Source organism: Ovis canadensis, chromosome 18 (genome assembly GCF_042477335.2).
Source record: "Ovis canadensis isolate MfBH-ARS-UI-01 breed Bighorn chromosome 18, ARS-UI_OviCan_v2, whole genome shotgun sequence".
Taxonomy (NCBI): Eukaryota; Metazoa; Chordata; class Mammalia; order Artiodactyla; family Bovidae; genus Ovis; species Ovis canadensis.
The window spans coordinates 56,047,528-56,191,706 of NC_091262.1; the positions used below are offsets into that span (position 1 = coordinate 56,047,528).

General features: G+C 37.8%; 1 protein-coding gene and 2 non-coding genes across 5 annotated transcripts; 2 read left to right on the forward strand and 1 right to left on the reverse strand.

Moving 5' to 3' along the window:
- The first annotated feature begins 26,203 nt into the window (after positions 1-26,203).
- ARHGAP5 (Rho GTPase activating protein 5) lies at positions 26,204-99,900 on the forward strand. Of its 3 annotated transcripts, none has more exons than XM_069559470.1 (7): positions 26,204-26,386; positions 39,070-42,957; positions 64,306-64,453; positions 84,453-84,530; positions 87,071-87,202; positions 89,327-89,432; positions 96,338-99,900. In XM_069559470.1, the coding sequence occupies exons 2-7, from the start codon at positions 39,238-39,240 to the stop codon at positions 96,663-96,665; spliced, it is 4,512 nt and encodes a 1,503-aa protein (XP_069415571.1). In that variant the 5' UTR covers positions 26,204-26,386; positions 39,070-39,237; the 3' UTR covers positions 96,666-99,900. The 3 variants fall into 3 exon arrangements, with proteins under 3 accessions (XP_069415571.1, XP_069415570.1, XP_069415572.1); XM_069559469.1 differs by having other exon boundaries at positions 26,354-26,760; XM_069559471.1 differs by having other exon boundaries at positions 26,354-26,760; positions 64,309-64,453.
- Positions 99,901-129,904: 30,004 nt separating this feature from the next.
- On the forward strand, positions 129,905-130,011 carry LOC138424046 (U6 spliceosomal RNA). The gene has a single exon (XR_011250616.1). It is a non-coding gene; the product is annotated as a U6 spliceosomal RNA (small nuclear RNA).
- Positions 130,012-131,141: 1,130 nt separating this feature from the next.
- On the reverse strand, positions 131,142-131,248 carry LOC138424047 (U6 spliceosomal RNA). Its single transcript, XR_011250617.1, has one exon. It is a non-coding gene; the product is annotated as a U6 spliceosomal RNA (small nuclear RNA).
- Positions 131,249-144,179: the final 12,931 nt, after the last annotated feature.

Below are 144,179 nucleotides of genomic sequence, written 5' to 3' on the forward strand. Positions count from 1 at the left end.
TCTAAGATAAGAATACTGCCACCCTTGTAGGATTTCTAAGAGATAATGGATATAAAATACCTGGCAGGCACTGGGCCTAGCATAGTAGAGGCATGTAACTATTAATTACTGTTATTACCTAAGCTAGTATAACTATTATTTTCCATGCCTCTTCCTTTATCATGTAAAGTAGAAATACACTGAATTCTACATTGTTTCAGACCTAGCTAGCATCCATAGATTATTTCTGTCCTTCACTTCTCCTCCTATCCTCTGTGGCTTCCTGCCTACCTCTTGGCCATTTCACTGTCTATTAGTTACCTCCACCAGGAGGAAAGGAAAATAGAGATTCAATTCAAAACACCTATTTTCCTCATATGCTGTTACTTTTCCTGAAAAGTTTGGTTTGAGAGAAAGAGGCTGAATCACTGGCCAAATAACATTTTTTAGTTTTTTGAGAATTGAGTTTCTCTATTTAGTAGACAACTTCTGTTCCTGCTCTTGTGATGGACAAGTGGTAGTCATCTACTTGACATGCTCTCATTTGAAAAGTTTAGTCAACATCTCACGATAAAGGGCTATTTCTAAATGAATCATTTGAATCTTGTTTCCTTCCTTACATTTTAGGGAAACTGAGAAGATTTGGTTTAGTGAAACTCATTAAGATCCCACAGAGCAGGAACCCGAGTATGAAGTAGGTCAGATTCAATCTCCTGGTCATGCCCTTCGGGCACTGCTGATGCGAGCGTCTAGCGTGGCAGAAGTGAATTGCATGTGGATGGAATCCTAGATCACAGAGCTGCTCAGTACAGCTCGTACCTGATGAGAAGGTGCTTGCACACAGCCCTGCAGCCAGGAGTCTAGGTTTTCATGTAAAATGCCCTTGGTTCCTACAAATCTTCAAGTTTTCCTCATGGGAAGCTCTTAGTGTTAGGTGTCTGCTGGTTGGAAAGGAGAGCCTCCTCTTAGCTACATGAACTGTGAGCTTCCAGAGGTGATAAAAGCCAAAACATCATACAAAGGTGAGTGTAGCGGGGTGTGTGTGGGGTGGGGTGGGGGGGGGGTTTGGTGAGGGGATTTTCTCTTAGCCATGCTGATGTATAGTCAGTCTGGCAGGAGGGAAAGGGTGAGGCGTGGCTCTCTGGAGGCCTGGTCTTTTCTCCTCCTTACTCTGTACCTATTGCCAGTCCTGTGATCCTGGCCCTAGATGGATGGATACTGTGGATGAGAGGTGTGGCATGAGTGGTCCACTAGAATAGCATCTTCTTGAGGGTAGATATTTTGCGGGGTTGGGGAGGAGCTTGGTTTTTTTGAGGTTTTTTTCTTTCTTTTTTTGGCTGCACTGGCTCTTCACTGCTGTGTGTGGGCTTTCTCTAGTTGCAGTGCCTAGACGTCTCATAGCGGTGGCTCTCCTGTTGCAGAGCACGGACTCTAGGGCTCCCGGACTTCAGTAGTTGCAGTGTATTGACTCAGTAGTTGTGGTATGTGGGCTTTGTTGCTCCACGGCATGTGGAGTCTTCCCAGACCTGGGGTGGAACCCGTGTTGCCTGCATTAGCAAGTGGATTCTTTACCACTTGACCACCAGGGAAGTCCCTTGTTTTTTGTTTTTAATTAGTTTCTTTTTAAAAATTTTATTGGAATAGTGTTGTGCTGGTTTCAGATGGACAGCAAATTGACTCAGTTATACACATACATATATTCAATCTTTTTTAGATTCTTTTCTCGTATAGGTTATCACAGAATATTGAATAGAGTGTACAGTAGGTCCTTGTTAGTTATCTATCTTATATATAGTAGTGTGTGTGTGTTCATGCCAAGCTCCTGATTTATCCCTGAGGGTAGATATTTTGTAAATTTGTTTTATTGCTTTAATTTTAAATTAAATTTAATTTATTGGTATACTTGATTTATAACATTGTGTTAATTTTTGCTGTACAGCAAAGTAGTTCAGTTGAATTGGCCAAAAAGTTCATTTGTAACATCTTACAGAAAATCTGAATGAGCTTTTTGCCCAGCCAATGCATTCTTTTCCACATTATTTTACATTTTGGTTTATCACAGGCTACTGAATATGGTTCCCTGTGCTATACAACAGGACTTTGTTATTTATCTATCTTACAGTATATAATAGTTTGCATCTGTTAATCCCTAACTCTCAGTCCATCCCTCCTGTACCCACTTTTCCTTCTGGCAACCACAACTCTGTTCTCTATGTTTACATAGAGAGTGTTGTATTTCATAGATAAGCTTCTTTGTGTCATATTATAGATTCCACATATAAGTGATATGAAATAATATTTGTCTCTCTCTTTCTGACTTACTTCACTTAATATGTTCATCCCTAGTTCCATCCTTGTTGCTGCAAATGGCATTATTTCATTCTTTTTTATGGGTAAGTAGGTGGCTCAGTGGTAAAGAATCTAGCTGCCAATAGAGACACAGAAGACATGGGTTCAATCCCTGGGTTGGGAAGATCCCCTGAAGGAGGAAGTGTCAACCCTCTCCAGTATTCTTGCCTGGGAAATCCCATGGACAGGGAAGCCAGAAGTATAGAGGGATGGGGAACTGAAGAAAGAAATTATGAAATGATGATTGGCTTGTGTGAGTCAATCTCATAATCTAGAGTATCCTTCTCAGAAAAAAAAGAAGATGCTTCTTTGGTCAAAAACGTATCAGATTCATGCTATGCTAGACCCTCCAAAGTTTTAGGGTCTACCCCTGATACTATTAATGTTGATGATTGGTTGGATTGGAAAAATAGTAATGATAATAATAAGGAATAACAGCAATAGCAGCAACTAACATTGATATAGCACTTATACCATGTGGATTATCATTCCCAATCCATTTGTAAACTTAATGAATGATAATAAAAGTATAATGGCACTTTGCTACAGCAGTGTGAAAGCTTAGTTTAATATGGAATCAAGGCCATTTAGTCACAGGAATGCAACATTACAAAGAGGTCCTAAGGGTAGCAGCTAGCCTGGTTTCTCTAAAACAACACTGTGTATGTGTTTGTGTGTGTGTGTGCGCATATATATACAGCTAAATACACTAAGCCTACTCAAAATCGTTTTAGTAATAACCTTGATTGTTGAAGTTAGGTTGCTAGGCAAAGCTACATATAGATTTTACCTTAATACCGTGTCCTTTTATTCAGAGCATGGTTTTCTGGGAAGTTTCCAAAACCACAAATGCAAATTATGCATGCATCTCTAGAAATTTCCCTTTTAGGTGAATGGCAGTGTGCCCACAAATGTGATATATAGAGCATACTTTTAAATGAAGCCCCTTACTAGGTCTTATTTTATAGATCTGCTCTGTGATCTTTATTTTGTCATCTTTGCTGCTTTAACATTTTGGCTCTCAAAGGTACTTTATTTAAATTCATTGAAGGCCAACTAGAATGAATGGAACCATTGAATAGATTGTAATGTCCTTGAGCGTGTCCTCTGTGAAAGGCCATAAGCTTTGAAGGAAGATAGGTGTGAGTGGTTTGAATTATAGCTCCACTAGTGGTCACCTGTATGATCTTAGATAACTTTCTTAATAATCAGAAATCTCCTCCACAAAATAGAAAAAGAAGTAAGTTCCTAGGGTTGTTATGAGGATCAAGTGAATAATACATGTAAAAATGCTTAACACAATAACATGGCATGTAAGGTGTGTACATGGGGGCTTCCCAGGTAGCTCAGTGCTAAAAAATCCTCCTGCCAATGCAGGAGACACAGGTTCAATTCCTGGGTTGGGAAGATCCCTAGAGGAAGAAATGGCAACCCATTCCTATATTCTTGCCTGAAAAAATCACATGGACAGAGGAGCCTGGTGGGCTATAGTCCATGGGTTCACAAATAGTTGGACACAGCTGAGCATACACACAAGGTGTATACATACTGACTTCCCTTATTACCAGCTCTTTTTAACCCCTCTCGGCATGCTGCACAAGGTAGGCTGCTTGGACACCTAGACATCCGCAGAACTAGAGTAAATTAAGAAAAAAAATGAACAGTGTTTCCTCTTGTGTGTTTCGCCTTTATGTTCACACAGAACACTTCACTTCTGACACTTCTGGTCACCAAATGCATGGAGTGTTTTTCCCCACAACAAGCAATTCTCTGTGACACCAGCTGTGCAACATACAATTTAACTCAACTCTGGCACTATCTACTTGGTAGATAGTGTCAGATCCTGAAGGTTAAGGGTTCAGTCCCACAAGACAGCTCTCACCTCACTTCAGACATCAATCACAAGTAGTTAGCTGGTCCCCAACTTCTGTCTGGCTCGGCTGTGAATCAGAGGTTCCCATCACCCCTATCTTGGGCTTGATTAATTTGCTAGAGAGGCTCAAAGAACTCAGGAAAACACTTACCAGTTTATTAAAGGATACAGGTGAGCAGCCAGATGAGGAGATACATAGGGGGAAGTCAGGGAGGGTCCCAAGTGCAGGAGCTTCTGTCCCTGTGGAGTTGGGGTGCATCACCCTCCCAGTGTGGATGTGTTCACTAACCTGGAAGCTCTCTGAATCCCATGCCATCGGGATTTTATGGAAGCTTCCTCATGTAGGCCTGATCGAGTTCTACTCCATTTCTAGTCCCTCTCCCCTATTTAGAGAAGTCGAGGTGGGGGCAGGGCTAAAATTTCTAGTCATGGTTTGGTCTTTCTGTTGACTGGCCTCCATCCAGAAGCCCACCCAGAGTCACCACACTAGATCAAAAGATGCTTCCAGTGCTCTTATCACTTAGAAATTTATAACAGTTTTAGGAGCCCTGTGTCAGGGACTAGGAATGAAAACCAAATATGTATTCCTTATTATAAATCACATTATCACACAGAGCCTCAGGATAGCCCCTTCTTTCTCTCATAGACTGTTGCAGTTATACTTAGACATAGTACTTTCAGCCCACTCTCTTCATTGCCACAGGCATTATCTTACACACACATGCACACAATCTTTTATTCCATTTTCTTAATTTTATGCTATTTTCAGGATAAAGCCTAAGTTCCTTGTTGAAACATACAAACCTTCCTCATCTAGCTTTAGGTCTATTGGCTCATTTCTTGAAGGCCCTGAACTTTTTCTTCAATCTTGCCCTGCTCTTTTACACCTCTGTTCCTTTATATACATGTGTGTGTGTATATACACACAATTAAAATTTTATTTTTTACTCAGCCTAAAATACCCATCCACCCACTGTATATCTACTATCTCTTCTTTCAAGGTAAAGCTCAAGTATTATCTCCTCTAAAAAGGCTCTCTGGACTGCCTGGAGCCAAGTTGGTCATTCCCTTTTATACCTTTCTGGCTCCCACAGTTCTTTGGTTGTCTTTATTTTAGCAGTGTCATACAGTAATTAAAATGCAAACACATTTAGCAGTGCTACTTTCTGGATATGTGACTGTCATTAGCTTTGTTTTCATTTGCAAAATGGAGACAATATTACTACCTATCAGACAGAGTTATTGTAAGTATTAAATGAGATAACCCATCTAAAGCACATAACACACTGCTTGTGTGTACATGCTAATTGTCTTCAGTTGTGTCTGATTCTTTGCGAGTCTGTGGACTGTAGCTCACCAGGCTCCTCTGTCCATGGGATTCTCCAGGCAAGAATGCTGGAGTGGGTTGCCACATCCTTCTCCAGGGGATTCTCCTGACCCAGGGATTGAACCCATGTCTTCTATGTCTCCTGCATTGGCAGGTGCGTTCTTTACCACTGGAGCCACCTGGGAAGCCCAATACAGTGCCTAGAACCTGCAAGATCCCTGTTAGACTGTGTGTTACTTCATTTTTATATCTCCAATACCTAGCACAAAGTCTGGATCACAGTAAGTATTTAATGTATGTTTGTTAGAAGGAAAGGAGAAAGCAAACAAGCTACTTTTCATCTCTATTAACAAAGAGAACAAAAAGTGTTAAACTGTATTTATGAGGAAGGCTCATTAGTTGACCTTTCTTTCAACCTTCAGGTAATACTTGGATCTTCAGTTTTGCCAGCCATAAAATGCCTGCTTCCTCCTCTCCTCCTAAAAGCTTAAGTTGTTTAGATATGTCTTGGTTATAGAAACTGATCCAATACTGTCCTTCAAAAAGAGAAGAAAAATTAAGAATGCATTTACACTGTGAAATTAAGGAAACTTGGTAAGATGGAGGTCAGATAAACCATTCAACATTATTTCTAGAGTACTCTATTTTCTGTATATAGTATCAATACTTTTGTTTTCAGAAGAATTCACTCTCCCAATTGTCAAATTTTTTTAAATTAATTGTTAATAGAATGATAATGTCATCTTATACTTAAAATGGAAACTCAGTTGTACAAAACATATGCTAAGTTTCACTGTTGAACTATAGCAGCCCATTTCTTTCTAACTAAAAGAGAGCTTTGGCAGTGGGTGGCAAGATTTTTGGTTTCCAGTTCAGGGGCAGGTATTAACAAGTGAGTTAATGAAGCCGTTTATAATTTAGCATATTAACAGCACTGTTGTTGATCTCTTAGATGCTTTGAGATTTTTAACATTGTTTCATTTTTCTGCAATTCAATTTCCTCATTTGCAAAAAGAAAGTAAAAATACCTGCAGGAAAGTAGGAAGGTTAAATATGAAGGTTAAAGAAATAATAACATGTAGATAAAACATCTAACATGGTGCTTTGCACGTAGTAGATGCCCAATAAATGTTGTTTTCTTTTTCATCAGGATTTTGTTACAGCATCATGTTCTGTTCAGTCTAACCTGCTTACCTCCCTATACTGTAAACTCATTCATGGCAGAAATTATGTCATACCATCTTTGGATTCCTAACACCTAGCATACTGCTTAATACATAAGAGGTGTTGAATATGTAATTATGGAAGCCATGAAGAAAGGATGGAGGAAAAAAAGTAGGAAGAAAGTTAGGAGAAGGTGAGGAATAAATAGAACTAAATACTAACTAGGTAGAGTTGAGTACCATGGAACAAAAACCCCTATATAATTATTCAAATTATTATTTTTAAAATATTTATATTTTATCATGTTAATTCTAAGAAGTGTAGGAAATTACCAGCATTATAAAAATACTTGAATACAACTTTATACTTTTGAAATAAAAATAAATATATGTCTCCTTTTGGTTTATGCCAATGTACATGAACAGGCATTACTGAATGAAAATTGCTTGTCAAAAGCGTAACAAATGTGAGATGGACTGTGGTTCTGATGGCATGTGTAACTTACGCCAGCAAAATAAGAAAAGTGCCACTATGTTTCAGGGCTCTTATGTGGCACTTAGAAAACTCTACAGCCTGCTCTCTACTCATTCTGTGACCTAGTCAAGGTGATTTATCACAGGTGAAAAGCATATGTTTTGTGCTTTTATAGTGATGTGCTTGACACATTACAAAATGATACAATCTATATAGTATAAAGTTGCAGTGCATACTAATCAGAGATGTTATGCTTTGGGGTTACATAATTCACTGTTTGAAAATACTTTACTGAAAAAAAACCCCAAAATTTGCTACTAAGATAGTTTTCAGTCTTCTTGAACAGACTCTAGTATGCCTTCTCTAGTGTGTGCTATGGCCTCTAACTTTATTTTAGGTTTTTTGTTGCTGTTACTGTTCTTTAACCTCCGTTGACAACTGATGCATACCATTTGCTTTTTACTTTTTAAGAGAGTTTTAATCATAAAATGTAAACAACATTAAAGTATAAGAAGTAACAAATTCCTCTTTATCTTTACCCTGCCTCCTTTGCAACCTATCCATTTTCTTCCACAGGTACACATCTTTCCTTCCCATACTTTAAATGTATAGATAATATGTACATATATGTACACATCTATTTTTCACACGAATGGAATGTATTTTTATGTATAGATACAGATATATATATATAATTAAGCGACATGCTTTTTTCATTTAATATCTTAGAGATCTTTTCATGCTGCTGCTGCTGCTGCTAAGTCACTTTAGTCGTGTCCGACTCTGTGCGACCCCAGAGACGGCAGCCCACCAGGCTCCGCCATCCCTGGGATTCTCCAGGCAAGAATAATGGAGTGGGTTGCCATTTCCTTCTACAAAGCATGAAAGTGAAAAGTGAAGTCACTGAGTCGTGTCCAACTCTCAGCGACCCCATGGACTGCAGCCTACCAGGCTCCTCCGTCCATGGGAGTTTCCAGGCAAGAGTACTGGAATGTGGTGCCATTGCCTTAAATACATCTCATACCAATGGTTGCATAGCATCCCATATCATGATTCTAACGTAGTTGATTTATCTATCTTCTTTTTATCAAAATAGATTTGTTTTCCCTCTTTTACAATACAAATAGTACATCAGTTGACATTCTTGTCTATGTTTCCATGAGTCAGAGTCCTAGAAGAATTGCTGTATTAAAGGGCACACCATTTTTTTGAGTGCCACGTAGAACAGTCTGTTGCAACATTTAGTAATCATTGCTATTTGGTTTTTCTTCCCTGTTTTATACAAGGTTATGAATCTACTCTGGTTTAACTAATCCTTCAGACACATTGAAATGTCTGTATAAAGAAGCTTCAGCTTCTTAAACAGAAGGGGGAATGGAAAGATTGTGCCTCTTATGTTAATTTAATCAGGAAGCTTTAATGATGTCTCAGTGTTTGGGTCTTCACCATAACAAAGTTTCTCTTAAAGTTGAGTTCAGTTTGTTTTATCTTCTTGATTTATCTTATGCCACCTCCAGGAGTAGTTTAATCACTTATATAGGTGTGTGCTTAGTTGCTCAGTTGCAATCTTTTGGATTGTAGCCCACCAGGCTCCACTATCCATGGAATTTTTAGGAAGAATACTGGAGTGGGTTGCAATTTTCCTCCTCCAAAGTACTTTCCTGACCCAGGAATCAAACCCACATTTCCTATGTCTCCTGCATTGCAGGTGGATACTTTGCAGGCTGATAATCCCTTAAAAAAAATTACTCCCCTCCCCACAGCATGGATTTGAAGGGGGGCACACAAATATGGAGTGAAGTGCTTCTCATTAGATTATACAATTGCAGTCCAGTTCTACTGAAGCCCTATAGAATTACTGCTGCTAAATTTAGTGTATATTTTCTGTTTTTATTTTAGTTTGGGACAGAACAAATGTTTTCATTATTTCTTTCATGTTTCAGAAAGGGAAGAATCTAAGAACTCTGAAATGTTAAGTGTTGAAAATAAGAAATGTAGGTTACAATTTTATGGGTCATGTTTTGAGCTATCTTTTTAAAAGGTCACAGAGATTTCTAAGAATGGGGATATATCACAGCCCCTCAAATGGAAAGTTATAAATGATGCTCATAGAGGATTGAGGAATTAGGGCCATAGAGATTTGGGGAGATTATTGGATGATGGTGTTTGAGGACTGTTTGGTCATGCATCCTGAACTCTCTGCTACATTCTCCTGGTACCCTTCTCCATCTGTCCTGACTACTATGGTTACAATTGGAATGCTTTTCTTTATCATTTTATTGCTAAGTTTGTACCACAGCTTCAAAATAAAAAAATTGTAAAGTGGAAAAGGAGTCCTTGGAGACCATGGACTTCTTTCTCTTGCCCTGAAGCAATAAAACTGAGCTGCATTCTAGGGTAATCACAGGTCACCTGTCTTTCCAAATGATTCCTACTGAATTTCACTTTTTTCGTTTTTTTAAAAACTAGTTTAGTTTTACTCTGTTCACTGTTGCAGCTCCTTTTCCTGATTCAGACTCTGGTTGTTTATCATCTCCCTGGTGATGGAAGCCGTCCTTGGTACACCCTCCTTCCCAGTGGAGAGCATTCTTCTAACATACTTATCACTATAATCCAATATTGTTCTCCCATTTCTCTCTCCTGTTAAACAGTGAAAATAGATTTATCTTTATCTTCATGTCTCCAGCACCAAGCACAACATCCAGCACTTTGTATATGTTGGTTAAATGAATGGACAAATGAATAATTGACTGAATAAACCAGTTGAACAAACAGTCCTTAGATGTCATAAATGTATTTCAATCTAGAGGAAGATAGATGGGGTATGAGTCCATAAAAGCTATAGTCATTTTACTTAGATGCTTTAAAATGTTTTTTGTAGGGATGATAATCACTTACTTTGGAAAATGACTAGTGCATGATTTGGTGTTTGTTTTCCTGGTAGCTCAGCTGGTAAAGAATCTGCCTGCAATGCAGATAGATCCCAGTTCGATTCCTGGGTTGAGAAGATCCACTGGAGAAGGGATAGGCTACTCATTCCAGTATTCTTGGGCTTCCCTTGTGACTCAGCTGGTAAAGAATCTGTTTGCAATGCAGGAAACCTGGGTTCAATCCTTGGGCTGGGAAGATCCCATGGAGAAGGGAAAGAGTACCCACTCCAGTATTCTGGCCTGGAGAATTCTGTGGACTGTAGAATCCATGGGGTCACAAAGAGTCAGACTCAACTGAGTGACTTTCAGTGTGCTGAAAGGCATCACATAGCTATTCTTCATCCATCATTTGGTAATTTGCTTTCTTACTTAGCCCATGGAAAGGATTTGAGAGCTTTCTTATAGAGACCTCTGATCATTTGGACTGGGCCAAACTGATCTAGAAAAGTTTGAAATTTTCAGGGGCATTTGCACCAAGAAACATTCCAAACTTTGTGTAGGATTGTGTTTAGATTGCGTTTTTAAGAATTTGTCAGATGAGGGCAAAAATGACAAGAGCTGTATCAAAACAGAACACACTGTGGAAAACAGTGGCATTTGGGAAACATGGTAAAGAGTGTAGGCTTTTGAAAATGTGATTAAAGTGAAACAGGATTAGCAAAAATTTAGGGTTCAAGATTAGCATAGAAATTAATTTCTGAACAAGCAGGTTGTCTTGTTTCATTTAATTACTTCCTGTGTGATTATGTAAAGCTGAAATTAATTTCTGAACTGTGTTTTAGCCATGAAACTGTGCTGGCATTTCTTAATATTTTATTTGTGTCTGTGTCTAGATGCCCATTTTGTGTCCTCTCACCATGCAGTGGCTCATCAAGGACCTAGTATACGAACCTTTGTGAGCTTCTGACCATTTGCTTCTGATCCTATCTCATCCAGCACTTTGCAGGTTGTATCTGAACCATTCCATAATCAGTATATTTTTGAGGAAGATTTTTTTCTTGCCAAGCAACCTTGGAAAGCTTCATGAAGACACTGCTCAGCAGTGTAGAATTTGCAAGCGCTTAATCAGGGTGCAGAGCTTGCTCGAGGTGGGAGAATTAGTTTCCATGAATGCATCTATATGCATTCAGCAGAATTTCGGAAGGGGGCTCAATCCCTGATAGGAGCCTGCAGTGTGGCCCAGTCACCTGCTTCATTCAGGGCTAAGAGGATGAAAAGAAGAAAGAGCTGTGGTGACAAAAGTCTCAATGCCTCACTCCCTAGCTCTATAGAAGCTTTTTTGGGTTTAACATCCTTCTGTTTTAGGCTCTATTTTTCTCCTTTTCACTGCTAACTAAATCGCTGAAACTTTATCATGCTTATCTTGACATTACTCCTTAGATTTTACTCAATATAATTTTTTATACCTGGGTGAAATGTAAGCATACTAAGTCCTCTTCAAACTGGTATTGGTTTGTTCTGGACGTAGTTCTGTTGCTCTAAATTAAAAGCTATTCTTCCCAGTATATTAGGTATTCGATTGCTCTGGAAGCATTGGCTATCCCAAGTTATTAGAGTAGATATCTGTTTATTTCTAGGCTCCAGGTATTTTAAAATATTTCCTGTAATTAGGCTTTGAAATGATGGAACAGTTACGAATAAAAATTATTCCTGTGACTACCTAAAATAGCCAGTAAGAATTCAAAATGATTAAGAGGAATTTTGTGCTTGGCATTTAAATATCTATCATGTATTTGTGTATAAAGTCATACTAATTTTGTATATATACTCACTTTAGGAAAAACATGGTCAGAAGAGTAAAGTAAATGCTAACGATAATGCTCAAATCATATTATTGAAGAAAAGTAAACATTATATAGATCTATAAACATTAAAATTAAAATGTGATTTGATATTTCAAAATTTAAAAGTATAATCTTTTGCTGAAATTTACTAAGAACAGCACTTATTACTATTTCACTAATTCATTCACTCTCAAAATTTTCCTTAAATACTATTTACGTTAACAATAATAATAATAACATTAAATATTTTAAGATATAGTTTAACTTCAACATTTAAAAAGCATACACAAACCCTGATACAGTAGCTTTACAGTCTTTTAATCAATTACAATCAAACAGCACAAACTAGAAAAAATTGAGTTAATGGTGAAAGTGAAAGTGAAGTCGCTCAGTCGTGTCCGACTCTTTGCAACCCCATGGACTGTAGCCTACCAGGCTCCTCTGTCCATGGGATTTTCCAGGCAGTAGTACTGGAGTGGATTGCCATTTCCTTCTCCAGGGGATCTTCAAACCAGGGATTGAACCCTGGTCTCCCGCATTGTAGACAGACACTTTACCGTCTGAGCCACCAGGGAAGTCCCTAAAGCAATTAGGATAGTGATAATTTTGAAGAAGATAATCTCCTACAGTGATTATTTCAATAACTTATTCATTACTGTGAAAAGAGCACTGATAGATACTTTTAGCATTCTTTGCAGAACTTATCTTCTAATGACAACTCTGTTTAAAACTATGTCACTGACTTACTATGTAACTCTTTGAACAGACTTCAGTGTTTCTGTCTCTAATATATGGATAAATATGTTTAAACCTAAGTTTTAAGACTGTTTGACTAAATGAAATATAAAAAATAAAGCAATGTCTGAGAAGTAGGTATGCTTTATATTTATAATGGGTTTATTAAACATAAGTGTTTGAGAATATTGAGTAATTCTTGATAAGAACAACTTCCCTAGCATGAAAAGCCATATTAATATTGCCATACATTGACATTTACAGCCACATATGACATTTAAATCCAGTTGCATATGGTTGCTAAATAAAGAATCTGATATAATCAAAGAAGTTTTAAAGCTCAAAGGATTCTTAAAGAGCTGCTAGTCCAGCCTCCTTATTTTATAGATTGGAAAGTTAGGTTCAGAAAGAAAAAGACATCTGGTCATGTTTTCAAGGAGTGACTTCAGATCCAGATCTCCTTAGCTCCAGTTGTTATTTTCCTCTGAGGGCTGACTTTTCTTGGGCCCTTTGAATGTGCATACCAAATAGTATCTGGAAACTTAACATACAGTGTCCCACAGGTACAGTTTTTCAAATGTATATAAATACCATGGGGATTAAGAAGATACACTCATTTTTAAATAATAAGAAAATTCGTGACAGCTTTTTGCTATTATAATTTTGTATTTGTCTCATCAACAGATTCTTAAAACACAAACTATCACATGGAAGCCATTGAAAAATTTTGAAGTGACTATTAAAAGTTTGGGAACCATGACATAGCGTCCTTTTTCCTATCTATTTATTAAAAATTTGAAGGAAAGGATAATGATTTATTCATTTGTGATGATGGCAATGATAATGATGATGATCTGGGAGAACAGAGGTCCAGATATACTGATGCAAAGATGAGTCTGAGACCTAGGGTTCGGCTATGGATGCTGATATTGGTATGTGGCCTGTGACACCGGAGCATTATTTACCATGCATTCACACCAAGTGAAAGGCAGCCTCCTTGTTTGATAAGCATGTTGAGACACACAGAACATTTGATTTTAATGGCATTCTTCACTTTACCTGAGTAGCATCATAGGACATCCACTTAGTCCTTTATTCTGACTTATCAGCAGCACTTCTGACTCTGGTTTTCAAATATCTCCAGTGAAAGAAAGTGAAAGTCACTCCATCCTGTCCAACTCTTTGCAACCCCAAGGACTGTAGTCCATGGAATTCTCCAGGCCAGAATACTGGAGTGGGTAGCCTTTCCCTTCTCCAGGGGGTCTTCCCAGTCCAGGGATTAAAGCCAGGTCTCCACACTGCAGGCGGATTCTTGACCAGCTGAGCCACAAGGGAAGCCCAAGAATACTGGAATGAGTAGCCTATCCCTTCTCCAGCTGATCCTCCCGACCCAGGAATCCAGCCGGGGTCTCCTGCCCTGCAGGCAGATTAGAGAAGTCCGGAAAACTCTGAGGTGTCTGACACTGTCCGACCTTCCTTCTCTTCAGCCTTATGGCTATGTAAGCTCATTTCCTTTTGTTCACTCACCACTGCATCGTTTATATGCTTAAAAATAATTTTCCTTTTCTCAAGCAAAAGAATCCAAGTTACTTAAAGCTCTTACAGGGCATATTTTCCATAAATTTTAGCACACTCAGAAGTACTTGTATTAAATTGTGCTCTGTGGAGAAGAGTGAAGAGCACATCACTAAAAGTGAAACACTCTGCCCTGAGTCTGCACAAAGCCAGGCTTCAGGAAAAGGTGCTGAGGCTTTCCCAGGAGAAATGAGGACCTGGAGCACAACCCCCATTACAATTCTACAAACCAACTGCGCATTCGGTGAGAACATTCTTGGAGTCTCCTCTGTCACATGCTCTGAGTCTCCGCTGTTACATTCTCTGGGTTCCATGTTTGTCCTGACTCATGCGCCTCATCCCCATTAAGTTGAATGAGTTTTACTCGTTATCAACAGACCGTCCCTTGTATATGGGGAGCTACCATATTCTATATTTCTCAGGAAACAAGATGCCACAGGAGTAATCTTACACGGGAAGATGACCACAGTCTTCCTTAAGGCCTCCTCTCTGTAGCATAATCTGTTCCTGTTTCTCTTTGCATTTAAGTGCTCAGAGTCCGAGTAAACTTTTGCATTTAAAAGAAAATCTAAGATTTTTAGGCTACAATTTTGGCAATCCAGAAAAACCTAGTTTTTGTATAAACAATTTGAGAAATAAACACACATTGCTAAAGATTTTTGACTATTATTTGTGTTGAATCAACTAAAACATACCAACTATATTTTTAATTTTTGGATTTTCAAAATTTATTTTAAAGTGTTAAGTGTTTAATTATGTTTATTATTTTTCTGTAGTACCACTATTACTACTACTTTGCTGCTACTGCTATTAATATTACCAAGAGGACTTGCTGAATAAGAATTCTGTTTTGCTTGTCTTAAAACACATCCCTTTATCACTTTTCTTGGAATGTCCTGCTAAAAGTTTAGTTACATTGAAGAAAATGGAAACAGTATACGAAGGAGGGATGGCTTTTACGAAATGGAATTTGTGGAATGCCCTCATTTTGGATGAGTTGCAGACTTCCAAATTCCACAGAAACCCAAATAAAAACAGTTATATGCCAGTTAAAACAAGACTTCATTTGGTCTTGGAATGGCCTCTTTGTCATTTAGTGGTATGGCACTAACCTAAAAATTGCAAAACACAAAACCATGAGATTACAGCTTTGACAATAGGAGAGAAAAAATGAGTAGAGTACCTCTAAGGATCAGAATCTGAAAAATACCTTAATTACGAAAGTAATTTGAGCAAGTTAGTTGTTTAGTTAGACTAAGGAGAAATTATTGTCTATTCAAATTTGTCATTCTACAGAAAATTTTATCTATCTATGCTTGGCATGTTTAAAAGGAGAAATTATAAATAATGAAACTATTAGAGAATAATAGAAATTGAAAGACTTATTTGCTCTTCACTAAAACATGTAATCTATGGACCTAGTTCTCAGTTAATGTCCAGTCCTAGGACATGAAAATGAGCTCACTGCAAGCAGAAATCATGCCTTTCACGTTTGTATTTTTGATTTGAGCACAGTCTTTGGTACATAGTGGGTACAAAGTGATAGTTGTTGAATGAGACAGTATATCAAAATAATATTCCAAGAGATGATCTACTTAAGTTTCAGAATTCTTGTTGATTGTATTTTCTCTGCCAGACAGTATAATTTTAAGGAATGTTGTGAACAAGAAGATATGATTAGTATGTGCAGCATTTAAAAAAATCCTCTTTTTAAGAAGTCCAATAAAATATATGGACAAATAAAAAGTATATAAGATGAATATGTAAGAAAGTATATATGATAAATGTGTTTTTTAGAAAATTACCCAGAGATAGCCACTGTTAATATTTTTATCTATTTTCTGCCAGGCTATGTAAGTATTTACATGTTTGTTCATATGTCTGAACGAATCTGGAATCATACTGAATTTCTAAAATACATCAAACTGCGAGTATATATATCTCATATGTGAAATAATCTAGAGTAAACTTAAAATAATTACCCTATAACCAGCTTACACTTAATATATATCACTTTCAAACAACAAGCATTCTCAACATGATTAAACTAAAAGCAAAAACCTAAATAAGATTTGGACCAATGTAACAGGACTAGCGAGACTAAGATTTCCAGTTGTCAGCATTCCTAGAGTGTCCCACTTTGTATGAAGACTTTCCATTTTCAAATGCAGACATTTCATTTTAGCAACTTATAGAGTATTTCATTTTAGCAACTTAAAGAGTATTTATATGATGGTATTATCAATGCAATGGACATGCACTTGGGTAAACTTTGGGAGATGGTGAGGGAAAGAGAGACATGGCGTGCTGCAGTCCATGGGGTCGCAAAGAGTCAGACATAACTGGGCAACTGAACAACAAGAGTATTTATTCTCAATGTTTTAGGAGAGTTTAACAGGCAAGCCATCTTTGTAAGCTGCAGGTGTACAAAGTGGCATCTGATTTCTGAAGATATCTTGACAAACACCTATTATTGTGATGATTTAGCTAAAAACACGTATTGGAATGGTGGGCTGTGGTAGCCAATTACAGCAAGTTAACTGATGACATGTTTGGAGAGGGGGAAGAGTTTTACCCTCAGGTAAATTCAAAGAATTGTCAGCAGCTTGTTCCAATACAAGGTGAACATACAGAATGCTGTCAAAGCCAGAGCTCTTTTATTAGAATTATTATGACACTTGGGATGCATACCACAGGAACTCGAACCCACAGGCCACTCTGCAGATGTATACATAGTAAATCAGAAAACAGTATCCAAACTTCAGTAGCCCCTCTTCTTTCTAATCCCTAAATCGCTGTGGAACATGATTTCTTTGAGGCTAAGAAGCTGCCTTCCCACTGCAAAACCTTAAAAGGCATGGCAGTATTTTGAGGTATCAAATGAAAAGATCACTTTGAAGTGCTCTAAAATTGTATTCCCTTGGCTTAAAAGAGTTAACTCACTTTCAAAAACTCTTACTAACTGAAAATGAGTTAGGCACCAGGGAGAAGAAGGTTAGCTGTAGTAACTCACTTTTGATTGAAATGCCTCAAAAATTCTGCTCAAGGCTTGTGCTATTGAGACAGAGATCCCAGGTGTCATGAATCAGGGAGCATGTGGCTCACTGTTGAACAGTCCTTCACCCAGATTTTCTGATAGAATGAGTGTACTGTTTCTACAACAAAGTCAAATAGGATAACTGGTATGAAGCCATTCCATTTAAACAATGAGGAAAAGAAAATAAAGCCTACACAACAACTATGTATTGCCAGTTAAATAAACTGATTGTAAGAATACCCTGGAAGAGAAAATATTTTACTCAATATTTTATCTTTTACAAAATTATGCAAGTTGGAAAAAATATCACAAACATGTGAGGAAGTATTGGGAAATATGAAAATAAAGTCATTGTTGTGCTAAGAAAAAGTCTTCAGGATTTTGAGAGAGGAAATTTCAATAAAAGAATTTAAGATCCAATGAGACCCAGAATTATAAGATTAACAACCCAATTTTAAAATAGGCAAAAGATTTTTATATAAATCTTATCAAATAAGAGATACCAATGGCTAAAAAGCACATAAATAGATGTTCAACATAATTTGTCATTAGGAAAATGTGAATTCAAGGTACTTATAAGATAGTACTTCTTACCCATTGGAACAGCTACAGTAAAAAGATAGACATTAACAAATATTGACCGGATTGTAGAGAAACTAGAACCCTCATACACTGCTGATAGAAATATAAAATGATAGAATCACTTTGGAAAATATGTGGCATTTTCTTATAATATTAAAAATAAATTTATTATATGACCCATAACTTTCACCTGTAAGTATCTACCCAAGAGAAATGAAAACATATATACATGCAAACATTTTTTTATTCATAGCAGCATTATCCATGGTAGCTAAAAAAGTGCAAACAATCAAATGTCAACTAACTGGTGAACAGATAAACGAAATGTGGTATATACATCCAATAGAATACTACTCAGCAATGGAAAGGGAGGAAATCCTGATGCATCCAAAAATATGAATGGACCTCAAAAATAGTATAAGTCAAAGAAGCCAGACACTGAGACCACATATTGTATTATTCTATTTATATTAAATGTCCAGAATAGGCAAATCCTTAGAGATGGAAAGATTAGTTGTTGTCTGGGGTGATGGTAGAAATAGGACTGACCGTAAGTGGGCACAAGGGAGAAAAGACATGGGTGAGACCATGAGCACCTGAATACTATTAATAAATAGGATTGTGAAGACCCAGAATTGGCTACTGGATGCCGGGGGCTATATTGCCGATTGGGGGATGGGGTGGGAGAAGAATGATGAATAAATTGTGGGAGTATAAAGGACTGTAAGCTTAGAAACTACAAAGCAATCTTTTGTCAAAGAATGTTCAGAGAAGCTGCCCTTATAACAGGGATATATGACTGGCTTGTTCTAGGAATAGATTTTAGAGATGGATTTTGGAGGAATGCAATTAATTTAATTTCATCAGGATGAATTTATTTATTTTTTCTTTGTAGGGAGGGATGAGGTACAGGCCTCAGACAAAACTTACAGGAAAGCTAAGAGTAACAACTTTGTCCTGGGTGTGATGGTGAGTGTGGGTGGGTGTTAAATTAAGTGTGAAACAGGAAGAAGTGAAGCCTGGTCTGTTGGTTAACCTTGCAAAATAAATTCAAACTCCACAATGTTAAAGTGTCAGAGGGACCATTTAGGGATTCGGAAACTTCAGAGACATTCATTGACTTCTGAAGGTCACACAGTAAGCAGAACCTGAGATACCAAATTCAAGTCTCCTGATCCCCAGTTTGGAGGTCTTTCCACTACACTAATTTGTGCTCCAGCATTCCTTTGTATTGTAGTAAGAGCAGCTTCACTTTTCCTTTAAATTGGTAATTGATTGTGCTATGCTGAGGATATAGCAAAGGAGGAGTTCTACAAGATAAATTTCTGACTTAGAAAAGCAACCCTCAGTTCTTTGGGGTGATAGGAAGTCAAAGGTAACCTGTGTGCGGTGCTGTGTGTGCCTAGTCGCTTAGCCATGTCTGACTCTTTGCGACCCCATGGACTGCAGCCCGCCAGGCTCCTCTGTCACTGGAGAGTCTCCACACAAGAATACTGGAATGGGTTGCCGTGCCTTCCTCCAAGGGATCTTCCCAACCGAGGGATCAAGCCCAGGTCTCCTGCATTGCAGGTGAATTCTTTACTGACTGAGCCACCAGGGAAGCTGAGTATCAGCAAATCCACATGGGAAACCATCCAAATGGAACACGTTTTATCATAAACCTTGTAGTACAAAGGGAAATACCAGAGCATGTGGAAAGATCAGCTCAGTTTTATCAATATTAGACAAACTATCTATTGTCTATACCTGAAAGTTTTTGCGCAGTGTTTTAGTGTAGAAAAAGAGCTTAAAAATAGAATCTGTGCCATGAAATCATCAACAGTAGAGGCAATGCTATTGGCAGATTTACATAATTTAAAATAAGTCCTTAAACGTAATAAAACATATGTTCTTTGCTTGATTTGCTTTGGTCTGTAAGAACATTTAAAAAGTCATCAAAGACAATACAATCTAGTGGTGGAAATAATAGGTTTGCCTAGACCATTTCATTCCATTACATCAGAGGCTCCGGCAGACAGAGACGGTACCCAAGGTGGCCTGTAAAAGGCCCAAGAGAAAATTAAGAGAGAAGGAAAAGAAGATGAAGAATCAAAATAAAAAGAAAGAAGGAAGAAACAGCTAAAGTAGAAGTAAGGGGATAAACAGTGAAGAGAAGAAAAGGAAAGAATAAAAAAGGAAATTAGTAGATATATATAGAGACAGTTCAATTGCTTCAAGACAGTTTACCTTATTCTGCTTTTTACATTGCCTTTCTTTCTCAATTTTCAACCGTATAATTCCAATTTTTACTGCAAAAAAATTAGGAAAAATTTTAATTGCAGAAAAAGCAAAAAGAATAAAGTAAACACTTGATATTATAATATCACCATGTAGATGAAATCTCTTGTTCAGTCACTAAGTCATGTCTGGCTTGGTCTGCAGCACACCAGGCTCCCCTTCGCTATCTCCCGGATTGTACTCAAACTAGTGTCCATTTAGCCGGTGATGCCATCCAACCATCTCATCCTCTCTCCCCTGCTTCTCCTCCTGCCCTCACTCTCTCCCAACATCAGGGCCTTTTCCAGTGAGTCAGCTCTTCGCATCAGGTGGCCAAAGTATTGGAGTTTCAGCTTCAGCATCAGCCTCAGTTCTTCCAATGTATGTTCAGGGTTAATTCCCTTTAGGATTGACTGGTTTGATCTCCTTGCTGTCCAAGGGACTCTTAAGAGTCTTCTCTAGCACTATAGTTCAAAAGCATCAATTCTTAAGTGCTCAGCTTTCTTTATGGTCCAACTTTCACATCTGTACATGACTACTGGAAAAACCATAGCTTTGACTATACAGACTTTTGTTGGCAGAGTGACATCTCTGCATTTTAATACAATGTCTAGTTTTGTCATGGTTTTTCTTTCAAGAAGCAAGCATGTTTTAATTTCATTTCTGCAGTCTGCTGTGTGCAGTGATTTTGGAGCCCAGGAAAATAAAATCTGCAACTGTTTCCATTTTTTCCTCATCTATCTACCATGAAGTGATGGGACCAGATCTTAGTTTTTTGGATGCTGAATTTTAAGCCAGATTTTTCACTCTCCTGTTTCACCTTCATCAAGTGGCTCTTTAGTTCCTCTTCACTTTCTCTCATTAGAGTGGTATCATCTGTATATCTGAGGTTGTCGATATTTCTCCTGGCAATTTCAATTAAATCTCTAGTAATATGTTAGTTAATAATATTGTCATCTTGTTTTCAAAACATTTTCTTTTTATAAAAATAGAACTGTACTTCCTTCATTGCTTTGTAGTCTAATTTTTTTCACAGAAAATACGAATGCCTTTCTACCTCCATAAATATATACTTTTAAAATATTGTAAATTTATTTTTAATTTAATCTATTTTAATTAAATCTACTTTATTTAATTTTAAAGAATCTGATTTATAGGACACATAGAGCTTTTATGAACTTTTGTCACTTTTACTTTATCATGTTTGTAGGATCTCAGACTTTTTAATGTAAATACTTTCGGGGGAAAGAATAGGAGAGTTGTTTAATGTCTACACCTAAGAGAACCAAAGCTAGAAATAAATGAAGTATATGCCAGAGCCCTGTGCTGGGCTGTGCTGAAGAGAGATGGGAAGCCTATTTGGGGAAAGATGAGTGTTATTATTCTTCACTATGTAATAGGTATGCTTGAAAGAACCAGTGCATTCATCAGAAAAAAATCACATTGTTATTTGTGAAGCTTTTTGAAGAAAATGCTGAAGCATGGATTGGCAAGACATTCATCATCTACTGCAGTTTATAATAATAGGTGGAAATAACAAAGCCTTAATTGTGAAGTGATTAGACACCTTATTATTGATTTCAGAACCTGTTAGTTACACCAGTTCTTTAGAATATTCCTTGACACTTTAGATCCATGGTTACTTGTCACTGGTAACACAATTACCTACCAGGGAGATGTAATATGCAGAAATATAAGTGGTACTTGGGGAAGGATATCTGACTCAACTTTCATAAGCTAATTCAGCAATTTGTTTAAATGACTTGTATTTTCCAAAGTGATTATCTCAGCTGGTATTTCAAAATAAATCCAAAGTCTTCTGTTAGTAATAAATCCACAGAAATCCATAAAACCTAAAGTGTTTCATATTATTATTACCAAATGTTTACTGAACTTTCTGCTAATCAAATTCCAGTTATCGAACAGGGCCAAACATTCATCTGTGATTCCTACCTTGACAGGCTTACCATCTAGAGAGTGGGAATAAGGATATTCACAAAAATTATGTGCATAGTTAAACAGTCAAGCAATACAGGTTCCTGTTTCCCACTGTAATGATTTAAAATGACAGTGGTAACAATCTCAAAGATAATTCTTAGGAACCTTTGCAGTTAGTTTTTAGCTTTATGGGGTTAAACTTTTTGGGGTTGATTAAATTCAAGCTGTGATCTTTCATAAAAACTCAATGGAGGGTCCAGATGGCTCAACAATACCTCCTTTTGTGAGAGGAAATAACTTGAAGATTTTTGTCTAATTAAAGTATTTGTGCTGGTGGGACCTGAATGAATTGTTATTCCTTTAAAAGGAGTCTGCATTACAAATAACTTTATAAAATACTAATTATTCAAAAACAGAATTTTAATTTTTCTCTTTCAGTTATGTCCGAGGACCAGAGCGGCATGAATGTGACATTTTGAAGCTAGACTCGGATACCATCTTTGGGATGAAAATACAATTCTGAAAAATCAACAGAATAAGGTTTTGTGGGACAAAATGCCAATAAGGTCATTGCATTTCTTTCCTACTGTTCCAGTGCCATGCTCACAATTACCTTAACTCTTGTCAAAATATTTTCTACGGTAATAGCCAAAACATAATTAACACCTTTTCTTCATGCTGAAAATATCATTGGTAGCCATAAAACAAATTTGGAGAAAGCTTTTCAGCACCTTAACTCAGCAAATGGCTACTGTGGTTATACTGTGGTTATTGGTTATTGGTATTTGCCTGCTCATAGGAGTAACACCCCATAATACCCTGCTTTCTCTCCTCCCAATAGCTCTAACTATATGGGATATGGAGAAACAGAAAGGTCAAGGGAGTAGGTAGGGGTTGGGTGGGGTGTGGAAACAAGTTGTGAAATTCTGTGGGAAATTAGACATGAAATAACCTTTCTGTGCTTTAGTTATTGTTATTTGCCTCTGTTATTCTCCAACTTTTTCATGTATTTTTCCTGTAATCAGGGTGATATTCTGAGATAGTCTGTTTTCCAAAAGCCTGTCTTAATGTCAGACAGGCAAAAAGTATGGGTTAATTTTGTCATGAATGGAAAGGCCCTTTATGGCGTTTCCTGTATTTTTGGTTCAGGCTACAAAAGCCGAAGTAGTTATAATCAGAGATTTCCAGCAGGGGGTGTACCCACTTCTATAGGGTAAGTTCTTTTGAAACCAAATCACATCAAACATCTGAATATTATATGTAGTGTTACTGCTGATGGTAAAAGCTGGAATGTTGATAACATTTTTTATGGCTGTCATCTCTTTTGATCCTAAGCATGTGAATACTTTGTTAGGATGTGTTAAAGAACTAGAAATTTGTGGATGATATTTAAATTAAAAACCTAAAATGCCCGACTGAAATCTTATTCTGCTAATTTTTTCAAAGTAAATGAAGAACAAAGCTTTGGGTGATTTTAATTATCCAGTGGAGAACAAGTGCTTAAATTTTTTCCTTTTTAGATAAGAAGAGTAGTTGATCCAAGAGAGATTGGTAATATTTACTCTTATCTCTCCAGAGTGTTTCTGTGTGTATGTAAAATGATAAGTTACTTATTTTCTCAAAGTTTTTTTGTTTTGGGTGGGGAGGGTTGGTGTTTAAAGCTGTTTCCCTGAAGGCATGGTTCCTAATCAATTTTAAAATATACCATATTATCCTTGAGTTTTATTTTCTGCTCTTTATAGCCTTTATTTGCATATATCTAAGCATTTATAACCATAGAAGTTTGACCCCCTTTTTCCATTTTCAGATTTTTATTTATGCAGAAAACTGTACGCTTTCTTTTTCGAGAGGAGCAGATACAAAAATTAAAATGATATAAATTTGTTAGTTATTTGTACTGGTAAGCAGCTCACCAGTGTATTAGTATTAATAAGGAGCAAAGTTGTAAAGTTGACTCCTTAAATCACGATGGATAATATAGAAGGACTAAAGAGTAAAAACAATGTCAGTTATGACAACTATCATTTGAAAACCATGGCTTCCCCTCTTCCCTGTCCCGCTTCATTTTCTTGTGTCTATATTATGAGAAAAAAGAAATTTGAAAAGTCTTTTTTTCTCTCCAGTCTTATGTCCTGATTCTTCGGTATGATGTCCTGGTTTGAAGAAAACAATAATATATAAAGAATGTTAACACCTTTAAAAGCCCTGATTTGACTTTGGTTTGTACTGATACATGCCATGGTTATGAAATTTCTGATTATTTAGGAAATAATTTTTACATTAGGGTGGACACCCTATTATAGTACTTAATACTTCAACATCAAGTATTAAAGTATAGCTTTGAATTGGCTTCTCGTACTTTTAGGAACTTTTAATACAAAGGTCAAAAAACGCATTTAAATGCATGGGCTTTCCAACCTGTACAAGTGATGTGTGTATTAAGGCATTAGTACTGCATTTTGATGGGTCCACTCTCTAAAATTTCCTCCTCTCCTCTTTTTCTTCCTTTTTTCTATATTTTCTTTCTTTGCAAGTTTTCTGTAGTGTCCTTTTTCCTTGCCTAGGGTTTATAACTGAAAGAAATAAGTACCTATGTACCTCACTCAACCTATTTGGTACCATTCAGATGCAAGGGAGTGGCTGGAGGAAGTAATTGTAGTCATGCCTTTTTAAAATTAGGGAGCAAGAAACAGAGAAATTAAACATCTCTTCTGCTTCTGTCTATTAAGTTTACCTTAGAGAAATACGGAGTAGAAGGGCAGGGGTATGGAAGAAAGGAACAGGACTTCTGCTGAAATTCTGTGGCAGATTTACAGACAAATATTTTCTAACTGATTTTTACCAAAAGGCAGTTTTGTTTTTCTTTACTGACAGACCCTAAACATACTTCTGGTTGGAAGCAGCTGCATCATTATAACACTAAAAAGCAACCTTGGCTAACTAAAGTACCTTATGTAACATAAGAAATAAAGAATACTTTAAATTTAAAAGACTTTTTTATATGTTTACTGATGATGAACCGTTTTCAATGCAGGAAATAAATCTACTCCTAAAAAGAAATTGGCCCCCACATTACTTCTTTCTTTTAAACGTAACAAATTGGGGTAGATTTATGTTTTTGCTCATTCATTCTTTCATCTGCCGGCAGCTATTTTAAGAACTATGTGTAAGACAGATTCTGATGACCTTGGGAAAGTCACAAGACCTCAGTTTCTTCAGTGATGAAAGAAAAGACATTTTTCCACCGCCCTTTAACCACGACTCAGTGCCAGTGCTCAGATAAGAAATACGCCAAAAGCCCAGGGTACCTCCAAACTTGTGAGATTTCTACGTCTCCAAAAATATTGACTATATTTGAGACAGTATAATAAGAGCCAGGTGACCGATGGTTCCTAAAGGTTTGCTCAGTAGTAGTGTGAGCAGGGGTCTTCTGGGCCACCCCGAATTCAATCCGCCCCATGTCTTGGCATCTCGCTCAATTTCCTTAAGAATGGATTAAACCGAGGGCCTGCCTCCCTGTGCGGTGTCGACGGAGAAACGGAATCTTCTTGCTCCCATGGAGTTTTGCTTTCTGGGTGAGTACGGCACCAGGTCCCGGGCGGGTGCCGTCTAGTTGGCCAGCGATCCCAGGCAGGAAACTGGCTGCACACGCGGGAGCATGTCCCCGGGAACGAGCTTGGTGCATATATTTTCCTCTCTTGAATTCTTTAATACTCAGACAGCGTAGGCTGATTTATCGAGAATCATTCAGTGCCCATGCGATGTTTTGTAACGGCTAACACAATATCAGGTCCCTTTGCAGTATTGTGGTTTGCTCCCAGTTACGGCCAGAAACCGGAACAGAAGGAAAGGGAGAAAGCAGGGAAGGTTCGGAGACGACAGTGCTCAGAGCTGCATGGTCGGCAGCTTCTAAAGCGTGGAGGATGGGACGGAGGAGGAGCAGAATACGGAGAAAGGGGAAAGCAGAGGAAAAATATTCACGCCAATGGGTAAAAGGGAAAAGGTGAGAAGGAATGGAGTAGGAGAGGGAACCAATGGATGGGAAAGGCGGAGGAAGAAGGGGGAGGGGCAGAAGCCAATGGGGGAGCCGGGACGCGAGCGAGAACACGGCCCCGCGCGCTCGCTCCCTCCCTCCGGCTCCGGCGCTCGCGCCTTCCCAGGCTCCCGGGAGACGAGGGCAGGGGCGGGGCCCAGCCGGGCGCGCGGCGCGGGAGGCGTCGCGAGGTGAGGGCGGCGGGGGCGGGGGATTGTGGGGAGGACGGTGCGGGTGCGCGCGCGCGCGCCCCGTCGAGGTTGCGCCGCCGCTCCGCCCCCGGCCGGGTGTGTGGCAGCGCGCGCGCGCGCGTGTGCGTTCCGGCGGTGCGCGCCGGGAGAGATGCTGAGGTAAAGTTCGGGAGAGAGGGAGAGATCCGTCAGCGCGAGGGAGCCCGAGTGGCCGCCATTACTGAGCCCGGCGCGGCGGCGGGCGCCGGGGAAGGGGGGAGGGACGGGGCCGCCGCTGGTGGCGGGGCGGGAGGGAGGGTGGGTTACCCGGCCTCGGGAGCCGTAGGGCTTGAGGTTTCGGGGCGTGTGTGTTGGGGCGGGCTGGGGGAGGTGGCTGAAGGGACGCGGCGCTCGGTGAGCGCGCCAGGGAAGAGAGGCGAGCAGAGAGTGGAGGAGGAGGCGGCGGCGGGAGCGCTCCCCAGGAATGTCGCTGCCGCCGCCACCACCGGGGCCGCTGCCGTTGAGGAGGAGACGGAGGAGACCGACGGTGTTAGGTAGGACCTTGCGACTCCCCGCTCCTCTGGGCCTGCCCGTTAGCCCCCTCCCCGCCGGGAACCCTCCTGCCGCCCACTGCCCCGCTCGGTCGCCGCCGCCGGTTGTAACCAGTTCAAGGGGCTGGGGCCCCGCCGCCGCGGAGGGGAGCCCGGCGCCGCGCTCTGTCCTCGCAGGCCGGGGCGGGGAGCGGCTGCCGTTGGGGGGAGACGGGCGGCGTGAAGGGCAGAGAGGCCGGGGGAGGGGGCGCTTTCCCCACAGGTGATGGGGCAGGGGTCGGCGGAGGCCTGGTGGTGGCCGGAGTCCGCTCCAGCCCGCCGCCCTCACTTGCCCTGGTCTCGGATGGTGCGTGGGGGAGGAAGGTGGCGGTGTCTATTAGCCAGGCGGCTGCTGTTAACGAGTTCCACCTGGAAGGGGAGAGGTAGGGTGGGCGCATATTCGCGGAGACGCAGTCTTCATTGCAAACTTGAGCGCCTTTCTGGGGGATCGGCCCTTTCACTTTTTCCCCCTAGCTTCCCCCGGACCCTGGGTTCTGTTCACCAATTTCTTGTCTGCTCCTAAAGCTCGGGGTAGGATGTGAGAAGTTGCACTGCGCAACCAAAACACAGAGCCCTAAGGGTTGGCTGCGGCCGGGTTGAGGCTTTGAAATTGAGTTTTCGCTAGAATAACCTCTAGATTCTCCCTGTTTCCACTGAAGAAAAGTATCGGGGTGGGGGTGGGGAACTGCGCGGGAGCGCGCGCGCACTTATCCACACATAAATACACTCACTCCCTCTCTCCCTCCCTCTCCAGCGTTATTAGAAATGCAAGTGAGGTGGAGGCTCAGGGTGTAGCTGAGGCTGAAAGGTGCTCGGACGTCTAGGCAAACTATCAGGACTTTTAGTAAAATTCCGAGAAAGTTGTAAGGAAGATGGTTATGCTTTTACAATATAATAGAAATCCAGTTTGGGCCCACGTTTAATATATGGAATTCGAATGTTATAAGTATAGACCAAAAGAGGCATACAGATGGTGTGTACGCGCGTTTTTAAGTTTAAATTTCCATCGGTAATTTGCTTTTGCATTTGTAATTGGTAGGAAACGGCATCATTTTCTTTTAAAGTGTTCAGGTATGAAACAGTGAAATGCGTCGCTATGTTTACTGATCTTTTCTTATGCAGTCTTCTACAGGTGTTGGGAGGGCGGGGTTTGCCGACTCCACTTAAATTCCAAAACCAGTATTCAATTTGAATGTATTAATAAGTGTTTATTTCCATTGATGTTCTCATTCATTTCAGGGACTATTTCTCTAAATCTGCACTTAAGATGGTTCTTTTAACAAAAATTTGATCTGGATTCAACGCTTCAGAAAAGTATTTGGTTGAGGAAAATATGTTAATAAAATGTGTTTGGAAGTACTGTCAATTCCGGTTTATTTTTAATGTGATGAAACTGTATTTTTTCGTATTCTTAAATAGACGTACTGCCCATACCGGTAACCTACTAGGGAGTTTTCAGATTAAGGTTTCGCTTCCATTTTAAATTGCTTTTTCATTTTTGGCTCTTTCATCTGTTCTTTGAAATTGACCCACGTTTCTTGTATCTATAGTCCATCAGAGGAAGACACTGGTAAATGCAGATTACCAAAAACTTGCATAGGCCTTGGAGCATGTGATTAAACATACATGACTGAAAATCTGGGTATATCTGTGCATTTAACTTTCAAGAAATAGCACTACTGATCTAATTGACTTAAAGCAGAAATTAGAGCAGTTCAGTTTGTTGTCATGTGTAGGCTACATTTTTTTTAACCCACTTCAGCATTTTACCATTCTTTGTACATTAATTATAAGAGCATTGGGGAATGGGGTGTGTTACACTTGGATATCCAAGAATTGTCACAGAATTCTGATATCTTTATCAGTTTTTTAGCACTCCTCCCCCACATTTAAATTACTTTAGCACTTTAGAAATTGTATTGCAAGTAAGGTCTTAATTCTGTCACATAGTACTTATCCTAAATGTTTTGAAACCAGGACCCCACCCCTCTCTTTTTCTGTTTGAAAGGCTGATTTAATCTGTACACTTAACTCTTGGAGAAAATTATTTCGACCTTGAAAGTTAAGATTTTTTAAGGAATAAAATATTGTATCTGCATTCTTTTTTTGGAATTAAAGTTGTGGTACAGATTAGAATAATATTTTGTAACTCACTTTTACATTGAGGAAAAAGTCATTTCTCAGGAAAACTACTAAACTTTTACTTTTTCATCATTAATGGTACTTATCACAGGTGTTGCTTTTAGTATTCAGTTCTTAAACATGAAATGGCATAATCGGGATTTTCTTAGTAGCTGCAGAATGTTTTGTCACAATTAAGTTTCCATAAATATTATTTTTGAAATTTGTTTGGACTGATTTTTTCTTTGCATACCCAGAAAGTATGCAGATAATATAGTTGACTCAAGAAGTGTTGTATGGTGTTCCATTTTAGTAACATTTGTGTTTCTAAAGGATGTTTGTAAAATACATTTGGGGTACACCATGGGAGTTTGGTTTTGCAAAGAACTGTGAAGAAAGTTTGTAAAGTGTTCCATTATTTGGTGACTTGAGTAATCAAGCTCCTATTTGTTTAAGTGAAGGTTGTTGATAATTTTCTCAAACTAGGAAAACAAAAATACTAGTTCACTGCTTAGAGTTTTAGGTATGAACTTTAATTGGTTTTCAAATTCTGTTCCTTGGATCCCTTATGGATTTTTGCTGGATGCTTTGAGACTTCCTCTGATATCTCACCCTTAGAAACCAGGGCAGCTTTTATTTTTGTCTATTAAAAGTATTCTTTCTAAATACAAGGATTCCTTTGAAAAAAGAAATCATCTGTATTAAAATTTGTTTGAAAGCGTCCAGTTTGTATTCATTAATTCAGATTAACTTCATTCGGCACTTATGTGCCTGGCCTTAGGGGTATCAAGATAAGTTAGAAATAATGTAGCTCAAGCTATAGTTGAAGCAGTAGTAACTTTACGGTAATAAATATTGATGGTTACAAGTACTAAGAAATATGGAAAAGAGAACCACTGTTTATCAGAGCCTCTTTGGGAAACCTTTACAGAAGAAGCATTTGAATTTGAATGTTTTGACTGCAAGTAGAACTTTGAAAGTAAGAGAGACAAAAAGTTTTTGTTTTGTTTTCTCTGTATTTTGGAGATTGTCCACAATTCCTTAGATTTGCAGTCAGATAAAATAGGTTGTTAATATTTGGTCATGTCTGTATTTTACTCCTTAAAACTATTGGGGAAAAGTTATGCATAACTGTAATTTTTGGATTAAAATAATGACTAGTATGTTTCCATTTGGTTAGATTTTCAAGCTTTTCATCACGAAGAGTAAATGGAAAAATGAATTTTCATTTTGCTAGCTTCATGTTAGATTTAGTTTTTTTATTATCCCTGACCAATATTTTATTGTGCACCTAGGCATTAGAGTGATACAGGAAATGTTGCTCTCTTAACAGAGCTTACAGCTTTGGTGTGGAGCTTTGGTGCTTGACAATTTAGGAATAAATGCCAGTTAACACAGTAGAGGAGCCATATACAAAGCAGTACATATTGATTTAAAAATCGGTGTAAAGAAATTTAGATAAAGGAGATATCGTTTTGAAGTTGCAGGATTGGGATAAGTGAGAAAAAAAAGACATTAAGTTAATGACATTGTGGACCCACAGCATAACTCCTTGTGTGGATAAATTAACCGGGGCTGGGGGTGGGGTGGGGGAGGAATGTAAGGTAAAAATGTGCAAACTCAGTTTGTACATTGTAAGGCAAATTGAAGGATTTGGGGGAAAATATTAACACAAGATTAATAGAAGGAATAATGGGGAAATAAATTATCTCTGCATTCCTATCTTTGTTAACTATATTTGGCATTGTCAAACAGCCTTGGAAAACTGATTCTTTGCCTTCTAATAGGGTATACAGTTTGTTCATTTTCTTCCTATTCAGTATTGTGATCCAGCATTTTATATTTCTTTCTATACTTGCCTTTTTAGAACCAAGATAATATCTCTCTTTATTTTCTTCTTTATTTTTGTTTTGGTTGACTGTTAAAGGGAAGGACAGACAAAGATCCAGATTTCTACTTTACTGTCTAAGTTTATAACTCTTGGAGTGCTTGTTACAAAGGGTATCACATCAAATGGTCTCTTAAATTATTTTCTCAAGTTTGTGATCTTGAAGTTGATGTTACTAATCTTGACTTTACCTCATTTCATTTCTGTGTTTTCACTTGTGTTGGTAATACTATCACCTGAAACTCAAGTGTTAGCACCATCTGTTGCTGAGACTGATTAGTTTTTCTTTAAGAAACTTGACTCATTTGTCTTTTATTTCCTTTATCTAGTAGCCAGTCACCAAAGTCTTTGTCTTGAATGGCTCTTTTCAGTTCTGTGATAGTTCAGGTGCTTTCGAGCCTCTAGTGTTTGCCCATCTCTTAGGCACTGTGCCCCTCCAAATCCAATTTTGTATTTCACTTCTAATTTAGAATGGTTTCTTATTGCTCACTACAAGGTCTAACTCCTATTTGCCCTTGAAGACCTTCCATAGACATATCTTCAGAAATAAGTAAGTTTCTACTTTCTAACATGGCAACTGTATTCAGCCACTCCACACTAATCACATACCAGGAAGGACTTTTTAAAATCCAAAGCCAGTGTCTTTTTCAGAGTTTACTCAAATCCTTAAATCTATTGCAGGAGTCTGCAGACTATAGTCTGTGAGCACAGTCCAGTCTGCTGCTTGTTTTTGTTTAATTGCTTTTTACATTTTGAAATGGTTGGGGAAACAATTTTGAATAATATTTTGTAATATGTGAAAATTACATGGAATTCTGATTTCATTGTCTATAATGATCATTTGTGTAAATATTATCTGTGGCTTGTAGTATTTATTGTTTGACCTTTCACAGAAAAAGTTTTCAAAGCCCTGACCTATTCTAATTTGTACTGATCTTTCATTTCTTTGAGTTCTCATTACATTTATCAGTCTTATAGTGTATCACATTGCCTATGTCTCCCCATCTGTAGTACTTGTTAAAGAGTGGGCAGTGATTTTCAGCCTTTTTTAAAAAAATCCATACCTCCTTTTTAGTCTATACCCTTTTTTGAGATTTTTATTTGACCACTTAATGTTCCCAGAAGTAAAAAATTGTAGTTTGTTTTCCCTTCTGTGTAGCATCACAATAATGAATGGCAAATTATGCCCTTCCCCTCATGTCTCCATTCTCCAAAGTGAGAAAAAAGAACTTGGACCCTGGAAGGGAGTATATTCATAGCTCCCTGGCTTAGTCAGACCACCCTCCCTGACCACCCTATCTAAACTTCTGCCATAAAGCTAAGCAAATAGTAGCTAAGTACAGTATATATTTAATGGGTTGTTTACATAGGTTGATGTAAATGAGGTGACCCATGAGTCTTCTGTTTTCACCGCAGAGTAAAGAAATGGACTAGGAAGGGCTGAGAATAACTTCGATACCATATTCTCAGAGACATGTTGTTAGAGGAAAATGTGGCTTAAAAATAGGATTGGCAGTAAATCTGTTTGGGAATAGTTTACACCATTATGTTCTACAGTGAAACTTTTTCAAACAATAAATACTTGAAATATCAAAAGATAAAAATGGGTAAAAAGCAGAATTACCTTTGCTGAGTAGAGTTTGGAGAGATCCCAGACTGCTGCATACTGAGACCCTTCTGAAGTACCCTTCAGGCTTAATGTTTATAAACCCATTATTTCTATTAATGAGCAGACTAAAGGTCTTGGAGGGAGAACTGGACTTTTTATATTAGAATATTCTGCAATGCTGTACCTTATGGATCCATAATAAATAGTATGTGATTTTTGTTAATTGTGACTCTGAATGTGACTTCAAGATTTTCCAGAATCTGAGTTTGAAGATTGATTCATTTAGTCATCAAATACTTGATCTTCCATGTATGTCAGGCGCTGATCTGAGTGCTGGAAATGTGGTTAAAAAATAAAAAATCTCCATCCTAACGCTTTATCCTGGATCCTACCAAGATACGCTTCCACAAAAGCTAATTTATGGGAATATGACTTTAGCATTCCTTTCAACCTTAAGGTTGTATGCTTTCACCTTAAAGAAAATACGGAATATGATTGACTCTCCTATAGGCATTAACGTTGTTTACTTAACTCTCTTTTATATGTTAAAATGGCTTTCTCATTTTCTCTTCTAATTTTTATAGCGTAAGTTTGTATTGAGATATACTTAAGAAAAGTATATTATGAAATAGGCAATATTATGCTGCATTCATCTTTTAGTATACAGTTGATATTTTTACTCTAAAACTTTTCTAGGTAAGTTTATCTAAGATTGTGGAATATATGATCATCTTTGGGCTTGAATCTGTCTTCTGTCTTGAATATTTGTTTACTTAAGGGATATTTTCTTTATTTGACCTAAAAAAAGATGGAGCAGGGCTTCCCTGGTGACTCAGTGGTAAAGAATCCTCCCTGGTCTGGGAAGATCCCACATGGTGCAGAGCAGCTAAGCCCGGGTGCCACTACTGTTAAACCTGTGTTCTAGAGCCCAGGAGCTGTGACTACTGAAACTTTGTGTGCCTTAGAGCCTGTGCTCCGCAACAAAGGAAGCCGCTGTAACAAGAAGCCTGCACACAAAAATTGGAGGATTGCCCCTACTCTCTGTGACTAGAGAAAAACCTGTGAAGCATCAAAGACTCAGCGTAGCCAAAAATAAATACTTTTTTTTAATTAGAAAAAAAGAATGTAATTACAAAGCTGCTTCTGTGTAATTAGGCCTTTGAAATGTACTTTTCTGTAGTAAATGTTTGTGATTTAAAAAATGTTAGTGTCAAAAATAAAAACTAGGTGATTATTCTGACTGAATACAGGCATACTTTGTTTTATTGTGCTTTGCAGATCCTGAGGGTTTGCACATTGAAAGTTTTTGGCAACCTTGTGTAGACCAAGTGTATAGATGCCATTTTTCCAACAGTGTTATTTTTTGATTAAGATATGTACATACAGACATAATGGAAGCACAGTTAATAAACTACAGTATAGTGTAAACTTTCATATGCATTGAGAAACCAAAAAATTTGTGTGACTCACTTTATTGTGTATTTGCTTTTTTGTGGTGTCTGCAACCAAACATGCAGTATCTCCAAGGTATACCTGTACATTATTATAGACCATAGTTTTTATTCTGATAGCTTAAATTTTGACAAAATTTTGGAACCTTGAATATATGTATATTTTCTCCATAAATAGCTTTATGATATCTTTTAGGTTAATAAATTGTAGCACTTATTTAGTAAGCCTAACATGCTTTACTTTTTATTTTTTTTTAACCAGGGAATTAAGAACATTTGATTGTAGTATTTATTAGGCTTCATACATTTATTGAATAGCTACTATGTGGGAAGGACTATTTGGGGCTCTTGGAATATGATGATGGAATGAACAGATTTGTGCATTTGTACATCTTTTTTAAACCTAGAATGGGGAGGGGAGAGGGATAGAGTTAATGACAAATAATAAAGTTGTAAATTAGGATAAGCAAAGGGGAATTTGGAGATTGATAGGGAAAGTAAGGGCAAAAGTAGGAACATGTTTAGCTTGTTCAGGATTCTTCACTATGACTGGAATAGAATGAGGAATGAGGAGAATAAAATGGGAATAGGTCAGAGAATAAGATATGGTTAGAGAAGGTAGATCTTGTAGTAAGCCATTGAAAAAACTTCACTTTTACTTTCTTTGGAGCCACAGGAGAGTTTTAACCTCAAGAAAGGGAGGGTCTGATGTATGTTCTAAAAGAAATAGTCTTGCTGCTCTGTGAACAGACTGAGGAAGAGGAGCAGGAGTGGAAGCAGAGAAATTAGTTGAGAAGCCTTTGGAGTAATGAAGAGCCAGAGATGAGAATGGAATGAGATCAGACTTACAGCAATAAAGGTAGTGAAAAGCAGTGATTTCTGAATGTGTTTTGAAGATGAGGCCAGCTGGAATTTCCTGACAGCATGTAGTAACTTGGAAGTGTAAAATATTTTTTTAAATAAACTTTTTATTAATTCATGAGTGCAAGAGGTTTGTGAAAAGTTACAAAATTTAGTTTAAATCCAGAATTACTAAGAATCTTTCAGTTGGCTAGATTCCTTATAGAACTTTAAAAAAGAATTTTTTTATTTTTGCAGAAAGCCACCTCATGTTATTAAAACTCCATTAAAAGGATCGTGTTGTGTTTGAATGACTTAAAACATTTCAAAACTTAGTTGTAGAGATAGCTTCATGTCAGCACAGGTGTCCAACTTTAAGATTATACATTGTCATTAATTTCTGTACAGATACTTATTCTAAACATTTCCTTGAAAGTTTATAGGATAATCTTAAAGGCAGGAGGAGAAATTACATTGCAGGTTATTACAAGTAGCACTAATGCTTAAGAAGGGCTTCCCTAGTGGCTCAGTGGTAAAGAACCTGCCTGCTGGTGCTAGAGACATGGTTGAATCCCTGGGTCAGGAAGATCTCCTGGAGAAGGAAGGAAATGGCAGCCCACTGCAGTATTCTTGCCTGGGAAATCCCATGGACAGAGGAGCTTGGTAAGCTACAGTGCATGGGGTTGCAAAAGAGTTGGACATGACTTAGTAAACAACAGTGACAATGCTTAAGAAGGTAAAGGTTGGTCATCAAGAGATTCAGCCCTATAACTTTGAGTAGGTCATTATTGCTTTTTATCTTGGTTTCTATATATTTTTTTTTACAAAGATTAAGTTATGTCAAAAATAGAAAAGCTATGTCTAGATCGACATAGTCAAGGATTAACCACTAAAAAATACTTGGGGTTTTCAAATTGAATCTAACAGCCTGCCTATAGACATTGGCCATTAGCTTATTAGTGGGAAATTTTAAAAAGGCATTCTTTTTTTCTCAGTACAGAAGAAAAACTACCTTGGTTAGTTAATGGAGTGCAATTTTGACTTGAATAGTGAGGGCCAGTAGATTAATTACATAAACTATCCAAGTGTCTGAAAGTAAATTTCCTTATAAACTTGTACAGAAAGTATAGCTTTCTTCCTTGAGGTAGTTATACCATACTCACTCACATGACAAAATCTTTTCTAGGACAAGATGACAGTAGTTTTCTAGTCTAGGGTTTCTCAAACTTTTTTAAAATCTGAAAATACTTTTAAACTAAAGCTTCTGAGTTAAGTAAACCTGTAAGTCAGATAAAGAAGGCACTGCTCTGGTGAAAAGTTGGAGATAGCAACTATTTATTTGTCCAGCATTCTTTCCTACCTCTAGATAAGTGAATTTTCTCACCAGATAATCACTATATGGTGACTCATGACAAAAACTCTGGATCTGACTTCAAAAGGCCAGCAGGTAGCCTGTCTGAGAACATTGTTAGTAGAAGGAACATGGATGTTCTTCACTGTGTCTTAGTGGTAGTTTACTGTGAATTTGGTCTCTAAACCACACATGTCACACAAAGCTACCTTGTTTTTAATTTGAACTTTAATATTTGTAAGTCAGAGACTGCCACTAATTAGGATGTGTCAAAGCCTTAGTACTGAAAATTTGTCAATACAATAAGAGTTTTATTTCTCAATTAAATAAAAAGCCTAGTTTTCAGTGATTGATAAAAGGATGATGACTTCATGCTTCCATTCACCTTACGTTTAAGGGCTTTTTCTTTCTGAAACTTTAAAAATTCATTTTGTGGTAGTGTTTTTATTTTGACTTTTATGCTGGATAACTTTAGATAGAAAAGTATCTCAGTCTTCTGAGGTTTATGCTTTAGGAGAGCATGAATGATTCTTTTAATGTGTTTGGATAAGTATTTGTAAAAAATATTAACCAAGATATAACCGTTATGATAAGGATTAGATTTGTAGTTGAAAATTTTCCACAATACTCAGGTCCATATAACATACTGTTACTTCTCTATTGAAAATTTTGTGTTTCCAGTTTTAAACTGGAAAGCAGGGAACAGTCTTTCACTGCTTTGAATTGCTCTTAATTTTCAGAATAGATGTTTGTCCACCAGAGTTAATCAAGAGCTCTGCGTAGTTCTGGTGTTTGTAGAATTCAATGTAAAAATTCCCCAAAGTAATCGCTGGTTATGTTTTCTTTTGGTGTACATTTAAAAGGATATCGTCTGCAATTTTTCACCTGTCTAGTAAGAAAGAAAGATAGACTTTGTATTCTGCTGTTTGCAGGTTGTTTTTTTTTTAACTATTTGTTATGGAATCACTATGCTATTTTCAGAAACTAATTTCCCTTTTTATTGCTCTTTATAACTTTTTTATCCAGTTAGTTCAGTGTTTTCTTTTCAGTAAATATCCATTAAGTAGCCCAATTGTTGTTTTCTGTAGTTTAAGTAAAGAATGTTAAACTTGATGTTCAGTGCAAATATTCAGTTTGATCACATTAAGTTTTAAAATTTTTTTTACTTGATAAAAGAGAGTTAATAGGATTGAGTGGGACTGCCCTAATTTCTTACACTGCTAGTTATTGTATGTACTGCTCTCAGATAAATACTGGTAAATCACCAGCCTGAACACGTCATTTTTTTTTTTTTTATAAATCTTCAACAGCTTCCTTGATTCCAACAATCAAATCTTAAAAACAGAACTTAATATTTATTAAGCATTTTTTCTTTGCATTTAACATTAACAAAGAAAAACTTGGTTCTTAAATCTGTTTAGATAGGCAGCTCCATTTTATACATGGGGGAACCATGTCTCAAAAGATTTAGGGTTTTACTGTTGTTGTAAACTCATAAATGTTAGGAATTTAATTTGAAGTCATTTCCATTTATTCATGGTTTTCTACTACTGATTTTGGTGCTTCAATATTATATTACAAAAGTGAACCTAATATTTTGCTTGAGTGTTTGGTGGCTGATACATTTAAAATTAGTATTTCATTGAGGTTGCTAGGATAAACTTAGAGAATACAAGAATAAGTCTTGAGATTTTATTTTAAAATATTATTGTATTAGAAATATTAGTCAGAATTTTAAATTGCAAGAATAATTTCTTTTTACCATTAGTATAGCAGATGTGGACTATAATCTTAATAGATATTTACTTGCAATTTTGAGGGTAGTGGAGAAACCACATATTTGGGGCAAACAGTGGTTATTTTCTGACCTTTTATTTGTTTTTCCCTCATGGTCTTTATGATCTTTTATTTTGTCTGGATTGAAGATATTTTTCATATATGTTGATGTACATGACTGGATATTTTCCTTGTGAAATTTGGTATGGTAGAAATTATGTATTGCTTTTAGTTAAACATCAAAAGAATGTGAAGAGTCTCCAAATAAAACCATTATAAGAGACTAATTCATTGTTTCCACACAGATAACCTGAATTAAATTGCATGCAAGTCTTATAGGTTATTTGTTGTTGTTTTTATATCAAATAATTCTAAAAGATTGTCTCAGATATATAATCTTTAAACTCTTGAGCTTTGTGCTACTCAAAATATGATCTGTGAGCTTTTTGTAAATACTCTGAGAGGAAATAAATGCAGGAATCAAGAACATTTAGAAACAGTTTGGCAGTAATTTTTTTGTGTCTTGAATCTAATAAGAAATTGGGACATACATTTTCTTAAAAGATTTCATTCAGATTAAAAATTTCATTGTTTTTAAAAATTGACTTGTGTGTATGAAATAAAAATTGGTCCTTAGTTTGAGAAGTGTTGATCCAGTTAATCACTGTAATGATTTGTATTAACTGTTCATTTTTCTTCCATTTTCTTGTTTATGTATATGAATATATTTAATTGGTTTTTTATATAATATTTGATAGATTGCATAAGACTTTTAAAAATTCGAAGATCTTGCTAAATTCACATGAAATTCCATTTTAGGGAATAAGGTTTGAGGAACCATGTAATAGAAAGCAGATAGTTTTTTAAGTTGTGGAGAGTTGTTAAGGCAACTAGTTTGTTTTAGTTATTATCAAACATAGCCTCCAGACAGAGAAGACAGGAAAATTGAGGGAAGGGAAGAACTAGAAACAAAATGCATATTTGGTTAATAGGGTTTCATTTTAAAGTTTGTAAAATCACATTAAAATTTGTATTTAGTTTTTTTAGTTGTTAGATTTGCCTTAAATTTTGAGGTCATTTTGCACTTTTAACAGTAAATCATAAACTGTCTTTGGTGATTTCTTAAAATACTGTGACATCGTTAACTTGTCTGGTGCTTTATTATAAACATCTTTAATGTGTATGTAGTTCAGCATGTATAATTCATGACTAAGATTTGTCCTTTTTCTCTTTCTAGGAAGATGATCCATATGATCTTGAAGACCTTTCTGCACAGAAATGAGGGAAATACAAAGAACCAAATGTAGTTCTGAAATGTGGGATCTGTATTTTGAGATGATTTTATTTTCAAAATGAGAAGTATATCTGGTTATCTTTATGAATGTAGAGACATGACAAGAGAGTTATGATGGCAAAAAACAAAGAGCCTCGCCCCCCGTCCTATACCATCAGTGTAGTTGGACTCTCTGGGACTGAAAAAGACAAAGGTAACTGTGGAGTTGGAAAGTCTTGTTTGTGCAATAGATTTGTACGCTCAAAAGCTGATGAATATTATCCAGAACATACTTCTGTGCTTAGCACCATTGACTTTGGAGGACGAGTAGTAAACAATGATCATTTTTTGTACTGGGGTGACATAACGCAAAGTGGTGAAGATGGAGTAGAGTGCAAAATTCATGTCATCGAACAAACTGAGTTCATTGATGACCAGACTTTCTTGCCTCATCGGAGTACGAATTTGCAACCATATATAAAGCGTGCAGCTGCCTCTAAATTGCAGTCAGCAGAAAAACTAATGTACATTTGCACTGATCAACTAGGCTTGGAGCAAGACTTCGAACAGAAGCAAATGCCTGAAGGGAAGCTCAATGTAGATGGATTTTTATTGTGCATTGACGTAAGTCAGGGATGCAATAGGAAGTTTGATGATCAACTTAAATTTGTGAATAACCTTTTTGTCCAGCTATCAAAATCAAAAAAACCTGTAATAATAGCAGCAACTAAATGTGATGAATGTGTGGATCATTATCTTAGAGAAGTTCAGGCATTTGCTTCAAACAAAAAGAACCTTCTTGTAGTGGAAACATCAGCACGATTTAACGTCAACATTGAGACATGTTTCACTGCACTGGTACAAATGTTGGATAAAACTCGTGGCAAGCCTAAAATTATTCCCTATCTGGATGCTTATAAAACACAGAGACAACTTGTTGTCACAGCAACAGATAAGTTTGAGAAACTTGTACAGACTGTGAGAGATTATCATGCAACTTGGAAAACTGTTAGTAACAAGTTGAAAAATCATCCTGATTATGAAGAATACATCAACTTAGAGGGAACAAGAAAGGCTAGAAATACATTCTCAAAACACATAGAACAGCTTAAACAGGAACATATAAGAAAAAGGAGAGAAGAATATATAAATACTTTACCGAGAGCTTTTAACACTCTTTTGCCAAATCTGGAAGAGATTGAACATTTGAATTGGTCAGAAGCTTTGAAGTTAATGGAAAAGAGAGCAGATTTTCAGTTATGTTTTGTGGTGCTAGAAAAAACACCTTGGGATGAAACTGACCATATAGATAAAATTAATGATAGACGGATCCCGTTTGACCTCCTGAGCACTTTAGAAGCTGAAAAAGTCTATCAGAACCATGTACAGCATCTAATATCAGAGAAGAGGAGGGTAGAAATGAAGGAAAAATTCAAGAAGACTTTGGAAAAAATTCAGTTTATTTCACCTGGGCAACCGTGGGAGGAAGTTATGTGCTTTGTAATGGAGGATGAAGCCTTCAAATACATCACTGAGGCTGATAGCAAAGAGGTGTATGGTAGGCATCAGCGAGAAATAGTTGAAAAAGCCAAAGAAGAGTTTCAGGAAATGCTTTTTGAACATTCTGAACTTTTTTATGATTTAGATCTTAATGCAACACCTAGTTCAGATAAAATGAGTGAAATTCATACAGTTTTGAGTGAAGAACCTAGATATAAAGCTTTACAGAAACTTGCACCGGATAGGGAGTCTCTTCTACTTAAGCATATAGGATTTGTTTATCATCCCACTAAAGAAACGTGTCTTAGTGGCCAAAACTGTACAGACATTAAAGTAGAGCAGTTACTTGCCAGTAGTCTTTTGCAGTTGGATCATGGTCGCTTACGGTTGTATCATGATAGCACCAATATAGATAAAGTTAACCTTTTCATTTTAGGGAAAGATGGCCTTGCCCAAGAGCTAGCAAATGAGATAAGGACACAATCCACTGACGATGAGTATGCCTTAGATGGAAAAATTTATGAACTTGATCTTCGGCCTGTTGATGCCAAGTCGCCTTACTTTTTAAGTCAGTTGTGGACTGCTGCCTTTAAACCACATGGGTGCTTTTGTGTATTTAATTCCATTGAGTCACTGAATTTTATTGGGGAATTTATTGGAAAAATAAGAACTGAAGCTTCTCAGATCAGAAAAGATAAGTATATGGCCAACCTTCCATTTACATTAATTTTGGCTAATCAGAGAGATTCTATTAGTAAGAATCTACCAATTCTCAGGCATCAAGGGCAACAGTTGGCAAACAAGTTACAATGTCCTTTTGTAGATGTACCTGGTGGTACATATCCTCGTAAATTTAATGAAACCCAAATAAAGCAAGCTCTAAGAGGAGTATTAGAATCTGTTAAACATAATTTAGATGTGGTGAGCCCAGTTCCCACCAATAAGGATGTATCAGAAGCTGACTTGAGAATTGTCATGTGTGCCATGTGTGGTGATCCATTTAGTGTGGATCTTATTCTTTCACCCTTCCTTGATTCTCATTCTTGTAGTGCTGCCCAAGCTGGACAGAATAATTCCCTAATGCTTGATAAAATCATTGGTGAAAAAAGGAGGCGAATACAGATCACAATATTATCATACCATTCCTCAATTGGAGTAAGGAAAGATGAACTGGTTCATGGTTATATACTAGTGTATTCTGCCAAACGGAAAGCATCAATGGGAATGCTTCGAGCATTTCTGTCAGAGGTTCAAGACACCATCCCTGTACAACTGGTGGCAGTTACTGATAGCCAAGCAGACTTTTTTGAAAATGAGGCCATCAAGGAGTTAATGACTGAAGGAGAACACATTGCAACTGAGATCTCTGCTAAATTTACAGCATTGTATTCTTTATCTCAGTATCATCGGCAAACTGAGGTCTTTACACTGTTTTTCAGTGATGTTCTAGAGAAAAAAAATATGATAGAAAATTCCTATTTATCTGATAGTACAAGGGAATCAACCCATCAGAGTGAAGATGTTTTCCTGCCATCTCCCAGAGACTGTTTTCCCTACAACAACTACCCCGATTCAGATGATGATACAGAAGCACCACCTCCTTATAGTCCAATTGGGGATGATGTACAGCTGCTTCCAACACCTAGTGACCGATCCAGATATAGATTAGATTTGGAAGGAAATGAATACCCTATTCACAGCACCCCGAATTGTCATGACCATGAACGCAACCATAAAGTGCCTCCACCTATTAAACCTAAACCAGTTGCACCGAAGACAAACGTGAAGAAATTGGATCCAAACCTTTTAAAAACAATTGAAGCTGGTATTGGTAAAAATCCAAGAAAACAGACTTCTCGGGTGCCTTTGGCACATCCCGAAGATATGGATCCTTCAGATAACTATTCAGAACCCATGGACACAATTTTCAAACAGAAGGGCTATTCTGATGAGATATACGTTGTCCCAGATGACAGTCAGAATCGTGTTATTAAAATTAGAAACTCATTTGTAAATAACACCCAAGGAGATGAAGAAAATGGATTTTCTGATAGAACCTCGAAAAGTCATGGAGAACGGAGGCCTTCAAAATACAAATATAAATCTAAAACCCTGTTTAGTAAAGCCAAGTCATATTACAGAAGAACACATTCAGATGCAAGTGATGATGAGGCTTTCACTACTTCTAAAACGAAAAGAAAAGGAAGACATCGTGGAAGTGAGGAAGATCCACTTCTTTCTCCTGTTGAAACTTGGAAAGGTGGTATCGATAATCCTGCAATCACTTCAGATCAAGAGTTAGATGATAAGAAAATGAAGAAGAAAACCCACAAAGTGAAAGAAGACAAAAAAGTAAGTTTAATTTATGGTTCATAATGTTTCTAAAGATGTTTGTTTTGACTTTTAAAAAATTATTTTTTTAAGATAATGGATTTGACGTCAGTGAGAAGTTAGGCTGTTGTTATTTAGTAAGTGTAATTGGCAGCTCTTTTTAATTTTCTGAGTATTTTGTGAGGATTGATTATTTTTTGTTACTTCATTTTATTTACTTGTGCTTTAACTTATTTATTTCGCAGAGTCAGACATGACTGGGCAACCGAACAGCAAAAAGCTTATTTGGGGTGGGAGTTTGATTTTGTATTCTTCAGCATAAAAATTCTAGGTGAATATGTAGATTCTTTCTACAGAAACTTAGATATAAAATGCTTTTGTTCATTTTCTCTGTTTGTAAGCATCCTATTTGTCTGTTTTTCCCTTTAGACTTAGCAGTTTTGCAGCTTGATTTGTTGACATAAATACATTAATTTGATATGTTGGCATATTTGATATATTGTTTTCTTGCGCTTTGCTTTTTGCGCTTCCCAAATACTGCATTTTTTACAAATTAAAGGTTTGTGACAACCCTGCAATGATCAAGGCTTCATAGCACCATTTTTCCAGTAGCATTTTCTTACTTCTTACTTGCTTTTGTGTTACATTTTGGTAATTCTCAAAATATTCTAAATGTTAAAATTATTATAGTATTTGTTACAGTGGTCAGTGATTTTTGATGTTACTATTGCAAAAAGATTACAACTCACTGAAGGCTCAAATAATGATTAACACATTTTAGCTACATTTTAAAATTGATGTACATACATTGTTTTTTTTTAAGGCATAATACTGTTGTACACTTAATAGACTGCCATATAGTGTACATGTAATTTTTATATGCACTGGGAAACCAAAGAATTTGTGTGATTCACTTTATTGTGATATTTGTTTTTAGGCAGTGGTCTGGAACTCAACCTGTATTATCTCCAAGACATGCCTATATAACATTGCTTTAAATTTTAGATTCATTGTGTTACAATACTTGAACTTAAAGAGAATTGGAAAACCTGATATTTTGGAAGCTTTTAGATCTATAAGTGATTTTTTAATCCTTCAGTGTTTAACCTTAAACATAAATGTCGCTTAAATGTTTGAACCTCTGTTCTTTTTTTTTTTTTTGTGTAATAAAGTTTTATTAAAATATAAAGGAGATAGAGAAAGCTTCTGACATAGGCATCAGAAGGGGGCAGAAAGAGTGCCCCCTGAACCTCTGTTCTTAAAAAGATAAACATAGGTTACAGTGCAGCTTTATATAGTTTCATGCTGCAGTTATACTTTAGGGCTTTGTATTATATGTGTACAGTGAAGTGCCTTGGATGTCTCCAGGACTAACTATTTATATCATAGTTATCCATGGTATTTTTCCTTTAAGCATTACAGAAAAGCTGGAGCATTTTAGTGCAGCTTTTGTTTGCCTGGAAATTGTTTTCATTGTGTAAGCTGGACTTGAGTAAGTTGTCTTCTGTTTCAGTTTAGTGAGCATTCACTAAAAACCTGCTGAATGCTTAAGTCTGTACAAAAAGCTGTTGAAGGATATAAAAGAATTAAAGATGCGCATCCCTAAAAAAGCTTAAATGTTAGTTTGAAAGACAGTACCCTGTTTTTGGAACAGTGGTAGAAGAGTAATACTAGAGCACTGTAGGGAAGCATAGTGTAATAGTTAAGAGCACATGATCTAAAGCCAGAGTGCTAGGATTTGAATCAGCTTACTAGCTGTGTAACTTCTGTATACTCCTTTCAAGGAAGATGGAAGTAAACATATTTCCCTATGAGAAATACGTTCATAGTTATTTAAAATAGTGCTTGCTGCTGCTAAGTCACTTCAGTCGTGTCCGACTCTGTGTGACCCCATAGACGGCAGCCCACCAGGCTCCAGGCAGGAACACGGAATGGGTTGCCATTTCCTTCTCCAGTGCATGAAAGTAAAAAGTGAAAGGGAAGTCACTCAGTTGTGTCCGACTCTTCGCGACCCCATGAACTGCAGCCTACCAGGCTTCTCGGTCCATGAGATTTTCCAGGCAAGAGTACTAGAGTGGGGTGCCATTGCCTTCTCTGAAATAGTGCTTGGCATGTGGTAAATTGATTAAATAAAAAAGTATATACATTATTTTGTGATAATACTGTCAGATACATATATTAAGTGAACACAAGATGAAAGATCACCATAGGGGTATAGAGTTAGGGTCACAAAACTTCATGAAAAAGGTAAATCACCAGGTTTGAGTATTTTGATTGGTTTTTAGGAAGAAGAAAAGATACTTTAAGAGGGGGAAGTCATTTGTACAGAGGTGTAAGATTGTGTCTAGGCAAGTTAAGATACAATAGGAAACTGTCCCAGTTGAAGGTATTGTGCAATATCATTGCCTTTATAGGGAGTTGGTGATGGGCAGGGAGGCCTGGTGTGCTGCAGTCCTCAGGGTCACAAAGAGTTGGACACAACTGAGCAACTGAACTGAAACTTATGAGTCTGCTAAACTGAAGAGCTAGTTCAAATCCAAAAGCAGTTAGTTAAGCAGGGCCTAAGCAGTAAGAAAATTGTTTTATACTTGAGATTCCAGATAGGAGGAAATTGACATCAGGTAGTCTAGCTAGGAGGCTGATGTACATATTCAGTTTTGAAGTGATGAGTACAGAGACCAAATGAGAAATCAACAAAACTAAAAAGTTTTATTATATGAAAAGACTAGAAACATAGACAAAAATCTGGCAAGATCAGGTAAAAAGAGAAGGTGTAAACCCTGAGAGTGAAAAGGGGAATATAATTACAGATAGATCAGATTAACAAGTGGAGCAAGCAATGTTACCCCACTCCAGTACTCTTGCCTGGAAAATCCCATGTTCAGAGGAGCCTGGTGGGCTGCAGTCCATGGGGTCGCTAAGAGTTGGGCACGACTGAGTGACTTCACTTTCACTTTTCACTTTCATGCATTGGAGAAGGAAATGGCAACTCACTCTGGTGTTGTTGCCTGGAGAATCCCAGGGACGGGGGAGCCTGGTGGGCTGCCGTCTATGGGGTCACACAGAGTCAGACACAACTGAAGTGACTTAGCAGCAGCAGCAGATTAGTAAGATAGTAGAAAATACTGTCAACAATTTAGATCAATAAATTTGGAAGTTAAGCAAAGTTGAAGTCCATGACAAGAAAGCTTAGAATAATCCTGTAACTGTTAAATAAGTTGAAGTAGTAGTTACATCTTAGCACAAAAATACCAGGCCCAGGTAATTCTACAGGAGACTTTTTAAGGAACAGGTCATTCTAATGTTCTACAAATCCAGAAAATAGAGTAAGAGAATTCATTCATTCTCTGTGAAGTTATCTATTCTTAGTCCCAGAGCCAGTCAATGATAATATAAGAAAGGAAAATTGTAGTCCCGTTTTACTTATGAGTGCACATGCAAAAATTTTAAACTGCAAGTCCACAGACCGTTAACTTCAACTTTGAAATCCATAACCTCTGAAAATAAAAAATTTTTGTAGAAATTTGGCAGCATGATCTGATTTACCCTGTTCTTGGGAAAATCCTACTTGAACTGGTGTGTGAGGCTACATATAATCATTGTTCGTCTTATTTTAAAAAAATCCATGTAATTCACTGCAGGTATATTCATGTATTTGAACACAGGGTACTGACCCACAGTTTGTTGGGATTGTTAGATGTATTTAAGCACACAAAAAAAGTCAACAATATATAGAAACTACTTGATAAAATTTTTTTCATTAGCTTCCTACTAATTTAGTGGAAAGCTACTAAATAAATTATGAACAGATGAGAGCTTACTTGAGAGTAGGTATCTATAAATACGCAAACAAGTGAAATCACTTTAAATAACATCCTCATGAAGGAAATGAATTCCCTTTTCACCCAGAAACAAGATAGAATGTTTATAATATCACCACTTCCAGTCAATATTATACAGAGATCCTAGTTAAAGCAAAAAGATAAGGAAAAAATAATAAAAGCATGAGTATTGGAAAGAAACAAAATTTTCATTAGTGGCTAATGATATGATTGGCCTATGTAAAAGCCAAATAGGATCCACAGATAAATTATAAATAAAAGAGCAGAGTTAGTTCCATATATCATCAGTAATCAAGTCAGTTGCATCTCTATACATCAGCAATAAATAACTAGAAAAAATAATTAGAGAAGACACCATTTACAAAAGCATAGCAGATTATCTACTGCCTGGGAGTAATTGTAACATAATGTGCAAACCTCTGTGTTGAAAAGCATAAAACATTATTTTAAGTCATTAAAAAGTATCTAAATAAACGGGGAGCTGTTGGCCTTCCTGTCCCTGAATGTGGCTTGTCATAAAGAAGTTATTGTTCTTCAGGCTCTACATCTCTAGATTGTGTTGTTTCACTCAAAGTGTCAAAAGATTTTTCAAGAAATTTTACACAGATTCTAGTACAAATATGGAAGAGTAAATAGTAAATATAAATATTGAGCAGCTAGGACACTTCTGAAGAAGAAACGCAGAGGTGGAGTGGTGATATATGTGCTTATTCTGTCAAATTGTGTAGAACTTTAGTATTTAACACAGTGTGGTATAGAGACAGTCACATTGACCAGTAAAATAGAAAGCTCCCAAATATACAGACCTCTAACTCAGAACTGTCCTTCCGAGTTACCTAAGGCTGTTGAACACTTGAAATGTGGCTAATCTGAATTAGGATAAACTGGTCTACAGGGTAAGTAAAGGCTTCCCTGAGACTTGTCATTTTTTAGATCTGATAGACGAATAGAACTTAACTAGGGGAGTGGTTGGGTGGATGGAAGAATATTTAATCCTGAATGAATAGAACATGTGCATGTTCTTAACGGAGGTCACTGTGACTAGTCAGTGATCGAAAACCGTTGTTGACAAACTTTCTGTAACGAGCTAAATAATAAATATATGAGACTTTGAAGGTGTAGTACATCCTATATCATAACTGCTCAGTTTTACTGTTGCAGTGCAAAAGCAGCCATGGACAGTACGTAAATGAGTGAGTATGGCTATTTTCAAAAAACAGGCAACAGGGTAAACTGGTCCGCTAGGTCATAGTTGGCTGATACCTGATCTGTGGGAGAGAATGGTACAAGGAGAGATTTGAGAGTGGGGACTGGACTCGGACCTTTTTAGTACTGATGGACTTTTTGTTATTGAGCCTAAGAGTAAATTGAAATGAACAGAGTTAGTGAATCTGGAATCACTTGGTTTCAGTGTGTAGTATGGGTTGAGTGATACGGAAGACCAGTAGGCATTTACAGTAGCCTAAGTGAATCATGATGAAAGATTTGAATAGTTGGAGTCGGGAGGGAGAATGGTGGCAACAGATAGAATGGGGTGGATTTGGTGAATATATTGCATATATGAGGGAAGGGTAAAGACGATGAATGAGAGAGGAAAGATACCACCTTGGTTTCTAGCTTGTGCAGCTTAATCAGTGACAATGCTGTTCCTTACGTGAAGTGAAGTCGCTCAGTTGTGTCCGACTCTTGCGACCCCATGGACTGTAGCCTACCAGGCTCCTCTGTCCATGGGATTTTCCAGGCAGTAGTACTGGAGTGGATTGCCATTTCCTTCTCCAGGGGATCTTCCCGACCCAGGGATTGAACCCAGGTCTCCCGCATCCTAGACAGACACTTAACCGTCTGAGCCACCAGGGAAGTTCCTTACATAGAGCATTGGAAATTTGCCAGGTTTGGAGTTGAGGGGTAGAAGTTAGAGTTCAGGTGGAGGTGTCAAGTAGGCATTTAGATTTGCAGATCTTCAGAGAAGAGGTCTGAGTTGGAGATGCATATTTAGGAGACAGTGAAGCAGACATGGCAGTAGATGAAATGGCATAGGGAGAGTGAATACAGTTGTCTAACACAGCCTTGAAGAGCTACCAACGTTGAATGGCCAGGTAGCAGAGATGATCCTTAAAGGTAGGGAGAGTAAACATAGATCACATACCCTTTCTTAGCTGATGGCCTCACCTGTAAATTAAAAATTACAATATTTTCCTTGTAATAGTGATAGAAATTGGAACTATGTGTTTCAAATGCTTGACATGTAGCAGTGCTCAATGAATGCTATTATAATGTGCTTCATGCCTGAAATATCCCAGTATACTCCCATCTGTATTTTAGAATAGTCCTCTGTCCCATTTGCTGGATTACTTTCCTGACTCATTTTTAAATTAAATACTCCTAAGTTTTGCACTTAGGTGAATTCTGTGATTTCTGATCCTAAGTTTATGCACTTTCATTTTCTCGCTAAGAGAAAAGTTCATTCTCTTAACCTTTGTTCTTTGATTCCAGCATGGGAGCTATAGTCTAGGAATACTTTCTTAGGTTCCTTGACATCTGGAAAATCATAACATTTGGGTATTAGCGGCATTTAAAAGAGGCTCAAAGACCTGATTGTCCTAATGTGGGCTTTAATTGTCATTTCTGCCAATCAGAGATGGCTTTATGCTCAATTATCTTTTGTTCTGTACCCCAAAAGGAGTTTAGTATTAGTTGTGGGAACAAGAGCTGCAAGATATTTCTTGATTTGGAAAGATCTGTAAGGATTATTTTCTTAAATCATGGCCCATTACACATGTATATCTGTGTAAAGGAAATTTTCTAAAACAATACCTACTTTATAAGTTATTTTGATTTTCTAGCCTATTATAGTGAAAAAATAGGTGCTGGTTGTGATCTATTAAATTGATTTTGTAACTTACGAGCGCTTGTAAAACAGTGCTTAAGAGAATGAACTAAGTGAGAAATTTTGAATTATATTGATAAAATTGCCAGTTTTTCACACGTGCATGCAGTGAACTGAGGTACTTGTCTTTTCTTCAGTATCCATTTTGGTGCTATCCTCTTGATTCAAATAGTAAATAGTAGAATACTTGGTGAATTTTGTGGTGCATTAGAATAAGCTGGTATTCTAATGATTTTTCATTTTTAGCCTTTTTAAAAGTTGTTTTCCTGTCGTTTCCAGGTTGTGAATCTTTTCATTCACTTATTTTTATTAGTAACTACCAACTGGTATTTTACTTTCAGATGTTCCTTCCAATCTATATTATTATTATTTTTTTCTATTTTATTGCTGTTTTCTTACTAAAACCCCTCTATCAGTATCTTAGAAGATTCTGCTGCTTTAGTTGTTATACTAGGGCTTAGAGCCTGTTAAGGAAAGAATACCAAAGTAGGTATGTTTTCTTCAAAAAAAAAAAAAAAATGGAAGGGTTATCTATATATTGAGTCAGAAGATGTTAATTTATTATTAGTAAGTAGTGAATTGATACCAAGCTATTACCATGGTAGATCCTTTAGAATAGTAAATCTTAAGTTTAGAATTATTAGACTCCTGACTTCTAGAACCTCAGTCTTTATTAAGTAAAATGCCCAGTTTGAAAATACTGTCAAGCCAAACAGTGGTAACAAGAATTTTCTCTTGATCTAGAAATTGTTCATCCCAGATACAAAAGTAATGAAATATGTGAAAATATGTCTGTGTTGAACTGCTGTTTGTCTATATCAGAATGTATAAGTTATAGGGTAAGTTCTGTTGTTTTTTTTTTAATGTGTATCACTTTTTTTAGTGTAATCTTCTGACGGTTGCTTAAGTGACTGTTGGTGTTCACATCTGAGAGAAACTAGAGTCCTGAAAGAATTATATTTAAGGCTAACTGAAACTTGGATGCTTGAAAAACTTACTATAGAGAGAGGAGTTCTTTGAGGTCAGATACAGATAATGTAGTTTGTACCTGTTTAATGAACAGGGTCATTTAACCAAGTCTTGAAGTGCTTGACAGTTTCAGATTTTCTATTTTTTACCTATTTTTTTTTTTTTAATCTAAAGATTTCTGGGCAGTTGATATAGGGTGCCCATTGTATCTATTATTACCTTGCAGACACTTCCTTAAGGGAGAGAATAAGGGTCACTTTTGTAAAGGAAGTGTGTTCAGAAGAATGAGAAAGCTGGTTTCCCAGATTCCTCAGTCAGCATCTTTTCCAGTTTCATTGCTGTGAGTTGGGTCCTGTCTCCATTCCTAACCAGTGAAGTCTGGCCAGGAGAGTAGAATTATGCTGCTGAATGTTGACCTGAGCCTTTAGAGCTCTTGGTGAGGTTGGTTTCTCCCAAATTAGGGTAATTTCTAAGGGATGAAAACCAGTGTCTGCTGCAGGCTGGATTTATGTCTTGTTCATAGTTAATCTCCATGTCCTCGCACAATGTGTTGTACTATGATCAATTGAAGTCAGTATGAGTATCTGACTTTTTTTTGTAGTGGTAATAAAACAACCATTTATATATATATTTTAATAATTGCATTTATTTGACTCAAGGAAATTGTTTTTTTATCCAGTAAGCCTCTTACTGAATGCTTGCTATGACAGAGGAACGCTGTCCAAAGTTATGACTTGGTTGTGGGCTCTGCTGTCAAGAATTCAGTCTAGTAAATTTGGTTTTGTTGAATATTAAGCATTTTTTATATAATTCATCAAGGTTAGTAAAACTTCTGGTATCTCTCATTTGGAAAGCATTTACTTTGGTGTCTTTAGTAAAAGCTTCTATTGCTTTCATACTGGCTAATTGGCTAAATATGTTCTGCTCTGATTGATTAGTTCTAAAGTGTTTCAGAAATTTCTCATGAAGTTAAAATTGGTTTCTTTAGTAGCATTTCTGGTGCTGGTGACATCAATTAATGGTATGACATGTGTGAATATATGAGTATTATTTCTGCCCGTATTTTACTGTTTGCTGTTTCTTTGGATTTGGTTTTTGCTGTGGGTTTGACCAAGATCTATTACTCTTCAAATTCAGAATGAAATGTAATTCAGAATGGTTAGTGTTTAAAGTATATTTTGATTGACATGCTCTAATAAGACTTACTTTAAATGATTCTGTCAGTGGTATGCTTGTTTTTTACTAATTTAAGAGCAAATGTTAATGTCTTCAGTGTGTTTCTATTCAAACTGTGTTTTTTTCTTGGCTTTCATAGTAGTATGTTGAATGTTTAGCAAAACCTGGCATAGCACAAATTATTGAAATTACTCTTAGTTCTATAGCATTATAATTTTTAGAATATGTTTAGTTAATGAAACTGGAGCCTATGATATGAAGTGAAGTAAGTCAAAAAGAATAACACTAATCCAGTATATGAACATATATATGGAATTTAGAAAGATGATAACGATGACCCTATATGCAAGACAGCAAAAGAGATGTAGATGTAAAGAACAGACTTTTGAACTCTGTGAGAGAAGGTGAGGGTGGGATGATTTGAGAGAATAGCACTGAAACATGTATATTACCACTTGTGAAACATGACCAGTGCAAGTCCGATGCATGAAGCAGGGCACTCAAAGCTGGTGCTCTGGGACAACCCAGAGGGATGGGGTGGGGGAGATTCAGGATGGGGGGGACACATGTACACCCATGGCTTGATTACTGTTGATGTATGGTAAAACCACCACAATATTGTAATTAGTCTCCAATTAAAATAAAGAAATTAATTTAAAAGATAAAGGAGGCACTTAACTCCTATTACACAGAATGTGTGTTCTTACTATAATTTTATATCAGTAGGCAGTTGTTACTCTCCCAAGACTTACGAGTCTAAAGGGTTATCAATTTTATGTGCTCCAAAGTTTTATGTACTGCAAATTGTCCCGCTCAGCCCTAGAAGAGTTATTTCTACAGTAGATATCGTTTTATTGTTTTTAGCTCTTAACTTTTTCTTATCATTATAGTCGGTGTGTTAAAAGAGCCATCAAATAGGACTTAATCTGTGACTATGTAAAGAGACGTCTCAGGGGAAGGACAGCTGCTTTTTAAAAGTAGTAATTTCTGATGTTTGTAGTTCTTAGAACAAAATATCAAGGGTATGACAAAAGTGGTCTTGAGAAAGTAACTTTGTCCAAATAAAAGGTACATTTTGCATATGCATGTGTGATTGTTTTGAGCTTTCTGGAAATTGTTCTTAGCCTTTGAAAATCTAAGGAAGGGTTTGGGGAAAAGGAAAAATGCACATTTGCAAAACTTTAGTGGCATTTTAAAGGTTTCTTATGTAGTTACTAAAACTGGACTCTAGAACCTTTGTTGATGTAAGAGAACACACTTGAATTTTTCTTCATTTTTTACTGATGTTCTGCTTGTTGGATTGGCAAATCACTAGAGTACCAGAAAGAACATAACAGATGACATGAAAAGCAAAGGGAGTAGTGGTTTTAAGAATAAAATGCTGGGTATAATATAAAACTTATTTTCCTTTTAATACACTTGAAAATAAATATTTAGGGAAGCTGGGAAGAAATCTACTCATCCTTTACTGGAATAGATTTTGCTAGGTCCCTCTCCTGGTGGGGGTGTTCAGTCGCTGAGTTGTGTTCAGCTTCCTCATCCTTCACTATCTCCTGGAGTTTGCTCAGATTCATGTCCATTGAGTTGATGATGTGACTCCAAATTTTTTTTTTTTTGTAATAAAGTTGTTAATGGCATTAATAAAATGCCTGCCAGGTAGATAATATATGTGGAAATGCTTTATAGGAAGATGTCATTTTAGAGATTAATCAATGTGAGAACCATTTTGTCTGATTAGTATATACAAGAACCCAGACCAAATTTTATTTGCCGTCAGTTATTTTCTCTTCCCTCTTGAGAGAGTATTCACAATATCTCTCACTTGTAAAGTATTCAGAGTCTCAGCACCTAACATTTCTTATAGAACTGGTTTTTTTCTAAAGTATTAAGTAGATCTTCACAGAATACTGCTGCTGCTGCTGCTAAGCCACTTCAGTCGTGTCCGACTGTGCAACCCCATAGACAGCAGCCCACCAGGCTCTGCTGTCCCTGGGATTCTCCAGGCAAGAACACTGGAGTGGGTTGCCATTTCCTTCTCCAATGCATGAAAGTGAAAAGTGAAAGTGAAGTCGCTCAATCATGTCCGACTCTTAGCGACCCCATGGACTGCAGCCCACCAGACTCCTCTGTCCGTGAGATTTTCCAGGCAAGAATACCCACTAAAGTCTTCTTTCTTATATTGGTGTGTTACGCTATGGGCTTCCCTAGTAGCTCAGCTGGTAAAGAATCTGTCTGCAATGTGGGAGACCCAGTTGGATTCCTGGGTCAGGAAGATCCCCTGGAGAAGGGATAGGCTCCCCACTCCAGTATTCTTGGGCTTCCCTGGTGGCTCAGCTGGTAAGAAATCGACCTGTAATGTGGGAGACCTGGATTTGATCCCTGGGTTAGGAAGATACTCTGGAGAAGGAAACAGCTACCCACTCCAGTATTCTTGTCTGAAGGATCCCATGGACAAAGGAGCCTGGTGGGCTACAGTCTATGGGGTCGCAAAGAATTGGACACGACTGAGCGATTAGGCACACACACACATGCTATGGTGTAGTATTCTTCCAGCATGATCACTTTATAGTAGTTTTACTGCTTTGTAGTTCGGTAAGTTTTATTTTTATTATTACATTGTAAGCTTTTTGAGGGCTGTTACGATTATCATTCATCTTTGTGTACCCTATAGTAGTGATTCTCAGTCCTGAATTTAAAAAAAACTCAGACTTCTCAGGGCTATATTTATAGCCATCTCCCAAGTTTGAATTCTCAGTCCTTGTTATTAGCCTAGCACAATGGTTCAGTTTTGACCTGCAGTGAGCATCTGGCAATGCCTGAAGACATTTTTGGCTGTCAGAACTAGGGTGGGGGTTTGCTCCTGATAGCTGTTGGGTAAAGGCCAGGGATGCTGCTAAACACCCTGCAATTCAAAATGTCAATAATACTGAAGTTGAGAAACTCTGTCTAGCTGAATGGGTCTTTAAGGAAATTCCTGTGCGTTCTAGAAGTTGATCATACGAGGCATGTTTGTACCTGCTCATTAGGAGAGGCAGGTTTTTCCTCACAGGTCATAGATATTACTTCCCTATCCTCACCATGATTGGTTAAGAATGTATTTCCATGAAGGAGGTACTCTGGGTCTAAGCTACATGCTATTGCTATTTATTTTAGTTGGCTGATCTTTATTCTGCCATAAAACATGCTTCCATTTCATTGTCACGGTCTTAGTTGAGGTTATCATAACTTCCTACTTGGATTATTGCAGTGACCTTTTTAAGAAAAATTTAATTTGATTCATTGTAGATGGACATACCATTGTAAGAAATAATGCAGAAAGATTCCATGTACCCTTTGTCCAGTTTCCCACAAAGGTAACATCTTACAAAACTGGTACAATATCACAAACAGGATATTGACATTAACCCACGGGTCTTTCAAGTCTGCCAGGTTTGCTTGTACTCGTGTGTGTGTGTATATATTCTGTGAAGTTTTTCACGTGTGTAGCTTTGTGTGCCCTGTCCTGCACAGTACCTAGCATGATGTTATGTACATGGTAAATGCTCAGTTCTTACATACTGTTGAAGATACATTACCTTATTCCAAATGAATTTGCATAGAGTTGGCTGTTAATTCTTCTTGTAGTTTTATGATAGGAATCACTATTTTGTATGAATCTTGATTTAATTAGGTTCAAATACTTAAGTTTAGGTACACCTATATATAATGACTCCCATAGGAAAAAAAAATTAGGTATAATGAAACTATTTGCAAAACTGGTAAATAAACCAACAGTCCTTTTATGTTAACAGAAACATTATATAGTGAATGCTTTTTCAGTCTCCTGTTTATCATTTTGTTTGCTTCTTTTAGTGTTGACTGAGCACCCAGGTGCCAGATACTGTGCTAAGGTATAGGTAATAAAAAGGAAAATTACCCTTTAATAAAAAGGAAATACTCTAGGACAATTTCTAGAGTATTTTGGAAGTCCTACCAATAGGGCTTCTTATGCATTCACTGTAGAGAGTAAGGGAAAATCAAGGTTGGTTATTAATTTATGGTATAAGCAATGGTATAAACAATGGGTAGGTTTAGATTTGCTGGGATAGTGAAGAAGACTAAGCTAAGGGTGAAAAGTTTCAGATCAGAGAGAATCAGGACATCTGTTTTGTGCCTTTTATATTATGTTAAAATATCTGTGTTGACATCCCAGTGGAAGTATAAAGGTTAGATGTATGAATCTGATACTCAGAGGAAAAGTTTTCAAGATAGAAGAACATTGAAAGCCATGAGTTTAGATAAATTCACATAAGGACAGAGAATGGATGGAGAAGGGAGAACTTAGAACTGACACTGGGTAAACCAGAAAGAGTTATAGTAGATGAAACTGAAAAAGGAATTCTTGGGGAGAAAAGAGGAAAAACTAGTAAAGAGTTGTGACATGGGAGCCAAGAGAGCAAGTGTTTAAGGAAGAAGTGATCAGTAAAGTTGCTGAGAGCTCAAGAGGAATGAAAAGTTTCTTTTTGATTTGATGGTGTAGAGGTATCTGATTTTAACAAGCATTTCAGTGGAACGAGAGAGAAAGCCAGATGGAAGTAGGTTGAAGAGTGAATGGGATGTGGAAAAGTAGAGATTGTAAATGTAGATGACGTCTTCAAGAAGTTTTTCTGTGAAGAGGAGTGAGAATTGGGACAGTAGAGCTCAATATGGGATCAAAGGAGGGTTTTGTTTTTGTGTTTGTTTTTTAAAATGAGAGATAGTATATTTGTATATTCATAAGAATGACCCAGGAGAGGGATAGATGGATGAAATGTGAATTGAGGACATGAGGAAGAGAGAGGGTAGGTAGTGCTTGTAGTTACCTGAGTTCTTTAATTGCCCAACTTCTCAATTGTTTAGCATTCGGTGTGATACATTGAGAATCTGTGTGGGACAGAGTATGTAAGAAGGAGAGAAAACTCAAATTGGAAGCTACTGGGGAAAAATTTGATTTCTTATCTCTTTCCTTTTTGAAAACAGGATTACAATTTATGTATTGTAGACAGTTTTTTTCCATAGGCATAATTTTTAAAATCTTTTATTTTTTTTTTCCTGGTTACACAAGTAATCTTTATCTTCTCAGAAAGCATTTTCTTTACAAAAGGAACTGTACAACTTAGAGTGAAAATTCTGTGTAAACTCACCCCAACCTTTTCTTTCTTTCCTTTTTTACCATCCTCTAAACTTAGAGGATTGTCAGTACTTTAGTATTTGTTTTTTAATTTTTTCTATAATATTAACATAAATGATTTACTTTGGAATGAAATTATACTATTTATCCGGTTCCTAAACTTTAACATATATTAATATATATAAATCTGTTGAAATCAACCTTTTTAATTCATCTTTGTTATCCATAATTTTGGTATACTTGATCTGACAAGAACTAGAGATCATTTAAAATTTTCTGTTTCCTTAGAGGTACATATTTCTGCTATAGTTTGTTGTTGCTACTTGATGGGTTGAATTCTGGATAATTGTCATGTGAGTCTCTTTTGTGTGGTTCACAGCTTTTTGCTTTGAAGACAGCAGCAGAGTTAACATTGCTCTTGTAAAAACAAAAAATCATTCTTTTTTCCATCATTTTGTTTTCAACTTTTAGGAGTGTCAGTTAAAATGACATGTGGTTAGTCGCGTTTAGTATTTTTTTTTTACCAAGTCTGAGAGTCTTTTATAACTTACCTGATCTTATTCCATTTAGATATTAAAATTTTTTTTTTAATCTTCATTTTTGGCTGTGCTAGGTCTTGTTGCTGCTTGGGCTTTTCTCAGTTTGCAGGTGGTGGGGCTACTCTCTAGTTGCAGAGCTTGGGTTTCTCATTGCATTTGCTTCTCTTGTTGCTGAGCTTGGGCTCTAGGGCACGAGGCCTTCGATAGTTGGCGGCAGTAGTTGTGGTTCCTGGGCTCTACAGAGAACAGACTCAGTAGTTGTGGTGCACGGGCTTAGTTGCTGCGAATCATGTGGGATATTCCCGGTCCAGGGATCGAACCTGTGTCTCCTGCATTGGCAGACGGATTCTTTACCACTGAGTTACCAGGGAAACCCTCATTTACATTTATTTTTATGTTTCAGTTTGCTTTTTTCTTATTTTCTATTTTTATTTTTCATCAGCAAAAAAATGAAGAGAAAGGAGCTATTAGTTTATTTGAGGCTTCTTTTTAAGTTTATATTGAATCCCAACTTCAGTTATCATCCTTAATCCTTCATAGTATATTGTGATACCCTGTTGCATATTAACATAATTACTTTATCTTTTACTCCCCACCACCTTTTTTAGGATAGGTTGAAGCTTTTGGTTCTGGCCTACTAGTTGTTTAATTTTTACTTTCTGTACATTGACTCACAAAATTACAGATAATATTCTGTTTAGTAGCTGTACCGCTGTAACTCAGAATTAGTTTTAAGTGTTTATTTTTATGTTTTTCAAAGCACACATTTTCCAAATGTAAGTTCTTTAATACTGATAATGTTTCATTGTGGTTTAATTGAAGTATAGTTGACTTTGAATGTTTCATTAGTTTCACATGTACAGCAAAGTGATTCAGATATTATGTATGTGTGTGTATATATATATATATTTCATATTCTTATATCTTGTAGCTTATTACAAAGTACTGAGAATAGTTCCCTATGCTATGCAGTAGGTCCCTGTTGGTTATCTATTTTATATATACTAATATATATATATAAATCCTAAACTCCTAATTTATCCCTGTGTCCCCTGCTCTCCACCCAATGATGTTTCATTATGTGATTAGGATTTGTAAGAAGGCAGTTTGAGAGTGCTGTCATTTAAATATTAATTATTACATATTTGAGAACTTTATAGTTCCTTTTAGAGTTGCTTATTACCCATATTTGGATGACACACTAAGTAAAGGATCCTTGAAAAATCTTTTCCTCATGAACATTCCTATAGAAGAGTTTTCTGACTTTTTAGGTTTTCATGAGACCTTTGAGGCTAGCCTGATATTTTTTCACCATTGTTGGTCATTGGTTTCTTTTACCTAAATGCTTTTTAAGATTTCTGAAGCTTACCAGTTCTGCAGCATATCTGTAACTTGATGGTTTATTCCTATTTTTTGTTTATCTTTCTTGGTGCATGATGAGATTATTCTGTCTGCAAGTTAAATTCATTATTTCAGAAGAGACCTTGACTTGTACCTTGACTTTGTACCTTTCTCTTCTTTACGAACAGTATTCCATATCATTAAAGTATATTAGTGAACAGAGCAGATAAAAATCCCTGCCCTGGTGTGGATCTTAAATTGTAGCAGGCATACACCAAAATGATGATGATACGTGAGAAAATCATATAGTTTTGTGGATAGGAAAAGCAGTGTTAGAGGGATTGGAAGTTCTGGGCAGGAGATAAACCATAGATTACAAATTTTAATAGTCAGTTTTTAATAGTCAATGTAGGCCTCATTGAGAAGGTAAAGGGAACAGACGTTCCAGAAGTCCTAAATGTAGGAGCATACGTTGCATGCTGAAAAAGCAAGTAAGCCTTGTAGTTGGAGGAAGGGGACTAAAATGAAGGAGAAGGTAGAGGAAAATAAGGTCAGAATAAAAAGAGGCAGAGTTCAGGCATGCAAAATTGTATATGCCCTTAAAGGCCATTATTTGTGGAGTCATTACCCTGGTTGCTTTATTGAGAATAGTTTGTAGGGAATGATGGTAGAAGCAGGGAGGATTGATTAGGCAGTCAACACAATAAGATGGTTAAGATGTGGGTAATTGCTGTATCATACATTTGAAAGAAGGATGTGAGAAAACAAGAGGTATCAAAGATGACTCCAAGATTTTAGTCTGGCAACTGAAAGGATGGAATTGTCAGCAACTGAGATGTATATAGAAGGCTAAAGATGGAGCGCATTTTAAGGAAATAAATCATTAGGAGTTCAGTTTTGCACATGTTAGGAAATGTCTCAGATATGCAAGTGAAAATGTCGGGTAGAATGTTCCAAATGAGTCTAGAGATCAGGAGAAAGAGCTGAGCTAAAGGTATTGATTTGGGTTATCAGCATATGGGTGACATTACCAAGAGGGTGATTATAGATATTGAGGGAAAAAAAGACAGACTGAGGCCTGGGGTGTTGCCAGTATTACAAGGTTGCCAAGAGGGACCAGCAAAGAAGACTAATAAGGGGAGAACAAGTGAGATAACAAAGGTAGTCTCCTGAAGTCTGTTCAAGAGAATAACTGTTGAAAGGTTAAGAGGAGAGCTGAAAACTGACTGTTGCAGAACAATCATTTATAATATTAATAAGAGCAGATTTAGTGAAGTGATGAAAGTGATTAATTTCAAGTGAAGTCAAAGTCGCTCAGGTGTGTCCGACTCTGCAACCCCATGGAATGTAGCCTGCCAGAGTCCTTTGTCCATAGAATTCTCCAGGCCAGAATACTGAAGTGGGTAGCTGTTCCCTTCTCCAGGGGATCTTCTCAACCCAGGGTCTCCCACATTGCAGGCAGATTCTTTATCATCTGAGCAAAAGATTAATTTCAGTACATATAAAAGGGAATGGAAAGAGAGGAATTGGAAACAACTAGTATAGGTGATTTATGTGGAGTTTATTGTTGTTGCTCAGTTGTGTCTGACATTTTGTGACCCCATGGACTGCAGCACACCAGGCTTCCCTGTCCTTCACCATCTCCCAAAGTTTGCTCAAACTGATGTGCATTGAGTTGATGAGGCCATCCAATCGTCTCATCCTCTGTTATCCCTTCTCCTTCTCCCCTCAATATTTCCCAGCATCAGGGTCTTTTCCAATGAGTTTGTTCTACGAAAAGGAATTCTCATTCTGGAGCAGTTGCTCGCAGGGAGAGGAAGATTAAGACTTCTTTAAAGTGGTTTTTGGTGTGTGTCAGGGAAATGATATAGTAGAAAAGGGGACTCTGATGATCTTTTCCACTTTATTCTGATATTTTCAATCATTGAGTGCTTTACCAAAGAGGGTGTTCATTTCTTTACTGGGTTTTTTCTTCACTTTCTTTACATCTTACCTCTGGTTGTCTCATTTCTTCTTTCATCTTTTATTTCAAGAATCCCAGCTTAAAGACAATAGATAAGTCCAACATTTCTTGTTTCCTAGATTTATTCTTTGTAAACTACCTCAACTGTTTCTTGGTACCAGAGTTTTCTTCAGTTGGTTGATTACCTGTGAATTGAGATATTGTGTTTTTTTCAGTGTTATTGATTATAGTATTTACTTCAGGATATTGCTTAGTTTTTTTCCTTTGTTGTGTTGCTGATACTGCTGAAGGGGAAGAGCCAATTCTGTAGAGAGCTATTTATATACCTTTTTCTGTTTACTTACTCTAATGATAGTTTTTAATATCTGCTAGACAATTAGTAACATTGTTTATATCGTTTGTGAAATGGAATGTTTGTTTTACTAGATATGCTTTTGCAGACATGAGATTTACCAGAAAAAAAGACCATGGGTATTTGTATTTAAGCAGAAATTGAGATTTATATGTAATAATGAATCAGAAGTTTAATTGTCATAAATCAGATTTGTTTTCTTACTAACACAATTATTTAATTGGGGGCTGCCACTCTTGACTAATGATTGGTCAAAAGCTATAGATGTAAATGACCAAATAACCATATGCCCCATCTTTTTTCTTGCATTTCAGAAAACCTTGATGGCAATAGAAGTTGTCATCATCTAGCCTTAGACAGTTTAATTTATGAAATAGATTTTATATTATATAAATTATTTTAAATTGGCATAAATTTAAAGCTATAGATTAGCAACTCTTAACTAAGGGTTGTAGGTTAGAATTACGTAGTTTTTCAAAATTCACATTTTTAAAGAACTCTCTGAAGTGATTTTTATGCCTAAGAACTGTCACTTTATAGAGCTTCCCTGGTGGCTCAATGGTGAAGATTTCGCATGACAATGCAGGAGACATGGGTTTGATCCCTGGTCTAGAAACATCCCACATTCTCTGGAGCAACTAATCTTATGCACTACAACTACTGAACCCATGTGCCACAACTGCTGAAGCCTAGAGCTTCAGTACCTAGAGCCTGTACTCTGCAACAAGAGACGTCTCTGCAGTGAGAATTCCTTGCACCACAACTGGAGAGTAGTCCATGCTTGCAGCAACTAGAGAAAAAGACCAAATGCAGCCTAAATAAATAAATAGAAGAACTGTCACTTACAGAAAAAAGTTAGACATTTTTCTTCATCATGAAAGCTAATATAGGAGTGTCCAATTCAAAACTACTTTCCTACACAGAGTTTTATTTTGTAGCGGTATAAATTAGAAAAATTGGTAAAGTCTTGTAAGTTTTTATGCGTTTTTTCCCCCACAGTGTGTGTAACCTGTAACTTGACTGTCAAGCGGTTAGATGTTAGTAAATTACCCCTTTAGAGTTTGCCAGAAATTCCATGCTATAAGCCACCTAGCCTTTCATTCCCTCAAATTAGTGGTGTTGAATCTGCAGAATTGAGTAACTTGCCCTTGTACCTTTATGGACCTTGGGAGATACCCCTCAGCATAACCCGGAGAAATCTAACCCTAATTCTAGTTAAGTGTTCGGAATTTAGATTGTTTCCTAAAGGGTAGTATGAAAAGCAAATTTCTTAAGAGTTGATTGGAGCAGTTAGGACTAGCTAGCTTACTTTTCTTACAACTTTTTCCTTTAGTTGACATTGCAGATTAAGATCTTTTATTTCTATTGCTGCTACCAAAGGCTGGGCATTGCTGTTATCATTAATCTGCTTAAGTATAGTCTTTTTTCACCACTTGTATTATCATTCTAAACAAAAACACCCATCATTGCCTTAGTTTTTACTTTTCTAATCAAATGGTGCTTCTAGTAGTTTGCAGACTAGAAAGCATCTTAATGCTCCTCCTAAGAAGGACGACAACCCAGCCGCTGTATCCCTACCTCAGCTCATTTCTGCTTTCTTGCACTTTGTTTTGTTTTGGTGGTGGTGGTTAGTGGAAGGATTCTTTACGGAGTAGGAAGAATCTGCACTACTTGACTTGATGGGCCAGGTCTTGAGCCAGGTCAAGTACTCCAGTGCTTTGATGGTGACATTCCAAACACCTAGTTATACTGTGTGCAATCTGTATCACCAGAGTGATGGTATATGAAAATTTAAAAGTTGGATTTCATGAACTCTGGATGTTGCTAGGTAGAGCAGCCTCAAATTGAAATGAAAGAAAGGGCTTAATTGACTGTGTTAGTTGCTCAGTTGTGTCTGACTCTTTACAACCCCATGGACCTTAGTCCACCAGGCTCCTCTGTCTGTGAAGTTCTCCAGCAAGAATATTGGAGTGGGTTGCTGTTTTTCCCTCCAAGGGATGTTCCCGATCCAGGGATCAAACCCGGGTCTCCTGCATTGTAGTTGGATTCTTTACCATCTGAGCCACCAGGGAAATTGCATAACTCAGAACTTGAAAGAATATTGAAAGGTCAATCCATCGAAAGGAGAGATTCCGCTGGGAAGAATCGGAAATTAAAATGAGGGCTATTGCTTTAAGCATTGAAACCTCAGCCTGTGCTCCCTTTCTGCCCCACCTCCCCCCCCCCACATTTTTCTGATTAGAAATAGCATGTTTTTATCTGATTTGTAGGTCAGTTACAATACTTATGACAGATATAAATACACCCTACTTAAGAAAGACTGACTCAGAATCTCCTTAAGGGTTGAATTTCAGGCAGTATTTCCTTCGTTTTTGAAATGTCCACTCCCTAGTTAAGAAGCTATTTTCTCCCAATGCAAGATTGAAGTTAAACTTTGAAAATTGTTATGTAACTTTTTACTGTTGTGAACGTTTTGTTCATTGCTAATAAAAATTACCTTTTTGGGTGCCTAGTAAAATGTTTTTAATAGAACTAAATTAACATCTCATTTCCCACTGGGATGTTACCTTCTTTTATAAAAAATATCTTAATGTTTAAGAAATATTCAGTAGATGCTATGGAAGAAAATGGGGAAATAAGACGTAAATGATGAAACTAGACACACATAGAGTTGCATAGCTTCATTATATAATCAATAATTAAAGCTATGTTATGCTTACTAATGTAGCTATGCACAAAAATCTCACTTGGAACTTCCAAAAACCAAATAACAAACGCAGCAATTAACATACCACACTTGAACTGTGAATTGTGCGATGCTTACTCCTTTCAATGGCATTGAAAAATGATCTTTTCTAATTTTCCTGCCTATCCAGTTTTCTGTTATTTTCCAAAGAGAACAGTTTCTTCTGTTCAGCCATTTTTTGTCTGTTCACTTTTGTCTCTTTCTCTTGGTCAAGTTGCTGTTTATAGCAGAATTTGTTTATTGAATCTCATATTGATGGACATTTAGGTTGGATGTACATTTAGGTTGGATGTAACATTTTAGATAACTGCTTTTGATACAAATTGTATTTATATTGCTTGATACTAATGTTATTTTAAAGGGAATTAATTAAAATACTTTTAACTTAAATATGTTTTCTTATAGCAGAAAAAGAAAACTAAGAACTTCAATCCACCAACACGTAGAAATTGGGAAAGTAATTACTTTGGGATGCCCCTCCAGGATCTGGTTACAGCTGAGAAGCCTATACCACTGTTTGTTGAAAAATGTGTGGAATTTATTGAAGATACAGGTAGGATAGAAGTTATCATTTCAAGAGGTTTGATTTGAAATTTTACTTTAGCTACACCAATAGTTTGTCGGATGTTCCTGATTCAAACTAAATTTGAAAAAAGTATGTCATTCTCATTAGGATTAATTATCTTGCATATTTTAGACATAACCATCAGATATTTGAAAGCAGTTTTTTTGGTAGCCAGTCATGCTTTTATTAGACTTCTCTTTATTAAATGGCAAAGTCAGATCCTAGAGTGTTAAATTAATTCTGGAATTCAAAATAACTCAGTTATTAAATTATGCTACTATTTAATCATAGGTATGATTTAAGGTAGTTTGAATGTTTTCAAAATGTTTAAGTCTGATACTATTTTTTAACTCATTTTACACATGAATTTTTCCTTTTAAAATTCATAGCAGTATTTATGAATATACAGAATTAGCTTGTTTGTGATGTTATTATTTATTCAGGAGCACTAGCTTCATATGGTTTATATGATTTGAGTTGTATTTGTAAGGCGTGTGTAGATATCCTCACTGTTTTAAAAACAAGCCTGCTGTTACGTCTGTTTCATCCAATCAATCTTACTGAGGGTTGGACTAGTCACAGTTGAGGAATATAAGCAGAATATTATGTTTATGTGCATTTAAAATGAATACAAGTTAACCATGAAACTGTAGTGATCTGAATAGACTACAAAATTTAATGGTTTGAAAACATGAGCTAATTTCATTACAGCTCTATTTATTCTTAATGACCTTTTGATAAGCATTTTTTTTTTAATGAAAAGTTAGGTGAATGTCGTATCTAGAAAGTTCATTTTTACTTCAGTGTAAATGGTGAAATTATATTAATTGATTTTTAAATATTAAACTAACCTGAGATTCCTGGGATAAATACAGCTTGGTCTATGTGTTATTGCTGGACCCAGTTTGCTAAAAGTAAGGATTTCTGCATTCTAAGAATTAACAATTCATAGTTTTCTAGCAGTACCTTATATCTGGTTTTGGTATCAGGGTTAAAGCTGGCGTCACAGACTGAGTCTGTTTTCTGGAAAAGATTGTATAGAATGGTAATAGTTCTTTATTAAATTTTGGTAGAATTCACCAGTGAAACTATCTGGACCTGGAATTTCGTGAGGAGGCTTTTAACTATAGATTAAATTTCTTTAATGGATATAGGACTGTACAGATTTTCAGTTTATTCAGTAAGCATTGACTGTGTCTTTCAGGGAGTTTGTCCTTTTCATTCAAGTTGCTATAAGGTGGTTTATAAAATTCTGTATCATACTTTTGATGCCTCTTTTGTTTTTGGCATTACTAATTTCTTTTTTCCCTCTTGTTAGAAGTTTGTCCATTTTATTGATCTTTTCAAAGAACCAGCTTTTGATTTTTTTGATTCTTTTTTTCTCTTTTGTCCATTTCTAAATTCAGTGAATTCTACTTCTTCTTTACTTCTTTTTGCTTTCATTTGATTTTTTATAGGTTTCTTAAAGTATAAACCTAGATTAATGATTTTATCCAGTCTTCTATACTGTTTAGCATTTAAAATCTTCCTATAAACATTATTTTAGCTGTACACCACGATTTTAATGCTGTTTCCATTTTCATTCAGTTCAAGATACTTTGTAATTTTCCTTTTGACTTTTTAACACATTAATTTTTATTTCAAATGTTTTCCAGATAAATTTGTTATTCATTTATAGTTTAATTTTGTTGCAGTTGATAACAGTTTGACTTCAGTGTAACTTTATTGAGACTTGCTATTTATAGCCCAGAATGTGGTCTGTTTTGAAGAATGTTCCTTGGGACCTTGAGCAAAATGTTTATTAAGCTATTGGATGAAGGATTCATCCAATGTCAGGTCAAGTTCTTTGAGAATATTGGTCAAGTCTTATCTGTCCTTACTGATTTTCTTGTTGACTTGTTTTTTTAATTGAGTACTGTTAAAATCTTTAATCATGATTGATACTTGTCTGTTTCTCCTTTGAATTGTGTTAGTTTTTGCTTCATGTGTTTTGAAATTTGTTTAGTTTCACGTATATTTAGGATTATGTCTTTTTTATGAAATAGTATCTTTATGATGCATTCTCCTTGTTTTGAAGCCTACTTAATGTAAAATTAATGTAGCAAACTGCATTTTCTTTTTTTCTATGTGGTATATCTTTTTTTAATCCTTTTAATTGTATCTTTTTATTTAATGGAGTTTCTCATGGACTGAGTCTGACAATCCACTCTTCTAAGTGGAGTATTTATTAGATCATTGGCTTTTTATGTAATTATCAATCTAATTGGTTTTAAATCTTCTGTCTTGTTTTTATTTATTTTTTGTCTCGTGTAAACATTATTCCTTTTCTTTTTTTTGCTTTCTTTTGGATTAGCTGAAAACTTTTTACTCTTATTTTAACACCAGCATCCAGTTACAATGTTTATCTGTTAGGGTTATTTTAAGTGGTACTCTTGAATTTTAAATATATATCTTTAATCACAATTTCTCTTTAGACAACATTATACCAGCATAATGTGTAGCTTGAGAACCTTGGAACAGTACATTTAACCCTCCTGTCCCTTGTTCTATTGTACACTTTAAATTTACAATATGTTTTAAGTATCATAGTATATGTTCATAATTTTTACTTTAAACACATAATTATCCTTATTTTTGAAAGATTTTCTTAAGTTATAATCCTCTTAGAAAACAGCTTTATAAAAATATAATTCACATACTCTACAATCTACCCATTTAAATTGTACAGTCCAGTGGTATATTTGTATGTTCACAGAGTTGTGCAAGCATCAGGACATTCAATTTTAGAGCGTTTTCATCACTTCCAAAGTAAACCCCATCCATTAAGCAGTCAGTTCCCCATTCTCCATACTCATCATCCCTTAACTTTCTGACTCTATAGATTTACCTATTCTGGTCTTTTGTGACTGTCGTCTTTGCTTTAACATAGTGTTTTATAGCATCCATGTTAGCATCTCTCAGTACTTCATTTTTTTAAATAATTTTTATTTATTTTTGGCTGTGCTGGGTCTTTGTTGCTGTGTGGACTCCTCTATAGATGTAGGGCATGGGCTTCTCATTGCAGTGGCTTGTCTTGTTGTCGAGCACTGGCTCTGGGGCACGAAGGCTTTAGTAGTTGCAGACGTGGTCTTAGTAGTTGCAGCTCCCAGGCGCTAGAGCACAGGCTCCGTGGTTGTGGCGCATGGGCTAACTCAGCCGCATGTGGAGTTTTCCCAGATCAAGCCCTGAATTCATTTCTCCTGCATTGGCAGACAGACTCTACCACTGAGCCACCAAGGAATCCCCATTCATTTTTATTGTTGAATTTTCCTGTGGTCATGTATGGATGTCAGAGTTGGACTGTGAAGAAGGCTGAGCACTGAAGAATTGATGCTTTTGAACTGTGGTGTTGGAGAAGACTCTTGAGAGTCCCTTGGACTGCAAGGGGATCCAACCAGTCCATTCTGAAGGAGATCAGCCCTGGGATTTCTTTGGAAGGAATGATGCTAAAGCTGAAGCTCCAGTACTTTGGCCACCTCATGCAAAGAGTTGAGTCATTGGAAAAGACTGATGCTGGGAGGGATTGGGGGCAGGAGGAGAAGGGGACGACAGGATGAGGTGGCTGGATGGCATCACTGACTCTATGGACGTGGGTCTGAGTGAACTCCAGGAGTTGGTGATGAACAGGGAGGCCTGGCGTGCTGCAATTCATGGGCTCGCAAAGAGTCAGACACGACTGAGGGACTGAACTGAACTGAATGTTCCATTGATGGGAATTTGTGTTGATTGCCACTTTTTGACAACTCCGAATATTGCTGCAGTGAACACTTATGTACCAGTTTTTTGTGTGGACACGTTTTTCACTTCTTTTGAGTATACATACCTAGAACAGAATTTCTAGATCATAGGGTACGTATGTGTTAATTGCTCAGTCATGTCAGACTCTGCGACCCTGTGGACTGTAGCCCATGAGGCTCCTCTATCCATGGAATTCTCCAGGCAAGAATACTGGAGTGGGTTGCCATTTTCTTCTCCAGGGCATCTTCCTGACCCAGGGATCTAACCCGGGTCTCCTGCATTGCAGGCAGATTCTTTACCATATGAGCCACTAAGGAAACCCCTATGTTTAACCCTTTGAGGAATTTACCAGACTGTCTTGCAAAAAGTGACTGTACCATTTACATTCCCACCAGCAATATTCAAGAGTTCTAGTTTCTCCACATCTTTGCTAACATGAATTTTCTGATTTTTTGATTATAGCCATATTAGTGGGTGTGAAAGTCTCATATGGTTTTGATTTGCATTTCCCTGATGGCAAATGATGTTGAACATATTTTCAGTTGTTTATTGGCCATTTGTATATCTTTGGAAAAATATCTATTCATATACTTTGCCATTTTTAAGTTGAATTGTTTATCTTAGTGTTGAGTTTAGTTCTTTATATACTCTAGATACAGTTCAGTTCAGTTGCTCAGTTGTGTCCGACTCTTTGTGACCCCATGAATTGCAGCACACCAGGCCTCCCTGTCCATCACCAACTCTCGGAGTCCACCCAAACCCCTGTCCATTGAGTTGGTGATGCCATCCAACCATCTCATCCTCTGTTGTCCCCTTCTCTTCCTGCCCTCAATCTTTCCCAGCATCAGGGTCTTTTCAAATGAGTCAGCTCTTCGCATGAGGTGGCCAAAGGATTGGAGTTTCAGCTTCAAAATCAGTCCTTCCAGTGACTACCCAGGACTGATCTCCTTTAGGATGGTCCGGTTGGATCTCCTGGCAGTCTAAGGGACTGTTAAGAGTCTTCTCCAACACCGCAGTTCCAAAGCATCAATTCTTCAGTGCTCAGCTTTCTTCACAGTCCAACTCTCCCATCCATACATGCCCACTGGAAAAACCATAGCCTTGACTAGATGGACCTTTGTTGGCAAGGTAATTCTCTGCTTTTTAATATGCTGTCTAGGTTGGTCATAACTTCCCTTCCAAGGAGTAAACATCTTTTAATTTCATGGCTGTGATCACCATCTGCAGTGAACAAGTTGCTTTCAAATATGATTTGTAGTTTTTTCCCCCAAATTCCTTGTTGGTATCATTTGAAGCACAAAATGTAAATTTTTATAAAATCTAATTTTTTTTCGGTCACTGTGTGCATGGTATCATATCTAAGAAAGCTTTTCCGAAGCCAAGACTACAAAAATGTATTCCTGTATATTCTTCTAAGAGCTTTTTTGATTTTACCTGTTACATTTAGGTCTGTGATTCATTTTGAGTTAATTTTTGTGTATGGTACAAGGAGGCATCCCAGCTTGATTCATTTGCTTGTACATATCCATTGTCCAAGCACCATTTATTGAATTACCTTGGCATTCTTTTTGAAAATCACTTGGCTGTAAATGTGAGTAGTTCTTCCATTTATATTCCATTGATCTATATGCCTATTCATTTTTGTCAGTACCACTTCGATTTCAATATTTTATCTCTGGGGTAATTTTTGAAACCAGGAAGTATAGTCCTCCAACTTTGCTCTTTTGATTTCTAGGCTGTTAGATTCTTTTCTTTTCAGTTTTTTTAAAGATTTCTCCTCGTCTTCTGCATTACCAAAAAATCTGTTTTTCTTACCAGTATTCCTCTGTATATGATGTGTTACCCTCTCTCCTTCAAGTCCCAATTGCTTTTGAGATTATTCTCTCTGTTTTTTGCTGAATTTTTTTTATTAACATATTAGGGGGTTTTTTTGGTGTGGGTGTGTATTCTTTGGGATTTTCTATGTATGTAAGGTCATATCCATTGTGAATAGGGATAGCTTTACTTCTTTTGAAATTTGGCTGTCTTTGTTTCTGTGTCTTGCTCTGACTTGAACTTCCAGTGTAGTATTGAATAGCTGTGGTGAAAGCAGGCATTGTTGGTATTCCTTACTTTAGAGGAAAGCTTTCTTTCTTTCACCATTATCATGTTAGCTCTGAATTTTTCATAAATATTCTTTATCATGTTACAGAAGTTTCCTTCTGTATTAGTTTCCTGGAGTTGCCAGAATGAACTCCCACAAACTGGGTAACTTAAAACAATAGAAATGTATTTGCTGACAGCCTAAAGGTTGGAAATCTGAAATCAAGATGTCAGTTGGGTCATGCTCCCTTAGGGACTCTGGGTAGAATCCTTTCTTGCTTCTTTCTGGCTTCTGGTGGTGTCTATCAATCCTTGATATTCCTTGGCTTACAATAATGTTGCTCCATTCTGTCTTTGGAGTTCTGGGTGTATCTGCCTTCTTAGAAGGATGCTAGTTGTTGGGTTAAGGACTCACCCTCATCTTACCTGACCTCATCTTATCCTAGCTGATTGTAGTGGTCTTGTTTGGAAGTAAGGTCCCTTTCTAAGGCATTGGGGGTTATGACTTCAACATATCTCTTGGTTAGATTAAGTCAATCTATAAAACATTATATTCCTAGTTTGTAGAGTATTTTTTATTGTGAAAGGGTATTGGATATTGTGAAATGATTTTTCTGTTTCAATTGATATAATCATGTAGGATTTTTTCTTTCATTCTATTAATGTGAGTTGCATTATCTTTTTGTTATGTTGAACCACTTTTGCATTCCTGTGATAAATCCCACTGCCTCATGGTATATAATCTTTTTAATGCTGTTGTATTCAATTTGCTGTGTGGGTGCTCAGTTGTGTCTGACTCTTAGCCCACCAGGCTTCTCTGTCCAAGGAGTCTCCAGGCAAGAATACTGAAGCAGGTTGCCATTCCTTAATGTAGGGGATCTTCCCAACCCAGGGATCAAACTCGCATCTTTTGCATCTTGTGCATTTGCAGGCGGTTTCTTTACTACTATGCCACCTGAAAAGCCCTTCAGTTTGCTAGTGTTGTGCAGAAGTTTTTTGCATCTGTATTCCTAAAGAATATTGATATGTACCTTTCGTTTCTTTTGAAGTCTTTGGCTTTAGTATTGGGGTAATACTGACCTCATAGAATGAGCTAGGAAGTGTTTCTTTATCTTTTTATTCTTTAGAATATTTTAATGCTAGTTTTCTCTGTTATTAAAGAGCTATCTTCAGGAACTTTTGAAGCATTTCTATGTTAGAGATTTTCTAAAATTGTTTCTAGATTTTAGTCTTTCAGTTTTCCATTTTGTTGCCAGTGTATCTTCTGCTGCTTGTAATTTTATTTTGCATTTCCAGTGTACAATTTCTAATTTGTTGTGAGTCAGGAAAACATATAGCAGAGTTGGTCAAAGTTGTGTTTTGGTTAGGTTGAATAGAATCTGTGGGAAAACAGGAGGTATTCCTCCTATCAAGAAAACAGTATACTTTAGTGCAGGGGTTTGTAACGTCTTTTTGGCTATTTATAATCCTTTTTATTTGCGTTTTTTCAGTTATGATAGGTTAGGGGATGAGATAACCAAGTTCCAGATAAATGAGGAATTTCTCTCACTATCCTAAAATTTATATTTGCATGTAGATGTAGTTAATCTGAAATGCCCTCATTATTACAAATTACAAAGAAAAGATTACCTCTAAAGCTTAGAGGTTATTTTTCTACTCAGATTATGTTAAAAGCATGAGTGTCTCAGTGAGGTTCTTTAAATATTGGTCTGAAAATTACGTTGTTCCGATACACCAATGATAAATAATTGAGGTGAAATGAGTAGAAATGAATCTGTTTTATTGCTAAAATAAAGGTCACTGTAATTTTGTTTTTATTTATACTTCATCATTCCCATTTGCCTTTTTGAAGAACTCCTACTCATTTCGTAATCTAAATAACACTTTTTTCACTGAATGTCATTGCCTTTTCTCTTCTGTGCTTCCTTGTCTTATGTATATCTCAGTCCATTTTTATAGTCACTCCTTTGCATATCTCATCAACCCTCACCATGTTATTCTCTTGGCAAACCTCAACTTTGGTTAAACTAACTCTCTGCCTACTCTGCAGTTGGACGAGAAAAGTAGATCATGGCTGTAGAAAAACATAAACCATGCATTTCATGTTAAATATGTGACCACAAATCTGAAGTAATTATTCCATGTTTTCTTTATTTCTTCACATTTTGAAAATTTTTTGAACCTTCAGAAATGTTACGAGGATAATATTATGAAGCATCCATACAACTTCCATCTAGATATACCAGTTTTGGGGGAGGAGGTTGCCACATTTCTCCCCAACCTTTTTTTTTTTTTTGGCTAAACCATTTGAAAGTTACAAATATCATGTACTTCATTCTTGAATCTTTTAGCATATATCTCCTAAGAACAAGAACATTTTCTCCACATAACCACAATATAAATATCACCTTTGGGAAATTCTTAAGTTTTTTTTCCCAGAATGTTCCTAAATTTTGTCTGATTCCTGATCAGATTCAAGTTAAACATTTTTGGCTGGAATTCTACATAGGGCTGAGTTATCTTTCTTTGATGCATCACACAAGAAACATATGATGCTATTTCCTAAAGGAGTTTTTAGGTTGCTTTTGAAATTCTAGACTTAATAACCTTAACAGTGTCAGATAATGCTTTAAGTTGTGATCATTGACATCTGACTTTAATGATTCAAGAGTGACTTGTTTATTCTTGATCTAGCCAAGAATTATAAATTAGCCCTTAAAGCATTTCATTAGATAATTTTAGTATGCCTGTGTCTAGCAGAAATTCCTTAAGGATTTCTAGTATATTAATAAATTGCCTTTTTTGTTTTCTGGCTTTGAAACGTATTTTTTACCTGTTAGCAAGAACATTTTCTTCTTGAAGTAGCTGGTCATTGGGGTACAGCTAATCCTTTCTTTTTGTTTTTTTGAACACCACAGCCATTAGACCATAATCTCTAAGAGATTAAGGACCCGTAGCTCCTAAAACTGGGGGCACATATGATTAAATCTTTATTTAATAAATGTTTAAAAAATGAACCCTAGTTTCTTTTAATAACCCTACATGTGTGTCCTTGTGCCAATAGTAACACAAAAGTGATATCTTTTTAAGTCTTTATTTTCCAAAGTAGAATTAGCATTTATTATTTTTTCCTACAACACGTGCATGACCATTGCAAAAGATAGTGTGACTTCTTATAATTTAAATTTATATCAGTTCAGTTCAGTCGCTCAGTCTTGTCCAACTCTTTGCGACCCCATGAACTGCAGCACGCCAGGCCTCCCTGTCCATCGCCAACTCCCAGAGTCCACCCAAACCCATGTCCATTGAGTTGGTGATGCCATCCAACCTTCTCATCCTCTGTCGTCCCCTTCTCCTCCTGCCCTCAATCTTTCCCAGTATCAGGGTCTTTTCAAATGAGTCAGCTCTTCACATGAGGTGGCCAAAGGATTGGAGTTTCAGCTTAAAAATCAGTCCTTCCAGTGAACACCCAGGACTGATCTTCTTTAGGATGGACTGGTTGGATCTCCTTGCAGTCCAAGGGACTCTCAAGAGTCTTCTCCAACACCACAGTTCAAAAGCATCAATTCTTCTGCACTCAGCTTTCTTTATAGTCCAGCTGTCACATCCATACATGACCACTGGAAAAACCATAGCCTTGACTAGATGGACCTTTGTTGGCAAAGTAATGTCTCTGCTTTTGGATATGCTGTCTAGGTTGGTCATAACTTTTCTTCCAAGGAGTAAGCATCTTTTAATTTCATGGCTGCAGTCACCATCTGCAGTGATTTTGGAGCTCAGACAAAGTCTGACACTGTTTCCACTGTTTCCCCATCTATTTCCCATGAAGTGATGGGACCAGATGCCATGATCTTAGTTTTCTGAATGTTGAGTTTTAAGCCAACTCTTTCACTCTCCTCTTTAACTTTCATCAAGAGGCTCTTTAGTTCCTCTTCACTCTCTGCCATAAGGGTGGTGTCATCTGCATATCTGAGGTTATTGATATTTCTCCCAGCAATCTTGATTCCAGCTTGTACTTCCTCCAGCCCAGCGTTTCTCATGATGTACTCTGCATATAAGTTAAATAAGCAGGGTGACAATATACAGCCTTGACATTCTCCTTTCCTGATTTGGAACCAGTCTGTTGTTCCATGTCCAGTTCTAACTGTTGTTTCCTGACCTGCATACAGGTTTCTCAAGAGGCAGGTCAGGTGGTCTGATATGCCCGTCTCTTTCAGAATTTTCCACAGTTTTTTGTGATCCACACAGTCAAAGGCTTTGGCATAGTCAATAAAGCAGAAATAGATGTTTTCTGGAACTCTCTTGCTTTTTCGATAATCCAGCGGATGTTGGAAATTTGATCTCTAGTTCCTCTGCCTTTTTTAAAACCAGCTTGAACATCTGGAAGTTCACAGTTCATGTGTTGCTAAATCCTGGCTTGGAGAATTTTAAGCGTTACTTTACTAGCGTATGAGATGAGTGCAGTTGTGTGGTAGTTTGAGCATTCTTTGGCATTGCGTTTCTTTGGGACTGGAATGAAAACTGACCTTTTCCAGTCCTGTGGCCACTGCTGAGTTTCCCAGATTTGCTGGCATATTGAATGCAGCACTTTCACAGCATCATCTTTTAGGATTTGAAAGAGCTCAACTGGAATTCCATCACCTCCACTAGCTTTGTTCATAGTGATGCTTTCTAAGGCCCACTTGACTTCACATTCCAGGTAATTATTATTGTACTGAGCTGTTACATCATTAAAAATCCAGGCTTTACCTTGTGATAATAGTATTTGATGAAGGTAATACACAATGTGCAAAATGCTCTGGTTAATGCAGGAAAAGAAAGGCTGTTCTTAGGAAAAAGCTATGTCAGATACTTTGTTATTATGTTAGATGGAAACATGGAATTGTCATTTTTGTGACTGACAATCAGAAAAATTGTGATCACACCTATAGCTCTTTTGTTTTTTTTAATGGTGAAATTCCTGCAGGAAAATTAATGTTTGCAAGTCTGACGAAACACACTGGCCCTTCCTCTTTTTATCCCCATGGAGAAATAATTAGTACTGTATTCAGACATTCAATATGGCAGTTATCCTTTTGTTTACATATTTGCTTATATTTTTATTTTCTAGGAAAAATGTCTGGACATGAAATTATTACCCAATCTCAGTGATAGAAAGCATGCAGAGAGAGGAAACCATCTACCATGAAACAAATGGGGTGGCATGTCAAAAAATATTTCCTTTATGTATCAAATGAGACAAAGTAATGACTCTGGCTTGCCGAATGTCTTACCTTTAGCAAGTCAATCCACTTTTCAAAGCTTGTCTCCTTATCATTAACATAAGGCCTCTTGTCAGTTATTTTGAAAATGAAATGAAATATGTAATATTTACTTTATGAATTTTTAAGCATTTTATGTAAAGAAAGTAGCAAAATGAAAGGTTGAAGTACTGTTGTTGATTTTCTCAGATAGTAAAGATATAATGGCTAGAAAGTAGTGGTGTGTTTTAATACAGTGAATTCCAGGTGCAGTAATATCCCCCCCCCCCCATATTTAAAATTTACTATTTTTGATTGAGGGGGAAAAATACTGCCGTTAGCCTTGTTAATTGTTGTAGTATTCTTGTCCCTGAAATGTCACTTATCATTGCTAAAAAACTTACTCCATTGATTTTACTTCCATCCTCATAACATTTTGATATCTATTTCTATATGTTTATATCTTAAAAAAAATTTTTTTTAGATTTATAGCAGAATCAAGAGAGAGATTTCCCACATACCCCCTCTCACACATGAAACTCTCCCCAGCCCCCATCACCAACATCACTCCCCCAAATGGTACATTTTTTGCCAAGGATAAACCTGTGCTGACACATGATAATCACCCAGAGTTCATAGTGTACATTAGTATTTACTCTTGGTGTTGTATATTTTATTGGTTTGGACATATGTATAATGACATATCCATCACTACAGTAGCATAAAGAGTGTTTTTACTGCCCTAAAAATCTTCTGTGCTCTGCCTATTCATCTCTCTCTACCTCCCCCACCCCTGGCAGCCACATACCTGTTTATTGTTTTACCTTTTTATTTTACCTTTTCTACAATGTATAGTTACAATAATCCAATATGTGCCCTTTTCAGATTGGCTTCTTTCACTTAGTAATATGCATTTAAGTTTTCTCTGTCTTTTCATGGGTTAATAACTCCATTCTTTCTTGACATTGAATAATATTTCATTGTCTGGATGTACCACCATTTAAGTATCCATTTACCTTCTGAAGAACAGCCTGTATGCTTCCACGTTTGGGCAGTTATGCTATAAACATAGCTATAGCTACAAAATAAATGCTGTAAACACTGGTGTGCAGATTTTTGTGTAGACATTTTTCATTTCCTATGAGTAAATTAACAAAGAGCATTATTGCTGGATGGTATGGTAGGAGTGGGCTTGCTCTGTGGTTCAGCAGTAAAGAACCTACGTACAGTGCAGACGTGGCTTCAGTGCCTGGATTGGGAATATCCCCTGGAGGAGGAAATGGCCACCCACTCCGGTATTCTTGCCTAAAAAATCCTATGGACAGAGGAGCCTGGTGGGCTACAGCCCAATGGGTTGCAAAGTGCTAGACGTAACTGAGTGACTGAGCACACGTGGTGATAGTACCTTTAGGTATCTTTGTTTTTTGGCCTACCTTGAGGCTTGCAGGATCATAGTTCCCCAAACCAGAGATTGAATCCAGGCTCCTGGCAGTGGAAGCTCAAAGAGTACATTTAGTTTTGTTAAAAAACGTCTTCCAGAGCATCTGTACCATTTTGCATTCCCAGCAGCAGTAAATGAAAATTTCTGTTCTCCACATCTTTGTCAGCAGCTGGTGTTGTCATTGTTCTGGATTTTTACATTCTAATAGTGATGTCTCATTGTTTTAATTTGAAATTCCCTAGTAACATATGATATGGAGCTTCTTTCTGTATTCATTTGCTATCTATATAGCTTCTTTGATAAGGTATCTATCTATCTATTAAGGTCTTTGGCCCATTTTGCAGTGGAGTTGTCTTCTTATTACTGAGTTTTACGTGTTGTTAGTATATTTTGGATAGCAGTCCTTATCAGATATGTGTTTTGTAAATATATAAACTCTAGAATCAGTTTGTTGATAACCATAAAATAATTTCTTGGAAATCTGATTGGGTTGCTTTGAATCTGTAGATCAAGCTGAGAAGAATTGACACCCAAATGGTATTTGTCTTCCTATCCAAGAACATAGTATATATATCTTTCCATTTACAGTTGATCTTTGAACAGCATGAGTTTGAACTGTGTGTGTACGCTTACACTTGGATGTTTTTTCATAGTAAATAATACAGTACTAAACACAATCCAGGAGAAGGCAATGGCACCCCACTCCAGTACTCTTGCCTGGAAAATCCTATGGATGGAGGAGCCTGGTAGGCTGCAGTCCATGGGGTCGCTAAGAGTTGGGCACGACTGAGCGACTTCGCTTTCACTTTTCACTTTCATGCACTGGAAAAGGAAATGGCAACCCACTCCAGTGTTCGTGCCTGGAGAATCCCAGAGACGGGAGAGCCTGGTGGGCTGCCGTCTGTGGGGTCACACAGAGTTGGACACGACTGAAGCGACTGAGCAGCAGCAGCAGCAAACACAATCCGTGTTTGGTTGAATCTGTGAGTGTGGAGCAACAGTGGATACAGAGGACCAGCTATAAGTTATACATGGACTAGCTCCTGCATTGCTCAAGGGTCAGTTGTATTTAGTCCTTTGCTTTCACTCATCAGTCTTGTAGTTTTTCTCATAGAGATCTTGTATATATTTGTTAGATTTGTACTTAGGTATTTGTGTTTTTCATACTGTTTGTGTTCATGGGGTTCTTGGAGTGGTTTGCCATTACCTCCTCCAGCCAGGGGCTCATCGCTTCTTTACAAATAGCTGAGGAAAAAAGAGGAAAGCACGGGAGAAAGGGAAAGATACACCCAACTGAATGCAGAGTTTCAGAGAATAGCAAGAATAGATAAGAACGCCTTCTTGAATGAACAATGCAAAGAAGACTATAGAATGAGAAAGACTAGAGATCTTTTCAAGAAAATTGTAGATATCAAGGAAACATTTCATACGTAGATGGACATAATAAAGGACACAGACAGTAAGGACCTAGCAGAGGCAGAAGAGATTAAGAAGAGGTGGCAAGAACACACTGAAGAAATATACAGAAAATCTTAATGACCCAGATAACAACGATGGTATGGTCACTCACCTAGAGCCAGACATCCTGGAGTGTGAAGTGCAAGTGGGCTTTAGGAAGCATTACTACAAACAGAGCTAGTGGAGGTGATAGAATTCCAGCTGAGCTATTTAAAATCCTAAAAAAAACGATGCTGTTAAAGTGCTACACTCAATATGTTAGCAAATTTGGAAAACTCAGCACTGGCACAAGACTAGAAAAGGTCAGTTTTCATTCCAATCCCAAGGAAGGATAGTGCGAAAAAATTGTCAAGCTACCATACAGTTGGATGCATTTTGCATGCTAGTATGGTTATGCTCAAAATCCTTCAAACTAGGCTTCAAAAGTACATGAACCAAGAACTTCCAGATGTACCTGCTGGGTTTAGAAAAGGCAGAGGAACCAGAGATCAAATTGTCAACATCTGCTGGATCATAGAAAAAGCAAGGGAATTCCAGAAAAACATCTATGTCTGCTTCATTGTCTATGCTAAAGACTAACTGTGTGGATCACAGCAAACTGAAAAATTCTTAAAGAAATGGGAATGCCAGAACACCTTACCTGTTTCCTGAGAAACCTGTATACAGGTCAAGAAGTAACAGTTAGAACTTTATGTGAAACAACTGACTGGTTCAAAACTGGGAAAGGAGTACAACAAGGCTGTATATTGTCACTCTGCTTATTTAACTATATGCAGAGTACATCATGAGAAATGCTGGGCTGGTTGAATTACATGCTGGGATGAAGATTACCGGGAGAAATCAGCAACCTCAAATACGCAGTCATTTCTCTAATGACGGAAAGTGAAGAGCAGCTTCACTCTTGAAGGTAAGAGAGTGAAAAAGCTAGCTTAAAACTCAACATTCAAAAAACTAAGATCATGGTATCCAGTCCCATCACTTCATGGCAAATAGATGGGGGAAAAGTGAAAACATTAACAGATTCTGTTTTCTTGGACTCCAAACTCATTATGGACAGTGACTGCAGCCATGAAATTAGGACACTTGCTCCTTCCAAGGAAAGCTATGAAAAACGTAGATAGCGTATTAAAAGGCAAAGACATTAATTGGCCACAAAGGTCCATATAGTCAAAGCTGTGGTTTTTTCAGTAGTCATGTACAGATGGACCATAAAGAAGACTGAGCGCTGAAGAATTAATGCTTTTGAATTGTGGTCCTGGAGACGGTCCCTTGGAGAGCACAGAGATCAAACCAGTCAATCCAAAAGGAAATCAACCCTGAATATTCACTGGAAAGACTGATGCTGAAGCCAAAGCTCCAGTACTTTGGCCAGTTCATGTGAAGAGCTGACTCCCTGGAAAAGACTCTGATGCTAGGGAAAGACTGTGGACAGAAGGAGAAGGGCAACAGAGTATGAGATGGTTGGATGGCATCGCAGACTCAATGGACATGAGTTTGAACAAACTCTGAGAGATAGTGAAAGACAGGGAAGCCTGGCATGCTGTGGTTCATGGGGTTCTTGGTTCACATGCTGTTTAAGCCTGGCTTGAAGGATTTTGAGCTTTACCTTGCTAGTATGTGAAATGAGCACAGTTTGCAATAGTTTGAGCATTCTTTGGGATTGGAATGAAAACTGACCTGTTCCAGTCCTGTGGCCACTGCTGACTTTTTCCAAATTTGCTGGCATGTTCAGTGCAGTGTTTTAATAGCATCATCTTCTAGAATTTGTATGTATTAATATTCTTCATTTTTTAAGTCATCATTCTCCTGGTTTTCTTTGGTTCTTTGTACATGGCTTCCTATAGCTCTTTGTGCATTTTTAAAGGTTAAAGTCTTTGTCTAATAAGTACAGTGACTGGGTTCCCCACAGGCAGTTTCTATTAATATTTTTTCCTAGAATGGACCATACTGGCTTTTCTTACTATGCTTCTTAAATTGTTTGTTGAAAATAAGATATTTAAATATTTTAGCACAGTGAAACATAGGCAAGCCCTTGTGCTCTTTCTTCTAGGAGTCACCAGACAAGTTAAAATTTACAACTATAGTTCTTTGCAAACAAGATCTGTGTTCCCGCCTCTGACACTTGCAGTCTAAACCCCCAGTGCAGACTGCCTTCCTCATGGTCGTTGCCAGTCTAGGGTATGGGGAGTAGTAACTGGGCATTTTAAAGCTGCTTTCTTCTCCAAAACTGCTAGTGGTGGTTGTAATTTTTTAAGTAGATTCCAGGGTTCTGCAGAAGTTGATTCTGATAAATTCTGGCTGCTCCTTAGTTGCTTTTGACTTCCCTGCTGGCTCAGACGGTACAGCATCTGCCTACGATGCGGGAGACCCAAGTTCAATCCCTGGGTCAGGAAGATCCCCTGGAGAAGGAAATGGCAGTCCACTCCAGTACTCCTGCCTGGAAAATCCCATGGATGGAGGATCCTGGTAGGCTACGGTCCATGGGGTCACAAAGAGTCAGACATGACTGAACGACTTCACTTTCACTTTTAGTTGCTTTTATTGGGGAACCAATCTCCAAAATTCGTTTCTTCATCTCTTTTGCTGATGCCACCTCCCATGGAAACAATATAATTCATGAATCATCTACACAGCTTGCTTCTCCTTTACTGTTTGTCATGTGTTTTGTGACTTTAGTGAAACTCAATCTATTATCAACTCAGATAGAACTTAGATCTTTTTAGAACTTCAGATATCGTGAGTTCTGTGCAATGTAAGGGTTAGTTATCTTTCTAATGGAAGGAAAAAAGGTGAAAGTACTTGGTTAAAACATAGTTTTGGAATATTGGTATAGATTTCTAATGCCTGTGTTACTTGGAGGCCCAGGATGGATACTTTGGATGATTTAATTCACATCTAGATTATTAAGTTGGTGTTGCTGCTGCTTTTTAAAAAAGAAAAAAATACATCACTCAGTTATCAGTGAAAGGAAGGCAAGGTTTTTAGCATGGATGATTACATGTTTCCTTTTTCATGTAGCAAATAAATGCATGTCACTATGTCAGGTTAGTCTATCATTTTTATTATGTCTGTTGATTGGTGTTTTACTATACAAATAAACGTTTTCTTTCTCCATCAATTTGAGGTTTCTTTTCCTCATTATTGGATTCAAATTATGCATTTTAGTTAGAAATACCACCAAAGTATTGTTGTATCTAAGTGCATCATATCTGTTGGTATTGTTGTTCAGTTGCTCAGTCGTATCCGACTCTTTATGACCCCATGAACTGTAGCATGCCAGGCTTACCTGTCCTTCATCATCCCTCCCAGAGTTTGCTCAAACTCGTGTCCATTGCGTCCGTGATGCCTTTCAACCATATCATCTGTTGTCCCCTTCTCCTCCTGCCTTCAATCTTTCCTAGCATCAGAGTCTTTTCCAATGTCAGCTCTTTGCATCAGGTGGCCAGAGTATTAGAGCAGCAGCATCAGTCCTTCCAGTGAATATTCAGGGTTGATTTCCTTTAGGATTGCCTGATTTGATCTCCCTGCCGTCCAAGGGACTCTCAAGAGTCTTCTTCAGCACCACAGTTTGAAGGAATAAATTCTTCAGCACTCAGCCTTTTTCACTGTCCAGCTCTTAACATCCGTATATAACAACTGGAAAAACCACAACTTTGACTATATGGACTTTTGAGGGCAAAGTAATGCCTCTGCTTTTTAATATGCTGTCCAGGTTTGTCATTGCTTTTCTTCCAAGGAGCAAGTGTCTTTTAATTTCATGGCTGCAGTCACTGTCCACAGTGATTTTGGAGCCCACGAAAATAAAGTCTGTTACTGTTTCCGCTTTTTCCCCATCTATTTGCCATGAAGTGATGGGACTGGGTGCCATGATTTTCGTGTTTTGAGTGTTGAGTTGTTGGGCTAGGATGTTATTTTGTCCCACAGTAAATGATTATTTTGGTTATTTGGTGGTGTCTGCTGTGCTTTATACCCACTCCAGTGTTCTTGCCTGGAGAATCCCAGGGATGGGGGAACCTGATGGACTGCCGTCTGTGGGGTCGCCCAGATTCGGACATGACTGAAGCGACTTAGTAGCAGCAGCTGTGCTTTATTGAAGTTAAAACTTTGGATTTAATAACTTTGACCCATGAAACTTTTGTCAGTGGATTTTTGCTACCTTTGCGTGTTTTTGTGTTTGTGCTCAATCGCTCAGTTGTGTCCAACTCTTTGCAGTCCTATAGACTACAGGCTGCCTGGCTCCTCTGTCCGTGGGATTTTCCAAGCAAGAATACTGGAGTGGGCTGCCATTTCCTTCTCCAGGGGATCTTCCCTTACCTTTATGTTCATGAATTTCTCAATGTTGATGTGTTTCCTGCAGTGTGAGGTACATTTTTTTTCCCCTTTCACATCTTTGTATGTAAAGATGTTTGTGAAATTTAAAAAACAAAATATTAACAAAATAATTTAACCTGATGAAAATTAGAAGGGATTAATATATTGTCCCATACAAGCACCTTTGATATTGCTCTGGAACTAAGTTTGACAGAATCCGCTATTGTATTCTTTTTTTTCCTCCTTGTGATCAGAAGAGTGCAATGCCTTATGAAATTGAGTCCCTTTTAGAAGTTTCCCATTGAACATAGGGATAGATTTGGGGCTGATAATACAAATCTTGGTTCTTCTGTCGTCCCACAAATCACTGCAGCTCATCTTTTGTGTGTGTGTGTGTCTAATTCCTTTATGTTCTTTAGAGTGGATAATTTCTGTTGTTTGTCTTCAAGATCACTTGCTCATTTCTCTGTCATCATTTGTCTGTTGTTGATTGCATTCAGTGAATTTCTTGTTTCTGTTACTGTATTTCTGGTTCTAAAATTACCATTTTGTTGTTCCTTATATTTCTGTTTCTTTGCTGAAACTTTCTGTTAGGAAGTTTGTTTCAAGTGTATTTATAATTGTTCACCAAAGTGTTTTATGATGCTCTGAAATCCTTATCAGATAATTCCACAACTGACATCTTTGTATTGGTGTCGGTTAATTGTCTTTTCTCATTCAGGTTGAGATTTTCTTGATTCTTGAAATGGTGAATGATTTTCATTTTATTATGGTTTTTTTCTAGATTTTGAATAGTATGCTGTGAAACTTTGAGTCTTATTTAAATGTATTTTTAACAGGCCTCCTCTGACACTGTACTAGCCGGGGAGGAAGGCTGCCTCATTACTACAAAGTGAGGCTAGAAGATTGGACTCCCCACCCTGCTTGATCTCCACCAGCCTCTGTTGACCACTGTGGTAGAGAGGGGAGGGTACTTCTTACCTCAACGTGGTAGTTAAAAACTTCAGACTTCAATCAGCCCTTGCTGGCATCTTGAAAGGGGAAGGACACCTTTGTTACTGCTGGCTAAAGTAGAATTCTACTTGGCTGCCATTGTTGTGAATGAGGAGGAGTAGGTTCCACGGTGTTTGGCTGGAGTAGGGCAGTAATTAAAAAATGATTTTGCTTGCTAGTCTACACCTTTCCCAATCCTTTCACCAAAGAGAGCAGCTTTTCTTGTTGGTTTTCTAAGTGGTGGTTTGTTGTTGTTTTTATTTTTTTGCCTGTGTTCATCAGTGTTTCTTGGTTGCAGGCTTCTCTGTTGCCTGGTCTAGGATATATAAGGCAAAAAGAAAACCCAGAGAACTCAGTCATGGTGTTTTTCAGAGTTGCTGTTAGTTCTCTGCCTTTCAGTGTCTTTTGAATTTTTTCAATATATCACAGTCTGGAAATTAGATGTATTTAGTAAAAGAAATAGGAAGAATGTTTCTTCTCATTTTTTGCATGGAACTGAGTAGCCTAACTGGTTTAAAATTAGTCCATTGTGAACTTAACTTTAAATGAAATGTTCAAAATTATTTTATTCCTAAAAATATTTACCACCATATTTTATAAGTCATCAATCAAGTTTACATAAGGTTAAGTATATTCTCTATTGTACCTATATATGCATGTACAAAAGTCTCTTTCTTTATTTTAGGATTATGTACTGAAGGACTCTACCGTGTTAGTGGGAACAAAACTGATCAAGACAATATTCAAAAGCAGTTTGATCAAGGTAAAAAGATAATTATATAAGACAAAATTATCATTTTGTTAGTTTCCTTATTGAAATTTCATATGCAAACCTCCTTAAGATTATATATTATGGGAGAAAGTTTTGAAGTAGTATTAGGAGTATTTAATCAAACAGATACCAGAGTCAAGAAACAGAGCTGTAAATCCATTACCAGAATTGGAAAAGCAGTAAATTGAGTTATGATGCATCGTCATCTTTGTGTATACAGATTTACCTCTAAGTGCAATTTGAAAGTGTTTTTTTCCTTTCATGATACTGTGCCAACTGACTAATTAGGGATTTTTTAAAAAGCTGAATTTCCTACTCAAATTAACTCTATATGAGATCAAAGATTTAATTGAAAAAAAATGAAAACTGTATGTACTAGGGAGAAAAATGAGTGAATATTTTTATAATCTTGGAGTAGGGAAAGGCCTACACTTCACATGAAACCTAGTAAGCATGAACAAGATGATAAACTGGACTGCCTAAAAATGTAAAAACTTCTATATGGAACAGTGGATAAAACAAACTCAGAAGAAAAACTGCAAATCTAGGGGGGCTATGGAATTTCTTTGCTAGATTAAGCAATTCATTTCAGAAGAACAACATACATATGAAAATATGCTCAGCCTCTGTCAGTTATAAATAAATAAAAATTTAAACAAAAAGGTTATATTTATTATGAGAATGGAAAAGATTATTGGTAGGGCATAGGCAAACAGGTATGTTGTATATTATTGGTTGTGGGTGCTTTAGATAGCTTTTGCTGGAGAAATTCCATTTGTAAATATTTATGTTACAAGTCTTAGTGTAAGCCTACCAAGAAACTTACTGCAATGTTGTTTATATTTTGTTTTAAAGGTGGGGAGTCTACTCATATTTACAAGCAGAATACTAGATAACCAAATAGAATAATGAAGATTATATATGTTGAAATGGTAAAATTGTTGAGTGTTGGAGAAAGGGGTTGTATGTGCTTTGTTTTGAAAGAGTATTGTTAGTGTTTCACTTTTAAAAAGTATTTTCTCACAAGAACTGTGTAGACTTTATCAAATCCTTACAATTTTACTTCTAAGTAATAAAGGAAGAATAGTCAGTACCAGGGCCTCTTGATTTAGACTTTCTGGTTTTGTTTTCTAGTTCTACCACTTAACTGTGATAAGTTGATTCAGTTGTGTCCAACTATTCTCGACCCTTTGGTCTACAGCCCGCCAGGCTCCTCTGTCCATGAGATTTCGCAGGCAAGAATACTGGAGTGGGTTGCTGTGCCCTCCTTCAGATCTTTCCAACCCAAGGATCAAATCCACATTTCTTACATCTCCTGCATTGGCAGGCGGGTTCTTTACCACTAGCGCCACCTGGGAAGTCACTTACTGTCTTTGTGACCCCGGGAAGTTAATCTTTCTAAACAGCAACTTTTTCATAATCTAGAATGGGAGTGATAAAAATAACTGAAGAATAATGAGATAATGCATATGATGAATTTTCTGTGCCAGACACTATGTTAAATGTTCACTGGGTAGCTTATATTTCAAGGAATGTAGCCTGCCTAAGGAAGTAAGCATTAGTAAATACAAGTTTTTAATCATAACGTCTTTATACTTTTTTTTAATGAAATAAATCTAAATCTTCTAATAGAATATTATGTAAATTTTATGTCTGGGAGAATGTTTTATAGTTGTTAAAATTGTTTATGTGTAGGACAAAATGTAAAGATTGGTGATTCTTGGTTAAGGGTATGTGAGTTCTTTGTATTTTTATTATTGCAGAATTTCTACAAGCTTGAAATAGCAATGAAATGTTTCCTGCTCCCTCAAAAAAATTTTTTAAAGTTGCTGGTGAAATTTTAATAACCTTGGATAATTCCTTAAAAATGAAATTCAATATAAAAAATATGTATGATTCTTTTTCTTTTTTTCAAATGAGCAGAAAAAGGATGAAAGGAAACATGCTAAAGTAGAAACAGTGATTATCTCTTGATTATGGGGGTACTTTTTTCTTTATCATAAGTATTCATTGTATTTATAAAAGGAAAATAAGACTTTAAAATAGCAAATTAACCTTATAATACACCTTTACTGTGTTCTGTTATTGTTTTATTTAAAGTCAGAACTTCACTGATAAGTGTTTAAAGGGTTTTATAAAGTATAAGTTAAAAAGTTGAAGCTTGAATTTATATGTATGATTCCTATCTGTGTCTCTGTTTCCTTATGACCTCTTTTAAAAATAGCTTACATTAAACAAAATGTTTTAAGAGAAGAGAGATGTTAAATAATATTGCCTGTATACTAATAAGCCTAATAGGTTTTTTTTATTATAACAGAAAATGCTCCTTGCTTGGTTTTCTCTTTCATTATCTATAGTTTTATCAGGCAAACTTACATTAAAACAGTGGGGGAGAGATGAATCTGCCTTTAAATAAAGGTGATCAGTGAGAAGACTTAAATATCTTTGGCTCTTCAAGTACCACTTAGCTTACTTCTCTTGTAATAAATTTAAATTCATTATAATTTTTTATTTCAATTTTTGTCTTGTAGATCATAATATCAGTCTAGTATCAATGGAAGTAACAGTAAATGCTGTAGCTGGAGCTCTTAAAGCTTTCTTTGCAGACCTACCAGATCCTTTAATTCCATATTCTCTTCATCCAGAGCTACTGGAAGCAGCAAGTAAGTATAAGCCTCTTTTTTTTTTTTTTTTGAGAGGGATATGGTAGTGGGGTTCGTACATTGGTTGCTATGTGTTAAAAGAAGTCATTCAGTAGCAAATAAAAATGCAGCTTCTAGAGCTGTTTGTTAAAGTTCTTTCCGTTTAAATACTTTTAGCTAGCCTCCTAGATAACTAGGTCCTCCTAGAAGTTAGATCATAGTGCTGGAAGTTTGAGGTTTAGGAAAAAGAAGTTAATTCTTCACATGAATGTATCTGTAATGTACTTTAGTAAAATATGTTTTTTTTTAATATAAGTTTTAAGTCAAAGAAATTAACTTTGGCCTCATGTCTTGTCAGATTTTGAGAGAGTTAGGAAAATGAATACCTATTCAGTATTGATTCTTAATTGGCATCATCATTCATCCAGATGTTTCTACTTAGCAGATACTCATTTGTTATCTGGAAAATGAGGAAAAAAAGGTCTATTTGACTGTCAGGTAGAAAGTAAAGTGAAAGTGAAGTAGCTCAGTCGTGTTCGACTCTTTGTGACCCGTGGACTGTAGCCCACCAAGCTCCTCCGTCCATGGGATTCTCCATGCAAGAATACTGGAGTGGGTTGCCATTTCCTTCTCCAGGGGATCTTCCCGACCCAGGGATCGAACCCAGGTCTCCCACATTGCAGGCAAACGCTTTAACCTCTGCACCACCAGGGAAGCCTTATTGTGTTCTCAATATTTAGTTTCTGAATGTTTCTCTTCAATATGTCCTTCTGATTCCAAGTCTTCAGGCTCTTTAGAGTGCAGTTACTTTCTTACAATTTTGATTGTTAGAGGTCTGTTAATTTTCTTTAATTAAAATCCACTTCAATATATTGGCACACAATCCAGTTGCCTTATACATAGTCTCATATATAAACTGGAAAATGGTCCATTTGATAGCTTAGATTTTCTTACTTTTTGACTGTAAACAATAGCCTTAGAACTTTCCTAGTTAGGAAATTACTGAGGGCTGATTTAGAAGTAATATGTGGCAAATGAGAAATTTGTTAGTACTTGGTTTTTGGGCTTCCCTGATGGCTCACATGTTAAAGTATCTGCCTGCAGTGTGGGATATCTGGGTTTGATCCCTGGGTCAGGAAGATCCCCTAGAAAAGGAAATGGCTACCCACTCCAGTATTCCTGCCTGGACAATCCCATGAACAGAGGAGCCTGGTGGGCTGCAGTTCATGGGGTCGCAAAGAGTCAGACACAGCTGAGTGACTAATACACAGTAAGTGGTATTTGACTACCTGCCATGAGTTGCTATGCAGATTGGACCCCTCCAGAGGAACCCACTGTTATTTTTGAAGAAAGAAGTGAATGAGGAAGAGAAGCAATAAGGATGCTCTCTTCTCTCCTGCTATTTACAGCAGAACCGCCTTTCAGTTATCCTGTTTCATAATTTGCACAAGTTTGAAAAGTAACTGACTGCCGTAGTGATTGTGAAAAAAGATGTTTGATAAGCTAAGTGAATTATAAATAAGTATATGATGATGCTTTAAATCAGGTGCTAGCAAACTGACCTGTAGGCCAAAAATTCAGCTTGCCGTCAGTTTTCAGAAGGCTTGCAAGCTAAGAATGTTTTTTTACATTTTTAAATGGTTGAAAATGTTAAAAGAAAAAATTAAATGATATGTTAAAATTATATGAAATTCAGATTTTTTTTTTAAGTTCTATTGGAACAAAGCCACTCTTGTTTGCATATTGTCTGTGGCTGCTTTTGTACAACTGCAGAGTTGAATAGTTTCACCCACAAAGCCTAAAATATTTACTCTTTGTACCATGAATATTAAGAGCTTAAGAGATTTATTAGTAATTAGTTGATTCTAAGTCAGTATCTATCTAGTTAGATGTTGCTTTTAAAAATTACTAATATACAATTTTGCCATCCCCAAGTTATTCAGTTATTAGCTTTGTGGAAAGTCTTACTGTAATAAATGATAACCTATTAATTAGCAGATTGTTTACATTTTCTTTGTTTTTGTTTACCTCTCCTAACATATTTCATATACATTCTTGATTGTTTTATACAATAAGCATAGCAAGAAGCTTTATCAATATTTTTTAATGTCTGTGTTTCATACAAATTCCTCACTACTTTTACAGAAATCCTGGATAAAGCAGAACGTCTTCATGCACTGAAAGAAATTGTTAAGAAATTTCATCCTGTTAACTATGATGTATTCAGATATATAATAACACATCTAAACAGGTATTTTTATTTTTTTGTTTTTGCAAGTAAAATGCGCTACAGATTTCAACATGTAACTGTAAATTGGATAATTTTAAGATAAAGACAAACTAAACATACAGTTCAATTTTGAATCTCTAGATCATTTTTTCCTGGATTTGTAAAATAGGTTTTTCATGAACCTTTTTAAAGAAAGATATGTGACCCTTTTAGTATGCGTAATGATTTTATAAAAAGTAAGTGTGGTGAGTACTTTTTTTTGGTCATTGCTATTCTTTAACAGTTCTTTTCTGTAGAATCTTAGATTTTAGTTACAAAATGACACTTAGATAATTAACCAAATCAACCTGTTTGAAGTTGGAAAAATTGAGATTTAAAGAGAGAAATCATAGGCTCAAGTGACACATCATATGATTAGAATCCAAATTTTATTAAGTGGTTTAATTCCCTCTTCTTTTGTGCTATTTCTTTTGTATATCTTGCTTGTTTTGTTTAGATAGTCTTCATAGTGAAAGTCTATTAGAAACTTGAATTCATATTACCATCCTTCTTGACTGAAATTATAACATTATCCAATATAAAAAACCTTAAATAATGTAAAGCTTCAAGTTCATGCTTTTCTCTATAAAGAAACTCTTGCCAATATCATTCATTAAATGAAAGAAAATATTGATATTGTATAATGGGATAAACTGTAAGACTTTGGAGTTATAAATAGTTTTGGTTTTGAAACATTTTTAGTTCTGTGGCCTTGGACAAATTTTTTAACCCTTCCTAAGTCTTCATTTTCTTGACTGTGTAAGAGTGAGAAGAGTTAACACCTCACAGAGTTGTTATTGAGACTGAGAGTCCACCCTTCACAGTATTTTCTACTAACATTGTAAAGAACTCATGTTTGGTTTTTTTAAGCTATCATTGTCCAAAACAAGTACATTTCAGTCTGTACCTCTTAAAAGAGAATATTAAAGTTGTGGTGTTTTCAGTGTAGCATAAAATTATAAACATTTCTAGTAACTTCTCTGAAGTCTCCCTGAGAAAATACCAGCATACATAACATTGCAGTATAGGTAGTGGAATTTCCTCTTTTGAATATTACCATACAGATGGTTCATGCTTTAACAGATGTGTACAGAGTACTAGAAGAGACGTTGTCTTGTATGGAATGTTGGGATGGTATATGAATGTATTATTTTATAGTTTGATTGAAGTGCTGAAATAAGAATTGAACTTCGTTAAAAAATAATACGGAAAAGGGACAAAGGAAAGAGCATGTTCAAAGAATCATGTGCTGGTCTACCGTCAGTGTTATGTTAGACACTTATTGTGTTTGACTCCAGTGATACAACAGTTAGTGACAACAGGCACATTTGATACATTGAGGAATAGCAAAGAAGCATACGTTGCTTACTACTCAGAGTGTAACCTATTGACTAGCTTTAGTCCTCAAAATATTTTCACAAGGAGGTTGCTTTCATGTGTATCACTAATTTCAGTGTTGATTTCAACTGACATTTATAGGGGCTGGGATGGGGAACAAGTGTCAGTGAAAAAAAACGTTGCATGATTGTTTCTCTGAATGGTATGGGGAGCCACTAGAAAGTAGAATAGAGAAATTGTATCATCAGACTTAAATTTTAAAATAAATACTCAGTTATTGACGATAATGGGTTTACCCTTTGTGCCAGGTATTCTTATAAGTGCTATACAGACATCAGTAAATAAAATAATCACACGTTTCATGGAACTTACATTCTAGTATAGGAAATAAATGATAAATGTATAATGGGTGATTGACAGATTGCAAAAATTAATCCATAGAGTTGTTCCTTAAATATATTCTCTTTCACCTTTCATATTCAGTGAGTTACTGTGGCAAATTAGTTTTTTCTCCTGATTATTTTTCCTGTTCATTCCTCTGCCACTGCTTTAGTTTTAATTTCATCATTTCTTATTTAGGGAACTCTAGTTTTTCATTGAGCTCTCTCTGCCAATTTTTCTTTCTCCTTTGATCACAATGCCAAAGTGATCGTTCTGAAAACTCTCTCTGTAAAGATCACTTACATCCTGAAGAAAAAAATCCAAATTGTTTAACATTAAGTGGCCTGCTGCTGCTGCTAAGTCGCTTCAGTCGTGTCCGACTCTGTGCGACCCCAGAGATGGCAGCCCACCAGGCTCCCCCATCCCTGGGATTCTCCAAGCAAGAACACTGGAGTGGGTTGCCATTTCCTTCTCCAGTGCATGAATGTGAAAAGTGAAAGTGAAGTCACTCAGCTGTGTCAGACTCTTTGCAACCCCATGGACTGCAGCCCATCAGGCTCCTCCGTCCATGGGATTTTCCAGGCAAGAGTACTGGAGTGGGGTGCTGTTGCTTTCTCCTAGTTCTAACTTATTCTGTTAAATTTCCGTTCTGTTTACACCACGTTATTATTACAGTGCCACTGTATTAATTAAACTGATAGCATTTAACAAAAAGTATCAATTTGTACCTGGCTCCTTATCACATCTTAACATGACTGCCTTCAGTTCAGTTCAGTTTAGTCGCTCAGCTGTGTCCGACTCTGCGACCTCATGAATTGCAGCACGCCAGCCCTCCCTGTCCATCACCATCTCCCGGAGTTCATTCAAACTCAAGTCCATTGAGTCGGTGATGCCATCCAGCCATCTCATCCTCTGTCGTCCCATTTTCCTCCTGCCCCCAAACCCTCCCAGCATCAGAGTCTTTTCCAGTGAGTCAGCTCTTTGCATGAGGTGGCCAAAGTACTGGAGTTTCAGCTTTAGCATCATTCCTTCCAAAGAACACCCAGGACTGATCTCCTTTAGAATGGACTGGTTGGATCTCCTTGCAGTCCAAGGAACTCTCAAGAGTCTTCTCCAACACCACAGTTCAAAAGCATCAATTTGTTCGGCGCTCGGCTTTCTTCACAGTCCAACTCTCACATCCATACATGAGCACTGGAAAAACCATACCCTTGACTAGACAGACCTTTGTTGGTAAAGTAATGTCTCTGCTTTTGAATATGCTATCGAGGTTGATCATAACTTTCCTTCCAAGGAGTAAGCGTCTTTTAATTTATGGCTGCAGTCACCATCTGCAGTGATTTTGGAGCCCAAAAAACTAAAGTCTGACTCTGTTTCCCCATCTATCTCCCATGAAGTGATGGGACCAGGTGCCATATCTTCGTTTTCTGAATGTTGAGCTTTAAGCCAACTTTTTCACTCTCCTCTTTCACTTTCATCAAGAGGATCTTTAGTTCCTCTTCACTTTCTGCCATAAGGGTGGTGTCATCTGCATATCCGAGATTATTGATATTTCTCCCGGCAGTCTTGATTCCAGCTTGTGCTTCTTCCTGCCCAGCATTTCTCATAGGTACTCTGCATAAAAGTTAAATAAGCAGGGTGACAATATACAGCTTTGACGTACTCCTTTTCCCTTTTGGAAGCAATGTGTTGTTCCATGTCCAGTTCTAACTGTTGCTTCCTGACCTGCATACAGATTTCTCAAGAGGCAGGTCAGGTGGTCTGGTATTCCCATCTCTCAGAATTTTCCACAGTTTATTGTGATCCACACAGTCAAAGGCTTTGGCATAGTCAATAAGGCAGAAATAGATGTTTTTCTAGAACTCTCTTGCTTTTTCCATGATCCAGCAGATGTTGGCAATTTGATCTCTGGTTCCTCTGCCTTTTCTAAAACCAGCTTGAACATCAGGAAGTTCACGGTTCACGTATTGCTGAGGCCTGGGTTGGAGAATTTTGAGCATTACTTTTACTAGCGTGTGAGATGAGTGCAGTTGTGGGGTAGTTGTCTTAGTCTTTCTCAAAATTCAGTCCTCAAACCAGCAGCATCAGCAAAACCTGGGCACTGGTTAGGAATGCAAATTAACAGACCCCATCCAAGACATAATTATCAACCTAGTGTTTTAACAGGCCCTCCAGAAGATTGTGATAGACACTGAGAACCACTGGGAGGTGTTTGTTTTTTTTTTTTTTAATGTTGATTTACAATGTTATGTTTGTTTCAAATGTTCAGCATAGTGATTGAATTACATACTTTCTCAGATTCTTCTCCATTATAGGTTATTACGGAATATCAAATATAGTTCCTGTACTATACAGTAGGGCCTTACTGTTTTTTGTATTTTATATGTAGTAATGTGTATCTGTTAATTCCAAAGTCCTCACTTATTCCTCTCCTGCCCTTTCCCTTTTAGTAACCATAGGTTTGCTATGTCTGTGAATCTTGCTTCTGTTTTGAACAAATAAGTTCATTTGTATCATTTTATTTTTTAGATCCCAGAAGTGATACTGTGTGGTATTTTTCTCTTTCTGACTTAACTTTGCTTAGTATGTCTCTAGGTCTACTCATTAACTGCAGATAGCATCATTTCATTTTTTTTATTCCATTGTGTATATATATTTACCATATTTTTATCCTTTTATCTTTTGATGGACACTTAAGTTGCTTCCATGCCTTAGCTGTTGTAAATAATGCTGCTGTGAACACTGGGATGGATATATCATTTCAGTTTAGAGTTTTCATCTTTTCTGGATATATGCCCAGGAGTGGGATTGCTGGATCATATGGCAACTCTAATATTTTTAAAAACTCCATACTGTTCTCCATGGTAGCTGCACCAATTTACATTCCACCAACAACAGTTTAGGAGGGTTCACTTTCTGCCACACCCTCTTCACCATTTATTATTTGTAGACTTTATTGATGATGGCCATTCTGAGTAGTGTGTGATGATATCTCAGTATAGTTCTAATTTGCATTTCTCTAATAATTAGTAATGTTGAGCATGTTTTCATGTGCCTATTGGTCATCTGTATATCATGGAGAAATGTCTATTTAGGTTTTCTGCCCATTTTTGATTGGGTTTGTATTTTTTTTGCTACTGAGTTGTATGAACTGTTTGTGTATTTGAAATTAACTCCTTGTCGATCATACTGTTTGCAAGTACTTTCTCCCATTCCATAGGTTGTCTTTTCATTTTGTTTATAGTTTCCTTTGCTATGCGAATGCTTGTAAGCTTGATTGCTAAGTCACTTCAGTTGTGTCCAACTCTGTGCGACCCCAGAGACAGCAGCCCACCAGGCTTCCCCGTCCCTGGGATTCTCCAGGCAAGAGCACTGGAGTGGGTTGCCATTTCCTTCTCCAGTGCATGAAAGTGAAGTCGCTCAGTCGTTTCCGACTCTTAGCGACCCCGTGGACTGCAGCCCACCAGGCTCCTCTGTCCATAGGATTTTCCAGGCAAGAGTACTGGAGTGGGGTGCCATTGCCTTCTCTAGTAAGCTTGATTAGGTCCCATTTATTTTTGCTTTCATTTCTATTGCCTTGGGCAGCTGACCTGAGAAAGCGTTGCTGTGACTTATGTCAGAGAATATGGCTTCCCAGGTGGCTCAGTGGTAAAGAATTTGCCTGCCAATGCAGAAGACACAGGTTTGAACCCTGGGTCAGGAAGATCCCCTGGAAAAGGAAATGGCAACCCACTCCAGTATTTTTGCTTGGGAAATCTCATGGGCAGAGGGGCCTGGTAGGCTATAGTCCATGGGGTCACAAAGGAGTCTGATAGAACTTAGCAACTAAATGACAATGTCAGAGAGTGTTTTGCAGATGTTCTTGTCTAGGAGTTTTATGGTGTCATGTCATACATTTAAGTCCTATGCCGTTTTGACTTTTTTTTTTTTTTTTTTGTATAATGTAAGAAAGTGTTCTAACCTCACTGATTAACATGTGGCTGTCCAGCTCTCCTACTTGCTGAAGACAGTCTTTTCTCCATTGTGTATTCTCCTTTGTTGAATATTAATTGTCCATAGATGTGTGGGTTCATTTCTGGGCCCTCTATTCTGTTCCATTGATCCATGTGTCTGTTTTTATGCCAATACCATGCTGTTTGATTACTTTAGCTTTCTAGTATTTGAGAACCACTGTTGTGACTGAAGTACTCTCCTAGTGTTTTACTAATACCCATTACCCTTTGCTCAACTCAAACATTACCTCCCTTTTGTTTGTTTTGACTCAACGATTAGACTTGCCCCAGTTCGTGTCTTTCAGATTTATAGGCATTTTCAGAATCTTTATTTGACTACCACATAGACACACCTGACTGGGCCCCACTATACACTGTATTTTAAGAAAAGGTTGATTTTATTCTGAGTATTCTTATTTAGCCTCTTAACAAAAGATAATGCTTTTTTACCACAGAACACATTTTTAGTGCATTTATTTTACCTCGGATGAACAATTCCTGTGTTTGGGGATGTGGGTCCTTTGGTTTAAGTTTTAAACTTTTTGATATGCACAGTTAAGTATAAAATTTTCCTGCTACTTTGCATATTGAGCTATTTCTTTATGTGTGAAATGAGAGCGTTGGATAAAATATCTAAAACTTCCTCCCCATTTAATAATTTTGAGTTAAAATTCAAGATTTGATTCTTCTTGATTTTTATGTATGGTGTCAGTAATGCTTGCTCACATATTTAAAAGATTGTAAGTGCAAATTAGTAATATAGGGTCATTTGTAAATTATTTATTGTTACATAAATGTACTTCTGTGAACAGTTGTCATTGAAATTAAATTTGTGATGATGTGCAAGGTAGTTGATGATTATAAAGATTGTTTTTTTAGAATACTAGGAACTTAATTTTTTTTGAAAGTTAAGTCTGCTGGTTGGAAGTAGAATAATTTTTCTGGAAGTAAAAACCATCTTTGATTCTCATAAGGAATGGATTTTACTGCTGTCTTCTGTTATTAGAATGTAGTTACACATGGAATGCACAAGAAGAAAATGTTTCAAATTTGAAGTTAAGATTTGGAAAAAAAAAAGTAAAGCCAGATCATCTGAAATAATTTCCAACTCATGAATTCTTTAATTGTAATAAGTTTTGACTGGTTTCTAATTATTCTTTTATATCGTAATTTCAGGGTCAGTCAACATAATAAAGTCAACTTAATGACAGCAGACAACTTATCCATCTGTTTTTGGCCAACTTTGATGAGACCTGATTTTGAAAATCGAGAATTTCTGTCTACCACCAAGATCCATCAATCCGTTGTTGAAACATTCATTCAACAGTGTCAGTTTTTCTTTTACAATGGAGAAATTGTGGAAACTGCAAACACTGTGGCTCCACCGCCTCCTTCAAACCCAGGACAGTTGGTAGAACCAATGGTACCACTTCAGTTACCACCGCCACTGCAGCCTCAGCTGATACAACCACAGTTACAGACGGATCCTCTTGGTATTATATAAGTAAGAAGGATTGCAGACAGCCTGAAATTGGACAAAAGAAAATCTAGACATGCATGTTTCAGGGTTCAGTAGTATACTTCATGTTTCTTACATATAATTCACATTCAAAATGATGAGACATTTCCTCTTTGAACTGTATGGTATTCCTTACTCATTTACATTACAAATCTAAGACCATGTGATAAGCATGACTGAGAGGTTTAATTTTTATAAACAAAAATAGCTATAAAATACAAAGCTGCTGTTGCATGCAACCTTATTGCAATCAGTATATCATTCCTGTGGCATTTTCTGTCACATTATATTGTGAATAAAATTTTTCTATAGAAATTAAATGATTTAAAAACTCACGTATATGAAACATTTAATGCTTTCCAGCCTGCTTTATGGCTGGTTTTGTTATTTGACGTGTTAATTTGAGCAACTTAATTTACTTTTAGTAGTCTGTGTAGGTAACTAAAAAGCCCAGTTAAGTATTTTATTATTTCAGGCTACTTATGCCATGCTTGGGATGTTGTTTGAAGGAAAGAAAAATACATTTAACATATTTCTGCACCTTCATCTTCTGAGTAAACCTGTGGACGATTTGATGGGGGTAAATGAAAATATTTCTTGTACACACATACCAAGGACATGCTTGTGGCTAAAGTGAGTTGATAATGTTGTGCAAAGGATAGTTGTCACCAACTCATTTCTTTATAGTCCATAATGAAACCAACATCTTGTATACTGTTAATTCTGTAAACAGATGCATGTTCAAAAGATCTATTATGGTCTTGTAATCTTAATCTAATATATTTTAGATATTTTAATTTTTTCCCTCTTGGGAAATACATTTAGTATAGTGTAGAAAATACTTCATGACATTTTCATATAAGGTTATATAACTTTTCATACATAAACATGAAATTTGTTGTAGAAAATTCTTTAAACCAAACATTTTAATCTAGGACTTCAATTTAATCTGTCCCTTGAATCTATTTTTATGTGGCCCTTAAAAAAACATATCCAAAAATCCATTGCTGATATAGCAATAAAAATACTTTGGGTACTGACAGCCTCTTTGGAGTATGTATATATAAAGTTGCAAACTTGTATTCATATTCTTTTCTGTGATACGTTGTACTAAAATCCAAAGTGGCTTTTGCACCATTTTGTAAAACAATTATTTTCCTTTGATGTTGGTACCAGATTTGCTGTAAATGACTGCTGCTTTGGAGGTTAAACATTTTGTTAGCAAAGTTACAACCAGAACACTAAATTACGGATAAAATTTTCAGAATTAAGTAGCATAGGTAAATTTTGTTAGGATTTATTCAAAATTTGTTCATTATCAAACCATGCCCTTTTTTTTCCCCAGAAAGGAAAAAAAAAATGTGTTTTTTTGTTGCTAGGTTATATTTTGTGTAGTAAAGAAAAATTTTCTTCAGTCCATGTTGTGATCTTCATACTGCAATTTTAAGGTTGTCTAATGTATACTATAGTAAATAGATGATTTTGAGATTTGAGGCTCCTAAGAGTTTGATTTGCTCCATTTTTTCCTAAAATAAATACTGTCTTTCCCAACTGTTATGTCCTAGGTATTGTACTTCTAATTTTGACTTCAGAATCAAGATGTTGACATGAACCAGGCTGCTGTGGAAGTACATGTATATTATAAATTATCTTATTTGTGTTATACTCTTACATGTTATTATCTTTTCTAAGAAAACAAAGTCCCTATTATTCCTATTGCAAAGCACACAGGAATTAAGAAAGTACAGTAATTTTTAAAAAGAAAAATCTGGTAAATGTAGTATTCTTGTTCTATATTACTTATAACTATTGTCTATATAGCTTTAATTTATAGCTGTCAGTTTAACATCAGCATGTCTGGCAAAGAAAATTAAACTGTAAGAGTTTTATAAACTGTTTCTAGGTTGCTAAAGAATTTATTTTTCTACTATATATGGTATAGACAAAGCTCAAAACTATGTACAGGAAAAAAGCCTGACTATTTCTTTTGGAAGTAGGCTGAAAAGAGAATTTTCAGAACTGTTCATGTCTTCAGTTCATTCGGTCATAACTTTGCTATTGTAATATGTGAATCCCAGTTTATTTAAGCTATTCTCTTTTATACTGTGTTAATTTAACTTTCATGTACATTTAGTGCAACTTTTGTTATTAAAACTAGCATTTACCATTTTCCACACTTACTACCTTACACCTTTCCCAAAATTTATCTCCACTTTTCTATGCATTCTATAATTGATTTGAAAAGTTTCATAGCGGATCATTAAAATTCTACTTTTGGTTCAGTTAACCAATAGGTTACAGTTAATTGATAATTAAAATACAGTTTAAAGCTCAGTCTGTTACACTGAATTGATTGCGTTTGTTTTTGCCAAGGGTTTAGATATGTTTTTTAATGTTAGAAAAGTAATTCTACAAGCAAAATAATATAATGAAACTTTTTTCTGGTAAGTTACTAGAAGGTTTCACTGTTTTAGGGACCTGTCATATATGAAACTTCTTAAAGGATGGAAAGAATATTAGATAGTCTCATAATTATGGGTAAATATTAAGGCATTATATTTTACAGTTTTAAATAAAATTCCATCTACACACATATTGCCATCGTTTCATTTAAGCTTCAGTGCTTAGTTCAGTATTGTACTTAACACTATCTAGATTAGCAATATAAAGCAGCATAGTGGAACTGTCTAAATTTTCAGTAGATTTATGGGAAATCAAATTCTCTTCAGCAGACACTTATTTAGGATATACAGTTAATTTTAGAACAAAATTCCAGGCAAAATATATTTTCATTTTAAATGGTATTTGTTAGTAGTTTCTCCCTCTAATATTTACAATGTAAATAATGTAGGTACCAGCAATCTAACTTAGCCAAAAAGCAGCTTTTATTTTCCATACTGTATGTAAATAATGTAGACTTTTTTTTTGAGGTACTAGAATTTAATTTCTTATATCTCTTAGATAGTAACAGAAAGGAACAGTTGGATTAAGAATTTAGGCCTTAGCTTACATGGTGATTTTTAGTTTTTTATACAGTAATAATTGTGATGCTATTTGTCAACTGGATATAAATATATATATAATTTTAAAAAGTCAAAAGTGCTTTGTTTCTTTGTTTATAATGTAATTTTTTGTGCTTCACCAACAGGATGCTGCAGTAAATTTAATATCAGTGAAGCTTCTGTGTAAAGAATGCTATGAATAAAACATTAAGAAGCTATGTGATTATAAGTTATAGTTGCCTCTAATTTTACCATTTCATTGGTAAAAATCAACTTTTTTTTCATAAAATGGGAAAATATTTTTTAAATTATGTCAGTATGGTGACATAATTTACTTTGAGAAGTGTGTTATTGAGCTTTTACTGTACCATGAGAGGAGATCCAAAATCTGTTCTGTATGTATACCTACAGATAATAATTTAATTTTAAAATGTTTGGAAAAACAAGGTTGCACAGGTTTCTTAAGACTCAAATGTTACCTAGGTCTGAATTTTTAGCTGTGGCTAGACATTTTGAGCTACTGGAAGTATTGGAAGCCTATTCTAGTTTATACAGAGGTGCTGACATTGAAGAATATAGTAATTTTGTTTTCTTCATGGTTCATGAATATTACAAAGTTTATGGGACTGTGTTACTAGATTCTATGGATCTGGTGAGGTCAGTGACCTGAATGATGATTGTATGTGTTTTATCTTAAGTTTAATCCTTTTAACTACCTTAATTCTTAGGCTGAACAATTTCTGATTTACTTCAAAACTTTATATCCCATTTAAAATTTTTTATTGGATCTGAACTCTGGAAGTTCTCAGAAGCCTTTTCAGTTTATCAAATGTCTGAAAATAAAGTTTTCTAAGATTGAATAAGGGAAGGAACTACTCTTCAACATTGACTTCTTATGGTAGGGTCTGTGTTTAGTTGAGAAGACTCTTCAAGCATGAATAACATCTGATATCCAATGTCCAGTCATTAGAAGTGATCCAAGTACCATGATCTCTTAAGGTAGTTAAAGTCTACTGACTAATGAACTTTGGGGATATTCACTACTTAGTTGATCTCATCATCATTCCTATGAGCATGATTCCATTTTTTCCCCCTTACAGCGTTAGTTTTCTTTCTGTGCTGTTGGGATCGAGGAATTGGTAAGATTTTATCTCTGGTGCAGGGCTGGGTGGGAAAGATCCACGGTTCTCATGTTGTTTAAATCTTAAAGTGTTCAATATTAATCTTTTATAAAAATCTTTCAGGATCTTAGCTTGATGTATTAAATTTTAAATCTTGGAATTAATGCATTGTTGGCAGTTCTGGTTTAGTTACTTTTACTCATCGTTGGAAGAGTGCCAAGACCTTCAGTAGAATGGACTTCTGCTGTAAGTAGATGTCAGGGAATTTATAGTTTAGGAACAACCTGATACTTGTTTATTTCCACAGTATGGATTTTCTGTTCAGCTTTCTTTGCCTTGTAAAATTTATTCTGAACTATTTAATAATGGTTCTTGTTCTAATAGCTTGTCTGGTACTTCCCCCTGGTATTAAAACATATATTTTTTCAAATTTCTTTCTATTTTGTATTAAATCTTAATCACAGTATACATGATGTTGGATTAGGAGTTGACATATTTACTAATTGCTTAGTAATTCATCCAAATTAGTTATGTATTAGTATTCACCAGAGCTTCCCAGGTGGCTTAGCAGTAGAGAATCTACCTTCTAATGCAGGATCCCCAGGAGACACGTGTTTGATCCCTCAATGGGGAAAATCCCCTGAAGGAGGAAATGGTAACCAACTCCAATATTCTTGCCAGGATAATCTCATGGACAGAGAGAGGAGTCTGGCAGGCTACAGTCCATGGCGTCAGCAAAGAGTCGAACATGGCTGAGTACCAGATTATTTTTTATGACCTTGAACTCAGTAGTCTGTCCTATTTAATATTTTTAAGTCCCTACCAGTTTTTAATACATGAACTATGAACTTCCAGATGTTCAAGCTAGTTTTAGAAAAGGCAGAGGAACCAGAGATCAAATTGCCAACATCCGCTGGATCATGGAAAAAGCAAGAGAGTTCCAGAAAAACATCTATTTCTGCTTTATTGACTGCCAGAGCCTTTGACTGTGGATCACAAATTGTGGAAAATTCTGAAAGAGGTGGGAATACCAGACCACCTGACCTGCCTCTTGAGAAACCTGTATGCAGGTCAGGAAGCAACAGTTAGAACTGGACATGGAACAACAGACTGTATCCAAATAAGAAAAGGAGTACGTCAAAGCTGTATATTGTCACCCTGCTTATTTAACTTCTATGCAGGGTACATCATGAGAAGTGCTGGGATGGATGAAGCACAAGCTGGAATCAAAGATTGCCGGGAGAAATATCAATAACCTCAGATACGCAGATGACACCACCCTTACAGCAGAAAGTGAAGAACTAAAGAGTCTTGATGAAAGTGAAAGAGGAGAGAGAAAAAAGTTGGCTAGAAGCTCAACATTCAGAAAACGAAGATCATGGCATCTGGTCCCATCACTTCATGGCAAATAGATGGGGAAACAGTGTCAGACTTTATTTTTGGGGGCTCCAAAATCACTGCCGATGGTGATTGCAGCCATGAAATTAAAAGATGCTTACTCCTTGGAAGGAAAGTTAAGACCAAGCTAGACAGCATATTCAAAAGCAGAGACATTACTTTGCCAACAAAGGTCCATCTAGTCAAGGCTATGGTTTTTCCAGTAGTCATGTATGGATGTGAGAATTGGACTATAAAGAAAGCTGAGCGCCGAAGAATTGATGCTTTTGAACTGTGGTGTTGGCGAAGACTTGAGAGTCCCTTGGACTGCAAGGAGATCCAGCCAGTCCATTCTCGGGGAGAACAGTCCTGGGTGTTCATTGGAAGGACTGATGCTGAAGCTGAAACTCCAGTCCTTTGGCCACCTGATGTGAAGAGCTGACTCATTTTAAAAGACCCTGATGCTGGGAAAGATTTGAGGGCAGGAGAAGGGGGCGACAGGATGAGATGGTTGGATAGCATCACCGACTCTGAGCATGAGTTTGGGTAAGATCCGGGAGTTGGTGATGGACAGGGAGGCCTGGTGTGCTGCAGTTCATGGGGTCACAAAGAGTCAGACGTGACTGAGTGACTGAACTGAACCAGTTTTTAAACTATCTTACCAGTTTTAAATTTCAAACTCTTACTTTCTCTTATCTCTAGATTCTTGGTATTTCATTTTATCCACATAAATATCTTTGTAGGTGTTTAACGAAGCCAGCTTCTATTTAATACCTTAAAATGATAAAGTTAGAAGCAGTGTTCTCGGTCCCTACTGTGGTTATTTATTGTATAAAGTGAATTATTTCAAATGTGTAGCTGAAAAGGTTTTCTTAAAACTAGCTATGTGAGAGATCACAGTCTTAGATACTCTGAGATTTCTTGAAATTTCCAAATTTTTCATTTTTGTTGGCACTCAAAAGTACAGTTTTAGTTTATATAGAGAAACCATTATTAGCAATGTACTTTTTAAAAAAATACAAACTGTTTCATTCAGTTCTTTACAAAATAACTGTTGTAAGTTACATTAAAATCCACTTAAGGGCTTCCTGGGTAGCTCAGTGGTAAAAAATCTGCCTGCCAATGCAAGAGACACAGATTTAATCCCTGGTCCAGGAAGATCCCACATGCCATGGAGCAACTGAGCCCCTGCAACACAATTATTGAATCTGCTCTAGAGCCTGGGAACTGCAACTACTGAGCCCACACTTCACAGAGCCCATGATCTCCAACGAAAGAAGCCACCAGAATGAGAGGCCCACACCACAACTAGGGAGTAACCCCCACTTGCCGCAGCTGGAGAAAACCTGAGTACACCAGCAAAGACCCAGCACAGCCAATAAGTAATTAAAAAAATTTTTTTTAATCCACTTTAATATGGTATAGATCAGGGTGAGCAAATTTGGTTAAAGGACAGGCAGCAGATGTCTTCAGACTTAAGTCATACAATCTCTGGCACCATTCAACTCTTGTATGGTACAAAAATAACCAGAACAATATAGAATTAAATGAATGTGACTGCATTCTAATAAAACTGTATTTATAAAGAGGCAGCAGACTGGATTTGGTCAACAGAGCTTAGACTGATCCTTGCCTTAGATGGTTAGTAAAATTAATCTTCCAAGTTTTATTCATGTTGAATAATGTATGATAGAGTAACTCAGAATAATGTAGGTCAGAGTAAAATTTTACAAAGGATAATGACTGTTGCCCTCTATTCATAACAATTTCCCACACACACACACACACACACACACACACCCCAAACTGAATGATCTCTTTTTTTAGTCGTAAATAAGAAGTAAATGAGAACTGTGTGGAATAGTTTTTTTGAAAGATCACAGTAGATTAATAAAACATTGCATCTAGAAGTTAGGAATGGTGATAGAATTTTATACATCACAAATGAATTGCTTTCACAGCTTTATTTCTGTTCTTAGTATTTTTGAGGGTAGTAATTTAATATGTTATCATGACCATACAGTGTTTTCATATAGGTTAGTGAAGTGATTAATATCTTTAAAGTGCTAACCAAAAATAAATGTCCATACTGGACATCATCCATTATGTCCATTAAAGTGTGTGACCATCATTTAATGGGTGATCTCTTCAAACTATAGATCTTCTGAAATTTTTTTGGTTGGTTTATGTAAGTGCTATATGAGGGTTATAATGACAAATCCTAATAGATTCGTTAAATTGAAACAAGTTCCTTCAGGTGAAACTAACCTTTCTCAAGTTTTAAGAATGTGCTGGCTTTTGAGTGTTTTTCTATTTATAGCAGTGGTTTCCATATATCAAAATCACTTGTCAGAGCTTCTTAAGCTATCCAAAAGCCATACAACTATACAATCCTAGGTGTGAGAGTAAGAGATTTATTCCCTGTCATGTGCGTTTATACTCCATGTAGACAGGACAAAAGGGGAGTTCCCAAAGGAAAAATTTTACATGGTAGGAGTTGATCATAGGAAAAACCTGGGCATTCAAATTTAAACTCGTAACTTTATGTCATGTAGGCTTGATAGTAACAGCAGTTTTACAATCACACATTGTATTAAGCTAGTCAAAGCTAAGCTTTTTAATGGTAGAGATCTGGGCATGTTAGGCATTTTAATGCTATTTCCTAGAAAATTAAAGTGTTTACAATTCCTTCTCTCCCATTTTGTGAATAAAGGGTTCAGTCAGAGAAAGGGAGAAACTGATAATAAAGGCAGTAGGACAAGGATTTGGGGAGAAAGGACAGTAATTTACGTCAGTCGCTCACTTGTGTCCAACTCTTTGCTATGCCATGGACTGCAGCCTACCAGGCTTCCCTGTCCATCAACAACTCCCTGATCTTACTCAAACTCATGTCCATCTCATTACTGTTGGTTAGTCATAGCTTTTCTTCCAAGGAGCAAGTGTCTTTTAATTTCATGGCTGCAGTCACCATCTGCAGTGATTTTGGAGCCCCCCAAAAATAGTCTCACTGTTTCCATTATTTCCCCATCTATCTGCCATGAAGTGATGGGATCAGATGCCATGATCTTCGTTTTCTGAATGTTGAGTTTTAAGCCAGCTTTTTTTTACTCTTTTTCACTTTCATCAAGAGGCTCTAGTCCTCCTTTGCTTTCTGCCATAGGGTAGTGTTATCTGCGTGTCCGAGGTTGTTGATATTTCTCCCGGCAATCTTGATTCCAGCTTGTGCTTCTTCCAGCACTGCATTTCACATGATGTACTCTACATAGAAGTTAAATAAGCAGGATGACAATATACAGCCTTGATGTACTCCTTTCCCGATTTGGAACCAGACTGTGGTTCCCTGTCCAGTTCTAACTGTTGCTTCTTGACCTGCATACAGATTTCTCAGGAGGCAGGTCGGGTGGTAACATGTGAGATGAGTGTAATTGTGCATTAGTTTGAACATTCTTTGGCATTGCCTTTCTTTGGGATTGGAATGAAAACTGACCTTTTCCAGTCTTGTGTCCACTGCTGAGTTTTCCGAATTTGCTGACATATTGAGTGCAACACTTTCACAACATCATTTGGGATTTGAAATAGCTCAGCTGGAATTCCATCACCTCTTGCTGCTGCTGCTAAGTCGCTTCAGTTGTGTCCAACTCTGTGCGACCCCAGAGATGGCAGCTCACCAGGCTCCCCCGTCCCTGGGATTCTCCAGGCAAGAACACTGGAGCGGGTTGCCATTTCCTTCTCCAATGCATGAAAATGAAAAGTGAACGTGAAGTCGCTTAGTCGTGTCCAGCTCTTAGACCCCAATATATTAATAAGTACATTAAATTTTAAAAATTGTTCTAAATAAGTGATAAGAGAATCAAACCAGATTTTTAAAATGACAGTAAACATTTATAAGGGTCTCACCAAAAGTCTTCAGGATCAGAAATATTAAGAAGTTGATATTATAAACCACTGATATCTATTAAAATGAATTTGTAACTTAGAAGTACATAGTGTACCTAGACCTACATGGTTTTGCTGATGAAGTTTACCAAGTGCTAACAAATCTTACATAAAATCTTTAGCAGAACTGAAAAATAGTAACATTTAATGAGGTCAACAGAATCTTGATAATTAAATTCAACAAGGACATACGGGGCAATCTCATGAATATAAATGAAAAAAATCTTTTCAGCATTTAGCCAAATATTAGGAAGAAATAGAGTTGGTTCAACTTCTAACAATCTGACTAATTTGCATTTATGGAATAAGGAATATGTATGACTATCAAAAGGTAGACATTTTATAAAAATACGCAAATACTAATAGCTGGTATTGTCATACTACTATGAGACAGTATAAGGCAAAAAACATTACTAGAGAGAGATGATACTTAATAATGATAAAAACTTTACTCAGTAAGAGATGGCAATTCTAAATTTGTAGGAACCTAATAGCATAGTATTAAATAAAGCAAAAAAGAAATAACAAAAGTTTACAATCCCAAGTATATTAGCACCTCTTCATTACTGAAGCAAATATCCATAAAGGTATCAAAAATTTGAACATGGCAAGCAAACATGACATAATGGACCTATATTAGTCATTGTACCCAATAACTAGATACTTACGTGAAACAAAATTGAACATACGCTGAACCACAAAGGAAGTCACATTCTGAAGGATTTAAGTCACAAAGTTTGTTCTCCAGTTATATTAGAATTGAGATAAAAATCATTAACAAGATAAAATCGTGAAATGTTTGGATAATATATAAAAGTTCATGAGTGAAAAATAGAAACATTTTAACTAAAAGATACTGAAAATAGCATCAAGTCATGTGGGATGTTAATTGTGAGAGATTGCTAGGGCCATGCTTAGGAGGAGATTCATGGCTTTGAATGTGTAGCTGATAATGAATATATTAGGAAACCTAGATTATCAGCCGGGAAAAAGTAAAAACTAAAGAAGTAGAAAATAGATGCACAGAGTAAAGTCACAACTCATCTTTTTTTTAACCTTTTCCCAAAATGAAGTAGTTAAAAAATTTTTTCTATTGAAGTATAATTGGGACTTCCTTAGTGGTCCAGTTGTTAAGAATCTGCCTTTCAATGCAGGGGACATGGGTTCAATCCCTAGTATGGGAACTAAGATCCCATGTGCTTTAGGGCAACTAAGCCTATGAGCCACAATGGGCATAGTACAGCCAAAAAAAGTATAGTTGATGTACAGTGTGTTTCAAGTGTACAGCAAAGTGATTCAGTTGTTTTTATGTGTGTGTGTATATATATATATATATTCAGATTATTTTCTCTTAGATTATTGCTAAATATTGAGTATAGTTCCCTATGCTATACAGTAGGTCCATCCGTGGTGGTTATTTTACATATAGTAGTGTGTATGTATTAATCACAACTCATATGTTTGAAAAGACAAGCAGAATTACATATATTTTTAGGTATGTGATGGGAGAAGACAACATGTGACATTTATGGGTTCCCCAACAGGAGAATCACAGCAGAGATTCTTAGGGCTTTGAAGCAATTCATGCCATCTGCAGCCAAAAATTACATACTTTTCAGAAAGTTCCTGGCATGCTTATGAGCCATGGACAAGACAGCAAGCATGATCATGGATTATCAGTGACCATGTGGCCAGAACTATTTAAGATGAGGAAGGTTCTGTCAAATCTATCAAGGCATCATCAGGTCAGATGGAGCTAGCAGCAGTCTCTCATAGAAGTGGTACATCTGTGAGTGGACCTCTGCAGGGCTGGAGGACCCAACAAGTTGAATAAGCAAGTCATCCTGATTTCCATCTCATCAACTAGTATTGCCCTAGTGCCTCTTTCTCAGTTCAAAATTATGTCCATATGGTAATCATGGAAGTGCACCACTGCTCAGATCTTTGCCTCTAGGATTCCAGTCAGCTGACAGTTCTCAGCTGCAACACTGTCAGAATCTACTGCAGCATTTAAACCCAAGACGTACTATCCATGGGCAGCTATAGCCAATGACCAACTACTGGGTGGTGGTGAACAGATACTGGGATCTAGACATTTCTGCATCCATCAAGACCAGCAGGAATGGACTTCTGAGAGGGACACCAGTTTCACTAAAGAGTGTAGTGGTGGCTTCTCTCATCTGCAGACGTGTTGATGATAGGAAAGTGGTCACAGAATTGAGCTAATTAATAGAACAGGAATGACGGCATCCCAAAGTAGGTGGCACGCTAAACTGCAAGAAGTCACAAGGCCAAAATTACAATAATGACCTGCAAGGTTGGAGGGAGTAGTCTCAGAGGCTTGACCAGGGAATTGTGGAGATGGCTAATAGAACATGTCATCTGTAAGGGCAAAAGAGATGGACATTAAGTGAGGATGCTGTTTAACATCTAAGAACAACAACAACAAAATTTTAACCAAGTATGGAGAAACCAGAGGCCAAAGTCAGCCACTCCAAAAAAAAAAGTGAAAATCCTTTACTTAGTTCCCTGACCTGTATTCACATCCAAAACCAACTGACTTAAAAGGTGAATGGGTCTTCTGGAGGAAGACTCCTACAACAACTCAGCAAGTATAATATTTTCTGTCTTTTCCCAAAACGACTGAGGCCATTACTTCTTGATGGTACACTGGAGAAAGGAGAACCTTGGATTTCAAAGAAGTTTAGTCACAGAGGCTGAGTTGATATTTGATCCCTAGAGACCCAAAACATCATCCCCACCCGTTTGTTAGAAATTCACTAGTCTGCCCTCTGAAGAAACCAGATGGATCCTGGAGGATGACTGTAGGCTGCCAGATGGATCCTGGAGGATGACTGTAGGCTGTCATAAATTCAACCAAAAGGTGGTCCTAATAACAGTAGTGTTAGGCATGATATCACTGATGTGCTTGGTTACTCAGTTATTTCCGACTCTTTGCGACCCTATGGACTGCAGTCCACCAGGTTTCTCCGTACACGGGGATTCTCCAGGCAAGAGCCCTGGAGTGGGTTGCCATGCCCTCCTCCAGGGAATCTTTCCAACCCAGGGATCGAACCCAGGTCTCCCACATTGCAAATGGATTCTTTACCATCTGAGCCACCAGGGAAGCCCAATATCACTGATCAGTTAAGTCACTCAGTCGAGTTCGACTCTTTGTGACCCCATGGACTGCAGCCCGCCAGGCTTCCCTGTCCATCACCAACTCCTCGAGCCTACTCAAACTCATGTCTGTTGCATTGGTGATGCAATCCAACCATCTCATTCTCTGTTGTCCCCTTCTCTTCTGCCTTCAATCTTGCCTAGCATCAGGGTCTTTTCCAATGAGTTGGTTCTTCATATCAGGTGGCTAAAGTGCTGGAGGTTCAGCTTCAGCATCAGTCCTTCCAATGAATATTCAGGACTGATTTCCTTTAAAATTGGCTGGTTGGATCTCCTTGCAGTCCAAGGGACTCTCAAGAGTCTTTTCCAACACCACAATTCAAAAGCATCAATTCTTCAGTGCTCAGTTTTCTTTACAGTCCAAATCTTACATCCATACATGACCACTGGAAAAAGCATAGCTTTGGCTAGACAGACCTTTTGTTGGTAAAGTAATGTCTCTGCTTTTTAATATGCTGTCTAGGTTGGTCATAGCTTTTCTTCCAAGGAGCAAGTGTCTTAATTTTATGGCTGCAGTCACCATCTGCAGTGATTTTGGAGCCCACCAAAATAAAGTCTGTCACTGTTTCCATTGACTTTGCTAGCGTGCGAGGTGAGTGCAACTGTGGGGTAGTTTGAGCATTCTTTGGCATTGCCTTTCTTTGGGATTGGAATGAAAACTGACCTTCTCCAGTCCTGTGTCCACTGCTGAGTTTTCTAAATTTGCTGGCATATTGAGTGCAACACTTTCACAGCATCATCTTTTAGGATTTGAAATAGCTCACCTGGAATTCCATCACCTCCACTAGCTTTGTTCATAGTGATGCTTCTTAAGGCCCACTTGTCTTCACATTCCAGGATGTCTGGCTCTAGGGGAGTGATCACACCATCATGGTTATCTGGCTCATGAAGATCTTTTTTGTATATCAGTGATAGCATGTATTAATAATATACATATCATTGATTTGGCAAGTATAAGAGTATATTCCAATTAGGAAAGAGAAGGAGAAACAGTTTACTTTCAAGTGAAGCAGACAGTAACATTGATTTACAATTTTACCTCAGAACGATGTCAATTCTCTTAACATCTGTTACATTTTGAAGAACTGAAAGTGTCTGGGCATCCATGATCCATTACATTGATGTCACACTGACTATGCAGGTGGAGTCCTTGATGAGACAGTTCACTCCAGAGGGGAGAGAGAAGCCTTTTTCAGATCAGGGAGCTTCAGTGGAATTTTTAGGGTCCCCCTCAGAGTAAGAGAAATTTGCGTTACATGTCTTGCATCCCCTACCACAAATAAGAAAGTACAGCACCTGGTAGGCCTCTTCAGGCTCTGAATGGAACACATTCTATGCCAGAGTTTTTCACCCTTGGCACTACTGGCACTTTGGACCAGATAATTCTTTGTAGGGGGAGCTGTGCTGTGCATTGTAGGATGTTTAGCAGTATCCCTAGCCTCTACCCAAGTTGATCCGAATAGCACTACCCCTACTCTGGTCCTGAAAAACTGGCTCCAAACTTGGCCAAATGTCCCCTGGGGAGCACAATCACCCCTGGTTTGGAACCTTTGTTATATACCTAGGAATTCTGTCCCATAAACTAAGTGACAGGGAAAGCTGCCAGATTTCAAGGTGGTCCGGAATAGAAGAGCGTCCAGAAGAAGGTAAAGCTTTGGTACAAGCAAGTATACAATAGTATCCAGCAGATACTATCTACTCTGGTCTTAGAAGTGTCAATAGTAGAAATGTAGAATTTGTTGAAAATCCTAAAGGGACAGATCCTTGGGGTTCTGGAACGAGATCATGCCATCTAGAATACTTTGTTTTGAAACACAGCTCCTGACACATTCCTGGGCTCTGGTGGAGAAAGGAACACTTGACTGTGGACACCAAGTGCCCACGTTCTGTTGTAGGGATGAAGGTGGGACAGTAGAGATACTGGGTCATCACATGACAGAGGAAGAGGAAACCTTAAAGAACCTCAACATTTCTTCCCTGAGGAAGCTGAGTTCAGAGAGATGACTGCTTGCCTAAAATCATTAACAGGTTACTGGCAACCAAGCTAGGTGTCTTCTACTCCAGGTTGGTGAGTATCTCACTTCATAAATTGAAAATGATTGCATTTCCCTGTGGAATATTGTTCCACGGTTCTTGGGTTGTTTAATACTATGGCTGTAGATTAAAGAGAATTTAGTGGACTGGTTTGATGTCTTTCTCTTACAGGATGCATTCTGAGTCCCCCAAAACTTACAAAACAAACTTGAACATTGGGAACTACGTGGTATGTGTGTGTGATATGTATGTTCTTGGGTTTTAGATCAACAAGAGGGAATTTCCTCCCCTACCCTTGCCCTATCATATAGTGGACAACAAAACTTTTGCCCAGGTTACATGGAGCAGCAGCTTTCGATTCTCATTTCGAAACCCGGAATAAAAATTATTTTGACAGGATGATTCATTTGTGTATGTGCACACATATACACCTACATGTAGAACATAGATATGAAAGTTTCCCAAACAGAACTTGCCCTTGCCATATATTAATGCTTTCAAATATTTTCTGTATTTTTTTAGTGTTGATCATAACCAATTAATTATAGCTGCAATCCTCCCTTGCAGGTGATTTCACTGCCCAGTAATAGGTTAGGTCCCAAAGTTTAAAAAAAAAAAAAAAACAGCAACAGAAAACCCCATGAATGTTGAGAGTTGTAGGCCTACCTAGAAACTAGATTTTAAATATAACTTGATAAGAATAGGTATTCAAAGGTTAATTTGTCAAATATGAACTACTTATTGGAAGTCATTTGTTTGGATGGAAATACATCTCCCACTAGGAAAACATCTCTTAAAGTATAAAGCAGGTCAGCCCACAAAAAGTTTCTTTCCCTAAATTTATACACAGGAGTAGGATATCAGCTGGGCAGCATCTTGGGGTGGGTGGGCGGTCAGCCACTTCACTGATGCCTTATGCCTTCTACAGCCATTTCAAAAACAGGACATTCTCTTTTATAATACTCACAGGCCGAAAAAAAAAAAAATTAATCAGCCTCCTTGAACAGTGTGATAACCAAAAATGCAAAATTTCTTGAAATGGAATTTTTTTTTGCCCAAACAATTGGATTATTAAATATGTGATGTTTATAACTTCCAAAGATTCTAGGAGAAGCATTTTCACTGTGTATGAGTTATACCCATTTAAAAACATGTTATCTCCAACACTGAGTAGGAACCAGGGACAAGAACTACACAATAGAGCACCTACAGGCTCTATAGTAAACACTTTCTATTCAAACACGTCCTGTCCTGGGCTTAGTAATTCTATGAACAATATTTTAATTTTGCAGATGAGGAAACTGAAATGTAGATATTTAAAATGTAATTTTTTCAAGATTATACAAGCTTTATGGTGAATTTGTACCCTGATTGTTCTGACTTCAAAGCACATGTTCTTTTTTTTTTTTTTTTTAAGGCATTTGAAAATTTTTACCATGAACATTTTGGTTGCACTGGGTCTTCATTGTTGTGTGCGGGCTTTCTCTAGTTTCAGAGCATGGGACTACTCTCTAGTTGAGGTGTGCAGAATTTCTGTTGCAGTGGCTGCTCTTGTGGAGCACAGGCTCTATGTGCATGGGCTTTGGTAACTGGAGCATGCGGGCTCAGCAGTTGCTGCTCACTGCTCTAGAGCTTGAGGTCAGTAGTTGTGGCGAACGGGCTTAGTTACTCCATGACATGTGGAACTTTCCCAGACCAGGGGTCAAACCCATGTCCCCTGCATTGGCAGACGGATTCTTATCCACTCTACTACCAGGGAAGTCTAAAACCCATGTTCTTGCACAGTCTTATCTGCTTCTTACTAATTTGATAGGTTGACTGGGAAGAAGTGGCTGTTCTTTGATAGATGGTCCTTTGAAGAAGTCCATAGTGCTATGAATTCTTACTGTACCAGGAAGTGGCAAGTAAGCCTGCAAAGCTGAGGATGCTGCAGTTTTGATCAACTTGGAAAAAACTACAAAGTCAATGCTGTATTACCTGAAACTTGAATTTCTGAGATTGAACATGGCAACATAAAGAAAACTAGGGAATTCCCTTGGCAGTCCAGCAGTTAGGACTCTTCGCTTTCATTGCTGTAGGCCTGGAAACTTTGATCCCTGGTCAGGGAACTAAGATCCTGCAAGCCACAGGACATCACTAAATAAATAAATAAATACAAATGAGGTCAGAATTCTGAAAAGATTTTTCAAAAAAAAAAAAAAGAATGAAAAGAAAATTAGCAATGGTTTACAATAAAAACTCAAACATAATTTCATACCTTGTATCATCTTCTATGGGGTCTTTGGGGTCGCAGTGAGTTGGACATGACTGAGCTGCTGAACTGACTGACTAATCATCTTCTATTGTTGATAGGGTACTGATGTTTAGGCCTGTCCCACCCCACCTGCAAATGTAATTTGTCTTTCATTATACCATCAGAGGTTTAGCATGAGATGTGAGAGTTCAGATAATCCTTCCTTTTCTGGTCAAGAAGTATCCAAACAATCCTCTAAAAGATCACCCCTTTCTGGTATGAGTCTGACTTTTTTTTTTTAAAGAATTTGCAATTTACACCATCCATAACCATATCAATCTGATTTGAATGAAGTATTTTTGCATGAAATTGTCTCATTCATCAAATCTTTCAAATTATTGTCACAAGTTATATGTGTTTACTTTATTACCTTTTTTATTCCCTCTGTATCTGTAATATCCCTTCCTCTACATTTTAAACAATGCTTCTTTATACCTCTTCTCTTTTTGTATTGATTAGTCTTGCCCAAGTTTGTTAATTTTGTTAGTTTCCCCCACCCCCCACAAAAACAACTTTTGGGCTTATTGGTTCTTTCAAAAATAGGGTCTTTGTTTTTATTTCATTAAATTCCTCTTTTTATCTTATCAATTCCCTATACTTTCTTTGGGTTTATTGAGTTATTTTTATAATTTATCAGGTTGATTGCCTAGATCATTAATTTTGTTTTTTTTTTTCATTCTTTTAATGTGCAGTTAAATCTCTAGGTTTTCCTATACATAGTACATTAGCTATATGCTACAAATCTTGATGTAGTATGTGTTTTTATCATTGTTTAGAGATACTACTTTGCCGACTAAGGTCCGTCAAGGCTATGGTTTTTCCAGTAGTCATGTATGGATGTGAGAGTTAGACTGTGAAGAAGGCTGAGCACCGAAGAATTGATGCGTTTGAACTGTGGTGTTGGAGAAGACTCTTGAGAGTCCCTTGGACTGCAAGGAGATCCAACCAGTCCATTCTAAAGGAGATCAGCCCTGGGATTTCTTTGGAAGGAATGATGCTAAAGCTGAAACTCCAGTACTTTGGCCACCTCATGCGAAGAGTTGAGTCATTGGAAAAGACTCTGATGCTGGGAGGGATTGGGGGCAGGAGGAAAAGGGGATGACAGAGGATGAGATGGCTGGATGACATCACTGACTCGATGGACGTGAGTCTGAGTGAACTCCGGGAAGTTGGTGATGGACAGGGAGGCCTGGCGTGCTGCGACTCATGGGGTCTCAAAGAATCAGACACGACTGAGCGACTGAACTGAACTGAACTGAACTGATTCTGAAATATTTCCTAACTTGTGTATTGTTAGAAGCATTTTTAATATTTTATATACAGAGGGTTTGTAGTTATTTTGTATAGTTTCTAATTTATTTGAATTTTTAGAGATCATAGTCTTTTTAAAAAAATTTTGTTATTTGCTATAAAATATGAATTTTATTTCATCATAATCAAAGTCAACAAATTGCCTGTGATTTTTTTCAACCAAGAGAAAAGATCGATGGAAAACACTTCAGCTGGGAAAGCTCAAAATTGGGATTCTAGCTGGTGCAACTCACACATGGAAGAATTGTAGAAATCATAATCTTTCTGATAATGCTTCTTTGAAATTACTTGAGATTTATGGAGAGTACATCATCAGTTTTCTTTCCATAGGCACTGATTTAGCTACTGTATAGCTAACGTATAACTCAGTCATCATAAAATCAAACCGTGTATCCACTACTCAGATCCAAAACACTGCCAACTCCCAGGACACCCTTGAATGTTCCACACACCCCCACCTATGATAATTGCTTCCTTGTTTTCCTTTTCAAGGTAATTGTTGTTAGTCTTTTTTTTTTTTTTGTCATCCTCAGTTCAGTTCAATTCAGTTTCTCAGTCATGTCCAACTCTGCGACTCCATGGACACATCATGCCTCCCTGTCCATTATCAACTCCCGGAGTTTACTCAAATTCATGTTCATTGAGTCAGTGATGCCATCCAACCATCTCATCCCCTTCTCCTCCCTCCTTAGATCTTTCCCAGCATCAGGGTCTTTTCAAATGAGTCAGTTCTTCACATCAGGTGGCCAAAGTTTTGGAGTTTCAGCTTCACCATCAATCCTTCCAATGTATATTCAGGACTGATTTCCTTTAGGATGGACTGGTTGGATCTCCTTACTGTCCAAGGGACTCTCAAGAGTCTTCTCCAACACCACAGTTCAAAAGCAACAATTCTTTGGTGCTCAGCTTTCTTTATAGTCCAACTGTCACATCCAAACATGACTACTGGAAAAACCATAGCTTTGACTACATGGACCTTTATCAGCAAAGTAACGTCTCTGCTTTTTAATAAGCTGTCTAGGTTGGTCACAACTTTTCTTCCAAGAGCAAGCATCTTTTAACTTTATGGCTGCAGTCACCATCTGCAGTGATTTTGGAGCCCCCGAAAATCTGTCACTGTTTCCATTGTTTCCCCATCTATTTGCCATGAAGTGATGGGATCGAATGCCATGATCTTAGTTTTCTGAATGTTGAGTTTTAAACCAACTTTTTCACTCTCCTCTTTCACTTTCATCAAGAGACTCTCTAGTTCCTCTTTGCTTTTTGCCATAAGGGTGGTATCATCTGAATATCTGAGGTTGTTGATATTTCTCCCGGCAATCTTGATTCCAGCTTGTGCATCTTCCAGCACTGCATTTCACATGATGTACTCTACATAGAAGTTAAATAAGCAGGATGACAATGTACAGCCTTGATGTACTCCTTTCCCAATTTGGAACCAGTCTGTTTTCCCCTGTCCAGTTCTAACCATTGCTTCTTGACCTGCATACAGATTTCTCAAGAGGCAGGTCAGGTGGTCTGGTATTCCCATCTCTTGAATTTTCCACAGTTTGTTGTGATCCACACAGTCAAAGGCTTTGGCATAGTCAATAAAGCAGAAATAGATGTTTTTCTGGAACTCTCTTGCTTTTTTGATGATCCAGTGGATGTTGGCAATGTGATCTCTGGTTCCTCTGCCTTTTCTAAATCTAGCTTGAACATCTGGAAGTTCATTGTTCAGGTACTGTTGAAGCCTGGCTTGGAGAATTTTGAGCATTACTTTGCTAGCATGAGAGATGAGCGCAATTGTGCAGTAATTTGAGCATTCTTTGGCATTGCCTTTGTTTGGGATTGGAATGAAAACTGACCTTTTCCAGTCCTGTGGCCACTGCTGAGTTTTACAAATTTGCTGGCATATTGAGTGCAGCACTTTCACAGCATCATCTTTTAGGATTTGAAATAGCTCACCTGGAATTCCATCACCTCTACTACTTTGTTCGTAGTGATGCTTCCTAAGGCCCACTTGACTTCGCATTCCAGGATGTCTGGCTCTAGGTGAGTGTGAGTGATCACACCATCATGATTATCTGGGTCATGAAGATCTTTTTTGTACAGTTCTTCTGTATATTCTTGCCACCTCTTCTTAATATCTTTTGCTTCTGTTAGGTCCATACCATTTCTGTCCTTTATCGAGCCCACTTTTGCATGAAATGTCCCTTTGGTATCTCTAATTTTCTTGAAGAGATCTCTAGTCTTTCCCATTCTATTGTTTTCCTCTCTTTCTTCATATTGATCACTAAGGAGGGCTTTCTTATCTCTCCTTGCTCTTCTTTGGAACTCTGCATTCAAGTGGGTATATCTTTCCTTTTCTCCTTTGCCTTTTGCTTCTCTACTTTTCATAGCTGTTTGTAAGGCCTCCTCAGATAACCATTTTGCCATTTTGCATTTCTTTTTCTTGGGGATGGTCTTGATCACTGCCTCCTGTACAATGTCACGAACCTCTGTCTATCAGATCTAATCCCTTGAATCTATTTGTCACTTCCACTGTATAGTCATAAGGGATTTGATTTAGGTCATACTTGAATGGTCTAGTGGTTTTCCCTACTTTCTTCAATATTTGTCTGAATTTGGCAATAAGGAGTTCATGATCTGAGCTGCAATCACCCCCTGGTCTTGTTTTTGCTGACTGTATAGAGCTTCTCCATCTTTGGCTGCAAAGAATATAATCAATCTAATTTCAGTATTGACCATCTGGTGATGTCCATGTATAGAGTCTTCTCTTGTGTTGTTGGAAGAGGGTGTTTGCTATGACCAGAGCATTCTCTTGGCAAAACTCTGTTAGGCTTTGCCCTGCTTCATTCTGTACTGCAAGGCCAAATTTGCCTTTTACTCCAGGTATCTCTTTACTTCCCTTTTTTGCATTCCAGTCCCCTATAATGAAAAGGACATCTTTTTTGGGTGTTAGTTCTAGAAGGTCTTATAAGTCTTCATAGAACCATTCAACTTCAGCTTCTTCAGCATTATTGGTCAGGACATAGACTTGGATTATCTTGATATTGAATGGTTTGCCTTGGAGATGAACAGAGATCATTCTGTCGTTTTTGAGATTGTATCCAAGTACTGCATTTCAGACTCTTTTGTTGACTATGAGGGCTACTCCATTTCTTCTAAGGGATTCTTGCCCACAGTAGTAGATATAATGGTCATGAGTTAAATCACCCATTCCAGTCCATTTTAGTTTACTGATTCCTAAAATGTCATCCTATAAGGGATGATTTCAGATCTTCCATCAGGAATTGCAGTGAGAGCACAGAGTCCTAATTACTGAGCCACCACAAACTTCCCTTCATGCTAATGTTTTCATTTGTTTGCTTCACTTTGTTATTCTTGTGATCAGAATTCTTATGGTATTTTGACTCAAAAGTCTGTGGAATGTCTGAGAGCTCAGAGAGAAAGGGATTGGGAAATTCCTTACTGGATTGTCATTGAGAACTCTCATCTCTCCTGAAAGGGAGACTTGGGCTCATGCTGTGCCTTGAATAGCAGTATCCCCTGGCCACCTGCCCCAGCTCCAGTCTGCATTGTGCAGTGGGTGCTGCACTGGGCACTGTGTATATTTACATCATTTCATCCTCGAAACAGACTTGTGAGATGAGAAAACTGAGGTTCTCTAAGGTCACAGAGCCAAAGGAAAAGATAAAGGAAAGAAAAGTTGCACTTAATTCAAAAATATTCAAAACCATTAATTTATTCACATTTTTCCCATAGTAAAATGTACAAGGCATTTGTACATTTGGCCCCATGTGACTGATTTGAATTTGCCTCTTTAAAGTATTTTTATAATTGCCATTTACTTTATATATGGAGAACTTGAAAAAAATAAATTTTCTTGGATTAAAGCATGTTGAATATATTTAGGGCTCACTAAAATTCTTATGACTGCTTAAAAATGTATCATGCATACATATAGTCAGCTGTACTGTAAATTGCAGCTAATGGATGTTCAGTTGGCAAAAAGTGGAATTGTTTGGCTGATTACTCCTTGGGCTTCTCCTGTTTACTGGAAAACTCATCTAAACATGCATGTCACAAACTACTTTCAAGACAAAAGCAAAGCCTCAGATGAGTGGTGAAACCAGATAGCCCCCCCGTCTAACCTGAGAAGACTGTCTGCCTGAAGGGAAAGGCCATCAGTCTAAGAGAATGCTCCAAAAAGACACTTCTAAAAATAAAAGCAACCTGTCTATAGGAAAAAGAAATATCATTACACATTTTGACTGTGGTTTTATTTCATTAAATTGCTGAGTGTATGCTGAGTTACAAGAAGTAAAATTCAATATATAGTTTCCAAGTGCCTTCTCTGTTTAAGGCATTATGTGGTGGGCTCTAGAGGACACAAAAATGAATGATCTGCCATCCTCACTATTGAGGAGGTTATAATTAAAGGAGGGGTAAACAGCAAGAGAACATTTTATAAGCAATGTGTGATAAGACCTATGAGAAAGAAACGGATGTGAAATGAACCAAATAGTTATTTGAGTACCTTTCATAGGTCAGGCATGTTTCATACAGCATCTTATCTTTCAGTCTTACAGTAATGAGGTTGGTACTGTTCCCAATTCAAGGAACTGTGAGAAAGCACAACCAAAAAACTAACCCAGGATCATACAGGCTGAGATTCAAATCCAGATATGTCTCCCCCAAAGCTTGTACTCCTAACAACCCCATTGGTTAAGAGCCGTGTGATAGTTAGAGAAGAGGTCCTTGTTGACCATGAGTCTCAGAATGATTAGAAAGGAGTCGGGAGAATGAACCATTTTAGGGTGACTTCAGCCACCATTATGGATGCCCTTCAGGGATGATTTGGCATTATTTTCTTAGCCTAGAGTGTAAAGTGGACTTCCCAGGTAGCTCAAATGGTAAAGAATCTGCTTGCAATGTGGGAGACCTGAGTTCGATCCCTGGGTTGGGAAGATGCCCTGGGGAAGGGCATGGCAACTCACTTCAGTATTCTCGCCTAGAGACTCACCATGGACAGAGAAGCTTTGTGGGCTGCAGTCCATGGGGTTGCAAAGAGTGAAACAAGACTGAGCAACTAACTTTGCCTCTGCCATCAGCCTCAAACTCTGATTTTAAAAGATAAAATAAATTGAGTTTTATTGTTCATGTGAGTACAAACACTGTGGATATATTTTCATGAAAAAAAGGGAAAAAAACACTAGCATCATCATATAAATTGTAACTATCCATTTTCACTCTCATTACTATTACTATTTATGTGATCATTTTAATTCTTAATTATCTTTTTACTCAGGTAACTATGTAAACCCAGTTATCCTTCTCTTCGATTGCTTGCCTTCACTTGAATACCTGCCCCATGGTTTCTCAAGACCTATCACCAATGTTGTTATGATTATTTTGCAAGGTGAATGAATATAAATGTATAATTTCATCATGTGTAGACTATGTTGACAATCAGCAATGATTTTTCTTCCATATGAATTGTGTAGCTGAGATGAAATGCTAGAAGATTAACCCAGAATGGACGATTCATCACTCTCTGGTTATTTTCAGTTCTATAAGTAAGCCACTGAGCAGACCACACTGCCCTTTGGAACAGTGTCTGTTTCTTAGCTGCTGCTGCTAAGTCGCTTCAGTCGTGTCCGACTCTATGTGACCCCAGAGAAGGTAGCCCACCAGGCGCCCCCAACCCTGGGATTCTCCAGGCAAGAACACTGGAGTGGGTTGCCATTTCCTTCTCCAATGCGTGAAAGTGAGAAGTGAAAGTGAAGTCGCCCAGTCCTGTCCGACTCTTAGCGACCCCATGGACTGCAGCCTACCAGGCTCCTCCATCCATGGGATTTTCCAGGCAAGAGTACTGGAGTAGGGTGCCATTGCCTTCTCCCTGTTTCTAAGCAGGTGACATTAAAGATGCTTGTCTCTGAAAATCATTCAGGAATTATTTTCCCTGAAGTGCTAATAGAGTTTGCTAATGGAAAAAAAAAAAAAAAAACCACACCATTTCTCAAAGTGATATAAAGCATCACAGAAATGACAGGAAATTATTTCACCCATGTTTTGGCTTGCACAGGCCTGCTTGACTTTGGGAAAGCTGGTTATATGACAAGGGTTGGTCGGCCATAGTGAAGACCACTACAGTTTTAGCTTTTCATCAGCCGCAAACAAAGCTAAAGGCACTAGTGGCTCAAATCTCTTTTCTGTTTCTCCACTGATGAGAATCAAAATAAACTTTAAGATATCAAAAGCAACAACACTATTGTTTGGGAACAGATTCTTAGACTGGTGAAATCCTTTGGCTCAACTGCATGACTCTAGAATAATTTCAATGAACTAGGTGCTATGACTTTAGAGTCAAACTTTTATTATACCATACGTGTTGTACGAATGAAAGCTTGGTATGTATTAATAGTATGATTTTCTTGGGTCATTTGAAGCCAATAGGTTTTAAACTCCCAGCCAGTAGTATACCTTCTTGAATATTCAAGCCTTGAGAAGAAAGTGTGAGTTTCCAGGGAAACTGAAGGATGATAGCGGATCTGTTACAGTCCATGTACTCTTAATTTATGTGTGATGATCTGATGAATTGTCAATCTGTCCTTTTAAAAAGAGTGTGTGAGAAAATGTACATAAATGTGTACCAGTGAAACAGGTCTTCATGTTTTTATGTTTTGAAAGTGTGTTTTCTTCATAGAGTGAGAATGAAAGTATATGAGAATTGATCTTTGAAATATAAGGGAGCTAAATGTAATTTGACGTGCAAATATGTGATTCACACATCCTGCTTCATAAATAAGTAAAATGTGGTCAAAGATTTCATTTTATTCATTGCATTTATCACCATCTGAAATTATCTCATTTATTTATTTGAATACTTTAAAAATCTCTCTCTCTCACACTCAGCTAAAACTCCATGGTCACTACTCTACCTCTGGTACCTGCTATGTAATAGATATTTGATAACTACTTTTTTTTTTTAACTTATGTGTCTGCTGGGTATGTGTTGCTGTTTGTGGGCTTTCCTTAGTTGTGGTGATCGGGGGCTACACTTCATTGTGGCGTGTAGACTTCTCAGTGTGGCATGTAGACTTCTCATTGTGGTGTGTAGACTTCTCATTGTGGTGATCGGGGGCTACACTTCATTTTGGTGTGCAGACTTCTCATTGTGGTGCTTCTCTTGTTGCTGAACACTGGCTCTAGGTGCATAGGCTTAGTAGTTGTGGCTTAAGGGTTTAGTTGCCCAAGACATGTGGAATCTTCCTGGACCAGGGATTGAACCTGTGTCCCCTGCATTGGCAGGCAGATTCCTATCCACTGGGCCACCAGGGAAGTCAGATAACTACTTATTAAATAAAGAAATTACTGTGTGTTGAGGGCTTCCCTAGTGTCTTAGATGGTAAAGAATCTGCCTGCAATGTGGGAGACCTGGGTTCAATCCCTGGGTTGGGAAGATACCTTGGAGGAGGGCATGGCAACATACTCCAGTATTCTTGCCTGGAGAATCCCCATGGACAGAGGAGCCTGGGGGGATTTCATCATGTGCAGACTATGTTGACAATCAGCAAAGATTTTTCTTCCATATGAATTGTGTAGCTGAGATGAAATGCTAGATTAACCCAGAATGGACAGACAATTCATCACTGGGGAGCCCTGGGGGGCTCCTCTGTCCATGGAGTCTCAAAGAGCTGGACATGACTGAGTGACTAAGCACACACACTGTGTGTTGAAACATATTCAGTGCACTACTTTAGAAGTATATGTATCTATTTCTCAACTCAACCTGATGAAACCTCCACAAAGGCTATATCTACCAGCTTTCAGTTCAGTTCAGTTGCTCAGTCATGTCTGACTCTTTGCGACCACATGAATTGCAGCACGCCAGGCCTCCCTGTCCATCACCAACTCCTGGAATTCACTCAAACTCATGTCCATCAAGTCGGTGATGCCATCCAGCCATCTCATCCTCTGTCGTCCCCTTTTCCTCCTGCCCCCAATCCTTCCCAGCATCAGAGTCTTTTCCAATAAGTCAACTCTTCTCATGAGGTGGCCAGAGTACTAGAGTTTCAGCTTTAGCATCGTTCCTTACAAAGAACACCCAAGACTGATCTTTACAATTGACTGGTTGGATCTCCTTGCAGTCCAAGGGACTCTCAAGAGTCTTCTCCAACACCACAGTTCAAAAGCATCAATTCTTCAGTGCTCAGGTTTCTTCACAGTCCAACTCTCACATCCATAAATGACTACTGGAAAAACCATAGCCTTAGTAAATGCCTTTTTACTACATGGGATCAATATATGTTTAGTAAAGAGTATGGACAGAGAATAAAGTTCCAGGAACACTGGTTAAAAACAATGGTGGTTAAAAACCCATCAGCATTGGATTTTAGCAACAGTGAAGAGCTGATTCATTTGAAAAGACTCTGATGCTGGGAAAGATTGAGGGCAGGAGGAGAAGGGGACAACAAAGGATGAGATGGTTGGATGGTATCACTGACTCAATGGACATGGGTTTGGGTGAACTCAGGGAGTTGGTGATGGACAGGGACGCCTGGCGTGACGCGATTCATGGGGTTGCAAAGAGTCGGACATGACTGAGCGACTGAACTGAACTGAAGTATTGTTCTCACTGCTTTCTGCTTTTTTATTACAGTATAATTGATAATGATGAGATGCACACATCTCATGTATAGTTGATATGTTTTGACAAATATATACACCCCTATAAACCACTGACTGAGATATATAGAACTTTACATCATTCCAGAAAGTTTCTCTGTACCATCTTTTAGTCCATTCCCTATTGCTTCTCCCCTGTAAGCAATGGCTGTTCTGAGTTCTGTTCCTATTAGGTGAGCTTTGCTTCTTTTTAAACCTTATATGAAAGAAATCATACAAAGGCACTCTTTTATGTTTGGCTTCTTTTGTACAGTACATCTGTAAAATTCATCCAGGTTGTTATGCGTATCAGTGATGCAGTCCTTTTTATTGCTGAGTAGTACTTGGACTGCAAGGAGATCCAACCAGTCCATTCTGAAGGAGATCAGCCCTGGGATTTCTTTGGAAGGAATGATGCTAAAGCTGAAACTCCAGTACTCTGGCCACCTCATGTGAAGAGCTGACTCATTGGAAAAGACTCTGACGCTGGGAGGGATTGAGGGCAGGAGGAGAAGGGGATGACAGAGGATGAGATGGCTGGATGGCATCACTGACTCGATGGACGTGAGTCTGAGTGAACTCTGGGAGTTGGTGATGGACAGGGAGGCCTGGCATGCTGTGACTCATGGGGTCACAAAGAGTCGGACACGACTGAGGGACTGAACTGAACTGAACTGATTCCACTGTATACTACAACTTATCCAGTTTCCTGTTGATGGAAACCATTTGGATTGTTTCCACTGTGGAACTATTATGAGTAAAGCAGTTGCAAACCTTCCTATATGAATCTTTGTGTACATATGTCTTAATTTCTCTGGGCAAATATGTGAAAGCTTGTGTAAGTGTATGTGTAAATGTATGTTTATCATTATAAAAAACTGGCAAGCTGTTCTTTGAAAGTTGTATCATTTTATACTCCCACCAACAATGTATGAGAGTTCTTAGTTGATCCACATAATTGCCAATAATTGGTACTGTCAATCTTTTATATTTTAGCCATTCTAATAGGTGTGGAATACTATTCATTGTATATTAACTAACAATTCTCTAATGATTAATGGTGTTGAACATCTTTTTATTTGCTTATTAGCTGTTTGAGTATCTTTTTGTGAAATATCCAAGTACCCCAAGTCTATGGGGTCTCAAAGAGTTGGACACGACTGAATGACTAAACTGAACTGATATTCTATGTATTGATTGCCCAAGAATATAAAAATGGTTCTTAAATATTTTCCTGGTTAAAGCTGTATTAGAGTTTCTCTAACGTTAGATAAAATTATAGAATAAGAAGCAGCATTGATTTAGATTCTGAGGATCCTGAGTTTGAATGCTGGCTTTCCCCTAACCCAGTATTGTTTACTCATATGAATTTATACAAGGCGCATAACTCCTGTTAGCATCAGTTTCCTCAGCTGTAGAATGGGATAATAATTGCAAATATTAAATGCAATCTTATACATCTACCAAGTAGTTGGTGCTTAATAACTATTACTCTCTCCTTTTCTATTTCTAATTCTCGGGTTGTCCTCTCAAGAAAAGAACACATATAAAGATGTACAAACTCTAGAAAGTAGATTTTTCTATATCAACCTATCTGGGATATAGAATCTTTTAGAGTCTTAAAACAGGTTCTCAGGGGTCAGAGTTTTCTACTGGATTTTGAAGAGAGATTATTTATATTTGGATGATTATCCTAAAATATTAAAATAAGCAGAGTCTGAAACTTCTGAATAAGTTATCTTTAGTTTATAGCTAAGCATTGCCATGAAATTTCCATATAAATTTTCATTTACCTTTGAAATTTCAGCGTTCTGAACTAAGGAAACATCAGTGTATCAGTGCTGTTTGGTTGGCATATCCTACTGTCTATAATAAATGGTAGCAATGACCAGTGTCTGCCACTGTACTCATATTCTGTGAAGGCAAAATTTCTATTTCCCTAGTAATAATATACATATGAATAACATTTTCAATGCTTGTCTTTAGTTTCTTACTTTTTAAAAGAAATCAGTACTTTGGTTTCTCATCAAGAAAATGATATGCCACCGAGTACTATATTATTTTGTAGGGGCTAATGAGAAATGAACAGAGATAAACTGAATAATATAAGTGATGTATTTGCACCAAGAGAAATCCAAATGCTTTCAGGACAGTCTACACAAATAAAGATTAAATGGTTATTTGAATATTCTAAACTGAAAACAGAGTGGAATCATAATAAAGTCTGATTTATGATCAATTTTGAAATGATGTGCATGAGGCAGTTTCTAATTGCCTCTGTGAAATGCTGCGTTCTCAAGCCTCATTCATGGCCAACATGGTATGGAACCTGTTTGAAAAACCGTGAGGCTTATGATGCCTGTGTCAGACTTGTTTCTCTGTAGAACCTGTCTGCCTTGTTTTGGGGGTGAGAGGGTAATTTTGATTATACAGCCTCTTATCCTTTCCTCTCTTGCCAACAATTGTTGAAATATTGTCCAAATGGAGTCCCAAGAAGATGTAAACAAAACACTGTGAGAAAACTAGTTCCTTCTTAGCTTTCAATTGTCTGACTATAATCTCAGGCTGAAACTGGAAAAAAAATGTTAAAAAAATATTTAAGAGTTTAAAACTCACTCCATATAATCTTATCTTGTTCTAAATTTCAGCAAAATTTGATTAGATATCTATTTCGTGCTAATTTCAATTATGCTGTTACACCAACTCCATGTTGAAATAAATACTACAGCTTTATGGAGTCATCAGTAAAGATTGCTTACTGCAGTGTTAACTAGGAGGCCTGATATTCTGAAACTACCCTATTTCATAGAGTCTCAGTGCCCATCTATTGTGTGCTATGGCCTGATTTAAAAAATGCCAAAATATTTTTAAAAATATGTTCCAGTATCTATAATTTGGTAGTAAACCAAGATTCAGTTTTTTCAGAACATACTTATGTGAATTGCATTCTCTGCATGAGTCAAAACACAGAAGCAAGTTTAGTACGGAACTAAATCTGAGGCTACATCTTTCCACTATCAAACCCATGAGTGTTTACTTAGTTTCAGCCATACACATTATCTACTGCAATAAATTAATGTTGTTCATTTGAATTATATTGATTTGTAGTTGTGTATTTAATTTGTAAATTTGCTTTGGTTTTAGACTATGTAACAGCTATAAGATTGCCGGGAGAAATATCAGTAACCTCAGATATGCAGATGATACCACCCTTATGGCAGAAAGTGAAGAGGAACTAAAAAGCCTCTTGATGAAAGTGAAAGAGGAGAGTGAAAAAGTTGGCTTAAAGCTCAATGTTCAGAAAACTAAGATCATGGCATCTGGTCTCATCACTTCATGGGAAATAGATGGGGAAACAGTGGAAACAGTGTCAGACTTTATTTTGGGGCTCCAAAATCACTGCATATATTGACTGCAGCCATGAAATTAAAAGACGCTTACTCCTTGGAAGGAAAGTTATGACCAACCTAGATAGCATATTCAAAAGCAGAGACATTACTTTGCCAACAAAGGTCCATCTAGTCAAGTCTATGGTTTTTCCAGTAGTTATGTATGGATGCGAGAGTTGGACTGTGAAGAAAGCTGAGTGTCGAAGAATTGATGCTTTTGAACTGTGGTGTTGGAGAAGACTCTTTGAGAGTCCATTGGACTGCAAGGAGATCCAACCAGTCTATTCTAACGGAGATCAGTCCTGGGTGTTCTTTGTAAGGAATGATGCTAAAGCTGAAGCTCCAGTACTTTGGCCACCTCATGCGAAGAGTTGACTCATTGGGAAAGACTTTGATGCTGGGAGGGATTGGGGGCAGGAGGAAAAGGGGACGACAGAGGATGAGATGGCTGGATGGCATCACCGACTCGATGGACGTGAGTTTGAGTGAACTCTGGGAGTTGGTGATGGACAGGGAGGCCTGGTGTGCAGCAATTCATGGGGTCGCAAAGAGTCGGACACGACTGAGCGACTGAACTGAACTGAACAGCTGCAAGAATGAGTTTATACCCAGTTTTATGTTTACACATATTTAAATAACAATGTAATAAAAGTAATTACAGCAATATAGGGAGCCTAGAGAGAATTTATTTCTTTAAAGGGGGTCATGTGTAAATTACCTGTGAGAAATTCTGTTCTACTCCGTGTCATGACTTGAAAATCACACATTTTTGCTATTTCTATGCATATCTGATAATTTAAAGCCATTATAAAAATTTGATCTTTAGTCAAATTTCACATTTTTTTTCTGTCTGTAGTAAAACTTTTTTCTTCTTTTCAGAATATGAAGGGCTTAAACATGGTCACCTAGAAGTGTAGCCTGACTGAAGTTTACAACTTGTAGAGACATCAAGTTCATGTCATTAGAACTCTGACCAACTCCATATTCCAACTATGAAGTGAAAGTGAAAGTCACTCAGTCGAGTCCGACTCTTTGTGATCCCGACGGACAGTCCATGGAATTCTCCAGGCCAGGATACTGGAGTAGGTAGCCTTTCCTTTCTTGAGGGGATTTCCCCAGCCCAGGGATCGAACCCAAGTCTCCCGGGTTGCAGGCAGATTCTTTACCAGCTGAACCACAGATTCCTCTTAACATGTATCCTTTAAAAACCTGGCTGACGGTTTCTAAATGGAGTAAGAACATGAGGGACTTTGATATATTTCTTCAAATCATAAAATTGAACATCAATTTACTATTTCTCAGTAGCTCTGAAGTTAGAAATGCTTATTGAAAAAACAGGCCATTCGAAAAAATGCATCAAAGCATATTTTATTTGTAATTGGACAATTTAATTCAACAGACTGGTATTTTTGCCTGATTTGGGGAGAGGTAAGAACAATATAGTTTATTGCTTCTCAAAATCTGTGAACGAAGAGAATTATAACTATAAACATAGAGAAAGATAGGTTCAGCAATAATCCATGTAGGCTTTCTGCTCCTTTCTCTATTTTTGTCTCATTAATACCAGAAATTCTTAAATGGGTTCACCCTATTTTCTTTTCGTACATCATAAAACTGGATATCAATTTTAAAACTCCTCAAAATTACTGATCTTCCACAGATTTTTACTTCAAAATACTGTGTTGTGGAAAGGGTAGAACGACCAAAAGAAGTAAAATCCCACTTATTCTCTAATATGCCATATGCCTTGTTAAGGGTGCCATTTTAACACAACGCAGGCAAGCTTATGCCCTTCACTTTAATTCAACATATGGAGGCTTTCACCTTTGGACCTCAGTTCACAACGTGTCAGGCTGCTACTTGAGCAGTAGTTAAAATCAGGATGTTTAACACTAGCATTCTAGTATGTCTCGCAGGTAGATCTGTCCGGCATGTTTGTATCATAATAGGGTTAGGGTTAGCGTGTGAGAAGTACGCGGAAGCTCAAGAATGATTCTCCAGTTCAGCTCTAATACTTTAATTCTTCTAATCGATCTTTCAGGCCTAACAGCTGTGTTTCAGCGTGTCCTTCAGTGTTCCAGCAGGTTGGAGGCCAGGCTACAAAGTGACCTCGGGGAAAGACACCTGTGAGGGGCGTGGCCATCCGTCCTGGCTGCCCCTCCCATCTCACTGACTCCTGCGCAGAATGGATTCAAGCCGGATCCACCAGTGCTAACGCTAGAGGAGCCCGGGGCATCCTTGAGTGTGGTGCTGACCGTCATTATCTAAGTTGGTTTAGTTGTTGGGAGGAATCTCCCGGAGGGCTGGACGCTAGGCTTATATCAACAAAGCCTCTGGAACTGGCACAAGGCTACTATGTCACGGGTGAAATATTGGTGACACGTTCCACATTTTGCTGGGAGAACCCGAGCTCGATCCAAAATCCTAGGGACCCAGCATCCTACTGGCCCAGCAAAGCAACCAATTCGCAAATTCTTAGACTTGAGGGAGATGCTACTTGTTCCAGGCAGGCCCGTAGGGCTGCCTCAGTCTTCGCAGCTGGGCAGCCCACTCCGCATCGCGGCCGCATCATGGACCGCGCGTGTCCAGCTTACTAGTAGCTCCTCAAGCGAGTCTCGCTTGCCGCTCCCGGCATGCTCCGCGGGGCTCAGGGCCCCAAAGGATCCATCGTCCGACTTGGAGTCGGTGACAGGGCCCTTACCCAAGATGCTACGGGCACTCATTTGCATGTCCCAGCAAGAGGAGAACTCGACAAGTTTCGCGATCTAGCAGTCAGAATACCAAACATGCGAGCCTTGTGCGTGGATCTGTGAGATCAAATTTCCCTAAAAGTTTCAGAGTCATCGAAAAGATGCACGGTTTGGTCACCGTAACTGTAAAGAGATAAGACCTTGTGGGTTTTATATAAGCGGTGGACGAAAGCGGAAGCGTGCTCGCTTCGGCAGCACATATACTAAAATTGGAACGATACAGAGAAGATTAGCATGGCCCCTGCGCAAGGATGACACGCAAATTCGTGAAGCGTTCCATATTTTGCGCCTATTTCCCACCTCCAGACACTATTTGCCGGATTAACACAAAAGACTGTGAAGTATTGACAGGTAGTTTTGGAGGCAGACCCCGGGTTTGCGCTTTCCGACGTGCATCCCCAAAGCGTGAGGACACCTGGAATTCTTTCCCACCGGATCCTCTGCCCTCCCAGCGTCGATTCCAGCTCGATGACTGCCTGGCATCCCTCCGGCCAACCTGTCTCACTTCTATTAAGTTACCTAGCTAATCTTGATGTCTGCAGTCGAATGCTTGTTTTTACTGGTAAAAATACACTTTGGGTTTTGGGCGCTGAATTTTTATATTTCCCATCACAGAATCCACCCGGTCTAGGTAAAGCGACATTTTGAGTGCCCCTTAGAAGTCAGATAAAAACAGGCATAGAAAACCCGTCTCAGAAAGACTTAGTAACGGGCTTGCTGCTTCTAGCCAGTTTTCAGTGGATCCGGAAGCTCTAGGATCCACCGGCTAACATTGAGTTCACTCTTTGGTAACAGTCCCTGCTTTTGTGTAGCTCACAATCTGAGAAAAGAGTACGAATTCCAGTCAAAAACGACCGAAGTCACAAAGTAGGCCCGAGAAATGTGTACTACTGTTGCTTACTTCCTATAGCAAGGATTCATTAACTTAGCAATAATTCATTTATTTAATAATTTAGAAATGATTTGGTAAGGGTTCATTGAGCATTTCATGTGTCAGGCAGCCTTTAGTGAACCAAGAGCCAGACCCACCTGCCCCTCTGCTTTGTGTTGTCTAGGGAGACAGATCAAAAGGCGATTTCAGAACTTTCAAATTCTGTTAAAGAAATGTAAGATTTCTCATCTCCAAGATAACATAGAAACGACATCAGTTAGTCGCTCAGTCGTGTCCGACTCTGTGACTCCATGGGCTGCAGCACTCCAGGCCTCCCGGAGTTTACTCAAATTCATATTTGCACAAAAATTTACAGATGTAACTCAGCTTCATTCTCATTTCATAGATTGCCTTGAACGAATATTTTTTATAACATATTTTATAGTGAAAAATCACAAATTCAGCATTGCGTGCCCGACGTTGTGCTTGACCCCAAGGAGTTTCCTTTGAGCTTGAGACAGTATCTGGACCGTGGGGAAAAAGAGCAAAATATGGAACGCTTCACGAATTTGCGTGTCATCCTTGCGCAGGGGCCATGCTAATCTTCTCTGTATCGTTCCAATTTTAGTATATGTGCTGCCGAAGCGAGCACGATCCGAACTTGCCCCCACAGCATTTATAAGGCACGAATATCTTTCATCCTTTTCAGTTATGGTGACCAAACTAGCGTCTTCCCAGCGAAGGCGAAACGTTTAGGGAAATTTGATTTCGTGCAGCCACTCAAAAAGCTCGCACGTTTGTTGCTCTGACAACTAGATCGCAGTCTATTTCACCTTTAGGTGGGACATGCAAATGAGCGCCCGGAGCATCTTGGGTAAGGGCTCTCCTCGAGGGACCCAGGGCCCCGGGTCCTCCTGGGGGAGTGCTCGGCCCGTGGAGCATGCTGGGAGCGGCGAGCGCGACAACGGCCCTCAGAGCTGCGCGCTGTAGGAGCCCGCGGGCTAGCGGGACACGCGCGCTCCGTGAGGCGGACGCTTTTCGGAGTGGGCCGCCCGCCTCCCTTTAGAGCTCGTAGTTTCCCAGTTAAACTTTCTTTGATGAGTTCTTGGGGGAAAAAATGAAAAGTAATCACCCATTATCACACCTCGAAAAGTTCAGGTAATTCCTTAGTATCACCTAATATTCACTCTACGTGCCAATTTCCTTGGTTGTTTGAAAGATTCCTTCCAAAGAAGGTTCTGTCCTCCCACGTTGTGTTTGGTTGCTATGCTTCTTCAGTTCAGTTCAGTTCAGTCGCTCAGTCGTGTCCGACTCTTTGCGACCCCAAGAAGGGAAGCACGCCAGGCCTCCCTGTCCATCACCAACTCCCGGAGGTCACTCAGACTCACGTCAGTCAGTGATGCCATCCAGCCATCTCATCCTCCATCGTCCCCTTCTCCTCCTGCCCCCAATCCCTCCCAGCATCAGAGTCTTTTCCAATGAGTCAACTCTTGTAACAGCCCATCTCCACTCCCTCCTCCCCCACCGCCATTTCTCTTCATGATACTGATTTGTTGGGCGAACCGGATATTTCCACCATGAAACGTAACATTTCTTTCATTTGGCTCGTTTATCACTGATGATGTCGTTTAACTTGTTTCTCCATGTTTTTTGAAAGTTTATAATTAGATATAAAGCTGCAATTAGATCCTGGTATAATTTACTAAGCTTTAGAGGCGCACTGGTAGCACGTATCCTTTCCTATCGCATCTCAACAAAAGGCAGGTAATGTCTGGCTGAATCAGTGAGTTCAGGTGAGGTCACCAGCCCGAACCCTCCATTATCAAGTTTCCCATACACCTTTCACTTAATGGTTTTAGAATACAGTGATGAACGTTGCCCAGGTAGAGGGTCTGGCTGGCTGGCTGGTTCTCGGTTTGTTTTTAACTTTTGGCTCGTGCCCTATAAAGAATGTCAACCTAAGGCTCTTGGTACCCCAAGGAAGAAATTGAGAGAAAAAGGCCAGAATGAGAAATGAAGGAAGAGTATCATTGTCTTTTGAGCCTCCGGATCATTCAGTCATTTCCATAGTTTGGTTACATGAGCTAACAAATTGCCTTTATTTCTTAAGCTAGATTGCAGTCCTGTTTCTGCCTCCTCGCTACCGAGAGACTCTTCTGGAGCCATTCAGTGGGTCTGTAGGCCCCACCTCCCTCACAGTCTTCTCTCGTTCAGCTACAGTTTCTTGCCACCCACCCTCGTTACTATTTGCATGCAGGCTGTTTCTTTTCTGGATATTTTCTGAATGTTGTTTTCTGTCAGGTTATACATTTGTTAAAGGCCTCATCCAGGAGAACATTGTTAGAGGCGTTCAGTTAGCCTCTTAGATTTCCTTCCGCTCTTCTCTCCTTTCTATTACACAGTTGTCTGCTCCCCCCCCCCCCCCCCCCCCCCCCCGCAAACTCTTGTGTTCCCCTAGTCTTCTCCACTTGTATCTTCTTTCCCTCATCCTGTCCCTCCTCCATCTACATGGAATACCTCACTGAGCCTGCTTACCCAGTTCACCTTCTGCCTTTGTAATCACCCTCATGTTTTCAGGCTACACATTTGCAACATTGAAACAAGCACTATTGGCTTCTGCCAAACTAATAAGATCCCATGATTAGATTTTGACTAAAACAATTTTTGCTCTTATCACCAGTTAAATATGTGTAAGTCTCTAATCACTTTCTTTGGGGGGTGGGGGTGGGCACAGATAGTGTTCTTTAACACATCTTTTGGAAGTTATATAGGAAACTTTTGAGGTAGGTTGCTTTTTAATTAGATAATCTTTTGTATCTTGGCACCCACTCCAGTGTTCTTGCCTGGGAAATCTCATGGACAGAGGAGCATGGCGGGCTACAGTCCCTGGGGTCACAAAAGAGTTGGACACAACTTAGCGACTAAACATCAAGCATGAGAAGAAGGGAGTTTCAGTGGGCATTTGTAGCAAATTGACTTTAGGAAAGATTGATTTAGAGGTTTTTTTTCTCAGCTTATCTTATTGACAAGAAAACAAAGTTTTTATTTTTATATTCTGTAACATTAGACTGTGTTACCAATAGATGCTGTCATAATTCTAACTATTTACATTACGGATGGAATAAAACAGTCATCTGTGTTTTCTTTGTGATATGTAAAACTGGTGCATCTTACAATCAGTGGCATTATAGATCCAAAGAGATGAAAAATCGTATTTTCGGAGAAGGAAGCTAAGTGTGAGTTAAGTGTTTAATGATTTCCATGGGCAGTACTGGCACTGGTCCTACCTATCTTCTGAGACCAAATTCATTTCTTTTTCCACTGGACTGCTTGTAGTATTACTAGGTCATACTTGCCTACAATGCAGGAGACCAGGTTCGTTCCCTGGGTGGGGAAGATCCCTGGAGAAGGGAATGCCTACCCATTCCAGTGTTCTTGCCTGGAGAATCCCAAGGACAGAGGAGCCTAGCGGGCTACATTCCATGGGGTTGAAAGAGTCAGACGTGACTGAGTGACAAACACTTTCACTTCGCTTTACTCTTTGCAGTAGCTTAGAAAAGAAGAAAAACTTCAAGACTTATTTTACAGCCATATTTCTGAGTTCTTCTCCTCTTACTGCAACAACTGGATAACACACACTGATAAGTGGAAAATCTACCTTATTCTTTTTCTTTTTACTCATAGGAAGGGAACATTCAGTGATATGACACAATTGAAATGGACAAAACCTCTAATCATTTCCTCTTTAGGAATTTTGCTCTAATTAAAAAGGAGCAGCTCAACTAAAATCCTCACATCCTCTTGAGCAGGGAATAAATGAATCACAACCTCAGTATCAGTGACCAGCTTTACCTGGTGTGAAATTGGTGAGCTTGAGCTAAGGAACAGAGATTATAAACCTGGGCTACAGTTTGTAGTCATCATGGGGGCTTTAAAAAATATCAGTGCCAGAGCCCTCCCCTGAAGCTTCTGATTTAATTGTTCTCCATTTCTCTGTCTCTCTCTACTAACGAATCTCATTGGTGCTCTTCTCCAGCCCCCTTCCTTTGCTATTCTCTCTCTTTTATGTCTATTCCCCCTTCCCTCACTTATCCATAGACTCCTCAGAACACCTCCTAAATGCCCACCTAGAAAGATCTCCAAGGATCTTTCAATACTCACCAGGACTGGGTTTTATTTCTTCAGGGCTCTTCTGGCTAACCCCGTAAACTAAAATGTGGTAGAGCAGTGTTTCCCAAACTTGCCTAGAGATAGATTTCCAGAATATTGGGCTGTGAGGATTTGCCTGTACTAGTCAAAGGATGATGATGTTGTTCAGTTACTAAGTTGTGTCTCTTTGTGACCCCATGGACTGCAATATGCCAGGCTTCCCTCCCCTTCACTGTCTCCCGGAGTTTGCTGAAACTCATCTCCACTGAGTCGGTAATGCCATCCAACCATCTCATCTTCTGCCACCCCCTTCTCTTCCTGCCTTCAGTCTTTCCCAGCATCAGGGTCTTTTCCAGTGAATCGGCTGTTCAAATCAGGTGGCGAAAGTATTGGAGCTTCAGCTTCAGCAGCAGTCCTTCCAATGAATATTATATTCAGGATTGATTTCCTTTAGGATTTACTGGTTTGATCTCTTTGCTGTCCAAGGAACTCTTGAGAGCATTTTCTAGCACTGCAGTTCGAAAGCATCAATTCTTTGGCCCTCGGCCTTCTTTATGGTCCAACTTTCACATCCGTACATGAGCAGTGGAAAAACCACAGCTTTGACTATATGCTGATGTTTGTCAGCAAAGTAATGTCTCTGCTTTTTAGTATACAATCTAGGTATTTCATAGCTTTCCTTCCACGGAGCAAGTATCTTTCAGTTCCTTGGCTGCAGTCAACATCCACAGTGCTTTGGGAGCCCAAGAAAAATAAAATCTGTTACTGTTTCCACTTTTTCCCCTTCTATTTGCTGTGAAGTGATGGGACCCTATGCCATGATCTTAATTTTTTAATGTTGAGTTTTAAGCCAGCTTTTTCCACTCTCCTCTTTTACCCTCCTCAAGAGGCTCTTTACTTCCTCTCACTTTCTGCCATTAGAGTGTTATCATCTGCATATCTGAGGTTGTTGATATTTCTCCTGGCAGTCTTGATTCCAACTTGTGATTCTTCCAACCTGGCATTTTGCGTGATGTCCTCTGCATACAAGTTATGCACAAGATGATGCCCAGATGATTTATATGTGTTTTTTGGGGGGAGAGTTGTGCTGGATCTTTGTTGCTGTGTGGGCTTTTCTCTCGTTTTGGTGAGCGGGGGTCCTCTCTGGTTGCGGTACTTGGGCTTCTCATTGCTATGGCTTCTGTTGTTGTGGGGCGTGGGCTCTCAGGGGTGTGGGCTTCAGCAGTTGTGGCACGTTGCCTCTAGAGCACAGGCTCAGTTGTTGTCGGGCCCTAGCTTCACTGCTCTGCAGGCATGTGGAAACATCCCAGACCAGGGATGGAACCCTGTGTCTCCTGCATTGGCAAGTGGATTCTTTACCACTGATCCACCAGGGAAGCCCTGTGTTTTAAAGGCTACTTTTAGTGAAATGAGAAAGTCACTGTGGTAAGGCTGGTGTGAGATATTTTTATGCACGGAGCCCTTTCACAGCAACTAGTTGCTTTACTTTGTAGTAGCAGATAGCCTCATATTCTCCCTCTCGTATTACTGGGGAGAGGGGGAGGAGAGAAGGGGGAAAAGGTGAAAGCCTGCACAAGAGACTTATCAGTGATGAGCTTCCTTAATTTCCAAAAGCCTGGCTCAAAACTCACCATTGAAAAAACTAGGATCATGGCATCTGGTCCCATCACTTCATGGCAAAGAGATGGAGAAAAAGTGAAAACGGTGACACATTTTATTTTCTTGGGTTCCAAAATCACTGAGGATGGTGACTGCAGCACTGACATTTTAAAAAATTAGTCACTGAATGGCAAGTACAAATTTACTTATATTCACACAATCCCTGTTTCTTCTGTTTTCATGGGAGAAGTGTCTCTTGTGTAGGAAAAATGTGTGCCCAGGTGGATAACTGCATCGTCTAGAATCTAGACAGTCCCCCAGGCTTATCTGATTAGAGTTAAATGATTCCAAATCTATGAAAACTGTCTTAAAACTGTTAATTGTAGAAAACTGATTGTTGTTGTTTAGTCCCTAAGTCATGCCTGACTCTTTGCAACCTTGGACTGTAGCTGTCAGGCTTCTCTGTCCATGGGATTTCCCAGGCAAGACTACAGAAGTGGGTTGCCATTTCCTTCTCTAAGATAGCTGATAGCGACACAAAATAATTCTTGTTTATAGACATGCAAAATCTGTCCTGACTAGTAGAGATTCAGTTGACTTCTGTCTGCCACCATGGAAGAAGCTTGTTTTGCTTCCATTTGCAGATTCATTTCAGCATTCCTTTACTCCATATAAATTTGTGATTTTTGATTTCTCATTTGAGCTGTTGCAATATCTACCTTGTTTCTTCATTGATTAATACATTCAATAAAATCTTTAACACATGTTCATTTTATATTTGTATGAGAGGCGTGATTTTTACTTTTTTTTTTTCAAATATATTTTAACATCTTGGAGATCTTCTACTGAGTTGCTCAATGGATTCACCTAACAAAACTAGGTATAGTTTTCCCCAGAGAAATGCAACTCATGGGTTGCTTAAAGCTTAGACACATCTTTTGTTTTTTGGCTCTCAAAATGAGAGTAACTTTGCTTTGCTCTCTGTTATTTTATTTTTAATATTGTTCTCTATTAATTTTGTGGTTTGTATGTGTTCTGCTTGCAGCGGTATCATTGCCCTCTCTTGGTAGCAATGATTGGGAATTTCGTGTTATGTCTAACTATAACATGTGAATGGATCAATAATTTGAAGAGATCGGGTCTCTGTTGGATAAGAGACAACAGAGAAACTAGTTTGTTAGTCTTATTTGTTTGGTTATTCATTTATTTGGGCTCAAAACAATTAAGAATATTGTATTTCACCAAGGAGAACAGCTCTTTGCTATCTGAGCCAGTAAATTTTTTGTACTTCTGTGTTTACTCTTGACTCATGACTGGAATTAAACTCTGTGTTTGTATGTCTGTAATTCAAAAAAAGTCTTTACATCTCATTTTATGGATGTATAACGTTTTTCCAAATCCAGATGGTGCTATTAGTTGATAAAAATTTCCTAAGTTAAAGAAGTCCTGTTCTTATTGGCTTTTGAGATAAATAGGTGCCTATTTAAATATAATGTTCCTATAATTCTCAGAAAATAAGGAATGGGATTTCTGGGATTTAAAATGTGCTAGATTTTAAAAAGTAAAGGAATCAGCTCATTTTAAGAGTTTAAGTTTGTATAATTTAGGTAAATCCTTGAAAACTATTTTAATGGTAAGATCCTTGAGGCAGTGTATTAGAATGGGCTTCAGAACATGAGTGAACAGACATTTCTTTAGTGGAAAGAAGGTCAGGCTCCTCTTCTGAGAGCAAAGGCAGAGGGAGCAAGGATGAGAACAGATGCTGGTGAGCTTTCAGGGGTGTGTATGGAGTGGAGTGGGAAGATACAGGGAGATTGCTTGATGGAATTCAAGTCTGAAGGACTCTCTATTTAAGTATGTAGGAGGTGAGGGAGCCTGCTGAGAATGAAGGGGTAGCTCTGGGCAGAAGGCCTGGGGAGGGTAGAAAAAACTTAGGAAGTATTTCACAAAGTGGAGGAGTTATCCTACTGATGTGCATGAAAAGATTTTCCTGGATACCTAGGCAGAGTTGTTTTTAAAATTTTAGTAGTTACAAGTTTATTTTAATGCAAAGGTTTTTAAAAAATTTTAATAGTTTTGTTTTTAAATGTGTATTTGGAGAAAACAATTAGCACATCAAACTTAATATTTTATGCATATTACCTATAAAGCAAAAGTACTATTTAAAAATTAAGTTGCTTTGAAGAAAGGGATTAAGTTACTATTAGCTCTGGTGTTACTTTGATATGGCAAAAATCCCAAAAGTAATGCTCAAAAAATTTGGGAAACAATTTGGCTTAAATAAGATATCCAATAGGGCATTTGGGAAAAGAGGAGCACCGTGAGTGAAAAGATTGGTGAGCGATGGTGAGACTCAACCACCTGAAATCACAGCTCTTAGCAGTGGCTTAGACCATAATTCTTCACTGAGAAGCCGTCATGCTTTCATGGGGATGTTGCCAGTAACTGCTGAAAAAATAGAATTTGCCAGAATCAAGCAACACAAACTGGCAAGTAAAACAGTCCTTTTCTTTTTTTTTTTTAAACCAACACAAATTTATTATTTTATAATTCTTTAGATCAGAAGTCTGATATGGATCTCACTGAGCGAAAAATCTGTTGGCAAGGCTGATTTCTCTTCTGGAAGTTTTAGGGAAGAATCTGTTTCTTCACCTTTTCAGCTTCTAGAGGCCACCTGCGCTTTTGACCTGTGGCCCCATCCATCTTCAAAGCTGGTAATGCCATCTGAGTCCTCCCACTGTCATCTCTCTGATTCTCTCCTACTGCCTTCTTCTCCCAGTCCATTTTTGAATTCAGCAACTCCTCCCCCTCTTGTTGGGCTTCTTGTCTCTGGGAGAGGAGAGGACAGCATATATAATTATGATAACTAATAACACAGTTGTAAAGGTATGAGCTCTGCTAAGGAAACAGGTGAGAGTTGCTAACCAGGAAAGATAGAGACGATAATTTTGAGGTGATATTTCACCAGGTGGGCAGGGTTGATGAAAAACTGTAAAAGCTCAGAGGTGTGAAGGGCATGGCGAGTAGAGGGTGTGAGATGATCCAAAAGGCCTAACTCAGATGAACTCTTTCTAGACTTGATGGCTGAATGTTCTTCTAGTCACTAGAGCAATGCATTTTTGCTCAAATTCTAAAACATCCCCTTTAAACAGTGATACCTTTCTAGAAGGGCTAAGGCAAGAAGCTGTTACCATTTCTTGGGTTTATTTTTAACTCAGTCTTGATGAGTGTGGGTCCTGGGATGGAGAAAAACATAAGAGCAGCCGAGTATCTGAAATCTGTGGTTGTCTGTGTGGAGTATTCAAGGGAATGTCCCAGAAAATCAGAGACCACTGATGAATTAGGGAGGGAAAAGATCAGTTCCCCAAAGGGGCTGACTCAGTGAGGACCATTCATATATTCATTCATTAAATATCTAATGAATGATGCGTCTCACTAATGTAGGAAATTTATTTAGTGGTCCACCTAATCCTTTAGTTTCTAGGTCTAATAAATTTCAAGACTCCTCAGTAGAAGATGATGATGGTGATGTTTTTTGAACCTGTATGCCCTCCCCAGCCTTTGGCACTAGTGATAACTGGTCAGAGAACCATAACATTTATATCATCAAAAAATTAACAGCTACAATGAAATGATTCCAAAATTCTCCCATCCTCAGGAGCATTGGCTTCTCAGAAGGAAAGTGTGAGGCAATGGTCATTGGTGATGAAGAAGACATGGAAACAAATCAAGGGCAAGAGAAAAATTCCTCCAGTTTTATTGAATGGAGACCACCTGAGACTACAACTGGAACCCATGCTGTGGATTTCTCCACTTGCAGCTTTTGAGGAAGTAAGACCAAGACTGCAGTGTGTGTGTGCACGCTAAGTTGCTTCAGTTGTGTCCAACTCTTTGACCCTGTGGACTGTAGTCTGATAGGCTCCTGTGTCCATGGGATTCTGCAGGCAAGAATACTGGAGTGGGTTGCCATGCCCTCTTCCAGGGGATCTTCCCGACCCAAAGATCAAACCCAAGTCACTTACATCTTCTGCAATGGCAGATGGGCTGTTTACCACTCGATCCACCTGGGAAGCCGAAAGGACTGGAGAGTGCCCACAGGTCTCAAATCATCACCCTTGAAAGGATAATTGAATCATGATGCAGTCGAAGGAACTGCTGAGCTATGAAGACCTTTTAATCCTGGTAGAATGAATACGGCAGGAGACTATTTAAGAATGAAGAGTCTGCAACTCATCATAATACTGATTTGGGGATCTCCCAGTCAGCATCATTTCCCTGTAATTAGAAACAGCCAGGGGTAGGTTCTTTATCGCCAGTGGTCTTGCTTACTTAACAGATTCTCCAGTCTTCTTCCAAATAGCAACCCACTAAACCAGTTAAGGGGAAGGCAATGGCAACCCACTCCAGTACTCTTGCCTGGAAAATCCCATGGATGGAGGAGCCTGGTAGGGTGCAGTCCATGGAGTCGGACACGACTGAGTGACTTCACTTTCACTTTTTACTTTCATGCATTGGAGAAGGAAATGGCAACCCATTCCAGTGTTCTTGCCTGGAGAATCCCAGGGCCGGGGGAGCCTGGTGGGCTGCCGTCTATGGGGTCGCACAGAGTCGGACACAACTGAAGCGACTTAGCAGCAGCAGCAGCAGCAGCAGCAGCAGCAGCAAACCAGTTAAAGTCTCTTGTGCGAACTGCAAAAAACCTTTTCAGAAGGGATAGATTATTTTAATAACTTGGTTTAATAAAACAGCTATATCTTCTTTATCAGCATTATATGTAATGCAAGTATACATTTATATTATATTTGGGTATGTTTTTTCTAAACTTATACAGGTTTACTGATCAAGTTAGCTAGCATTACTTCGAATTAATGCTTGCTTATGATAAATATAAATTTGTATTTGACCAAATTAATCCTTATTCTGATGTACTTTATTTAATTAGTGTGATAATTATGTTCTGTGGTATGTCAGCTTGAAGATAAATTTCCAAGATCTCGGTAAGTTAAATCTTGGATTGACATTAGATCAGGCTAATTAATGGAAAGTCATTAAATACCTAAATCATTTGTAAATATGATGAAAAAATAAAGTATTAATTATTAAGCATATTTAAATTTTTTATACTTTAGCTTATTTTTATATACTACAGAAAACCTATGTCATTGGTTCATGTTAGTGAACATCTTCGTTTCTACCATTTTGAGAAGTGGTATATGGAATATTAGTGACTGTAGAAAGTTATATGTGAATTCATGAACTCTGCTAGTCTGATTAAATGCTGGGGTGTGACAATTCACATTTTCCACGTGAAATGTTTTCTATGCAAAATCAGTTATTTTCTTTAAAAGTTACAGTGATTATAAATGGTTGAGACTGCTCTGAGAAGCAGTAGTTTCAGAGACTGTAACCGTGTATGTGCTCCTGTGTTTCCAGGAAAAGATGAATTTTTTCCTAAATCAGCAGCATGAAGTTTTTCATAATATTATTCTGTTTTTCTTTTAATCTCCCTAGTGTTTGTAATGAGGTCTCCTCCTTTGTTCCTGATGTTGGTAATTTGTGTTTTCTCTGTTATTTCTTGATTTGTCTGGCTAGACATTTATTAATTTTATTGTATTTTGCCAAAAACTCCCACCAGTTTTGGTCAAAAATTTTTTTTCTACTTCTTGTTCTATATGTTGTTAATTTCTACTCTATTTCCTTCCTTCTATTTATTTAGCTTTAATTTACTCCTCTTTCTCTTGTTTCTTATAGAAGAAATTTGGATTATTCGTTTTAGACCTTTCTTCTTTCCTAATAGAAGCATTTAAACTTGCCTCTAGACAATTTTATCTGCTGTAGCTGTACCCTACACATTTTTTAAATTTAAAAAACATTTATTTAAGTATAGTTGATTTACAATGTTGTGTTGGCTTTTGCTGAACAGCAAAAGGACTGTTATACACATATATATTCTTTTTCATATTATTTTCCATTATGGTTTATCACAGGATACTGAATATAGTTTCTTGTGTTATACAGTAGAGTCTTATTGTTTATCTATCCTGTATATACTAGTTTGCATCTGCTAATCCCAAACTCCCAATCCTTCCCTCCCCACCCAGCTGCCTTTTGGCAGCCGTAAGTCTCTTCTCTGTGTTTGTGAGTTTCTTTATGTTTCATTGTTGTTGTTCAGTTCCAAGTCATCTCCGACTCTGAGACCCCATGGGCTACAACACACCAGGCCTCCCCACCCCTCACCATCTCCTGGAGTTTGCCCAAGTTCATGTCCGTTGAATCGGTGCAGCTATCTAACCATCTCATCCTCTGTTGCCCTCCTCTCCTCCTGCCCTCCCTTTTTCCCAGCATCAGGGTCTTTTCTAGTGAGTCGAATCAGGTGGCCAAAGTATTGGACCTTCAGCTTCAGCATCAGTCCTTCCAATGAGTATTCAGGGTTGATATCCTTTAGGATTAACTGGTTTGATCTCCTTACTGTCCAAGGGACTCTCCAGCACCACAGTTTGAAAGCATCAATTCTTTGGCCCTCAGCCTTCTTTATGGTCCAACTCTCACATCCGTACATGACTAATGGAAAGACCATACCCTTGACTACATGGACCTTTGTTTGCAAAGTGATGCCTTTGCTTTTTAATATACTATCTAAGTTTGTCATAGCTTTCCTTCCAAAAAGCAATCATCTTCTAATTTCATGACAGCAGTCACCATCTTCAGTGATCTTAGAGCCCAAGAAGAGGAAATCTGTTACTGCTTCCACCTTTTCCCCTTCTATTTTTCATGAAGTTATGGGAGTGGATGCCATGATCTTAGTTTTTTTGATATTGAGTTTTAGGTCGGCTTTTTCACTCTCCTCTTTCACCCTCAAGAGGCTTTTTAGTTTCTCTTTGCTTTCTGCCATTAAAGTGCATATATCTGCATATCTGAGGTTGTTGATATTTTTCCCAGCAATCTTGATGCCAGCCTAAAACTTATCCAGCTGGGCATTTCACATGATGTGCTCTGCATATAAGTTAAATAAACAAGTTTCATAGGTATGTTAATTTGTGTTGTATTTTAGATTCCAAATATAAGTGATATCACATGGTATTTGTCTTTCTCTTTCTGACTTACTTCACTTAGTCTGATAATCTCTAGGTCCATCCATGTTGCTGCAAATGGCATTGCTTCATCCTTTTTCATGACTAATATTCCAATGTATATATACACTAGCTGTTCTGTATTCATTTATCCATCAGTATAAATTTAGGTTGTTTCCCATGTCTTGGCTATTGTAAATACTTCTGCTGTGAACATAGGGGTGTATTTATCTTTTCAAATTATAGTTTTTCTGGGTAAATTCCCAGGGGTAGAATTTAAAAAAAATTATTTATTTACTTGGCTGTGCTGGGTATTAGTTGTGGCATGTGGGATCTTTGATGTGCATTGCGGCATGTAGGATCTTTTAGTTGTGGCATATGAACTCTTAGTCACAGCACATGGGATCTAGTTTCCTGACCAAGGATTGAATCCAGGCCCCCTGCATTGGGAGCGCCAAGTCTTAGCCACTGAAAGTCCCCCAGGAGTGGGTCTGCTAGATCAGGGACTTCCCTGGTAGCTCAGATGGTAAAGAATCTGCATGCAATGCAGGAGACCTGGGTTTGATTTCTGAGTCAGGAAAATCCCCTGGAGAAGGGGTTGGCTACCCACTCCAGTATTTTTGCCTGGAGAATCCCATGGAAAGAGGAGCCTGGTGGGCTGCAGTCCATAGACTATAGCACAAAGAGTTGGGACACAACTGAGCAGCTAACACTTTTTTTCTTTTTTCGTGGCAACTCTATTTTTAGTTTTTTGAGGAACCTCCA

Excerpts from the sequence above, each read along its gene's own strand:
- ARHGAP5 (XM_069559470.1), top strand. The coding sequence starts at position 39,238 with ATGATGGCAAAAAACAAAGAGCCTCGCCCCCCGTCCTATACCATCAGT. Across the intron at positions 42,958-64,305 it reads AAGTGAAAGAAGACAAAAAA|CAGAAAAAGAAAACTAAGAA; the intron begins GTAAGTTTAATT and ends GTTTTCTTATAG. Across the intron at positions 84,531-87,070 it reads TCAAAAGCAGTTTGATCAAG|ATCATAATATCAGTCTAGTA; the intron begins GTAAAAAGATAA and ends TTTGTCTTGTAG.